The sequence below is a fragment of the Rissa tridactyla genome, chromosome 16, assembly GCF_028500815.1.
Source record: "Rissa tridactyla isolate bRisTri1 chromosome 16, bRisTri1.patW.cur.20221130, whole genome shotgun sequence".
NCBI lineage: Eukaryota > Metazoa > Chordata > Aves > Charadriiformes > Laridae > Rissa > Rissa tridactyla.
The window spans coordinates 3883384-3994807 of record NC_071481.1 but is presented as its reverse complement, the minus strand read 5'-3'; the positions used below and the strand labels follow the sequence as shown (position 1 = coordinate 3994807).

The window sequence follows — 111424 nt, the reverse complement described above, 5'->3', positions numbered from 1 at the left end:
GCCTATGTCCTTTTTGATCTGGGGTACATGTATCTGTGTGCCTACACTTTTTGGAGGAGCAGGCTGGCTCCTGCTGAGGAGTCAGCATTAGGTTAGAGTACAAACTCTGGTGCCATATTGTGAAATGCTGCAGCTTGTTTTTACTTCTTCAAGTATAGGGCATCACCTTTCTCCTCTGTAGTGGAGCTGGGATTGATTCCTTCTGCCAGTGGCAGTTCCCTAACAATAAAATGTGATTGCCATCAAAGCCATCCAGTCATCATACCTGGAAGTGATTAATATCTATCACAAAGCTCCATAGCTGGGAAATGGGAAAGCAATTTCTGTTTGCTGCTGGGACGGCTGACACCAGAAAGCCCTGCTCAGCTGTATGAGGCACTGTAATTTGTGTCTTTAAAGCAGGACCACCTGAATCACTACAAACACAAAAAATATTTTTCATGTCTGTCATCTTGTTTTACTTCTGTGGCTCTGAAATTCTGAGAAATCCTGGGTGGATTTTCCACTCTTGGCTCATGCTCTCTGTCTCCATCTTTTTCCTTTGTTTCTCTTCTGCCTCTGCAAAGATGTCACCATGATGAAGCTCTTGATGGATTCCTGTGTGACTCCCACCCGGTGGTGATGGATTGCTGCTCTCTTTGCTGCACGCTCCAGCTGTCTCTGCAGTTCAGTCTGCTGGATTGACAGGGCCCATAAATCACTCTTGGAAGGCAAGGTGCTCTGAGAGCTATGGCCCCATTTGTGATGTGCTGATGTGACATAGCCTCACATATACCACTTGCATGTGGACAGTGGCCGATTGGGGGGGATGTGGATCGCAGATCTGACTGCCGGGCTCTCATATGCACCTCTCTGGGTTTGAGGAGGCTGGGTTAGAAGGGCTGGGAACATGCTGTCTCTCCTGCTGCTCCTTCCTTTCTTTGCATACAGTGCTTCACAGAATTGAAAAAAGAAGGAGCTGTGATCTGAGGAAATTGTAGAGGAGAACTGGGACACTGGATGATAAGGAGAAAGGAGTGATGCACCATGCAGGCAGCTGCAGAGCCTCCTCCCAGAAGATGTGGATAGAAAGTAAGGGAAGGGAAGAGTTTGTATAGTGCTGCAGCTTTTGCTTAGTCCTCCCTTTCCTTTTTTTTGTGTGGAATAGAAGGAGCTGAAGGACGCAGTGAAGAAAAAGCCTGCACATTAGACTATCCCAGGATGCAAGAGACACTTGATCATTGCGTGTGTCCAAGAATTTGCCAAAGTTGTCCTTGGGAACCTCTGCAGCAGTAGTACTTCATCCTCTTGATGCACATGCCCTCTGTGCACCATGGGTATAGCACAGACACCATCAATCGTTCCTGCAGAGTGTCCGAACATCATCTTTGCAAGTCCTGCAATTATTTAATGGAAATTCTCCTGTTTCTTTACTCTTGGGTCTCGTCGGGTTAATCACAGCCTCGCAAATCTCTTTGACCACCATACCAGCTGTAGCTTTGTGAACCTCTAGAGTGGTCCCCAATAATTGGGGGCCACCATTTTCCACAGGGTGGCAGCAACATGCTTCCATTTTCCATGCTGAGTGATCCCGTTGGGTGCTTCTCTGTCAAGGTTCTGGCTAGGATTAAACCTGAAAAGAGAAATGTTTCTAGGAGGGATAGAGGGGGAATTTGCATGTACTCAGTGCAGACAGCATACATTCCCAGATGAAGCATCCTGACAATGTTAAGAGACAGCAGGCAGAGCTATATGCAGGATGTTCCTCCTTCTTTCTAATGCAGCATAAACCTGCCTTCCAGATTAACCCTCCTGTTTTGTTCCCCCCTCGCACAGAAAGCCCTCAGGGTGGGAGAGAGAGATATTTTGTTTCACAGAGGTTGAAACTGTGAAATGACAGATGAAATTTTTATTATGATGATTTTTATTTTTGTGTCTGGGTTTGAAATGATGGTGAAAATTCTCAACAAAAATACCTTATGAATATTCAATTACAGTGCCAGCAACACTTTGCAGTCATGGATTATTTATATATGAAATAACCAAAGCTTCATAAATAATAAAATAGCAGCAATCTCCGCTGTGTTTTATGTTCCCCATAGCCGGCACGGGGGCAGGGAGGATGTGTCTTTGTAGCACATTTACATGCTGAATCAGCCCCTTGTGGGCTGGGAGCGGTGGGGAGGACAGAGATAGCAGAACAAAGTGTGCAGGTGAAGGCACTGGTGGTGTGGATGTGCACAGCACAATATGTGCACGAGGAAATGTTTCATTTGCTCCAGTGCTTGTGGGTGCATCTGGCTGCAGAGGACTTCTGGGGTACCATGAGGCATTTGTAGTTTTGACAGCAGAGGTCGGAGTACCTGGAGAGGGACTGCAGCAAGGGGAGAAAATTTATAGCCAGAATGTGTTGCTTGTGGGCAAGAAGATCAAGCACTTGGCTGCATTTGGCTTGGTGTAGCTTGACAGCAGCTGTCTCTATGTCCATAATCATATGGGATATCCTCAGAATGGACTGCAGTAATAGCAGGGCATTGAATTGTTTGAGGAAAGGAAGCCCTCACTTCTCAGACTTGGCCCTAATTGATCCATGCTTGGTGGTTTCAGATCATCCAAAAAGCCCCATGTTGGCAGGGCTAATGATCCCCTCTTGGGAAAGGCTGAGCTTTGCCTAACTGGGCATAGATAAATGACGTGGCAACGGGCTTTCCCTCTAGCCAGAGCAGCACCCACTTGCAGTCCCCTCTCCTTTAAGTAAATCTGTGCTTTAATTCCCAGGACAAATCTCTCTCACTCCCATCTCCCAGCTGAACAACTGGCATATGCTACGCAGCTTGTTGTACAAGAAAGAAGCATGATTCTGGGGAATGTCTAACAGAGTTCCTCTCCTCCAGCCTAACCCCACTATTCAGTCAATAATAAAGCAGAATAAGACTTAATAGCTGCTTTCTTTAGCACCAGACAGCAGTGTGAGCACTTGATCTTTGCAGACTCCACTGCTTGCAGGAGGAATGCTCTTCTGCCCAGTTGCCTTTGCTGGATATTCAACAATGAGTAATCCCGTGGGGATGAACAGAGAAAACTGAGCCCTCCATTGCCCATGGTCTTCCCTCCTTTCCTGAAGGCTTATGCTGATGTCCCTCTCCCTTCTGCTCCCACTGGGAAGGACTACATGCCAAATCAGTAAAAGTGTCATTGGTTGCTCTGAGGGATGATTCATCACTCCAGTTTGGTGGCAGCATATTTACCCCCCCACCAGCCCACCCGGCAAGAGAAAAGAGATAAATTGCTGTCATCCCTTTTTATGGAACATATAATCAGGTGGTAACATGGAGAGTCGCCTCGGCTCAAAGTCATTCAGGATGAATTATTCATTCGCTTAAAATGTCTTAAAAAGAAAGGGAGACAGTCTCCCTGATACAGTATCTCTTCCTGGCATTGCTGCAGTTGAGCATTGCTTGAAGAGTCCTGGTCTGATGCATAGCATGAAGTACGGATAGTTCCCCACCACGGTCCCAGGACCTTCTGCAGCTCTCCGATGGCTGACATAGCATTTCTGCAGTGCTGCCAGGGAATAAGACAAATCTCCCTGCTCAAGGTTCATGAACAGGATCAAATGTTTCTCAGCATCCTCCTGAGGGCTTGTCAAGGGGGCTTTGAGTGCACCTTGGCCTTTCTGGTCTGAATCTTTGCACGTGGGAGAAATTTAACTCCTCTCTAGGGTCTTCACTCAGGCTTCTTGGTTTTATCCCCCTAGGAAGATCTGGCCCATGAAAGTTGTTCCCTCCACGAAGAAAACCTCCTCAGAGTGAGATCAAGAAGGCCATGGTTCTCGGAGGAAAAAGGCTCAGATCACCTCTTCTGAAAGAGCTTCAGAGCAATCATCTAACCACGACTGTACCCCTATCCTGCAGGAGCAGGTATTCCAGCTTTTAGAGATTGGCTTCTTGCTGCTTCCTAGTCTGTATATGAGGAAAAGTTATAGTTTCTAATACCTTAAATTCTAATGACCTTGCTTTGGATTCCTCAGTTGGAACGGACTGAAGCTCTGACTAGGTTTTTTTTTACCTAAACCATCTGATATAGTAAAAGGTTTCTTGAAGAAGGAAAAGTTTATATTATAGTCCTGGAAGAACATAGCAGCTTGGAAGCATTTCTGAGGCTGCTGAGTCACTGGAACGGAATTAAACATCTTCCATGGAACAGGCTTTCTACCATGGTTTACTTGTCTTGCCAAGAATTTCACCAGAGACTCTCTCAGTATTTTTAGCTTTTTGCTGAAAAGTGTGGGGGTTTTAACACTGGAAAATGTCCTTTAATTAAAACTTTCCTGAAAAATATTGGTAATTGACAAATAAGGACTCTTCATGATTCTGTAGTATTCTCCATCTGGTTATTTGGAATAATAATCAGCTTTTTATATTTACCAAAACAGACCTTTTCATGTTAAAACATGTTTTTGTTTGTCTGTGTATTGAAAAATATTGATTATGATTCTGCAGAAAGTTTTGAAAGAACTGAAAATCAGCTCTTCCATTTCCCATCTCAGCTAACAAGGAAGAAGGAAAACGCTCTGATACAGAGAAAACTCCTCTGTATCTGCTTTCTCCACACAACCAATTTCATTCTTACCTTTTTGCAGAGGAATAATATTGGGAAGCAGAAGTTGCTGAGAAGGAGAAAGATTCTGTACCCATATCACTGGAGAAGGATGTGGAAAAGAACCTCCAGATATTCCAGTGGTTTTCAGGTAGGAGATATGACACATGTGTTTCTGGGATTGCATGGTGGTTTGGTTTGTGCTGTGCCATGGGGAAAATGTCAGCTGATTCCTTACTGCATACTAATCTGACTGTGCAAAAACATTAGAAAGCCCTTATAACCCCCAGAGCTACCCTTGCCTGCCTGCCCTTCAAATCTGTCTCCTCGAGGCTCCTCTTCGCATGTTCGTTAACGCACACACACAAAAACCACGACAAAGAGACTGTCAGAATTCAGAACTCTGAGTGTGTGTCCATGCAATAACAATACTGGCAGGATGTCTGAAAGGTCCTTGGCATAGTCAGCTGAAATGTTTAGATCTGAGCAGTAAACTATTTAAACTATTTAAACTTGAATCCATCAGGTAAACTTGGACAGGTCTCGCATCTTTCTTGCTGGACTCTTTGGTCATTGTCAGAAAGCCCTAATTGCTTGGTGTATTTTATGTCACCTGTCAGAACAGTTGCAAGTGGTGTTTCTTAGCACAGAGAGAGTATGTCTTTTAATAATGAGTACTTCCTGTTGCACGATCATCGCAATGTGCATGAGGTAAATAAACCCTCTACTGCGAGGGAATGATATGTTTTATCCCGGGTGCATGAGTGGGGAAATTAAGGCAAGAAAAGCTACACAATAGCTACACAGATAGAGATCCATGTACAGTCCCCTGGCATCATAAATGCTAAAGTCATCCTTCCCTCTACATATTCTGGAGATTAAGGAACCAGTTATTGATGAAAACTCTTTGTTTTAACGGCCATTTCCTCTCTATTGCCCTTTTGGGGAGGGGGTCTTTTTTATTTGCTTTCCACTCATTTATCCTGACTTTAAATCCAATAACAGAGAAAAATTAAATTACTTTCTGCTAAGAACAAGGCCATGTGTCTGAGCTCCACTCTGTCCGGAGAACTAGGGCAGTTCCCCTTTGCCATACAGGTAATTCAATTTACAAGGAGTTTGTAAGATAATGGTGAATGAAGCATGAGCTTGTTACATCCATGGAGAAATTAGTTCTTAAAAGAACACTGCTGAAAGAAGTAGGGAAGGAAAATGAGCAAAACGAAATGAGAAAAGTTATAAACACATTAAGCTGGGCTTCCCTACTTCAGTGTTTGGAGCTGTCTCTGCTATAAATTGTATTGATTAAGAAACTTATTGGAGCTACCTGCTGCTATCAATTACTTTCCACTTATTGCTTTCTTTACCTGCTGGGCAGTTGATAGTCTGCCAGAACTGAAGCCCCAAGCCTTCTTAACATAGAGCTCATGAGAGCTGGAAGACAGAAGAAACTAATTTCCACTACTGCTCTTTCCTACTGGAAAGGGAAACAACCCACATGGCTTATAGGGGTGGGCTTTTTGTGGTGTCTGGAATTAGGATGGCAGAAGTCCATAAGCCTATGGAAAATGGGAAATCCTACAAAATGCTATGAACTTAGGTGACAGGCAGTTCTTAACATGTATTCCCAGGGAGTCCTGTCCTGTGCAGTGTGTCTGAAGCTGGATACTGCCTCCAGAGCCTCACACTGCAGAGCAGAAACAGGTGTTGTCAGGCAATGAAATAATGATGTGAAAGCGATGGGATGGAGGATTGTTAGGACAACATAATCCTCTGTTTTTTCCACCCAATGCTAGAGTGACTCTGGTAAATTAGGGGAACCCTGTTCATTTTATGGGTAAAAAGGAGGGAAAAGCAATAGAGCCACAAGAACATGAATGTCAGCAGCCCTTCTGCTGTTTGGCAGTCTCTTTGTAACTCCCTTTTATCCTCTGCGATGATTCCTCTGTAGCCTGCAATTCTTGACCCTTCAGGATCTCTAATGGTGAAGGAAAGGATTGGCTGGTTTTGATGATTCTTTATGTAGATCTATCTATATATATAAAAGATAAAAACCAAAGCGAAGTCTACCTCCTCTTTTCCAAATTCAGACCTCCAGAATCAGAGCAGCCCACAGGATTTTCTTGGCAACAATCCAATCAAATAAATGGAAATGAACACCCAAGTTCTTGAAAAGGCTTTGAAAGTCTCAGCCTAAGTCCTTAAAAGTCCATTTACTTTCTCACTGCTGTGACTTCAGGTCAGATTGGGCTCTTGACTTCACTAACTGCTTTAAAACTACCTTGAATTTCTCATCTCTTTTATCCTAAGGGATTTTTCCTTCTTTGCCTTTTTTCTCTGACCCTTCATAAATCCTTTTTTTTCCCCTTCTTGCACAAAACCAGCCGGCCAGAGATGCAGGGCAGGGGCAATGGGAGGGCGTGCCTGGTTCAGAAATATGCCCCTGGTATGCCCTGCAGCCAGATCACCTCGGGATGTTGTCAGTTCTTGCATGTTAAGCAAAATTGGGCTGGATGACAGATGCTGAAAGAAACCTGGAGTTTGTAGAAGACAGTCTTGGGAACCTGTTGGCTTTGTCGCACAAGACCTGTAAGTGTGACACCAATTGGTTTGGTCCTAATGTTGCCATGTGGTGTGGGGAATCAGTTGAGGAACCAGTGATTTTGCTCAAATATTGACCATTTCCATGGTATTTACTGTGAACTTAGCATTATTTTGTCTTTCTTTTTTCAACCCTGGAGATCCTAGAGGAACAAGATGCCACAAGATATTTTCTTGTGTTCAGAGGTCAGTTCCTGTCTTTCATAGCTGTAGTGAAAAGCTTGAACATTTGACCCAGGTGCGACCTAAAGACTCAGAAGCCGGAAAGCAAAAGAAAGCTCTTATTTATAGAAGTATCCTGCTTGATAAGCCAGTAGGATGAGTTATAAAGTATCTGACTTAGATTTGAATTCAAGGGACTTAAAAAAGTTGTAAAAAAAGCTGGCTGCCAGCAGCCCTCTTGCCCGTATGCGATCTTGGGTGCCCAGACACTGATACCATAAAGAGGAGGGAGATCTGAGTACTTTCTAGAAACTAATCCCTTGAAGCCATTTGTCGGTAAGATCCTGAATTGCTAGTCATGTTCGAAAAATCAGGCTGTATGCTGACTGTACGAGTGCTAGTGCCAGTGGGATTTTGGAGGATGCCATGTAGTACAAACTGAGCTGGAAAATAACATTATCCTTTGTGCCTAGACTGAAGCAGTGCCCTAGCAGGCTCTTGGAGGCAGCTGGTGCATCTGGAGCACCCTGTTAGCCAGTGCATTCTTGACCTGGAAGACCAGAGATCTCAGGGCATTTGTACTTTTAGGATACTATTTTTAATTTCTTGTGTTGTGACCATGGTTCAATATGGTGCGGAGGCACTGGCAGCCCATCTGAAGACTTCCATTATACTTTTAGCCAGATACGTGGGTCTCTACTTTTTCCCCGATCTTTCATACCAAGGGCTCTTGTGCCGTTTTTTACTCAAGAGATGGCTGCATTATATTTATGTGGACAAAAAGAGACCTTTTAATGTAAATGTAACTATATATTGCAAGGAGATTTTATTTAGCATGCAAAAAAAAAAGGCAGCCGTATTCTGGGGTGGCAGGAATTTGTTTTCACTTGTTACAGTGCAGTATGAACTTATTAATTTGATAGTGTATATATAAGTGCTATCTTTCTATTTAAAATTGTGAAAAATTCACACCCAGACATCTCGCAGTTACTGCTCAGCTTAACATCTTTACATCTTGAAAAGTCATTGTGATAAAGGCGATTGAACCCAGATCTGCCTGGTCCAAAATTAATCCCTCTTCATACATGGGCTAAAGGAATTTGCTGAGGTCCATTATGAGCAAGACACAGGTAAGGACTGTGACACGGATTAGCATCTCTGAATCTGCACGTCAGAGGGCAATGAAATGCTTATGTGGAAGAATACACTGGCACATGCACATGTCTTTTGCCAGTTCATTTGCCTAGGGTGTATATCTCTCAACTGACACATTAAAATTGCAATGCCTGTAGCAGGTCCTGAAATTACAGTCACGAGCCGTATTCCTTTGACCTTCTCTGTATTCTGTTTGGATTCACTCCTCCTGCCAATTTAGCCAGGCAGCCAGAAAGTAAATAAATGCTCCCCACCTGGCAGGTGCAGAAAGGTTAGATTTGCATAAAGTGGCCAGTGTAAATTTCTCCTGTTTGTTGTCACCTCTTCTGTCCAACTGGGAATTCCAAGGCAGAGATAAATGTCAGCTGGAAATAGCACTTCAGCGTCAGCAGTTAATCTCTTCCTGCTATTTCCCTGTACCCACTTTGTGCCGCTCTTTCCCATATGGATCAGCCAATCACCTCTTGTGGGAGCCTCTCATTACTGGGCTCTTCTGTTATTGCTTTACTTAGTCTTGACTTTCCTTTTATGTTTTCTGTTTGCAAATTAAATTCTTCCCAACTGGTAAGTCACTGTGCTGAAACGGTTGAGCCAAACAGCCTGCTACCAGTTTCATTCCCCAAATGGTTCAGTGTGTCTCTACCCTCTCTTCCTCAGCCTGGATGGATTAAGAATAGATTCTCTTCTATGTGTTCATCGTATAGCAAGCAGATCATACGAGGCACTGTAAGTTCCCAGGCTGAGAATTCAGTTCTGCAAGGCTCTAACCTGTTCCTGAGGTCGCTGACTGCTGCTTGCTTGCCGATATCACTAAGAGTCCAAGAGAGTCAATTGGAGTTCTGCATCTTGAGCACTGAAATCTCAGCAGTGCTCCTCTGTAAGTGCTTGTCTCTTGTTCAGGAAGTGTTGGCTAATGGGGATGCCACTGCTGAAAAGAAGGAGAATGAGAGCCTCATGAGTGGGTCCAGTTTAACGGGTTTTTGATTTGGACATTCATTCAAGGGCCACCCTGTTACATGTTATGCTATAATGGTTGAAAAGACTTCACTCTGTGAGAGCAGGGACTCCCCACTCCTGCTTCCCCACTTACTCTGCTTTTAACTCTCTCTGGCTATTACTGCCACTTGGGAGGCAGAGGACTCTTTAATCACCTTTCCTCTGGTACCAGCTCTCTCTGATTTTTTTCAGGTTTCCCTTGCTTATTCTGACTGTTCTTAGTGATCTGCTCCAGCTCTGGTTATTTTTTCTTCTTCATCTTCTTCTCCTTTCTCTTTTTCTTTCACACACACACACACACAAATACCCCTTGCACCGTTCAGCTACAGTAAAGCTCACAGCTCTGTGTCATAGCTCATGCTCAGACACAGCTCATGCTCAACCCTTGTCCTTTTGTTTTGAATGGTAAACTCCATTGCTCCATTTGTACCAAACAGAGAGACATGTAAGTGTCCTTGGATTTAGCCTGAATCAGAGACAGCTGCTCTTCTCACGGGTTCCAATGAGATTTAACCTAGCTCATAACAACGAGGTCCATATTGCCATCTCCCTTCTGCTTTACCCATGTGCCAGAGTGGTCCTGTCTTCCAAGCAGCCACCTGCCCCCTGTTTTTTCCAGCTACCTCCGTCTGTTCTCAGCAGTCCCCAGTTCCTTGAGAGCTGTTTCCTGGCTAGTTTAAATCAGACTCATCCGTACTCTTGGAATAAATTGTACGATTGTTTTGGCATTTCTCCAAGAACAGTTTGGCCCCTTCATGTTGGACTGTGGTGGAGGATGGCTTTCTGCTCTGTCTCCCCTTCAGTAATGTGTTCAAAATGTGCTGTTTCAGACGGCCTCTTCAGTGCTGCCTCCAGTACGAGGGAGGAGGTGAAAGAAATAGATCAGTAATTTGGTTCTAAATCACTTCCCCAACAAAGCCAGTGCTGAAGGTCACTTGTAATGAAGCTGTCATATGGGTAAGGCCTCACAATCAGGGAGAGAAAAGGGAAAAGGAAAATGAGGCTGGAGATGAATTCATGGTAATCTTGAAGCAATTTCATGGAGATGCAGGTGTTTGGATTGGAGTCCAGGGTGCTAACAGGAAGGTCATGAGAGAGAAACTGCTTGTGTCGAGTTTCTCTGTTATGGTAGGAAAGATTGTGTAGTCCCTTAGGGGTGCTTAGCCCTAACTGTATGAAAACCTATGAGCAGAGTCCCATGCTCCAAGCTCTTTGGGGGAAGGAAATTATGAGATTAAACCATTGTGACCCTGCCTGCATGCCTACAAAGTGACTAGGCATAGATTCACATCCGCTGAGAATTGCAGGAGGGTTTGCATGGAGGTTTGAAGCCCTAGCTTTGGAGACCCCAAATCCCTTCCCATAGCAGAGTGATATTGTGGAGAAAAGAAGCTCTGATTTGCAGAAAAAGGAGCAAATAGGATGTCTTAATAAAAAACATTTTTAAATCGATGAAAATCCTTTTTTTTACATTTAAAATTTATGCTTTCAAATAAGAAATGAAGTTACCAAAAAAAGTAAATACATCTTTTAAAGGTTGACATAAAATGAGTTGGTTTAAAATTATTGCAAAGAAACCTATTGATTGACCGAACTTGAATTTTTTTAGGAAGGGAGTTTAGGTTCAGGAGGATTTTTGTGGTATTTGATTTTCCATCTGGTTTCAGGGTGGAAATTATTGTTTGTCAAGATTGATATTCTTTGGCTTCCGTCTCAGGCTAGCACTGTGTCTGGGTGTGGGCTGCTTAGGGCTTTGGCGTTCGGTAGGAATCTACTTCCTCTGCTGCAGTTCAGCTCAGACCAGAAGTCTTTCTTGGCACAAAAGCTGTACCCATGTAGCCAAAGTTTGGGGGCTCAATTCACCCACCCAACAGCAGGCCCAGGACACTTAGAAAAATGCTGTGTACACGGGGCTGAGACTTGCATGTGAAACCTGAGCACTCCCCTTCGTGCTGCTTGTCCCTTAGCTCCGTGCCTGCATTCTCATCTGTCCAAGTTTCATTCTGGCTCCCAGTGAACCAAATTGTTTATTGATGCAGCTTTTGATTAAGTTTTTTGCCTCTTTTCCAGAATTATTTCCCCTGGGATTTCTCAGAAAAGCACTGCAGCAGAGACGGGGGGGAGTGAGGGAAGGAAGAACAAGCAAGGTTCCCATCTGATATACAGACTTGAGAGCTACAGAGATGTTGAAGAGTGTGTGATGGGCAGATCTGTATTTATGGTGACCCTGTAGGGTGCATCATAATAACTGTTCAGGGAAATCCATGGGAGGGGTTGTAAAATGTAGTGTGAAAATATTTCCTCCTGGTGTCCCTGCATCTAACTCCCTCCCTCTCTCTTTCTCACCCACCACCACAAATTTCTTGTGATCTCTGGAGAACCCAGATCCCCAGGCCAAAGACTTGGCACGTAGCCCCCAGGACTCAGGGTGGTATTTATACTGGGAATGGTGGAAAAAGGAAAAGAAATAGTGCATTTGCTGGGTTTTACAGTGCCTGTCATGTTTATCGTCATTGAATTTCACTGGAAAAAGACTTCAGGAAAGACTGTCAGGAAGTAAATCTGTTTCTTCTCTGGGGAGGCTCTTTGGATTGTGAGAGATTTCCATAGCTAAGTTCAGAAGGAACTTTTTGAACTGCTAGGCAGGGGAATTTTATAGCATAAACCGTGGATTTCAGGAGTCTTCTCAACAAATAGTGGTGTATCTTGGGTGCAGTGCCCTTTGGGGAGGGCTTTGGGCCACTGATAATGAAAAGGCATCAGTCGTCTTTTACAGCAGTGTTTGACAGTTGCTTAATTGTGGTGTCAGAAATTGCATGAGAAACCAGGCATGTTGAACTAGGCTTTCAGGTGTCTTTTAGGGATTCTGGAATGAAGCCTGAAAGGAAAAGTCTTGAGGGTGTTTTGTCATGGGCTTTTGTTGGGGGAGAATCTCAAATGTCTGTGCTTTGGACATCACAAAACCAGCATCCTTGGAGAGCTTATTATCACAACTCCTTGAACAACTGGCCACTCCCAGAGGGCCGCATGTACAATAATGTAATGAAGAACTGTTGCCTCCAGTCTCAGGCTAGAGCTCTTCTACATCACACCCCCTGCCTCTTTGTACAGCTCTGGAAGTGTGGCCTTTGTTTGGCTAATGAAGCTGTCTGGAGCTTTGAAAGCCCAAGCACGCTCCTAGTGCTCATTACCTGGCTCCTACAGCAGGAGCCTCCACCAGCAGCAGACTCACTTAAATACCTGTATTTCGTAAGAACCAAAAGGATCAATGCAATTGGGGAAGGTAAGCTTGGAGATGCAAAGTCATTTCATGAGGAAAACAGCACAGGTAATTAGGCTTGACAAAACTTTTGGAGAAGTGACTACGCCTTTAAAGGGAATGTAATCTCTTTTCACAAGCATCATGTCTCTGTCCTGATGAGTACCACGGGTGCATATATAGACACAATGGCAGGCATACATGCACATTTGTCTTTGAGCACATGCCAATGCAGATGCAGCATACACAGCTGATATGGGATATCATGAACTTGGGCACGTAAAGAAATATTCTTGGTCATAATACTGCATAACACTGCCCATATGTGTGTAAGTGGTGATGCACACACATGACTGAAGCTTGGAAATGACAGAGAAATAGTTAATAATTCCCATGCTCTGCTTTCATTTTCTGCAGTTACAAACTATGCTGCAGCCAAATGTGTTGGTTTGTTTGCTGGAATTTTCCATCAGCACCCCTCTGTCCTAGTGTTTGTTTTTATTTTACTTATTTATTTGCGTGTCACGCCTGCATGACACAATGAGTGTCACATTGCGTGACAATGCCTTTGTCAACATCCAAAAAAAGCCTATCAATGTAGTGGACATATGAATAAGCCTGCAAGATCCAACTGATGCACGTTCAGATAAGCAGATCTCCCAAAAGCCGACTTTTGAGTGGCATCACCTGGTGTTACCCTGTGGCATAGTAGTGAAAATGGATCTCTTCCAATATTTAAAAAAAAATCTGAAATTTTCCTGCAGTTTTTGTACTAGAAAATCGTGCCCTTGGTTGCAGGCTCATCTGTTAGACAATGCACCTTGACGTCATACATCCTGAGCCAAGCTGTGGTCCATCGTTTCCTGCTAGAACACATAATTGGGCTGGGGAGCAAAGAGCAATTGTGGGATACAAAACCAACTCTCCACGGGACTCTTTACAAAGATTTTTCACAGTGGGAGCTGGACACGTTCCCCTGAGCTGCACAGATGCTTGAAAAGGGGGCTTGAATTTCCATGGCAACAGGCTGCATTCTGCTGACTCTGGTAGTCTGTCACTCTCCGGATATGTCTGTCACCCCTGGTGCTCGGAGTTTCAAGGCCAACAATGTGCGATGGACAAAGATTGAAGTGGCGTTGTTCTGGGGTCAGACATCCTGGTCAAGGGAATGTACTGCAAACACACTGCGGGGGAGGCACTGTGAAGTTAAGATGATACAGGCAAATCCTCCGGTCTGACTCAGACAGTAGTTACAATAGGATCTTGCTAGTTGAGCCGTTGTCTGGTTACTAGGAAGCTCAAAGGCATCATGTCACAATATGACAGTGTCCTTGTCTAGCTCCTCTTATCTGAAGAGCTCAGGTTTTTGTATATGTCAGATGACTATGTCTCACAGTGTCTCTGTCAGGCAGTCACAGCGGGGAAACTGAGGCAGCCCTAGGAAGTAGCTAGATATACAGAAAATGCTAATGCCAGAGCTAGGAGCAGGATCAAGAAGTTCTCATTCCTCTGTTCTCCCACCTCACTGTGAGGAACTATCACCTCTCATGGAACTTGTAAAGTAGGAGGATATTCCTGGTTATTTCTTGAATCACTTTTAAGAAGAAAAACATTTAACATGCACATACTCAAAATAGTACATAAAAATGTTATAGGGGAATAGACGACTAGCTATGGACAAATCTAAGGAAAGGGAATTGTTTGCTAAGAGATAAAGGTGGGGTGGGTTGAGGAGTTTTCTGTTTCTGCGTGGGATTGAAGCAGAGGAGGAGGGTAAGGTGCATTGATAGCAGGGTGAAGCTGAGTGCACACTCAGAGGGATAGGAAAGGCTCTGTCTGTCTTGAGTTTATCCTGAGTTCAGCACAAGCTCAAGGGCTGTCAAAATTTTTTTTTCCCATGACCCATGTATTTCCCATGAGCTACAGGAAAAATATGGTTACAGCTTACAAGAGTGTTTACTGAAAGGGCTGTGCATTACCAGAGCCAAAACACTGGACCTGGGGGAGAGGGCAGAGAGACTCATAAAGGAGGTTTCTGTGATGATCTTTGAGATCTATGCCAAGCTGCCTGGAAATGTCTTCTTTTGACATGTATATTTATGAGGATCCTGGTTTTCTGTTGTCACACGAAGCCACCTCAGCACAGAGGCACTACATGTGGCAAGCTGGGCTGAGAGGAGGAGCTGAGGGAGAAGAGTGGTGTGATGTCCTGTTCCATCATGTGGGAACACACTGGTGTGGCTGTGCTGCAAAATGGAGGGGGCTGGCAGGCAGAGCACTTGCCTCAACTAGCTACACGAAGGGAAAAAAAATGTATCTTGGCCCCCTCGGGACACCACTCATACTGTGAAAGAGATATCCAATGAAGACATCACTTCTGTGTGCAAATGGGAGAGGAGTGGGATGCAGAGAGCTGCATCCCCTTTGAGAATTGGGTTATCCTTAGGGAACTGGCATGCAGGGGAGGCTGAGCATCTGTAGGCTGGCAGGCAGCATTTGTCTCTGCTGAGCAAGTGTGTTTATCTCTAGAGCCCTCAGCAATGTCTATGGCTGAGGAAGGGTGTAAATCTCATTGGATTCAAGTCCTTGGTGTATAATTATTCCCTCCTCCTTACACCTCCACACCCCATGCCTTCCTGCCCTGGATATGACACACTGTTCACAGACTATAAATGAATGCAATGCTATGCTTAATGTGGAGAGACACCTTACAATCAGGTGAGGCACAGGGTGGGAGGCTAGGCACAGAATGGGAGGCAGCTTGCCAATTCCTGCTCCTTCTCACACGTAGTCAGTCCCTGAGCCTTCTATCACACTCATCTGTGGGAAGCTCATTTCTTCCATTTCCCCTTAAAATGACTTGTAGCCTATAAAGCCTGGAGCAGGGCAGCTGCGTGCTCAGAATCCTAAGGTGCTGTTAACAGGAGAAGGTGGCAGGGTGCAGGGAGAGAGGCCGTGCCACTCTAACGCCACATCAGGACTCTGGTTTGGCTCTTGCGGCTTATGAGGCTATCAAAGCCTCTCACTTAATTACAGCCATAGCAATCAATCCTTCTTCCTGTTCATTATGCTTCCAGCCAGGGTTAGCAGTATTTTTGTTCTTGAGGCCTCAGGAGCATTTTCAGCTCGTAAGGAATGACAGACAACCATAGTGACTGATATGGGTTGTGTCTGTAGGACTGCATTCCTGCCCCATTGCTGGAGGAAAAGTGTGGGGCAGTAAAGCTTGGAACATCTGGAACTGCAAGATTTGGTTCTGTTTTGCATGATGAAGGTCCATTGAATAGGCCCTGTGCCTAGAGAGGCATACAGGGCTTTGCATTAACAGGACATGACCAGCTGAGTTGCTAGAGCCCTTGCACAGTGGCAGTTAGTTGTTCCAAGGCATTATGACTGGGCTGAGTGTAACATATCAAGTCATTATGGCATTATTTCTTCATTACACGTGAAGTGCTGTTGGAGCTCAGGGAGGAGCACAGGGACAAAGACGGAGAGGAGGGAAGCGGCTCATTAGCTGCCCAGAGGAATCAAGCTGAACATCTCTTTTTCTCAGGCAGAGGCTCTGTCATCACCCCCAAAGGGCAAGTCTATTAGAAATTAGGACTTGGCTGAGGGACAGTTGTGTGTGTCTGTATGTACATGTGCTAATACACAAGTAGACCGTGTCACATACATACACCCCTACCCCTGGACCAACTAACACACATGCAATACACATTTTGGATACTCCCATAACGCAAGAACAAGCATCACTGTCCACTTAAATTTAGAAACAGATGTACCAAAACATGCTCTTGCATCTACAAACATGTTCATCTGCTTTATAGGAACTGCTTACAACCATGTCCAACACAGTTACATCTAACAATCTCACACGTGCTTACCCTCCTCCCAGAGAGCACGTACACCAACTGCACTGAGATTGCTCCCCGTGGACAGGGAGTTGTGTGTCTCTTGTATTCATTCCTCTGTGCTCACACTGTGCACTGTAGTGCATTCTGTCCCTTCAGCTGTGAAATCTGCTCCTATGCAGATGCATTCACCAGCACAAGTATGTTCTTGCTTTTCCCTGCCTTCCAATTTTCCTTTATCCTGGTTTCCATGAGTTCTGCTGGCATGCACTGGGGCTCCCGCAGGTTTCCCCACAATCATGCCCTGTCAGAACCAGCCGGAGCTCTTGCAGCAAACACGAGGACTGGCAGAGTGAGCTGGCACCACGGCTAGGTAAGCTTTCTGGTGTAAGGTCCCCTTTCACAAGGGCCAGGAAGGATTGCAACTTGCATGTTATTCTGGATGAAGCCTGGGAAACAAACTCCCAGTGGTCTCTTAGCTCACCCACCAGCTGCTGGACTTTGTCTGCAGTGACTTTGCAGCACTCCTCATCCCTGATGCTCTCCCTCTTCGGACATGGATCAGGAGGCCATTAACTTGTTTACTCCATGCTGGCCCCAGCCTCACAGACTTCTTGGTGGACAATATATCAACAAAAAGCATTTGGCAAGATTTATGGGGCTGTTGCTGCCAACTGTGGACTGTGGAAAGTAAAAAATGTTCTTTCTGAGGCAATAAAATATAAAATGGGACCCAATTTCTCTCCAGGGTAGGAATCATTATGTTTGACAATGCTGTAAAACACATGGTGCTACAGCACAGGGGTGAGAGCCAGAGTAAACGCTGCCTTCAGAAACCTCATTCATTGCAAAGCTGAGATGGGTGATTCATTGCAAAACAAGACAGGAAGGGTCTTGGGTGGAGACAGTCTCCCTTCAGTCTTTCTCTTCTCTGAAAGGACTGGAAATCCCTCTACAAGCTTTGCACAGATTTTCTGAAACTGATTTTAAATTCACTCAGTTAAATTGGAGCAAGTACTCTGGATATATACAGCAGGACTGGTTTGCTCCTTTATTAAATCAGTTTAGCTTAATTGGCTTACAGAATGATTAAACTGATGGAGTTATATGAAGGAGATTTCACTAGCTGAACTGTACCAATTAGAAATCAGGTCTGATAGACCCGAATCCTTGTCTTTGTGCCAGAGACTCTGGGCTTTGTACAAAGACCTCGTACAAAGACTTTTTCTAGGTGAGAAAATAAGTAACAGCTCTCAGCTGATTAATTTCCACTTGGGTGTCTGCCTGTTTATCCTTCATTTTGTCTATATCTATTATTGTGCTGGTCTGTATATACTGTGCGTCTCTGGCAATGTTACTGTAGTGAAATGTTAGCTACAACAGCTTGATTTAAGCTATGCTATGATAGGGAAGACCTATATTTCTAAAATCTATCTGAGGTGAGGGAAAGAGGACCTGTTATGTCAGGTAGGAATAGAAAATGAAGAAGAGATGAGAGAAATGTAGCTGTAGGGCTCAGTTGTTCCCCTGGGTGTGGATGGCAAAGAGATGTTCACGCTAGAAGTATAGTGCGAACTGCATTGTCTCATCCCCTATGCACGGTGCTCTGCAGAGCCTGTGTGCTCAGCAAAGTTATTTCAGCCTGGTGGGAGACGCATCTTCTGTGGGTCCTTTTAACTTCATATCAACATTTCCAATTGTTAATAAAATCAGATTGCCTCAGGACTGAAAACTCTTCAGGTTCAGTTCTAGGAGGGCAATAATGAAAAGAGAGCCCTTTGAGAGGAAGAAAAACTATACTGGGCAAGTCCGAGATTTCTGTCCTTTTCTATAGGCTGACTCCTCCTGGAAATACAGCCCATTCTTGCTTTGTAAGCACTAACCACTGGCTCTGCAGTAGTAGGGGTGTCCCAACAGTCTTATATTTGGCTGAGCTTGATGCTGGATGACCCTTGGTAGATCAGACAATTTATATTATAAAGGGGGCTGGAGAAAACATAAGGTGGACCTGTCCTTCATTCTATGTGGAAATTCAGAGTAAATGCAGAAGGCAGGGAGATCACCTTAAGCCAAGACAGCAGGGGGTTTTGGCTTACCAACAGCATACCTTGTACGAGCAAAAGACAGAGTACTCCAACAAGGGGTTACTTTGACTGTGTTTGTAGATGCAGATGTTTACCTGAGTTGGGGCATTGTAATCACTGACAGCTCCCAAGAGCACAGTAATAAAGTTTTGAACAAATACTATTCTGGATTAATGGCTTTAGTTACCACTATCAGCAGGCCAAGATTCCTTTGATCCTCAGCAGTGCACATTATTGTTAGCTTTTTCTTTCTCCAGTGGGTTTCTTCATTGATGAATAAGTTTCTTTTCTGAAATATTCTTAGATTCTGCTTATCTGTTTCAAATGCTTTGTATCCAACTAGGGCATAATTTACACCAGTATTGAACATACTGTATAGCCTGTAGTATGTGTTCCATTATACCCTAATAAATGTCTAGAATATAGACTATATGGGCTAAATTTTCACATGGTCACAAGCAAAGGCTGAACTATTTGAAAGAGGTAAGCACTCCCTTGATCTCTCAAAGGCTGAACTATTTGGGAATTCCGATCCATGTGGTGATGAACTGCATCTCCTTCTGCCCAGCTCCTTCCACAGTCTGTGTTTTGTACATCAGAGCCACTTTGGTAAACATGCAAAAAGATCAGTCCCCACTGGCTCTAAATCACTAGAACATTTTCACACAGCACCTGCTGCAGAATAGGTAAGTGTATTATATAAAGCATTCTTAATGTCAGGCAAAGGCGATGGTGTGGTTATGATGTGTGAAAGAAAAGGAAAGTACCCTTAAAAACAAAGGAAAAAGAGGCGGAAAAAACACATTGAGGGCAGCAATTTCTTGTTTGGACAAAACCTGTTTCTAGTGAAGAACCCCTCTTTTATTTCCCCTGGTTCTCCTTATCATCTCCCAACACTGTATCTCCCTCTTCTATCAGGAACCTGCTCTGGGGTTTATTCTTTACTATGCAAGCTTGTCATGTCTGTGTTTAATGAAGTTTAATTATCTTCTGAGATTCAATGAATAATTATAAATCTCTTCAAGATGCAATCACAAGCACTTCATGGTCCATTAATGGTGGAAAATCAATTGTAATTCACGTAATCCCTCTCTCCTGACCAGCCATACGCTTGTCCCCCCGTGCACCTTGTTGTTCCTCCCTCATTTCAACACTGGAGAATACATTAATCTATTTTCCTATGAAACAAGTTGGACTGTAGCTAGGGTGGGGGCAAAGAATTGAAGAATGTGAGAAGTGGGAGACTAGACAGTGAGGTTAGATATGCCTACATGTGAACTTGGTCTCATGGTGTGGGTGCTTTGGAGGTGTCATGAGCTCCAGATTGCCACTCCCCTTGGTTTGGAGACACACATCTCCAAGTGTGCAATGGCCTCCCTTTGGGAATTATCTTTGGCTGTATACATCTTTTCTTCCTCTTGATCTGGTCTTCAATTTGAACTCAAGTTACAATTTTCCTCTTTGAAAATCTCCTGAGATCTGTGAGCCTTTGCACAATTTGAAAAGTAAGGACTGAAAGTTTATTTAGTGGGACTGAAAAAGCTGGAGGTGTCAGCCCTGGCACGGGAAACTGTTCAGAGCTATCTTTAACTTTCAAAACAGCAGACAGCATGTGAATCCAGCTGCACAGTGATCCTGGAGTGACCTTTCTAATCGAAACTCTTTAACCTTTCTGCACAATTATAGCTACAAAATTTTACTCAATGCAGAAAAGATGGTTGTTTTTAAATTTTTTTATAAAGGTTAAAAGATTGAAAAATAAAAGAGAAAGTGAGATAGAGAAAGAGGGATGGAAATTAATGCAGTTGAGTTGCAGTTTCCAGCGGCCCCAGGAGAGCTCTGCAATGAAGATGACATTTCCATACAATTGACATTTCCCGGCTGGAGCAGTCGTCTGATTTGCAGCTGCTTATGCGCAAAGACCATCATGAAGAGGATCATTTAGTTTCTCATATTCATGAAATGGGTTTTAATTTTTCCCCATCCCCACATACCCCACATCTCCTTTCCAGAACTGGCACAAGCTGCGAACTCTGCCTTTCCTTCACCTTTTGTAGGGGTGACCTTTGCCAGACCTCCCGCTTTTTCAGGTCTCTGTGGAGTCTTGCAGAACTGAGAACTTGCTTTTTACTGGAAAAATGGATGGGATGGGAACAATGGCTCTTGTGATTTCAGCTTCCAGTTTGGGAAGAGAGTTTCTGTGTATTTTTTCCATTTACTTGTATGTGTGCATGTTCGTGTTTGTGTGTACATCTCTTCTTGGCAAAAGTTGCTGTACGGCACTACCAGGACTCCTCGCGGAGTATAGCTTTGTGGCTTTCAGGGTCTACAGGCTGCTGCATAGGCTTCCAGCATCCTACACACAAGTCCTTCATGGGTGATACTTCCTCCTGGGCCCAGGTTGCTGTGGAACAGAGCAGCTTTTCTTCCAGATTGTAGAATTTTTTCCAAAGTGCATGTATCAAACTGGAGACGTATGCTCCATGACACTACATCACTTTGAATCAGCTTAATTCAATTTAGATGAGTAGGATATGCATCTTCAGCTGAATTATTCCTCTTCAATAAATATGTTGCTGCAGTAATCAATTGGCACGTAATTAACAAACAATAACTATCTTATTAAATCTAAATGAAATGCAAATGCAATTCGGATTCATTTAGATCCCCAGTGATGAGTTCCTTTGCTTCCCCTTCAGCCATTGCTCCTCTTGAACAAGAGCTGGTGCCGCAGCTGTCACAGGTACAGTAATTGGCACGCTGCCTTCCAGGGCAGCGTTGAACCAATGTTTCATGCATGCCTTGTGCTTGCACAGCAAGTCACTATGGGCAAAGCTGGATCAATTCAGTCAGCAGCTGTAGGCCACAAGGCACAGTGCTTTTATTAACCCTCTAATCCTGATGTTTTCCTATAGGGGCACTTCAGACAGCACAGAGATCAAGGCCAGCCCTTTCTTTTCACTCCTTGCCACCAGCGATGTAGCTTCTGGTTTTGCCCCAAACCATGGCTATTCTCAGCCTCTGCCACAGTCCCTCGAATCAGTGCTCTGCGACCTCTCGTTGCCGAGCTGGTGTGCAGCTGCAGCTCTTCCCTAGGCTGAAGCCGCAGCTGCTGTGTGTGTGCTAGCTGCTTGCCCGGTCAGTCCACTCTCCCTTATCGCAGCTGCTCCCCTGCCCGCTATCCAAACCGGGCTTTCTCAACATTGCTGCTCACTGAGCACAATTCATGCAGTTCCTGGCTGGGAGCTGTGGTGTTGCTGAGAGCCCTGATGGATGGATGAGAGTAAACTAGAAACCCCAGTAACTTGGTGAAACAGGCTTTGCTAGCAATCAAATAATGTTATTATCCTGAACAAATCTGAATTCAGGTGTTTACCAGCTGCGTACCGTGGGATAGGATTTTGAATTGGATGACATGAATTAGAGACAACAGCTAAGTCACAGTTGTCCTAAATTGCCATGTAACATTGGTATGCAGTGCTCGTAACACACAGTTTCAGATAAGAAATGGTTGTGCTACATGGTGAATGAGCTGATCTTTACCTGGTGTCTTCCAGGGCGTTGGAGCAACACTCAAGGCACTTGAGTTTGTTTCTGGCTTGGCCAGTAATCTGCTCTAATACCTTAAGCAAGTCATTTAATCTCTGTGCTTTCATTTTCCTGTTTATAAAATGGCTATAATGATACACACTTTCTGCATAAAAAGCTTCAATATCTTTTGCTGAAAAGACCTGTGCAAGACTAGGTGTTTTCTTTAATATCCTCTAGTTTGATGTTTTGCTAAAATAAAAGACACTACAGATGAGATGATTAGATAGAATTTTGATAAGTGTTGACAGATTGTTATTAGCAAGAAAGCCACTGGAAAGCATTCCTTGCAGATTTTGACCATCACGGGCAAATTCTTTCCTATAAATGTACCCCCCAAATCTTACTTGAGCACAAGTTACCTTTTGACCCTGCTTACTCTAAGAGAATTGATGACTGACAAAGAACTTAATTATTTAGGAGAGAAGCTGAAGATAGGAATGGTATGCTGGCAGATAATTGTGCTTCAGTTACACAGAGCAACAGAGAGACTTTGATGAGTGATATTCCTGTTGTCTTAAATGTGTCTACAAAGAAGGCTACTTCTGTAAAACTAAATTCTCTGAACTTCTTTAAGAACAGAGATATACATTCATATAATATATTCACAGAATACATTCACAGAAATACTTTAGCATCTTTTAGAGAAGTAAACTGGGATACAAGAACAAGGTGAAGAACAGACAAGGCCAGTACCTGGTAGGAGTTTGCCCTACATCCTGGAAGTTCCCTGTGCTGCAGGCTCTTGCCCTGCTTTTCTTTGGGAAGAGAGAGTGGGGGATGACTTGTGTTAAGTGAGGGAGCTGCTGTTTGGGAATCATCTCTATTACAGAGCCATTAGATAGATGTTCCTGAAATCGCAGCAGATCAATTGATTCATAAGTAATTAATGCATTCCCCTCCCCTTGGGCAATTCAGAATCTATAACTCAGGAATTAGATAACACAGCTTAGCTCCGTGCGTCTGAGAAAACATTGGTGCTTGTGCTCCTCACAGCCCTGCACATACTACTGTGAGCACCATCTCTTCTACTGCAGAAACCTTCTCTTCTTGTGTGGGGAGCCCTGGCAATTATCTGCTGTGTGAAAACAAGCATCTCCTGTACTTGCTGGAGAATTCTGGTTTTAGCTGTTTAAATGGATGAATCACCTGCATGTCCCCCCAAGTGCTGCAGCTGTCTCACCTTTTCCCCATTTTTCTGGTAATGTCATCCTCAGTATTGTTGCCTGCAGCAGCGTGCAGAGTGAAAGAGCAAGAGATACTTCTGATCAACACCAGTGTCACTGAGATCAGAATCAGATCCTTTGCAATGTTATATTGCAGAACTTTAAAAAGGGAAGAAAGCCTGTCACATCCATCTATGGAGACTCCGGTGCACAGTGTCAGAGATGGGCTTGAGTTCTGCATAGGTTTCGGTATCTCTCTTAGTGGAGCCAGGACTCTGCAGCTGTGTACCCAGGAACAACTTTTCCTAGGCTATGTAACTTCTGACTTCAGACTAAGGAAAAAATAAGGCTTCCTTTTGATTCCTGATCATAAACAACCTGTTCATGGCAGTCGTCCTTTTATGAGAATAGATAAGCAGCAAAACCCAGCAAACCTGCAATGTGGCCAGCTGGGTGGCAAGGTTCTTGGGAATTCCAGTGGTGTTCTCTCTGCTGTCAGGGACAGTTTGATTAAACGGAAACAAAGACCTTCAAGAACTTGGCTGAGTTACTACAGCTTTCTAATCTTCTAATATCCTGCAGGTGCTCTGATTCAAACTATCTGAGCATACAGTAGGGATTGAGCAGTGGGCATGCATTGGACAGAAAGGAACCAAGCTCCTAATATTTCTAAGGCTTAGAGGAATATTATTATTATTTTTTATTTATTATTTGCAGTCACTACAAACAGTAATTAGCAGCCTCCCAGGGGAATCTGCTAGCTGTGCATCCTGCTGGGCTTGAAAGCTACTGCATTCATTTTGTGTTTAAGTTGATGTTTTAATTAAACTGCCCCCTAATTATCTTAACTAGCTTTTAAATAATAACTTTCCGCTGAACCATTCACATCAGCTGCTAATTGGCTCCCTTCTGTTTACATAGATCTTGGCTGGCTCCGACAAATGTGGCAATGGAATGGCAGGTAGGTTTGGGAAGGGGCTACGCTCCTGTTCGTACACTGTGCTTCTGCTGTGTTTGCCTTCACGATAATGAATCAGATTCCAGGGTGAAACGGAGATGGCTATGCTGGCAAGTGCTTCCCCATTTATTCATGTGCTGTGTGTGATGAGGGTATTATATGCGCATGTTTCCACAAGTTACTCCATCTTCAGGGCATCTGATCGCTGTTCCAATGGCAAATTATTCTGTTTCTGTGTTCACCCAGTTTGGACTAATTCACAGTGCATAAGTAATGGACCTTGACCCTGGCTGGGAGCAGGGTCAGTTCTTGGTACAGACAGTGGCATTAATAATGTATTCAGTGGCTGCTGCAAATTGCAGAGGTCACCACACAAGCTCAATAGTTCATGGGCTTGCTGTGTCTTGTACCCAGTAGGACTGGAAGGAAGACCAGTCTATCCAGAATTCCAGGCATCCCTCAGCATGCTGATGTTCTGCCTTCCACGGGCAGTATTTGCCATGCTGGGAGAAGGTTAGTGTTTCTTCCATTGCGGCCTTTCCCCTGCAGCCTGCAACAACCTTTTGAGTGGTGTTCTGTCGTGCCAGTCACACTCCTCCCCACCACTGATCCATACAGCTGGGCTGAGAAGGGGCTGAAGCCTGGACATAACATCTGATGCAGTGTTACAGCAAATGTGTCTTTGGTTGATGGTGTGTGCTAGGGTTTGGGGGTGTCTGTGTGTTGCTGGATTACTGCATGCAGGCCTAGGTGCGTATCTATGTGCCTTTGTGTGCACTGGAGGCTGGACCTGTGTGCACATCTGCACATGGCTGCGTGTTTCTGCAAACTGGACATGCAGCCATACTGGTGAGCAAGTACATGACTGCACACACGCTGCTCATGGGGATCAGATTTGATTCAGAGCACTGTAGTCGTGTTATTTAAATGTACTCTGCTGGATTTCATTCCCAAGGTTCTGATCTATATATTATATCTCATGCAGTTTGTCAGCCTGCTTTTTCCTTCTTGTTTTCCTGTGTTTGTTTAAAACCTTTACCAAAAAAACAACAAAACATGGCGTGAAGAAAAGTGTCCCAGAAGTAGGAGGTGAATGTAGGTAATTCTTCATTACTTGTATTACCAATGCAAAACCATCGTGCCATCAGCTCCCATTTGGAGATGCATGCTAATTAGACTTTTATTACAATGTGTATTTGAAAACAATTAGAATTACAGTGCCAGCATGTGGCTAATTCAGCCTCACAATGTTGATTCGGTTAAGTCAGCAACTGGTGACTTAGTTTGATTGCCAGAGTGCATGTGTGTGTGAATAGCCATTGGTCGGGTGCCACTGCAGCCACTTGCTATCAGACAGGGACACACATAATCTTCCTTAGCATCCTACAGGCTCCTGTCTAGATTTTGGGAATGTAAATGGCCCTTGAACATTTATCTTGGGCCAGGAGAAAAAAGTATGTGTGGTGGATAATATGCCAGAATTGGGTGGGCTGGATACAGTCTGTCCTTTGCCTTACCATCAATCCACATTTTTTTCTGAGAGCTGCAGTGTCAGTATTTGCACCCATGTGCTCCAGCACCAGGCCGCTGTAATGCAGAGGTTATTCAGCTAGGGGTGGAGCAGCACAGATCTGTCAGGTTTCTTTTGAGTCAAAACTCCAAAGGTGCTTTTAGAAGGGACAGGCTTGGAATTATTGACATGTGCTCGTTTCTGTGGTTTTCTGTAACTTTGTGGAATGGGACATGACTGAGACCACTAATTTGTCTGACCTGACACCGTCAGCAAACCTTGGGGCAGTGATCACTGCTGGCTAACTGGAACCATTACCTTAAAGAGAAAGGCTTTCCCTTCATTGCTATTCCCCTGATTCATCTGGAATTGCTCCAAAGATCTCCGTTGCCAGAGTTTGCTGAGCAGAATGTATTCTTGGAGATAAGTGATTCTTCCCCCTTGAGGAATTTGCATTCAGCAATCCTCATCTACTCTTATTAATTTCCACGTCACAAGACAAAATAAAGGCCTTCATCTTCTACACTTCCAAACAGCAGAGTTCTGCCTACCTTATGGGAGAGGCCTCCTTTTGCCATCATCACCATCTGTTTTCAAACAGACTGTAAGGAAATCGGGTTTGGTTTTAGTTTAACAGAGCAGACTTGCTGTTTGTCTGTAAATCCTTTTCTCTTTGTAAAGGCAGCACTGTTTCACGTCATAATCGTGACTGGTTTAACCTCTGCAGTTGTACTTTCATGCTTTACATCCTGTATGCAGTTGTTCTAACTGGTGGCTGTTAAATCTGGAGCTCTGGAAAGGGGGGAACAGGAAGAAAAAGGCCACGTGTTTTGCAGGGAATGGCTAGTACTTATGTGAGTGGTCTCCTCAGCCTCTTCCTTTGAATGCATTGACAGCCTTTGTCTAGCTTCCAGTCTCCGCCTGGATTAATGCAGTGGTAACGCAGGTTTTAAGCACCTTGCATGCACGTCAATGGCTGTAATTGTCAGCTAAAATTTGCTACTGGAATAAAATAAAGACCCTTGAAAGTATAAAAAAAAAAAAAAAAAGCTGGAGATAAGGAGCTGTTTTATATTGACTTTCATTCCAGAGACTGGAAGAAGAACATAGGTTTTTGTCATCTCAGCAAAGCCTTTATGCACCAAAAAGGACAGAAAAGCAGAGAGAGATACAGAGATTGATGGATGAACAGGAGGAGAGTGGGGAGGATGCATAGAAAACTGAGTGGTGAAAGGGATGGTTCCCTGTGATTTCAATTCTATATTAACAGACATTAAGTTGCTTCTTCTAAGGGCACCTTCACAATTCCAGAGCAGTGCAGATGTGAGCACAATGGCCCTTCAGCATTTTGCTGGCACCTAACGGGAGCTTGTGGGGCTTGTTTAACAACACACACAGATGTCTGACGAGAGAACTACCAATTTTTGCATGCAGGCAGGAAAATGAATGGGATGAGCTTTGTTCCCCCTTTGTGCATCTTCAACAGAGCACAGTGAGGCGTGCGCTTTTTGACGGGGTCTTTTTGTGAAGGATACGAGGAAACCTGAAGCTTTGATCTGCCCAGTGCTCACCCTGGTGAGCTGTCCTTACTGATCTCAATATGCAGAATATAGCCCAGAGTTAGCAGAGTTCAGAACTAGGCAAAATTCTTTTACTTTGAGTCAGTAAATCAAGACCCAAGTGGAAGTTTTCCACTGAAATTACTGATCATTTTGTCACCAGATTCAGTAGAATCAGGGTTTCATCTTAGCAGTCTTTCTGAAAGGCACACTTTAAGCGAACCACAGGCTCTTGGACTCTGCAGTAATGTCTGGCTGAAATGCTCCACACTGTCCTATGCAGACTAGATTACTGCAGGACTTTTAGACCTGATAGCATCTCAAGATAGTCCAGAAGACCATACGTTCTTCCTTTTTATCAAAATGCACCCTCATTATTTTCAAGTATTTGTGCCAGTGGATTTGAAAGCGCAATGTGAGTTACATGGCACCATCAGTTGGGCCCCATGCTTTATTTCCTTTCCTAACTCCCTGTACCTGTCTGTTTTAACTTTTGCTGTGGCTGGAAGCCAGAACATGCTGAGAGCCTCATTCTCCTTGACCAAAACCTCACATTTTCCTTCCTTTTTCAGGGAGGCCAAGAGAATTGTATTATATTGTTCAACTTCCTTACCTTTATTTAAGACAAGCTGTGCTCATTTTCTCTGTTAATCAGTTTGAGTTATTAACACCACAATACAGAAACAAAGGGACTTTGTGCCTGGACAGCAGTCAGATTAATGAGTGCATCGGAGCTTTAACACAAATGAACTTTGCTGTGAACACAAATTTTCTGAGAGCTCACGTGAGTGTCAGGTGTTACCTAGTGCTCTGCTGTCCTGGAATGAGGCAGCTACAGAAGGCTCGATGGATTTTGCTGTAATGGAGAAGCGGGTCTTTGGAGATAGTTTGGTCCCTTTACAGCTTTAATGTTAGCAGAACTTACTCATTTTGGCCTGTCTGTTACATTCATTATAAAATGCAGCTTCATTGTTAAAATGCTGTAACCGAAAAAAACTGCAGAAAAGAAAAGATTGGATTTTCTCGGTTACATAATTCTCTTTTAAAACAAACAAACCATTTTCCAGCTGACAGGATTTATGTGAGTACTCAATCTGGAGCCAATCATAATCTCTAAAAATGCAGCTTCCTAGTAGCTGGCTTGCTGTAATACCTAAAGTTTATAGAATTGGTGCAGCCAATCTGGGAACCTCAGAGAATCATATCAACCCAGTTCCTCCTGCTGAGAGAAGCAGCTTGCTTCTTTTTATGATGTTCTCCTACCCTTTCAGCTTCCCTTGATTACTGTTTTCTTGAAATTAGCTCCTTAAAATTCTTATAGCCAATCTCCTAGACCTCCCAGCTGACACATCTATCTTATGCTGTGCTTATCCTCCTTCATAAGAATTCACACAGAGCATGTGAAGTACTTCACATTTTGTTTGCTAATAAAGACCATGGAGGGATGTTAAACCAATAGAAACCACCTTACAAGAAGATGGGTGGAAAAAGATTATACCACTGTATCCTTTCTTTGATTCATAAGCTCAACTCCCAGTCTGGCGATGGTTTTAAGCTTGATGTTCCTAAAGAAAACAAGAAATAGAGGTGGAAATAGAAGGCACTGTGGTTTAATGGTGAATGCACCAGCTGCCAACACTGACACCAGCTTGGTTCTGTGGCTTCAAACCATGCAATCTCTTTATGTGGTTTTATTTCCCTGTGTGTGAAAAAACAATGTCATATTGCCATTTCCTTCCCTCTCTTATGGTAATTCTCCCTCCAAGGTATTTCTGGTATTTTATTCAGTGCACTTCAGTAAATCTGTACCATGCAGACCTGCTTTAAAACTTGAACTACTGTGGAGATGATTGGGTAATGTTTTGCAGTTTGTTTATCTTTTATTTAGGACTCCAGGGTGAAGCATCTGGAAGCCATTCCTCTGCCGTGCTCTTGTGTCTTCATTCAGTTTGTTAATTAAATATTTATTTCTTTACTTCATTATTTCAGATTTTTAGTTCCCTCCCACATCTAGAGGAACTAAGAGAAATATTTAATCCACTGTCTCCTGCATATACTGTTTCTTGGGGAATTCCTCCTGAAAGTGCTGGGCTTCTTTGGTGCTTTGTCGAGTTGCCATTTCTGAGGAGTTTTATATTTACTCAATTAGCGAAAGGTGATTATTCATTCAACCGGAAGAAAAAAAAATCATAAGCAGCTGTGAAGCTTTATCTGTACTTGTGTTTTTCTTCTCAAATCTGCAGTTTGTTAAAACCCGCTGTATGAGTATTTAACAATCATTTTTTCCCCTCATGCATGCCTATTTAGGAGAGGAAAAATAGACACTGATTGCATGGTGTAGCTGATTAGTTAAACAAATGCTCTGCAAGCCTCAGCTATACTGGAGCTTTCTGTATTGACCCCATATACTATTTCTCTGCACATAACAAATACCAGAGTGGTCTATATTCACACTTGGCATAAATTGGCATAGCAAGTGCTGCTGATTTACGCCACCTAAAGACGTATTTACCCTGCTAGTAATGATGGATTTCATCAAAACTCCTGATGCCACGAGCAGAGATTGTAATGAGACCAGGATGGGCTGGGATCAATAGCATTTTGATTTCCTTAGGTCTGCAGTCCTGTAGCAAGCACATTTTTTTCATTATTATTCTTTCAGAACCGTGGCCGTCAGCCAGAGTGGTTCCGTGTACTGCACTGAGCTCTCTGAGGTATTAAGTTGTGTCTCTTGGTTGCTGACAATGGCATGCCAGTCCCTGGTGGGACTGTATAAATTCACTGCAGGCCTGAAAAATGGAGAAATGACTCCCCAAATACATTTCCCTAATCCAGAAATGCAGCGGAGTCAGAAGCAACAAAAGAAAACAGATTCTGCCTTGTTCTAACAAAGTTTCGCTTTCCCTGTATCTCTGGGGATATAGTATTCTCGTTATCACTAAAGTGATGGTAGCAGTCACAGGCACAAAGTGACGGAATGCATAGGAGATACTCATTTATTTTTACAGATGAGGCAAATATGGAGAGAGCAGGCAGGGGGGAGCTGGCAGGGAAGATGCAATACTGCCATCCCCAACTGCTGCAGCTTGAAGACACATCTTTAGAAGATGTTCCCCAGACACAATTAGCGAGGCAATTAGATAATCCTGTGAAAAACATCCTGGTAGCCAAGTATATTGAAGGCAAGAAGCTGAAGAAGTAGTACCCTTCTGTCCCTGGCAGGGGGTAGGCATTAAAACTATCTGTTCTCCTTTCTATCATTGCAACAATTTGTAAAGTCTAGTCTCCAATTCCATGAAAGTCCAAGCAGGACTAAACTAATGAGAAGCATGTTGATGCTGTTCATCCAAAGGACTTTGGGCAGGATAAAGAGTTTTTCTAACTTGAAGTCTTGGATTGACATTATGTCACAGAGAACCTAGCATTCGCATCTTTCATTTAGCTTTTCTAGATGACAATAGCAGATGGGATGCAATGGGAACGCAGTCACTGAAAGCAGCAATGGGATGGGTGTAAGCATAGGTGAGCCCTACACACCCAGGGCACCTGGAAAGCGGGTGCAGCCTATACTGAAGTTTATGCTTCTGTTGCTGGTATGTGCTTGTTTGGAGCTGGCTCAGGGACTCACACTGCAGGCAGACCCCAGGTGCATTGCACATGAAGGTAACAGGATAAATCAGTTGCTAGTACTCATTTTTACGGGAGAAGGGAATGCAGAATTCCGCAACAATCACATCCAATTGGAATAATGTCAAGGCATAAGCAGGACCGTTTAAATTTTCTGGGTTGCCTTTTCGTCAGGGGACCTGAACACTCTGAATTGTGTAGCAATTATGGATGTAATAACTTGACAATGTTAAATATCATTAATGACTGATCTAAGGGAACTTGCAAATGACCATGTAGTTACACAGTGTTTGCAGCATAAATACCAATTAACGTTGTAGCTGTATCTGTTTGTACTCAGTAGATTGTATCAGGGAATCCCACAGAGTGGGAAGGAGTGTCAAATGATCTAACACAGGAGAAAAGGGGGATAATATGAAACTGATAATTAAGGAAAATCTTGGTCTTCCCTCCGATACATCTGCTAAAGCAATAGGGATGCTCAGGAGTCATATGCAGAAACCCGAAAAACAATATGTATGTGTCTATATCTACGTCCATCCATCTGTCCCTAGCAAATTAGGCAAGGTTTTGCTTTAGCTTGGAGTAAAAGGCTTAGGACTCTGGATTTTGCTCTCAGTGATTTATACAGTAATTGTCTGCAGTACGCAGCACACGCATTTGTTTCAACAGGAAGCTGAAACGTGCACCAGTGCGAAGATACTTCTGGACTCCCTCCAGAGCCCGCGCTGAAGACCAGTCAGTGTCTGTCACAGTCACAAGTCACAGTGCTCCGGGAGCACCAAAATGCTACACCAGCTCATCAATTTCAGCAAAGAGTTTATATCTCTGTCTGATGTGCTAGTCAGGAAGATGTTTGTCACTCTCATGAAAAGGGGAGAAAGCAGTTAGTTGCCCAGGATTTGCTTCACGAGGAAGCTTGGGAAGAAGAGTTTGTTATTTCATTGTAGTCAGAAATTGCTGATGCTGTTTCTTTCCCCTTCCCTTGGCTATAAATGAGACCTATAGAGAGGGACAGAGAGAACAAGGAAAAAGAATTGATAAAATGCCGTACTGATCTTTGGTCAATAAACCTACTTCTAATTAGGAAGTACAGCAGCAGCAGGTGCGCAGTGTATGTTCTGCTGCAGGGTGCTCATCCTAACAGTACGAAACCAAATTTTAATAATATTTGCATCAGCATGAATGTGAAGTAATCCCAGTGAAATCATGGTGTTTATCCTGGATTTGTACCAGTATCAAAGAAAGCAAAAGCTGTCTGATTTATGTCAAGGGCCTTCTTTACTCTGATGACTAAAACAGCCTTGCATTTCAGTTTCTCTTTCTGCAGGCTTAAGGATGCCCTTCTTTTCTTTAGTACAGGGTTTGGGGATTTCATTTCTTGGCTCAATGGTAAACACTCTGTCCCTCCTTCCTGATTGGAATTCTTGATTTTATGTTCAGCTCTGGTTTATGTAGGAGTAACTCCATCACAGGTGTTGGAGGCAACATCTTTTATGCCTGGCCTGGTATCCCCAGGGGACAGTAGTAATCAGGCATTTGTATTCAAAAGAAAGAAGTTGTAAAAGGAATAAATAAGTAGAAGTGTGGAGAGAGGGTTGCAACTTCTATGGAAGAGGCGGGAAGAAGAACAGAGGAGAGATACAGTGGAAAACTGAAGTGACAGGGCTGGGGCATTAGCTGATGCAGATGGGCATCTGGAGTTCTTCCAAATCACATCAGAAGAGGACCTGTCCCGTAACTCCCACTCCAATGATGGTTGCATTAAAAATCTGTCTAGCAAATCAATCTCAAGTGAATACTGGCAGCAAAAGGCATGTTGTAGGGTGGAATCAAAAGACCTAGATGGATAGATGTGAATATCAAATGCACATAAGAGCTGGCAAAAGGCTTTAAAGGTGTTGACTAGGACATGAGCATGGGAGAGCAGTACAAGGGAGAGCAGCACAGGAAACACTGTACTCTCTAAATGTCTCAGTCTCAGAGAGGTGACAGCTGTCAAGGCAGATGACATCCTGATGGATTGTCACCTGCACTAACAGACAAAAGAACTCTGCTTATCATGGAAGATTTTGTTTTAATAATGTGCTGCTTTTTTCCTGTTTTTCAGAATCAGAGACAGTTGGTCTAAATTTTGATCTCTGTTAGATGCTGTGAGTGGTTTCCACTGAAATCAAAAAGCCTTTTACATCTCATCAGAAATACGATTTGGGTCTAGTTCCACTGGTTTCACTGGAGCTGGTTTTCTCTGAGTGGAGTTGGAAGGATTCCATAGGCACGAATGCATGCAAGATCAGGGGGTGGCACTCTTAGGTGGCCCCAGGTTAGTGTAACTTAGCACTTTGGAGAGTCCATTCATTTTTCTTCTGTTTTCTTCTTTCTCCCCAGTGGAGTTGAGGAGAGGTTGAACTGCAATGCTAACCACTAATTCAGAAGGCATTATCTACACCTCTGCTTTATTAAATCATTCAGTTCTGCACAAGGATTAAAAAAATCTCCCTGCCAAAATATGCCTGTTCCACTCTGTTGGCAGACAGGTAAGAGCAAGCAGCCTTGGAAATGCATTGTTCATCATCAGACAAGCCAGGCAGTGAGACACCTCCTTTCCCCAGCAATTTCTGGAGCAGGTTATCGGGACATCAGTGTTTCGTTGATGTTCTTGTGTTTTCCCTGCAGAGAAGTGATAGCAAGGGGGCCCTGGTGATTATTTAGTTCTGTCATAGCTAGGAAGGGAGCAGGGCCATACCTCGTTCTTGTTTTATTGTTATAAGCTCACTCAGTTAATTCTTCCTGTATGTTTCTATGTTTTGTGTGTGAATTTAGCCCTCTAGAAGTAACAGCAAACTTTTCTGCACACCTTCACAAGAAGCTTCTTAACTAGGTCTTGGCTCTGTCCTGGAAAGGTGTTCTGTATCAGGAAGGATTCAAGGTTTATACCTGACCTGCCATTCCGTATTCAGCCTCTGCCTTCTCTGCAAGCATCTCCAGATGCTATCTGCAGCTGTGATTCCACAGTCATTGTACAAGATCAATACAATCCTAGTTCTTCTGGCAGGACAGATTTGATTCTTGCACTCTGTTACACATGGCTGCATTCCTGTTGGATTAGGCCACGCGCATAGCTCAGAGTTTACACTTTTATGTCAGTTTACACACTGCCTGTGGGAGGACAAGGAATACCTGATCCAGCATAAAGTTAGAGCAGGACAGACAGATAATATATGTGGTACTTGGCAATGGATGCTTTGTTCAGGACTGTCCTCCCAGCTGGGGAGAGTACACGGTTTGAACAGAAGGGACATTGTGGAAGATACCTGCAAAGGAAGAGGGAGACTGGCTAAACTGAAAAAAGAACGGCAGAAAGAACTAGAGACAAAAAAGCAAACAAGAGCTAATCCTGTATTGTGCTGAGCTCCCTTTAAGAAGCATAAACTGCCCTCAGCTGCCAGTGACTGCGGCAAAGGTGGCTTTTACTGAGTATTTTTATCACTTCTTTATTTTTCTCACTCCACAATTACAGATGGGATCAGGGTGGAGGCAGGAAATGCTTAGTGCCGTGCTGGATCTGACTCCTGGTGAAAGAAAACAGAGATTGCGAAAGAGACAGGGACTGGGGACAGGCAGGAGATGTCTGTCATTTATTGCTCCTGCTCCATGGCCCCATACCAAACATCAGCAAAGATCCCTTGCGCGCTCCAAAGAGCAGGAAGCCATTTTACAGGGGGGGAGAGAGGAAGGCTCCCTTTTCCAAATGAGGCTATCCATTTTGGATGACTCCATTTCCTCCTAAAACATGCACCAGGTTCATGTGAGATCCTGCAGGTCACCAGAAGAGAGCCAGAAACAGAACCCAGGAGACCAGATTGCCTGAACTGGGGATGCAGTGTCTGAAAGGGCAAAGCAGCTGAAAGGGCAATCCCTCCATCAAGGCAGGGAGGAATCTGCAGCTGGGGTGCCAGCTGAAATAGTTAATGGAAGAAAATATTCACCTAATCCTTAATTATTTAGAACCAGAGTTAATTTTGCAGCTCCTCTGGCAGGTTTCTCTGGTCGTTAGGGCACTGGCAATGAGTCTTTCCCAGCAATCCAGCTATCGATCAATCTCTCTGAAGGCTAATGTGTCACTGAGAGGTTGGAGATAGCTGTGTCTCAGGGCAGAAGGTGAGCAAGACAGAATTTATCCGTGCTCTTAAACTTTACTTTTCCTTCTTTCCGCCCCCTCCTCTCAGAGAGATGATAAAAATAAAGACACATAAACTCAAAAAGAAAGAATAATGGCTTCACCCTGCTCAGGGACTGTATTTTGAGATTTTGGCTAGCTTTCATTGTAAATCCTGCTGACTTGAAGAAATTCTTTTGATCATCTAAACCTTGTCTGGATTAAATTGCCAAATCCCATTAGATTCCTTGGGATTTACAACAGCTGCTGAATGAAAGGTTTATCTGTGGCCCACCAGGCCTGCGTGGCCATTCAGACCTCTGCCGTCCTCAGAGGCATAGGGCAGCATTGGAGGAATCATCTTTAACTCCTCATCTATTGTGTCTGAGAAGGTGTAGGGATCACCCGATCCTACCCAGGGCACACGGATAATTTCTAATGGAAGGAAGCTTTCCTTGGAGAGGGGAGATCTTTTTGTGTGAACCCCAGCCCTGGAGGGACAGGGTAGCAGTGTGTAGGAGAAAGGAGTTAATTCTGGGCAACACTCTGCAAGATTTTTTTGCATTAGCTCTCTACTTTTTTGCTTTCTCCTTCTGTCCCACTTTTAACATCACACAAAGGTTTGGGAGTAGTGGGAATGGCTTGTATGTTATTAATGCTTGTAACCAGTGGCCAGGCTAACCGAGCCATTACAAAATCGGCTCCATTTCATGCCCTCTTTCCACTTTCTCTGGCTTGACTTTTCTGCTCTATTTGTCTGAAACGAACAGAGATGAAGTGAAATGACTTACAGCCTCTCCCTGTTTCATGCTCAAGACCTAGAGGGAGAGTAGAGTGTCACTGTGTCTGGCTCACAATTTGTGGCTTTCTTTCCCTAGCAAGTGCTAGCATGCACCGAATCCTTCTCTCCCATTCAAAACCTAGCTTGCATGCACCCCCCCCTTCCTTTCTGCTCTTACTGTCCCTATGCTTTGTACGCTTTTCTTCCACAGCTCAAATCTGCCAGATGTTGAATGTTCCCTAAAAATTCCAGCAGTGCACAAGACTGCACAGGTAGTCCAGGTGTCATAAGGGAACTTATAGTTCTGTGCTTCCTCAAGCACATACCCAGAGGGATCTTGAGTACTTGTTATCGTTTGAGGAACCCACAACAATTTATTGTTGTTTAGACAATTATCCTATCACCCGATGACCACTCCCCACCTGGGAAGGGAATTGGGAAAAAACAAGGAAACCCGAGGGCTGAAATATAAACAGATTTAATAGATTAAAATTAAATAATTAACATTAATAATACAAAAGAACCAATATTGATCCTGATACCAATATAAAATATACAAGGATTATACTCAGCCAATTATATCAGTAGGAAGCTGTGCACTCCCAGCAGTGGACAGCAAATGTCAGACGCTGCAAGCGCTACAGCTTCAGGAGCAAAGGAAGGGCTCGAGGGTCCAGCACCAGGGCAAGAAGTTCTCAGGATCGCAGTCATCAAGGAGGAGAGAGAACTTCTTAGCAAACTTCCAAATTTATATGGAATGTGATGTTCATGGTATGAAATAATGCTGTTGGCCAGCTTGGGTCAAGTGCCTGGGTCTCGGTCCTCCTCATCCCTGCACCTGACTAGGCTCAAAAACACTGAGACCTTGAAACCTGCATCCCATAGCTGGCTATAAAGTAAATATTTTCCCCAATTCAGACACTAGAATTTTCTAAAAGTGCATTTTTCCCAAGCATTAGAAGAGAAATTAGTCCAGTGTTGCTCAAACCAGGACAGTACTCAATGAGATCCTTGCCCAGACGCCAGGGAATAAGCAAAGAGGCTACAAGGAAAAAAAGAGATTTCTTCCTCTGGGACCCAGCTGTAGCTTGCATTGATTGCAGTTATAAGGTAGACATACAATATCCGTGACCCCCACTGCGATGAGATATTATAGCATTGCTGCCGTTGAGGCTTCTGCCTCTCTATGCTGTGAGAAGAAGTTGGGCGTTCTGCCTGGAGTCAGCCAGCAGTGGGAAGCCACCACACACTGGGGCTGCATGAAGAACACCCACCAAGCATGTCTCCTTGTGCTCTTTGCTGGTTGAGAAATTGTCCCAGCTCTAAGTTTTAATCCTTTCCGTACAGCAGCTTCCAACTCGTACAGTTCATTCTTCCTGCTTAGCTAAATGTGTTTTCAAACACTAGCCTGAAACTTAGCGGATGGTAATTACACTTTGACATTAATATTTAAACCACAAACACAGTTAGCGCTCTAATACCGTCCCCAAAGGCTACTGCTCATTTAAGTTTCATCCTTATGAGACTTAATTATTGTCAGGGATGAATCCTAAAAGGCAAGAAATATTACAGCTGGAAGACCAAACATTCCCTTGATTATTAGAGCTACAGGATTTGGGCACAGAGTATGGAGAGGACCTTGGCTATGATGGTAACACTTATACTGCTACTGAAATCCGGTGAGTTTTTAAATCCTAAAGCCTGATTTTAAATGGCTGCTGAGATTTCTTTGTACTTAAAATTATACAGAGATCTCAGCGTTCAGTTAGTTTAGGCAAAGAATAACTTTGCAAAACTTAGATGTTGTAGAGATGAAGAAACAGCAGTGTTTTGAGGGCCTGACCCAAGGCAGCATCAGGACGCTCTAGTCTCACCCTTCCTCTCTCTGGAATAAGTAGCTGAGGTGGTGAGAGTAGCGTCTGATGTTTCAAGCCTGCCGCTTAGCTATTCTTCAAGCTCTTTCTCCACCGTAACCTCTTTATAGACCTTGTATAAGAAAGAACCCTGGGATCACACATTTTCAAATCAGTTTGTGCAGCCGCAGTTAAGTTCCCAGGACACGAAGAGCTAGACGGCCATTTTAGATGCTTTTTAGCATTCTGAAACACACTTCATTGTTTGCAATACAATAGGGCAATATGTTACAGAAACACCAGTAAAAAAGTTAGGTTTTCTGCTGGTGTAACTCCAGAAGCATCAAGAGACTGGGCTGTGAAAGGAGTTTGGCTAAACACCACTTTCTTGATCCTCAGTCAAAACCAAGCCTGTTCAATTACTCCCTGGATGCCTCATGTCTCTGAGATAACAGCTGCACGCTGGGTGAGAGGAGGGAGGAAGAATTCCTCGTGTGTCCCTATGTCAGCAGGCATCCCCAGTAGATACCTCCCAGCAATAGGATGCCAGCTGTTGTTGAGGAGAGAAACTACTGTTGATAAAACCTCGTGCTCCCAGGGTCGTCACAGGGAATGTACGAACTCAACCAAGTTCTTCCCTGAAAACCAGATAGTGTCAGAGGATTTTCTCGATCAAGAGTCAAGATCTGTTGTTCTTAGCAGCCTTCAGATGACGGCTTGAATCAGAGCCAAATCAGGTGCAGGTTAGAAGCTGTTTAATGTGCTGCATAAAGGAGGAGTCAGCGTGGCTAGACTAGTTCATGGCTGGCGTGTATCGGGATCAGGGCATGTGTACAGAGGTGAGTCCCCTTCAGTTCTCCAGCTGCACTTTGATGAGGATCTCCTGATTTTTGTTTTGAGTGCAAACAAAAATAGCCACACAGATAATTACCTGAAATTGCCAATTCCACCTGGCTTAGCAATAGCAGTTGTAAAATGGCTTGTTTCCAGTCTTCTGAAGGAAAATCATGAATTCCCAGAGGTCTGATGAGAACTGAAGCTAGGTTTAAATTCGCCACCTTCTGTTTGGAATCGGGCCTTGAACGATGTTGCGCTGGACCCAAGTTTACTCCAAAATTTTGCAAATCTTGCCAAGCCTCTGGCTCAGCCTGGGATGAATTTCAAACCTGAGGCTGTACCCCAAAGTATGTGAGCTTTCCTATTTCAGGATGTCATTATTTACATTTTGCATGGTTCTAATAAAAATCATAGCCAGGAAGCTGAATTTTGTTTTTCTCCTTCCTCACTTCCTCTTTCTCTCACCTTCTGTGCTCTGCTGGCTACTTAGTAGTGATGTGTGTGGTGGGAAACCCAGACCCCATGGAAGGAGAGAAATCCTTTGACATGGATCTTTAGAATAATTACTAGTTTCTTTAACAATCTCAAAGGCTTTAATGACGGGCAGTCCAGACTCTACCTCCTGTGTCCAAGGAAAGGCAAGTCTACTGCCACCCGCTCCCTCAGCCTAAAACTAATGAGTGCATTAACTTCCAGACAGAGATTCATAAACTTCCACTGCCTGAGGATGCTGATGTTTAAAGAGTAGCCTCCAATGATTGCTTAGCCAACTGTGCTCCATTTTATTTAGGGAAACCCATCAGAAGGCTGCCATTATTCACAAAAAGGTGTGTGATTTTTCTAGGGGTGATAGCGGTATTATAGTAGATTAAATCCATCATTTACATTGCTGCGGAAGCAGGGTTAGTCAGCTCACTCCTACCGCTCTGGCAGACGGTTTAAAATGCAAAAAATACAGGCAGGGCAGGTATTAAGTCTGTGTCCCCCTGCACAAACACACCGCGCGTGCAGGATGCTGAGCACCGCAGTGACTATTTGCATGTTGGTGTAAATGATGACCCAAGGAGCAGTGAAACCAGGAGGATGTAAAGGACTCCTACAAAGAAACGAGGAGCAGGAGCAGAAGTCACAGGTCCTATTCTGCTTCCGCTTTAACCAGTGTGAAAGGCTTTTTTCCATACTGCTACAGCACTGCATTAATTTTTTCCATACCCTTCTAGTCAAATTAGATTTGTCCTCCCTTTGAGTGTCTAATTAGTCTCTATTTAACATGCAAGTGCAATGTTTTAAATGAGAAGCCTTGATTTGTGGAAAGAGGCATTGACGTTCAATCTATATTTAAATTCATGGGCAAACAGCCTGTGGACTGAGATACAAGCTGACAGTCGTTGAAGTCCCCGCGGAGGCTGACACTGAGAGCCTGAATCACTGGTGTGTTTACCCCCATAAATTGATGGTATAAATGCATATTAATACAGGGGTGACTCAGATACTTTTACTTTAACCCATGTTGTTTGGCTGGTGTAGAGATGGGGTGCACACTAATGTGCCTGCTTTGAATGTCCTAGGTTGTTTTGCCTGGTATCTCAGTTGAATGCTGATCTGAACCATTTCGTGTACATTTTTTCTCATTTTTAAACACCAAGCCTCAAAATTTTCCAAGTAGCTCTTTGGGGTTTTAGCCATGTGACTCCCATTAAAGACAACAGCAGTCACGTACTACCTTCTCACGTGCAGATTTATCCCAAAGCATCCTGGGATGCAGCTATTGGGACCCATTCTGCTTTTTGGCAGTTGTCAATCGGGGAAAGGTGGTGATTTTCCCTGTTGTGCTGTCTGGTGAAATGTTATGCTGTGTGAAGTTGTTGAGCACCTGCTTCTTCACAAAGAGAGAAGGTTGAAACTGCTCCCTGATGCCCCGTAGATGCTGCTAAAAAGATAAGGAGGGAGTTGGGGTCAGATGGGTAATTGCTAAAATGAGCTATGTGCTAAGTGCTCACACTTTTAGCATTGGAGCTTTGTGCACAGTGAGTTTAATGAAATTAAAAAAATGAGAAAAAGCAAGTTTTTGTTGTTGCCGTTGTTGGAGCTTGGGTGTGATGTTAAGCACTAATGCAAAGAACTGCACAGCAGAGGCCGTTTGCTCTACACAATCTTTATTATATGTAATACACAACTTTCAGAGCATGGTCTACTGGCCCCTTATTTGTTAGCCAGCTGCATGTAAACAGATGCCTGGGTAGCAGTTTGGTAATATTCGAGATGCTAGTGACCCAGTGGTGGCTGCCAGAGGAGCTTGGACAATGACACAGCCTATAAAAATGAAAATGATACAGTGCAGTTTTAGATCTCATTTTGTAAGAGACACGGCACCATTTCTGAGGTGCAGAGGTTAGTTTTTTCCCTTGGATGAATGTCCCTAACGCTTTACAGAAAACAGTGAGCATTTTCCAAGACCCACTTCTTCTATGCGCGGGTGAGAGGGGCCCCGGGAATACTGATGATCCGACCAGCTCAATGAAGGGCCCAATTCTGTCATAGCACCTGACTCTATTTAAGCAGTTGGATTTGTTGTGACATAAAATCCTATTGATGACTCTGAGAGAGACTTGCCAAGAGATAACAAAGAATAAAAGTGGAAGAGTGTTCATCTGCAATTACCTTAGCTGCTTTTAGTAACAAAAGAATGAATAATTTTGCATGCAAGTGAAGCTACGCAGAGATTAATTTGGCCTACAGCTTTATTTTTTGTGAGTTCTCTGTACATTTTTCTTTTCAAAGTCTATTTTTCTGCTCACTATTTGCAAAGAGAGATTGACCATGACACAGAATGAGCACATGGTAGTTTTAGGAGTAGCATGACATGACACGTTTATCCTTTGACTGCAAAAGCACACCAGATAGAACTATCTCTCTAGTTCTCCTTCTGTAATTCCCTCCTTTTCTTGCTTTTTTTCCTCTTGAAGATTCTAATAGTAAAATTGCAGGGGAGCTGAGAGCTTCTTGGCCAAATTGTAGCACAGGAATAAGCTTTCTGCACCAAAACATGAAAAAGAAAACCTCAGAGGAAAGAATATAGGGAGTTAAGATGGAAGTGCTGATACGACCTTAACTCTAGTGTCATCCACAGCAATGCTTTAATTTATTCAATCAATTTCAGGGCCCTTAGGCTGGGAAAGGATAACGCTAGGATATTAAATTTGTCCCTCTCTCCAATCTGTCACCAGTGTGTCAGAACACATTGATTCTTCTAGTCCTGCTTTTATTAACTGTCTCCTCAATGTGGCCTCTCAGTTTATCACACACTAACCTGCAATTGCTTGCTGAGTGCAAGACCCTTGGAAAACCTCTGGATTCTCTGCTGACCCCATTTTTTAGCACTGTCAGTGCAGATGTGACGACCTGCTATTACTGTATGTCATTCATCCCCACATAGATGGGAATTGCCACGGAAGACTAGACTGGAAGTCTATTTTGTCTTCTGCTTTCTCACAGACTAGTGATAGCTGCATCAAAAAAGATGGACTGTACCTACAAGCTGTGTTGTAAATCCCATGGCACGAGGAAGGGTGGTCTGAGGGATGTTCCTCCCAGATCCCAGGTGATGATGGTGTGTGGCCTGCAGGGTGGGAGCTAATCACCCTTGTATTTTGTCTACAGCTTAGTTAGTTTAATTGCACATGCCATTTGTGCAGATGGCATTTCCAGCTTGCAGCTCTATCGGGCCCTGGGGCCATCTCTGTCAGGCAAGTGGCTGCCTAGGGCAGTAAAAGGATTAATAGTTGCTCACTGTGCAAATAGCTCAGAGCTGAAGGGCAGGCATTTCCCAGTTTGACTTAAGTGTCAAAGCACCTAAGGCTGGCCTGACTGTCCCTAAATTAATTCTGTGCTTAAGAGTATTTTAAAAAGGGCTGAACTCATCCCTCCTATAGCTTGCTTAGTACAGTTTCAAGTCCTTTTTAAAGGCTAAGTCTATTTGTAAGCATCCTGTAGGTGAGTTTCCAAATGTGCTAGTGGTTGGTGTCACTAGTTTTTTGGGTGTCCACCTTAGTGGCCAAAGCTGGAGTACATTTATGCCTCTGCACAGCTTGTCCTCAGTGATTACTGACCCCCAACAGTACAATGAAGCATGCAGTTATGAACATTAAAGCTGGAAGCACATTTTGATCACCCGCTCTGGCCTTCTGCATAACACAAGCTAACCCAGGCTGCTTGTCTTTGGATTGACTCTTATTAATTTTTGTTTTAGAAACTGCCAGAGCTGGAAAATCTATGAGGTGTCTTTCATACAAGTTGAAATGAATCAGATTAATCAGAGAAGTAAGTTACCCAGGGAACTCAGCAGAGTAAGGGAGCTACATGTGCGGCACATCCCATGTCACATCACAACTGAGAGACTGAGAAAGTCCTACCTAACAACTGTTGTCACGATGGCTTCATCTAACCCTGTTACTCCTGCAAAATTTGGAGGGAGGTTGTTTAATGTTCCATGATGCTGCAGCATCCAAATCCACTTGCAGCTTTGAAAATGTCAGTCTTTTGGCTATTTCCTGATTACATTATCCACTGCCCCAGAGTGCTTCAGAGATGGTCCCAGTATTTTAAACACTGCAAAGCTGGGCACTGTCAGTGGGCTTCTTTGAAAAGCTATGAATTTTTACCATTACTGAAAAGTCTCTATTGTAAAGAGAGGTACTTTTCCCTCTGTAGTCTGAGTAATTGAGACACCTCTCTTTCTTGATTTATTTGCCCATAAAATTTCAGGTGTTTTTGGCACTGTTTCTTTCCCCTGTAGTGTGAGCAAATATTTAGCAGCAAATCCTCACCTTAATTTCATTAATTATCTGCTAGGGCTGGAAGCCTCTGAAATAATGTCTGATTTTAATAGAGATCTCACAAGCAAAATAAGCTTCCAGTGCCTCCACTTCTTTCAAAGGTCTTTTTCTCATTTTACTTTGAATCTGGTTTTAATTCCCTCTCCTTCGACTTCCAGAGACTTTCAGATTTCTTTGTTCTCATCTGAGATGGAGAAGAATAGGTAATTGTGTTTCATTACCATGTACAATGCAGTCTGATCCAGGGGAAGTTTCTCACTCCCACAAATAAACAATGAAAGAAAGTCCCTAATTCATCCAAGTGATTTTTCTTTTTAGTGCCTGCATGCATAATTATTCGCTGTGTCTGTTTGTGAAGATCAAGTTGGAAAGAAAGAAGCCATCTTGCTTTACTGTACACATCCTAGCATGAATAACATACAGAGTGAGGAAGGGGAGGAAAAACAGATGACTAAAGTCTTCCTGAAATGATCTGAATGGGATGCAGACTCTTATTAGCTGACATTCTGGCCGGGGACCCCAAAGCAGCTGAGAAATCAAGATTCTTTTTTCTAGAGAAGTCGCTGCTGCCTGGGATTCTTAGGAAGTTGAATCTCACTCATAATCTGTGATAGTTCTGATGCGTTCTGCTGCCCCTTACCTCCCTCCTGCTGCTGCAGCAGCACTGGGACTGAGAAGAAATTAGCAAAATAAAAAGACTCCCAATTGTTTAATTAAATATTAAATATTTATGGTGATGGAGGATGGTGCTGAGTGTTCAGATCCCCATTAGCTTACTGGTAGGAACACCCATGTAATCACTTTGAAAGCAGAGTTGCCAAGGAAAAAATACCAGACCAGCCAAATAGGAGAAGGCCAGCTCAGGGCAGTCTCCACTGGTTGACAGTGCCTTGAGGGAAACCATCACAGGCTATGGATTTGTCTCACCATTTTGTAATTGGTAGGGGAGAACTCCAGGTGGCTGAAAAGGCCATTTCTCTTCTTACAGAATTTGACCATCACCTTTCCCTTCTTCTCAGCCCTCCCCTCTGCAATCATTCAGCCAGGGCGTACGTGATGGGCTTTGGGAATAGTCTTGGTCTGTGAAAACAATAATGTCCATGTCCTGGGGTCTGCCCAGGCCTAAAGTTGTGCAACTTGCTTTCCAAGGATTGTACTGTGTGCTTTGGAGGACCCAAAGACCTATGGATTTCTCACAGAATAAGGAGTACCATCTGATCCATAGTTTTACATTGGCATCACTGGCCTCTTAATTTAGAGATTGCATTCTCTGGGTACCCTGGTTGAAGCTTCTTCCAGCCAAGAAGCAAAATTTTAGTCTGATTGTCCTTTTGGCTGCAGGCAGGCTATCCTGAACAGTCATCACATCAGCCTCAAAAAGCTAAGCAGCGTAACTTGTCAGATGGAAGCTCTCCATGGCGTCTCAGGAAAATGATGTATTTATGTCGATAGATCAAAGGCTGATCCATAGCTGCAGGCATGGAAGCGACTCAGTAGCACTCCTCCATCCAAGCCCGCTTGAAATTAAAGCCCAGCATGACATTTGGTCATGGAAAACGTACATGTGCAGGATAGACACACTCTCTATCATGACCAGCTGTTGAAAAGTTGTAGTACTGTTTTTCATCAGTTGCAGAGATTTGTCCAACTGCAGTGTATGTAATTACATCCCGCCTGTCTGTGCTTCACCGTCCCTTCCATTGCATTCCTGGTTCTTACAGTGGCGGGCCTGGCACAGCTCCGCTCTTCTCAGTGGCAAAACCTTGTCTCACTTCAGCGGAGCAGGGACAGACTCACACAGTCCAGACATCGTTGCATGTCACCTCATTGCGCTCAGTTTAAGTAGCAGTTGCATTCCTCCCCAGACGTGACTGTACTGCAGGGAGCGGAGCATTTCTGTTAGCAGGTACAGAGCAATGCTCGCTGAAGTCAGGGGAAACCTCCACTCACTGCAGTGGTGCCTTTCGGGCAGCCCGGCACTGCCTTGCTCCACCAGCATCGCTGACCCCATCACTCTGGGTAGACTCAAGACTCGGAGCATCTTAAAGTAGCATAAATGTTTATATTTCAAAACTTGACTTGCAGTTTTTTAGAAGGCAGGAATGGGTTACTGTTATTCAGTTTGTGCGCCTCTGCTTTTCCATCCTTACCCCTTTTGAGAAACATCCAGTCCCTCAGCCTTTAGCCCAGAGGAAAACCCTGTGCTGCTGTACCCAACTGGCAGGCACAGGGCTGAGCTGGGTTTTCTGCTGTTCTATTCCCCAGGGTGAGGAATAGTGCTCTGTATTTACAGACATCTTTTTGGTAGGAGTAGGAGGCTGTTCAGGGCACTGCTGGGTTTCCAGATAGGGAAGTTAGTGGCTATCACAGCAAATCAATCTCTTGCACATAAAATATCACTATAAACAGGGAACACATTTCTCATCTAGTCACTGTTTCTTCTGGGACAAACAGGCAGATCAGAAGTTCCAGGAAAATGAAATACATCTTGCAGAGGATGGATCGATGTGCTTGTTTATGGGGAAGAGCAGCGTGCAGACTGTGTGCAGGTGTAAAGGGGTGACAGCTGCTATCGAATGCTTTCCAAATCCTATTAAAAATGTTGCACGGAAGAGTTTGTGGGGAAGGCTCTGTGAGAAGGGGGAAGAGGGAGCCAGAGAGAGGGATGGATGTAGGTTTCATTGAGCAAGTTTTCTTATTATCGCTCCTGAGAGCAGTGTGTGATATGTGTGAAGATGTGGTACATTGACGTGTTAGTGAATTTTAAGTGGGAAAAATCACTTTTGTAGGAAATGCTTTAAGACAGGGTTTCAATCACTGTGAGCGTGGAGAGCACAGTCATTTGCAGAGTACTTGTAACTAGTTAAATACACAGAGAAAGGAAAATTGATCAGTCAGGACAGTAATCCAAGGACTGGGAGAACTCACTTTAAGAGTCCCATGGGCAAAGCATTTAGAAGATCTCCTAGAATAATTAGGCGCATATCTCATCTTCACTCCTAAATATATTTGTTGGTTTGCCTTTTTTTTTTAATCTGAATCTCATTTTCCCGTACATATAATAGGGGATATTAGCAGAGAGCCTTTGGAGACTAAATGTATCAGCCATTAACACAGTACACAAACATCCTGGTTGGAAGGACTGACAGCACTGGGTGGACAGATAGGTAGGTAGGTAGTGGTAGATAGACAGAGACAAGCAGACAGGCAAACAGATGACTGTGTGCTGTAAGGTTTGCTTCTATAGCTTATCTAAGACTCACTGTTGCAAGTCACTTTCTGAATTTCTGCTCTCATCAGGAAATGAGCGTGTGGTTTGAGACACAGTCGTGGGCACACTGACATTTAAAGGCACGAGTGAAACCAGGTATTTACCTGTTTGTGCTTGGTTGGAAATTCCTTCCAAACCTGGTGACTCTATCAAGTTAAATGGAGAATTGCAGCAATTGTTGCAATCAATTGAGAGCAACATAGATTTCTGAAGAAGTACGTTGCATGGGGGAATAGCACACCTCAGATGGAAAAATAAGGGCTAACGTCTGTTTCCAGGCCTTGAAGCGAGATCAAAGTATATGGGATGGAAGAGAAGGGTATAGTTCCCATAAATAACTTTGCAGGCACTGACTAGCATGCTTCCACAGTCTAGAACATGTTCCTAATTGTCCCTCTTCTGAACGGTTGCAGCACCAAATTGAATTGCCTAGTTAGGTCATCTCTGTGTCTCCTAATCATGTGTGACGTTAAACACTTATTCAATGAAATTCTTTTCTCCAACACTAATTATTAGGCATGAAAAGTTGATATTGAGCGAGGCCATTGAGCCAAGACGATTCAATAACTAGCAGGGAGGAGAGATTATTTCAATAAAATAAGTTCACCTGAGCCAGATGGAGTTCCCAAGATGCACTGGGACAATATGACACATGAAATTGTCCTCTGGCTTGTGTTGACAACTCTAACTGTGCTATTAAATAGCCATCAACGAACTGGATTGAGGAGTTGCAAGAAAGGACGCAATAAGGGGGAAATTGAGGGCATTTTAGACAAAATGTAGGTAAGTGGTGAATGTAAAATGCAGCAAAGCATGGCTGGGAGACTCTGAATTCCTCAGTGATCCGCAGTAACAGAGATCAAAGAAAACTGCTGTCTTTCTACAGGATTAACAGGCAGCCGTTATGTGACCTGCCCCTGCACAAGGGGACGGGCCTGTCCGCCCAGGGAATTTCTAGCTGAAAGACCTCTGTATCTCACTCCCCAATTTGAGAAAGAAATGCTTTGTGTTTGTGCTGGGAAAAACCTCCAAGTTAGTCAGTCCTCCCTTTGGGTGTGGAGGCTGCTCCCCAAACCTGTAGCTGGAAGAGCAGTGCCAAGACCTACCATGTGAGACCTACACGCCAGTCCTGCTAGGTCTCTAGAGAGGCACCTGCAGATGCTAGTGCACTAAAAGACATGTTCATAAAAAGAGAAAGCCCTTTTTGAAACCAAGCTCCTTCTGCTACCTTCTCCTCCTCCTTTTCTCTCCTCTTTTAAATTTGCTCCTTTTCCTTTCATTTTCTTCATCTCTTTCTTGTTCCATATTCTTGGTCTTGTCCTGTTTTTCCCCCTCTCCATTACTAACCCAACCCTGAGAGGTCCAGCTTGTAACCGGGTCTGCTCAGAGCCAACCCCTCTGTGTCCTTACTTTTTTTCTCCATACTTCATGGGACCTATGCCGTGTGTTCTCTGTCCTGGGATGCTGCTAACAGCCTCTTTAGGGAAGGAAATGCCATCCTATAACAAGTCGGGTGGTATATGACATCCAATTATCCAAACAGAATATAATGTAATTTCACCCATGGGCAGCGCTGAAAGGAATGAATTTCCTCTGAGTGTGATGTATGAAGCCGCCTCTGCTATCTCTGTTTGCTGAGCCTCTTGCTTCATTCCTAGCTCCCCGGCAAATCTCTAAAGCTCAGAAGACACTGGAGCACAGCACGTTTCACAGCTGAGGAACCAAGATAAACCAGAGACATAGCAGCTTGTTGTTTAAATCCCAGAGCAAACAGAGGCAAATTAGAGGTCTATCTATATCCCTCCCTTTCACTCTTCTGTTTGTCTTTTCCTTTCTTGTTTTCTCTCCTCTTTCCCTTTTCCTTTGTTCTCTTCCTTCTTTGTTTCTTGTTACGATAAACATGATTCATGCCACAGTGGCATTCAGCCTTAGAGGCTTTGCTTTACATCGGGGGGATGGCTAGGACAAGATGGGACAGTTCGGTGGATTTGGCAACTTGTATTTAACCTGCTTTGACGAGGGATGCAGTGCTGGTCGGGAAGGTGCTGGTTGGGAGCTGTGCTGAGGTGAGTTACTTAAATCCTAAAGGGAAGGGCCAGCAAAGGCGCTGGGCTTTTTGCAATCTTACATCTCACAAATTTTACTATTAAATAACTTAATACTTACCCTCCAGTGGGGTAAGTCTGCGCCATTCCTGACTGACTCTGGTTTGGGACAAAAGTTCAAAGGTATGGAGGCATCTATAGAAAAAAACCCACATCTAGCAAAATGGTGAGAGCACCTAAGCTGCTTGGGTGTCTGACTGTGAATATCTAGGGGTCACTCAGCTCTTTGGGTGCTTAGTGGGGTCTTGCTGCATGAGGGTCTGCATCATGAGGTGCCAAAAGCAACCCTGGCCTTGTGTGTTAGCTCGGCATGTGGATGCAAGAGCTGTTGTGCTGCTGCTTAGTACTTGCACCATGTGTCTGCCTGCACTAAGGACCACCTTGCTGCTCCTGAGTTAGAAACAGAGCAAACCACATTCCTGAATGTACAGTGCCTCAGGCAGCCTTGGGAGGGGTAAACAGAGACCTGGATGTTGTTAACGTGCTACCCTGAGCACTGAAAACTTCCCTCTTAGCAGAGAATTGTCCAGATGTGAGCAGCAGATTATGCCATGACTAATGAATCACAGGTGTGAGAAAAGAGAAGGAGGAGAGGAGAGAGGAGTTGCTGTTAAGGAACATGTTGAGTGTTTGTCTGATCCCTGGGCCCAGCTCTGCCCCCGACCAGCTGGGTGCTGCCCCAGGGGATGCTCTGTGATTCCTGGGGCCAAAACTGGGGCCATCTATGACACATCTTCTGCGCTTCCTGATGAAGTGCCTTGTTGCGGAATGGAATTAATGAGACTAAGGGTTGATTTTAGTCTTTTTGATGCTCTGGGATAAGCTTTAGGACTTCTTTGTGGGCTGTCACTACTTTTGTGAGCTGAAAGCGGTGTCATTCATGCCACTACGAAGTTAGAGCCACTCAGATCCAAGCAGAGGAGTTGCTTCGAATGTGTACTAGTCTAGCTGAGATTAGCTGTGAGATTACCAGAATGTAACAGTGATGGTCTGTCTAATCCAGGACTGTGCTACTGGAAAAGGACAATTACACATACTTCAGAGGGAAACATAAAATGTGTACACTGCACGGCATTCATCATATAAAGGCAGGCAAGTGGAACACTGAGGGCTGTTTGCAGGACACTCTCAGTGTGAAATTGCTTTGGCTAATGCATCATGCCTGTGTCTCCTCTCAGGCATTCCCTTGACTGGCACTGGCTCTGTGCATGTCACTAACCGGCTGATAAATGGGCCAGGATACCTCTCTGCCCTGCAGCTGGTTCTCGGTAAATTCTTCCCTTCTGAAGGTGCGGAAGGGAGTGAGAGGAGAGTCTCTTCTTTGCAGCACTGCTGGGAGATGTAGGAAAGGCTGTGCAGGAGTGAAAGGAGCACCCAGCACTGCCCTGCACAGTCAGGAAACATGAAAGCAAAAGTTGTGTTAATCCCTCTGAGCTGGACTCTGATGCAGCCTTTAATTGTAGGATCACACACATCATGCAACACATCAAACGGCATGCTCTGCAAACTCCAGCTGTATTCTCCTAAGCCACTGCCTTCATGTTTATTTAAAAGAGCTGACTGTGAAGCTTGTTTAAAAGTACATCCAATGGAAAATGACAGCAAATGGTGCTGAGAGCAATTGTGCAGATCCCAAAGGGCTAGACGTAAGGGAAAGCCCTTTCCTAAGGGAACAGCACAGGGAGGATTCAGGAGAGTTCTGCCAGCCCTTTTAATGTTTCTCTTCTAGCCTTCTCTGCCTTTCTCCTTGCTGTTTAAGGTAAATACCAACTGGTTGCTCGAGGCATCTTTGGCCCTCTGAAGTGGTGGTGCCTATTTGATCTGCCATTTGAAAGGACATTGGAGCGGTTTGGCATGTGTACGTCTTTTCTGCTTCCTTGCTGTGTCTTTGTCAGGGGTATAATTTAGTACTAATTAGTTCTCAGCTCTCAGGCCTCACAAAGGAGCATCAGCACCTGATGGACTCTATTTGCTAAAGCCTTTATGAAATGGAAACACGTCGCTCTTTCATCTTATGTACAAATAATTAGAATAACTTAGCCAAAGTCCCCTGGGATGCAGTTCGTGCTTAAAACACTTTCCTTCAGTGACTGGCTACTTTGGCAGCCAGAGTACAGAAGAGCTGGAGGGGCCAAGACCTCTTGCCTGTAGACACTGCCAGCCTTTCGTCTGTATCCCCATGGGCTCCAGTCCTTTCTAAGAAGCTGTTATTTCAGAATTGTCCCTTTCCTAGAGAGCAGCTGAAAGGAGGGGTGATATATAGGCTTGGAAGAGGTGAGATGGATGACAGATTGTGTGTGTGAATGCAGTAGATCCTCTAATGACTCTTCTAGCTTTGTGGTCTGGTACACAGTGCATGCCCTGTTCTGGGGGGCATGGGGGCCTGTTGCCTTTCTGTCGAACCCTTCGATTCTATGTGGTTCTGGGTCACCCCGTCAGCTGTGTACAACGGAGAAGTGCACACATGTATGCTCAGCAGCACTGTCTTTGGCTCTGGAGTGCCTTAGCATCTTTGAGGCCAGTGGAGTTCAACAATAAAGATAACGCCACCGCAGTCAAGTGGTTCTGCATGTTGCAAGTTTGAATCCCATTTATGTCTATAAAGATCAAGATCTCGGAGATCTCTTCTCTTTTTTTTGGTGTGACATCTTGTCACAGACAGACCTGAAATGTTTCACATCTCTGGGATTTCAACTTTTCGTGGTCCTTCCACTCTCAGTAACGTAATCCCCTCACGCATATTCAATCGCTGCCTTGGGTGATAATTTCCCTGCTTTTAATGTATGTGCACATTGAGGTTGAGTTACAGTTGCTGTGGGAACCATAACTTTGAGTTTTATGATTCAAAAAGAAGAAAAAGAGTATTTATATACTTTCTTTATTTTGCTTATGAATCAACATGTTAATATTGATGCAATGGTAGAAGAAAGAGAAACAAACTTCTAAACAGAAAGCATAACATCAAATACTGATCTGTTTATTTTCCCTTCTGCAAAGTTCCCCTAACAGGCAGAATCCCCGCAATAAAAAGGGGAAAATTATGAGCTAGGAAACAGACAAAGGACAAGAAAGAAAGCAGCAGATAGCTGAGAGGTTAAATTGAGTTGTTGAGAGATAAAATGTTTGCATTTACCAGTTATAAATCACAACACGTTAGGAACCTTTGTATAAAACCACCCAATAACTTGAGACACAGATCGGCAGAGTCCAGGAATTATTGTGGGCAATTCCAGTCACGCTGCTGTTGTCGGTCAGGGGATTATGCAGGGAAACAAAACAGAGACTAAAAAGTACATGGGGGAGACCCAAAATCTGTTTATGGTGTCTCTCCCACTGCCCTGGGGGAGCTCACAGGTTTGTGAATTTAAAGCAGAAAGGTTTGTTCCTCAGTTCGGAGGAACTGGAAAATGTTTGCAGGAGGCTTGAGCAGAAGACTGCATTACACTCTCTTCTTCCATTTCTCAGGATGAGGAATCTGGTTTTGATCTCGTACTGGTGTTATGTCAGAAGGAACTTTCTTTGAGTTAATAGTGTTAGATGGCGTAAATCAGGAATAATGAGGGAGAACCAGGCTGTGTAGTGTACTACACAGGTGTTTCACTTCCCAGCAGTGGCCAATACTGTGTCCTAGTCACAAGTTAATATGATGTAGGATGCTAAAGTACATTCTGTGTATACCAGTACCTTTCTAACATGGCTACTTCTGATGAAGCCGCAAAGTTATCTTTTTTCAATTTCTCTCTAATTGAAAAAAATACAAACCCTTTCCCTCTCGCAGCTCACAGCCACTATTTCACTGGTCACACTGCCTACCGTGATTTAATTTGTTATTGATTTTTACTGAGGTGGTGTCCGTAACGGAAGTGAAGCAGCCCAAATCACAAGTCTCTCTTGAAAATTGTGACCAGCCTCTTACCAGCCTGTGAAAAGGATGATTAAAAATGACTGGGAAGGCAAAATTAATTGGGCCCCTTCAGAAAGATTTTGGGTGCACAAAATAAAAAGCAGACATTAGCAATATTAAAATCAGATTCTTTCAAAAGCTTCAGCTAATCTCCTATGTGACAGAAACAACTTTGTTTCCTAAACACAGAGCAGGGATTTATTTCCACAGCAGACAGTGATGGCTGAGGAGGAGTCACTCTAGTGTGTCAGATAAATAACGTGTGTTTCTAACATTATTTTGCACTCCAAAGCTCACAAAAGCCCTAACGGCCATTGGGACAATAAATCTAGAGAGCAGGTTATGGATTTAACATTTTAGCTCCTGGATAGCTGCTGTGAGAGAGAGATTAAATTGGGCACTCTGGTGGATCAATGGATTCCCAAGACAGATGTTTCCCTGCTCAGTTAGGCTCTGACCCCGCTGTGGTGAAGGCACTCAGAAGACTCCTGTGGAGCTCACTTGCAGCCCCATGTGCTCATCCCAGGACCAGCTCCAACTCCTCTTGGGGTCAAGCATAGTTTCAGTGATGTACTCACAGGGTCGCTATTTTCCTAGGAGCACAGCACATGGATATTTATAGATGTAACCTCAGAGAAGCCTTGGGAAGCAGCGAAGCATTAGCATACCCATGGGAATCAGACACATGCCGGCATTAAGTGATTTATCTGGTGCAGCCCAATGTCTCACTCAGCACTTACTGTCAAGGTCCTCAGCGGGTATAAACTGGTGTAAATCCATCAGATTCACTGGCAATACACTGACCACACTGATCTACACCACGAGAGCTGGCAATTGTGGTCTCAGATGGAGTTGAAGTGGTTGCTATGAGAAATATGTCTCATCAAGCTCGTCTGGACGATGGGCTGTGGGTATGTTGATAGAGCAGGTGACTGCAGGGAGGGGGACCTAGCGAGATCTCTCCATCTCCTCTTGTAAGGCAGGAGTGCGTTTTGGCCAGGCCATTTCTGTTCTTGCCTGTTAAATGTGCTAGTTCTGCATTTCCATTACATCAGCTATGGGCACAGCAAATATTTGATTTCAGTGAAATGTGAAAGGAAAGGAAAGGAAACTATTCCTCCTTCCTGGCTCAGGGTGGGCTGGATGCGAGTTGGAGTAAAGGAGATGGGGAGAGAGCTGGGGAAACAGCTCTCCCAGTTTGTGGATGAAGTGGCATGAATATGTATGAGACTGTAATTGGCTCCCACACGTAACCAAGGTGCCTGAAGGCCCAGGCGTCCTGGCTAATTGTTGTAGACAATTAATAACTTAGATTCTACTAATTCCATATCGTGCTGTGCAACTCATTACAGGAGCAGAGAGTGAGATTCTCTGCAAAAGCTGCTTGGAGATAGGGAGTGTTTGGGGATCCGGGCTCAGGGGCAGAGAAGGTCACAACTGTGCTGCCACCATTCTTGGCTCAAACAGCAATGAAGAGTCATCATAAACCACAGCCACAGCAGGAGACAGTGGCACTCAGTTTGTCCATCAGCCTTTGGCTGAGTTCTGGAGTTACAGGGAGGCAGAGCTCTCACCCTCTTGCTCCTCCTGGGAAACAGGAGCTGGATAATGAGTCTGTGGGTTTATTAAAAAAAAAAAAAAAAAAGACAAAACACATCCTTGTCCTCTGACCCAACTTACACATAGGCCTTTCTTGTGATGATTGGAATCCTGTAAGTCAAAAACATAATTAGAGTCCATTTTGTCCCACCTACAGGGATCTCTGCAAACTGGATGACTAGTGGTGGTATGCGACTTCCTGAAGCCCACTTGAGGCTTTCGTGATAACCCGCCACTCAAACCAAGTCTCCCTGAGAGGAAACAGTCGTAATTGTAAGAAGGGGATGTGGCAGCTACCCAGTCCAGTCTCTGTTGCAGGGCCTGGAATAGATGTGGACAGTGTATGTGGGCGGACTCATGCTGGCATAAGCAATGCCTCCTGCATGCCCTGGGGAAAGCTGGTATCACTCTCAGGCCAGGCTGTTTTATAAGTAGTCTGAGCAGTGATGGACCCTGGTTTTCAGAGTCCAATAAAGCTCACTTTTGCAGGGTTTAATGCATTTGTCACAGCAGCATTCATCAAAAGGAAACAGCACATGAGAGAGCGCAGCTCCCTGGTGCTTGAGCGCCCAGGAAATGGATGGTGCTCCAAGTCAAGATTTTGCAGGCACCATGGAGCACACTACATCTGGAAACAACTGATTTTTTATGGTGTTCGAACAATTTCCTCCATTAGCTACCTCTCCCTTCCCCTTTCTCCAGTGTTCATGTACTTGGGCTTGCTGGCGTTTTAACTGCACAACTTCAGTGACTTTCTGTCTCCTATTCCTATTTTAACTTTCTCCTTTTTCTTTCTATTAATTTTTTTCCTGGAGTTTCATGCTAGACATAAGAAAGTTCATCCTCTGCAACTTTTCTACCCATCTGTCCTGGAAAAGAGTTAATTTTCTTTCTAGTAGTTGCTGTGAAAGGAATGTCAATAATGCATATTGGTTTTGTTGTTGCTAAGCAATATTTATGCTTTTCAAGGACTGTTTTCAGCTTCCATAGAAGCTGAGAAGGAGTATAGACAGAAGAAGGGAATGGCCAATGGAATATTCTGTACCATAGACATCATGCTCAGTATAGAAATGGGGGTTGGCCAGGGGGAGAATCCACAATCACTTCTCAGGACAGTGCCAATTCACTGGCTGGTGAGAGTGGCTTGTGTCATTATTATTGTTATTATTATTGTTATTTTCCTTTTCTGTTACTGTTTCTATTAAACTGTCTTTATCTCAACCCACGAGTTTTTCCCTTTCCTCCCTCTTCTCCCTGCCCTTCTAGGGAAGGGGGAGAGCTGCGCGAGTGGCTGTGTGCTCCTAGCTGCCATTGGGGTTAAACCATGACACCGTCTTGCAGAAATTCTGTAGCAGCGATTGTAGGTACCGGTCCCATGCTGTAGTTTTCCTCTTCTGCTGTACCATTTTTAACTCCCTCACCTGTCTCCTTCATTCTTTTTCTCTTTTGTCTGTTTTCCATCCTGTACCCACCTATTCCCCTGCTTTTTCACTTTCCTTCCTGCTCTGACCAGAGCAGCAGAGGTTCTGCAAGACCACAGTCCTGTCTTTGTGGGCTGGAAGGGGCTTGGTGTCCCACAGGTTGATGGATTACACGGGGCATCCTGGGAGGGATCCTGCATGCCCTGTTTTGGGGCAGGGTCATGTGAGCTACATTGGATGGTTATAGGGATACAAATAACTACAATTCTAAAATGTAACTGCAGGGAAAAATGGGAAGTAATTATAAATGAATGAATGTAACAGACTGCTGATGGGCACTGGTGGAACTTTTAATCTCTGGGCCTTATTAAAGTAAACACATCCACGCCACCCACCAGCCCTGGCCATTCTCACTGCTTTGCCATCTGTTGCAGGATGGCTGGATGGACAAAATTTCCATAATTTGCAGAATGTCCTCATGTGAAGCACAGTAGGAAGGCTGCGGATAGTTTCTGGTCTTCTGGCTCTGAGGATACAAAGCTGGGCTTTCACTTTAGGGAGGAGATCTGGACTACTTCACATGTAACTCTTTCTCCTTTGAGTTTCAGAACTTGCAGAACTTTTCCAGAATTTTATGAAACTCTCCTTATTTTTCCACAGGGACAATGAATTTCCAAAACATCCCATGGACTGCAGCTTCAACAAAACAATTCTCTGCCAGCACCCGAGGCAGTCTGGAAAGCAAAATAAACAAGTAAAACCCAAGCCACACACACTGCTTGAGCTTAATGCAAATAAATCACCAAAGTATTAAGTTCAGTTCTAAATCTCTCTCTCCATCTTCCTGTCTTTCATGCTGTCTGTTTCTTGCCTAAGAATATTTTATCAGTCCTTCAACCTGGGTTTAGGTACAGCTTAGCTTTTTCCTATGGCTATGTTTTGTCTGTCTGCTTCCCTTTTTATACTTTTCACATCACCTTTATACTAATAAGAGGGTGTTGGTAAATAGGGGCATGCCACCAAAAGCAACTGCCACAGATAGTTCTCCAGCCCCACCTCAGTGGGGCTGAGGTGCTTCACTGAGAATAGGTGGAGGGTTTCAATCGCGCTCCCTGTTTGCTCAGGGTGTGAAAACAGCACGAGCTTTTATTCTGTGTCATCATCTAAGGCAGGATGCTTTTCTTGGCTAGATGGAGAGACCCAGAGATGAAAGGAACACTTAGCTGCTTAGCTTCCCAATGTATAAATAGCTGTTGCTGAGATAACTCTGTGTGTGCTATTTTAGAGGGGGGACAAAAGATGTATTTGCCAAGCGGGTACCATATAGAACTCTGTACTACTGGGTGTTTGAATAGACAGGTAATGAGTCATATGCTCCATTGCTGGGAACTGGCCTACCTTTCTGAGATCAAAATGGAATGGGATTGATTTATAGCAGCTATGAATTTGGTCCATGTTTTCCCCCACAGTTAATTTTTTTCCACGTTGGTAACATTAACATTAACAGGAAAAATACCTGATATAAATGTGGAATTTGAATGACATCTTCTCTTGCATTAATCATTAGATTAGAACGTGCCCTGCGTTTGTTATGTGCACACTGGAATATTTCCCATATATTGTTCACGGCAATTTACACCAGGAGAGGAATGTTTGATTTTGAGAAATCCTTCTGCTTTCTAGGAATTTCTGACCTTCCTAGGAATTTTGTGTTTTATAGGATTTTTTTGCTTTCTGGTAATTTTCTGACGCATAATCACTTCTGCAGGCTCTCCTGGTTCTCCAGTAGTTGAAGAGATGGGTAACATTTCCTGGTGTTTCCAAAATGGTAGTGGGTATGCATCCTTGTTTCAGCCTGTGAATGGGTTAGTTTGATTTCTTGTCCTCCTTCTTTTTTTTCTGATTCTTATTCTGTTCTGGCTTCCTGGAGCAGGCATTTCTCCCACCTGATTCTCAGAAGCACTTTTCTACTGCCACTGCCAATATGCAAAACCTTCTGATTGTCCCCACTGCATACCTGGTGGGGAATGAGTAAGAAAGGATACTTTGCTTAAGAGCATATTTTATTTTTATTACTTCAAAAAGGAATATCTAAAACACCAAATATTTCAGCTTAAACTAATATATTTTCATTCCAGACAGTGCCTCTTAAAGATTTGTGTTTCCAGTGATGAGCTGAAATTTTCTGCTGGTACGGTAGAGCATTTTTTGAGAAGCTCTTTATTACTATTGACGTATTTGGAAACAAATGGCCAGGTTTGAAAAGCTTTGAGGTGTCACAAATTCTGTTACAGGTAATGGGAGCTTCAGGTCTCATGCTTAGGGGTTTGAATAGATTTGAAAACCTACCTCTTGGTATCTGGATTTGAACATCTTGGCTTTTTATTATTGGAATGCCTGGACTTTTCCCTAGTGTGACTGCTTGTCCTTGTGGTGTATTCCTCCTTTGGGATCTTGCCTTCTTCAGAGAGGTAATTTCTGAAAGGCATCAGGACACAGAAGGCTCTGAGTGATTTCTGTCTGTGACACCTGAGAGGACCTGAGACTTCTGCTACATGAAGGTCAGGCAGCTGCTAGGGCATTTCTGTCAGTGAAAATGCAGTTGAAGAGCTCAGTTAACAGCTCTCCCTCCGTGGTGTCGGGGGGGCTCCGGGGACTGGTAATGGAGTATGGCACTTTTTGCCTCTGCTTTACCAGTTAATATTCTCTCTGGTGAGTAATAAGTGAAAGCTAGTGCCAGCTGACTATCATTTTTGGCCTCTTTGATGTGACCTTGTGGAGTGAACTTAGTTTCTAATGCCGGATTCAGCAACCTTCCTTCAGTGCTGTACATGGGAGAGAGCGTTGCTGGATGCAGTGGGAGGAGGTGTGTGCAGGCTGTGAGTGGCAGAGTGCAGCTTTGAAGGGGCACATTTACCAATCACCAATTTACCCTTCCGAGTTCACCTACACTGGGGTCTGTGTGTCGTGAAGGCAGCTGGTAAGAAGAGGCAACAGCGGACAAATAAATGGCACCCAAACCCCCTCCCACCACCGGCTGTACAGACGGGAGCAGAAGGCTAGAGGAAAGCCAAGGCAGAGATAACGAGAATGACTTATTCAAGATCACAGAGTGGATTCTGGGGGTCCAGGAATAGAGGGGTCCTCTGGACTGTGATGTGCCTCAGACCATCTTCCCTCTTTACGGATTGTTATTATTTATGTTTATACCATTAATAATTTGAAGAAAATCTACCTATAGTGAAAGTTCACTTACGACATCTCCCGTTCTATGTGTGACTCCTACTATGATCTGTGTGGTAGAGTCTGTTTAGGGACCACATTTTAACTAGAGAGCAGGTAAAATGGTATTAGATGCTCTACGGGTGGACATGAAAAACAACAGTTGAACAATTGCAGAGGGGTTTCTACAGACTCTGAGGCTCAAGGAGGGGACCAGCTCTAGAGAAACAGACAAGGGAGATACAAGGCCAAAGATGAACTATGGAATAGGAATAGAAATAGGAAAAGGAAGAGGAATAGCAATAGAAATAGCAATAGCAATAGGAAAAGGAGTAGGAAAGGTTGAGCAGCATCTGCCAGAGGAAGACCATTAAGAACAGGGCAACACTATCCCAGTTCGTCGGTCCCTGCAGGGAGACAGCTGATATGCTTGTTCTGCTGACTTCCACCTCAGAGTGGCCTATAATGTACAACCTCACGAGGAGGCACAGAAATGGCCTCATCTCACTCTGCTCCACTGTGTCCTCTGATGAGAACACTGAAATAGAGGAAAGGATGTCTTGTTCAAGGTCGCATAGTGAGTCAGTGGCAGAACTAGCTGGGGACAAGCCTCAGGGCTTCTGGAGTCCCTGGCCTGCATCCACTGTGCATTCACTGGCGCGAAGCAGCTCTGCAAATCCCGCATTCATTACAATACAATAAAGCTTTGCTGCATGGGTCTTTTTTTTTTTTCCTCCAATGTCTCTCAAAAACCCAAGACTGATTTGCATTTTAAAACCACCAGTTACCACTCAGGAAAATGCTATTCAGTAGTTCCTGGCGCTCAGGAGTAAAGATTCTTGCTCAGTTGTCTCCCAGTTCTTTTGCCTAAAATATATTTCTTCCCAAATTGCACAATACTTATTGCTAATATTTATGTCATGAATATTCATGATATCCTGGGGCTTCGAGACTCCATTGGAAAGGCAAGCACAGGAGGCATGGCAGCCCTGATACTCCCACACTCCATACGTACAGGGTAGAGACGACAGGGTGAGAAGGCTTGTTTGGTTATGATGTGAGCTGTGGGGTACTAATGCAGCCTGGAAGCCTTTGGGGAATGCTGGTGAAACTCCATTAAACAGTGCAGTGAAGGCCTTTTGAACAAACAGCTTCCATAAAACCATTAGCCTCACTTAATTGCAAGGAAAAGGCCCCACACGCAGCGGGGGTTTAGAATACACTCTGTCTCTCTCTACATCTGTTTCTTTTTCTCAAGCAATCTGCAGATGGCCCTCCCTTTCCCAAAGAGCTCCAGGACTGGGGAAACTCTTCCTGTCCTCAAAAGAGCAGGATTTTACCTGTCAGCGGTGGTGATTTAGTTTTCCACGTGCAAATTTACACTGTTGCTTGAATGCCAAAAATCTTCCCCCTACCGTGTTGTCCTGTGCCCAAGCAGAGGCAGCTGCCCGCCGGCAGCCTGAGCCGCGCTGCTGCGCCCTGGGCTGGGTCACGCTTCCCTTTCGCTGGTGTGGCCGAAGGCTTCCAGGCTCACTGCTGTTCAGATGGTGCCATCTGGCTCTCATGAAATATATGAGAAATGTTATCCAATAAAAGAGGGGACTGGCTGGCTGTGTGCCTTCACCTCTGTGCTCTTTGGGGAAGGGATTGTTTCTGCGTCTGGGAAATGTTTAACATAATTTTTGAGTACTAGTGTTGCCGGAGTAAGAAATAATCAGCTGGCAGTTTGAATTCAGGCCTGAGTCAGTGGTAACTAGAAGCTATTTTGCTTGATCAGGTCAGGGCTGAGGTTTATAAATACATGGTGCATAGAAATAGCTTGTGATGTGGCTTTGTTAGTTTTGCGGATAGATAGGAACTATCCCTTTCCTTGATGTTCCGTCAAGCAGGATGTTTGGGGTAGGAAAGACGAGGAGAAAAGGTCTGAGCTCTCTCACAGGAAGACACTAGGAAACAAAGAGCACAACTTCAAAAAGGCTGAGGGATGTTTCTAAACAGAGCAAGTTGTCCCCACTCCCTGTTCTTTTCCTCTGAAAATATGCTTCATCTGCAGCTCAGCATCCTTTAGGGATTGCCCTCAGGATCTGAGGGGTGTTGGATGTACCTACAGATTCTCCTGGGACACTTAGCCGGCAGCTGATGACACAGAACTTCTCTGGCTTTGGGGGCTATTGCCCGTTCTTCCTGGGTTTCTCTGTTATTTTCTCTCCACTTCATTAAGCTTACTGGTATATTCAAAGAGCCTTGCTCTGAGCCCTGGCTAACAGCAAGCACTTGGAGAAAGCTGCTCAAATAGGAAAGGTCCAAACTCCCAGGGCCTGATTCTGTCCTCAGCTGTGTCACCATAAACCCCACTGACTCCTAAGCTCAGACTCTACAGTGACATTCGTGTAGCTGAGATCAGGCCCACAGACATAAGCCTGCTCCTTTTTCATGCACCCGCAGTCTTCCACTCACTGGTGCACAGTGTCACCCTTCGATCCGGACACTTCTCTCTAACAGCCAAACACACGCATTCATTTACGCAAACACCAGTAGCCTCGTGTTTGCCAGGGACTCCAGGGACGTGCTGGCAGACTCTGCAGGCAGTCATGCGTACGCACTCACACGCATGCATTTCACCTTCCCCAGCTGGCTCCCAAGCCAGCAACGGTGTTTAATAGAAGTTCGGTGCTCAGTTGTTACCCAGCCCTCTCTGCTCTATGGCTTGCTGTCTGGTACAAACTTGAAAGCCTTTCAGGCAATCAGGCAGTAATAGACCTTGTGGAACCTGAAAGTCCCCCAAATAAAATTTACAAGGCCTAAGAGAGCCTGTCTAGCATTATTTAACGCTTTAGTAATGAGCACCTGAACAGGAAAGATTGCTTGGGTAGTTTTATTCTGCATAGATGAGCAGTCAGAATTTCAAAGAGGGGCCATAAATATGAGCAAGCAGAATGGCCGATGGTGCCTGATTTTGGTGTGGAAGGCAGTCGTGCTGAGGCTGTCAGAAGGTTAGAGAGCATGAATAAAGGGGAAGATGTTTTCCTTCGGCTTCCCAACTCCAAAAGGCACCCTTTAGCCAGGAATGGCTTTAGGTGCAGTGGCAATCCTTTTCCTGCTTGTGTCTGTGCCTCTGTGCGTGTGGCCAGGCATTTGTGAATATGCCGCTTGCTAATGAAGACTGCAGTACAGTGCTAATGTCTCTTGGTGTCACGCGTGTCCCTGTGTACCTGTGTGGTTAATGAGGACAGCAGCAGTGTGCAGCACCTCAGTCTGTGTGCTGTTTCCCTGTGCACATGTGCGGTTAATAAAAGCCACAAATAATGCTAATTCTTTGTAGATGCATTTGCATTGTTAGTGGAGTCTGCAATAAAGCACTGAAACCTTCGTGTACGGTTATGTGCCAGTAATGTAGGTACAGTTTGATACAGTTTGTGTTTATGTGTACAGATAGTGCTGCTTATGTAGACAGTTCTAGCTTGTGTCTGAGTAAAACACGTTCAGTGTTGCTGATTTAAACTAGTAATGAGCTATTTATCATTTTGGCAACACATGCTGGTTTGTTGAACACTTTTGTGGGGCCTGAGGGAGGGAAATGTTGGCAGTCAGAGACTGATGCTCTCTGAGCAGCAGGGCATGGAAGGACAGGTTAAGCCAGGTATGAAGATCTCCACTATGCACCATCCTGCCCGCCCCATCGCCAAATATTTGAAATGTTTTATTTCCTTCCAATGCAGAATGAAAAAAGACTGAAATCACAGAAGTTGCCAGAGAGCAGGACTGTCAGCGCGCAGGCACCTCTTCCCGTCCAGGTGAGTGTTCCACTACAGGGCTTTTTGAGTGCTGTGCAGACCCCTGTGTGTTCATGGAATGACATTTAACAGATGAATGTGGCAGTGTGAGTGTCTCTGTATTGACAGGGAAAGGCATATTCTTCATGTCTATATTTTAGGTGCTAACATAGCAAGAAAAAATTCTAGTTCAGCTAAGGGCTAGCATAGCTCTCTGGCATGTATGTGGCAAAGGAAGGTGTTTTGTCTGTTTACGCTGTTGGAAAACCAAGTTTTAAAAGCTAAAGCTGTCAAACTGATGTACTTCTGCCTGCAGAGTAGAGATGGGTACGGTTTGTCCGTGAGCAGGTGTTTCAGCATCGCTTTGTGTCTGTTTGCCTGCGTGTGCATCGCAGGACTTGCTGCACTGCGTTCTTGTGCGAAGAGGGGCACGGGGGGTGAGGATGGGCTCACACGTGTGTGCCTGTCTGTGCCTGGAGGGCTGTCGGAAATGCTGCCGAGGAGAATCGTGTTATTGTCTGAGTGCTGGTACGCAGCACTGACTGATAACTCCCTGCAGTTTGCTGGGCTCTGCTGTGTGATTGATTGAGCACCGTCCCTCACAGCAGCGTGGGCTCTGCTCACACCACCGGCAAAGTTAGAAAAAGAGATTTTTCCCTTAACCATACACTTGCAGTTTTCAACAGAATTGCTAACCCCACACCATCACTTTCTCTGCAGAAACCTCCATCACTGGCAGAGATGTGCAAAGCTGGTGGAATGTAATTTTACTTCAGCAGCCTCATTAAATTTGCATTCCTTGGAGCCCCACAAGGAAGATGATGGTCTGGCTTTGTCTGCCTGGCTTCCTGTTCACTTTGGGTGATGCATCAGAAAGAGCTTTGCCTCTGACACAGCCGCCAGCCTGGAGACAGGCTCAGGTGACGGGCCTCTTTTACTGTGCTGATCTCTATTTGTTATTGACTTGACAAATCTATCTAAAAACTGGGGTAAGGGATATTTTTCCTAGGCACCATCAACACTCAAATAAGCAAGAATATGCTTAGGTCACCTCCGTAATGTAGCCTGATTAAAAGCCATTCTCATCAGGTAGCTGTTCAGCAATTTACTGACATAATCCTGCTCTTGCAGGATTGTAGTAACAGGTCACCCCAGTAAAAGGCCAAGGATGGGGGGAATGTTATTCTCTCCCTGCCTCCAAAACCAGAGTGAGTCACAGAAGAGAGCACAATAAGTAAATGCAAGACCACTGTATCCAGCACAGTCATTAGAGACCTTCTGTCAACACTGAGCAAAGCCCCTGTACTGGGGGATGTCTTTATCATAAATAGGACTATTTCGGCTCCTGAAAGCCAAGGCAAGGGTCCCTGGTCAAGTCAGATGGCAAGCTGTGCAGAATGCCTAGCTGCAGAAGGGGCAAGCATGAATATAAAAAAGAGATTTCCTCTACCACCCTAGTTAATAGCCTTGCTACCTCCCAGTTAATGATTTAATTTGGGGATTGTTGCTGCATACCTCTGCCACTGAATGTGTATACATGTCTCCTACATGAAACATTTATTTAGCGGCAAGAGTACCAGCAAGGAAACCAGAGGAGTCCTTTCCAGAGTCCTGGCTCTTAACACGGAGTGTCCCTGCCGCACCGGCCCGTCCCTGCAAAAGTTTCTGGCATTTCTGTTCCAAGATGTGGCCGGTACCGGGGTGGTGGGTAGCACCTGCCCTTGGCAGAGCCGGATTCCCGCAGCCCCATTTCCTTCCCTCTTCAGACGGCAAACCAAGGGCTCCCCCTGAGGGCGGGCAGGGCAGTCCCGGGGTGCGCCCGCATCCCCGGGAGGCTCCAAGCGCTCCCCGGGGGGCTCCCCCGTTTCCTGCCCCCTCCGAGGAGGAACGCACGGGCGAGCGGGCACCGGGGACCGTCCCCAGGCGCCCTGTGCCGCTCCCCCCGCGACCGGCGGAAGCGGCCGCCCGTCCTGCCGCTCGGGGACGGGCCCCGCCGCGGGGCTGCCTCCCCGCCGCCGCCGCCGCCGCACCGGGGGCCGGCGCAGGCGGGGGCCGCGCACGGGGCAGGGTTTATAGCGCGGCCGCAGCGCCGCCCGCAGCCCGGCAGGGCGGCGGCGGCGGCAGCGGGCAGCGGCCGCGCCCGGGCGCGGAGCTCCGCAGCGGCGGGGGCTGGCGGCCGCCCTCCCCTCCGCCCCCGGGGGCCGGCGGGCTGGGCTAGTAGTCGGCCGCGGCGAACGGCGGAGCGGCATTAAAAAGCGGCGACTGCTGCTCGCTGCGCTGGCACCCGCCGGCGAGGCCGGGTGAGGACTGCGGGGACCGGGACCCGCCGCTGCTGGGCGGGGGGACGCGGCGCTGCTGGGCGGGCATCCGATACCGCGGTACCCGGCTCTGCCCCGGCATCGCTGCGAGCCCACGGCTGCTGCCGCCCGGGCGGGCGGAGGTGAGTGATGCGCTCCGCGAAGCGGCCCCGGGAGAAGGGGGGCGGGTACTGGGGGGGCTGTGGGGCACAGCCATCACCCGCTGTACCGTCTCCGCGCTGCCTGCTGCCAGCCCCCGGGCGCTCGGCTCTGCTGGTGAAGGTCGCCGTGGGGGGCAGGTCGGGGTCCCGCTGTGGCAGGCGGTGGTTAGAGGAGAGCACAGCTTGCAGTCGCATCCCTTCTTCACGCTCCCCAGTTTACTTTTTTTTTTAAACCCTCTACCTCCCCCCCCCCCCTTTTTTTTTTTTTGCTGCGAATACAACAGATAAATCCCTCAGTTGTGTGTTTAGCCAACTCTCCCTGGAAGCTCTGGAGAGTTCATGAATATGCAGAAAGGAGAGCGTTTCCCGGGGAGGCTGCCTCTATAATAAGCTGATTGAGCTGTGCCTGCAGCAGGGCTGTTCTCCTGAGGGAAAAGTTGGGCGCCAGAACTGAGCAGCTTTGTGTCCCCGACTTCACGGAGGGCTGGCCAGCATCCCTGAGGAGGAGGAGAGCCAGCAGAGGCATTCTCCATGCTCAGGGATGTTAGCAGGTCCAGCCAGGCAAGATCGTCGTCTCTGCCAACAGTTGGTGTCAAATGTTTGTCTAGAAGATGTAGAAAATCATGTACCTGGCACATGGAAGGTAGCCTTCCTGTTTTATACTGGCCTGCGTAGAAATTGTTCCTTCCTAAAAACCCCAGGTCAGTTACTTAGTAAAGACATTACATTGCTTAGCAACAGTCCCAACTGCAGCCCAGTCCCAGGCCCTTGCTATTCTGTGGTCTCCAGAGACACGCCAGAAAAACAGCCTGTGTCCTGGAGAAGTCCTGGAGAAAATTAACTGTTCCATGTTCTTTCCTATTTGGTGATGTGATGATCCAACCAAAAGAGTGGGGCTGGTTGCCACTGCCCAGGTATTTGAAGACACTTGAGGGGGGTGGGAGCTGCTGGGAGCTGAGAATATCTGAAAACCTGTGGGACAGAGGGAGCAAGATGAAAGTGGTGGGTCCCTTGGGCATGTGCAGGACCTTGCATCTGCCTTGTCGCTGCATCCTGTGTCACTTGCACTTTTGTTTTGTGCACAGGCACAGCAGCGTGCTGGTTAGCAACCTTAGCTTATGCAATTATTAGGATAGTATTTTGACAGCTGTGCTGAGTCTGTTAGGGTTTAATGTAATATGCAAGCAAGTAAGTTCCTTTAAAACAAGGCTGATGCGTGCCTTCTGCTGCAGCTGCAAGACATGACTCAAGTTAAGTGGGATGAGGACTTGTGTATTGGAAGAGAAATACTTTTATAATTCAAATGACAGAATAAACACACAGACTTTTTGCTCACAAAACCACATGTGCATATACACAAAATCTGCTACCTTAAAAGCTGATTTCTTTAAAACAATTTTCCCGTGAAAATTTGTGTGAGCCTTTGAAACTAGCTTTCTATTCTCACCAGTAAAACTTCGCTTGGGGACAATTATTTTTTCCTCTTCCTCCCCAACAACCTTGTGAAGTGTTGATAAAGATATTACCCACCGCATCAGCTTCTTTTGATTGCTCTTTTAGGCTGCGTGTCTAGATGGAAACCTAGCAACACAACAACTGTGTTGAAGGGTGATGTTTCAATAGCTACACTTCTTCTGTCACACTGGATGCATCTTCAGAGGTTAGGCTCATCAAGGCAGTCTCTTTACCCCTTTGGACCCTTATAGTTTGATTCCCTAAGCCTGAAATAAAACAGACCTGGGCTAGCAAAAAAGACAATGAAGATGGAATGGAAATGCTTAATATGATAAAAGATCCATTCCTCCTTTCTTCCTGCTGCCCTGTGAATATCTGCTGTATTCCCATGGGGAGAATACTCCACTAGGGAGGGAGAATGCCCATCTAATAGAAAAATGATTCAAGGGGAAACTAGCCATCAGCATTTGTGACTGTTTCACCTAGACTCACATGGGGAAAAGCTAAGGGACAAATGCCCTGTAGCAATATGTAACAGTATAGTATGAAGAACCAGACTGGCATTTGGGAAGTGGCATCAGCATCATTTCAATCGCACGATGTGGTGAAGATTGTGATTCCGTTTCTGGAATGTACAGGGCCAAATTCATCCTCAGAGGTAAAAAAACCTCAAAAAACCCAAACCAACAAACTGAAGTCAATGACACTTTTTTAGATTTACCTCACTGGCTATACTCTCCTGTTCTTAGCTGTGTTGCCGAATGCCCTTGTTATGCATCCTGTCTCTTTACAACAGCAGAGTAAGGCGCTGTTGCAGGGAGTCAAGGTGACAATATCTGACTGGCTTTGTGTAATTTGGGGGCACAGAAATGATGGATTTCACACTGGTGAAAATGTCTGTTAGTTTTCAGGTGTTTGGGGAGAATGCCTTTGCTAGGTGCTAAAAATTCCCTCAATACCTAGTATGTCCTTGGCCACACCTCCCAAGATCTTGTACTTTTTCAGTGTTAATGAATTAAACATCACAAATGCCTTTGTCAGGCCAATAGAAAAAGTGGCTAAGTTATAGGAGAACTTTGACCACTTCCGTACCTGTCATTTCCAAACTGTCAATGAGAAGCATTTTTAACGAGCTGTATTGTGCAGGAGTTTACGGGGGCAGCTGTGACATGTATGTATGTATATGTGACTGTATAGCATGAGAGGGATGGGATGTGTGCATTTTGGTATGGCGCTGGGGGGGTGTGTGAATATGGTGTTAACATTTTGCATCCAAAAAACCACAGCACATCTGAAATCCTCTTGTGATGCCGGTGCTCTGACATAAGTGCTGCTTATACAAAGACTTGCCTGTTGGGTACAAGTACTTAATAAGTAAGCTTGACTGAAACTGGAGAGGGATAGGAGTTCATAACCTGACGGCATATGGAAAATCTGGATAAGCTGTGATTTTTATTTCTGAAGTTTGAAGAGGTCCTACTGTGAGTCCCAGGGTCTCCGGGTGATGCTGCCATAGTCTCTGTGCATGTCAACGTGCCGTAAATCCTGGCAAGGCTCTCTTTAGCACGAAGCATTTAGCATACAGTTGGTTTAATCCTCTAATCTTATCAAGCACTGACATAAGCGAGAACTGAACAGATTAATTCATTCTAAAAAATCAAACCCTGTTATATTTCTCAATGTAGTGCCCAAAATTTCTCCTTTCACTTACCTGATTGACTTATTTTTTTTACCCATTGTTTGTTTAAAAGTATCTGACTATGGATTTGGGCTCAGCGGTGAAAGGTAATTGGCTCTCCTGTGATGTGAGTTTATCTGCTGTTAAAGAGGCCTCAGGGGATTTCAGGATCAGAGCCAGTAAAGTGGTCTGGGAGCCTTGGTTACTGGAAGTTGCAAGGTTGGCAGAGGAAGGAGCTGCTGGAAAGTGTGGGTACTTGTTACCCCCTTGGTGACAAGCAGTCCCATTTACTTTTTGTTCCTTTTGTGCCAGTCAAGAGGAGTGGAACATGTCCTTTGCGTTCCTCCTTTCCACACACCTGCCTGTTTCTCTCTCTATGGAGAGATAAAACAGTCCTCACGAGGTGTGTGTGCAAGCTGCCATTCGGCTCTGTGAATGTGTGGCCAGGGGCAGGGGAATGTGTTTCCAGGCCTTGTGATGAAGTTGAACAATGAAATATTAGTTTCTAGCACTCCGTTATGTCTCCCCTGCGATACCACAGAAGAGGCTATCTCTTTAAATGATTGATTTCACACAGATTTACTTGAGTTCATTCATCTTGATGCAGCTTTACCAAGGTGAATTTTCTCTGAGATCTTGCCTTACTGATGTCTTTTCTAAGGGCTGGATCCTGCCTCCTTTCCTCTTCCCGAGCAGTACCTTATTTCATGAATAGCTCTGCTGCGTTCAGTGAGACTGCTTAAAGAGTAAGGTGCTGTAGTGCCTGTGACTCAGACTAATGCAAGTCAATTTAAAGGACAGATTAAACGCAGTGTGAGTATGGATTGCAGTGCCTGGCCTTTAATGAATAATTCAGGAACATGGAGGAGACAGTGTAAGAGTTAAGTGCTTAATCCAGCTCTAGGTGAAGTCAGCAAGAGACTTTCCATAGACCCCAGTCCAGAATATGTTTCAGCATGGGGTTTACCTGTGAGTTTGTAAGTTGTCCCATTGATGGCAGTGTGCTTCAGGCATGAGCTACAGCAACTGTCTGAATTAGCACCCAGTAGAGTATTATTTACGACCCTCTTGCCTGTCATACTGTCATTAACTGTCCTCTGCTGCACCATGAGAGAAATTTTCTGAGGTCTCAGCACTGCTATTGAGTCATGCTTTTCTATTATTCTAAACCAGAAGAGATTAGTAACTGGAGTGCCACACCATTAACAGGAGAAAATACAGACACAAGAAGTCTGGCAAAACAAGCTGCAAGGTTTAATTTTAGTTGCTTCACGCTGGGGATGATGCCCTCCTTTTGCAAGAACAAGGCACTTGCGTGTCATGGATTTCATCAGAACTGGACACTCAGCACTTCACAGCTCAGGAGTCCACTTGTGTCTATTCCTGCCAGTGGCTGAGAGCGATTTGACTTTGTGAGGGTGAGTTGAACCCCCAGGCACTGGAACCGCTCCTAGGAGACCCGTTGTGGTGGGGATGGCAGAAGAGCTCCCTTCTGCTGATGGGAAGCAGAGGATGGTCTGCACTTGCAGCTCTTGTTTTGTGCTGTGGGTCTGTAGTAACTGGGAATCCTGTCCTTCCAGCTGCCCAGAGGGATTTGCTTTCCCGTATAGGTACAGTTCAGCTAGTCATAAGCAGTGCCGATTTTTTGATGACAGGACCAAAGCATCTCCTCTTTCTGATTGTAACTCTGGAAGTATAAATCTTCCAGTGAAACCTCTGCCCTTGCTCTCAGCCTGCAGATCCTGGCAGTGCAGCAGGCTTTGCTGGTCTGCTGGGGGGTACGCATGCCCATTGCAGAGCAGGGCACCCCAGACATAGGCTGTCTCCTGCACTGAAATTAGGGCTTCACAGGTACCTGACCTTTTTTCCTGTTTTGAGTTATCTCTGCTTGCTGGGAGAAAAGGTTTGGGGACCAAGGCTGGGATACTTTCCCTGCCATCTGCCTTAAGGCAGCAGACTTGAAAGCTGGCACAATTAATTCCTGATCTTTGCCAAGCTCTGTTAATAGGGAATGGCTCCTCCTGAATAGAAGGCAGTTCATGTTACATAAATAGTGGAGAAGGGGGAGAGGCCGATGTGTTTGCAGGGGATGAAAGACATACTGGCGGTCATCTGGTTCTTAAACTGCTGCTGGTCTTGACTCTCTGCTTCTTTACAGGGGGGGAGTCAGAGGTGAGAATCGTGTATTTTCTGCCTGGACTTCAGGGTGCGGATGCTATTGCTTCTGGGGCCTGGTTCTGCAGCTGCGATCTCCCTCGCTCTGGTAAATGCAGTCATGTCAGTGAAGTCACTTTGGGTTTGTTACTGGGAATGTGAGCTCAGGACCTACCTGCTAAGATGACTGCATGGGCAAGCTTGTATGGGCTTCAGGGCATCCTCTCTGGTGCTGCCACAGATTTTCTTGCCACCTTACTTTCGCATAGCAGACATTGCTTTGACCTGAACACGGAGTAGGGTTCTAGGAGATCTGTAGTTTTACTCTGAGCTCACTCAGCTGTCTGATGTTGGGCTAGGAAGTCTCAGGGTCTCTGTTTCTTCATCTATACGTGGTGATATATATATTTAATAAATAATAATAAAGCCGTGTGTTAAATTGACACTTTCATTTCCAGGATCATTTGGCTCAATACATTGTTTCTTTCATGGTCTATTTGCAAAAATGCATCATAGGAACCTCGTTTCCCCCTGTCTTCCCATGTTCTTAAAGGATCTGTGTATTTGCAGACCAACAGGAAACTCATGTGTTAGCATCACAAGCCTCTGCTGGGTATCAGTTTTTTCCCACTTTATGATATTGAGCATGGGAGGAGCTGGAGCACCTGGTAATCAAAGCAGAGGATTGGGAAGAGTTGGGTCCTACTGTTGCTCTGCCACAAATCTTGTGATTTCTGAGCTGATCTGGAAGGTCGCTGTAGCAAAGACAACTCTGGGTTTTGGATACCTCAGTTTCTGGGTGCCCAGTTTGTGTCACTGTTAACTGGAGTTGTAGGTACCACTGCTGCTCCCCAAATGGCAACTCAAACCAGGGTCCACGTAACCATATTAGTTGTAACTTGCCTGGTCTGTATTTAGTTTCTGTTAAAGTCAGCAAAAGTTGTGGCTGAATTCCAGCAGAGCTGGAGCTAGACTGTGGAGCCTCGCTTAATTCATTTGTAAACTTGCATATAATCCGACCTATTTCCCTAGAGGAATAAGGGAATTGGATCTGATAGGTGTTTGCAAAGGGTTTATGCAGTCTCTGATAGAAGCTGATATGATGCACAAATGCAAAGCGCTCTTTGTTCCTAGGGGGATGTGCTATATGATGACTTGTTTCTTGGCTCTGTTTTACACCCAGGAGCTGAGAATGAATTGCTTTTGAGTGCTGTATTAAGGTCTGTGGAGACAATTTGGGGAAAAAAAAGCAAACCAACACCTAATCCTTTCTACTGCGTGGGGTACAGCTGAGCATGCAACACACTTGATTCCCTGAATCAAGTAATTTGTCTTTTCGTTCCTCCTTTTAACAAGGCAAATGAATCCCTGAAGATGGGGCGGCAAACTCAGATTTGAACTAGAGCCCAATGGAGCATTTTAAATGTGACTGAGAAAAGCCCAAAGCAACCCTGGCTCCTGCTTGTAAATCAAACCTGGCCAATTCCTCTGTCTTCATATTTCCTCTGCCACCTCTTTCCCTCCACCTCCCCCCTCGCACGCCCTCCCACTTGCTCTCCAGCTAACAACTCATGCGCCAAGTTTAATCTCCAAGCCAATTTTTATGGCTGAGTTGAAATGGAAAGGTGGACAGGCCCACAAGAGCATGAAAGTGACTCAATAAAACAGTGGGCTCCATTTAAACTGAGGTCCGTGAGTCTAGACAATATAGACAGCATCTTGTTTTGAAAGCTAAATCTATTTTGCTGGAAAGCTTGAGCTAGTTCCTGAACCATGCAGGAAGCTGCTCCTTCTGGTGCTTCCTGCCAACCATTACAATTTCCAAACTCCAGGATCAGGCATCACACGCTGTGGTTCTTCAGCACCCACTGAGCACTTCTCAGTGCCTTGGACTCACCTGAGTGTCAAATCTATGCACCTGCTTTTAAATGGAGTGTCTCAGAGTTTGATGTATATGCTTTGAGACATTTTTTTTTTCCCCACATACAAACCAAATTTTACTTCCAAGGCCACCTCTTCTTTCTCCCAATCCTAACCCTTACACCTCAGCTCTGTCACTTCACCTGGGGCTCTTTGAGACAGGCAGCAAGGGGGCAACGGAGCTGTGACCTTTGGTGTTCTTTGGTCCGTTTCACTTTTGTCACTGATGTCAATATACCAGTGCACAGAGCATGGTAGAAACGCTGCAGAGTCATAAGGAGCTATAAAACATGAGCCTATGACAACTGGAAACAAGATATATCAGCAGGTGAATGTTTCATCCCCTGTGGCACTGCTTAAGCTGAAGAAAAGAAGCTTCATTCCTGTAAATCCGTTACATGGAACCAATTCCTTGGTGAAAGTTACCTCACACTAAGTGCTGAGCCCATAGCATAGGTTTCTGTGTAAGTGGTACAGTAAAGCATTTGACCTTATTTAGATTCTGATAACAGAGAGCTATACTGCAAGTAGCAGAGACAGACGAAGTTAAGACTATGATGACATTTCTTTTACAGACTTCTTGCTGTTTCTTGTATTTCTGATGTGTTGTGGGGGAGATCGTTCCTTCTGGATCTGAATCTTGGCAAACATGTGGCTAAATTCATTCCTGCGTGCACAACACCTGCGTGTATTCCCATCTATTTGGCTACGTTGCAGATCCTGGTACTGTTTGCATTTTCATTCCTCTGGCTGATTTGGGGAGTTTGTTCCCTTACTCGGACAACTGGGCGAGTGTGGTTCCACTTCAGCATAGAGCAGTGGAGTGAGTCCCTTTGAAAATCAATTTACAAATGTCTGTGCAGGAATAGCCTGTGTTTGCTTGTGGAGGGGGATCCCAGAAGGCCCTGCGACAAGGCATGTTGTGAAGGGATGGGCGATGGGATCTCAGGCTCCAGAATATGAGAACAATTCAGAATCAGATGATGTGGTTTGCCCCAGGAAAGCTAGAAAAACTAACAGCAGAGCCATGAATGTTTCCTTCATTTTTTTGCATTTTAACTGCAGGACTCGGTCCTGCAGTGAGCACAAGTAGCATCCCAGCCTGTGAATGCCTGGCTGAGGAGTGTGGCATGCGGTAAGGAAGGGGGAACAATTGCCTGAAATGCTTTGATCCTTTGCCAGATGGCAGTTCCTTGGTATCCTTTGGGTTGGACGGTTGCCTGTCGCGAGCTCCTGAGCTCGTGCAGCTTGCATGGCTGTGAGTCTCTGCATCTTTGGTGGTAGAAGGGGAATAGGGACAAGGGTGGTGTCTGTCTCTTCCTGAACTGCTCCTGTGCCAGGCTTAGATCACGCTCCAGGTCTGTGCTGGGAGGGAGGAGAAGAGGCAGCTCAGTCCTGATGGCCTAAATCTGTATCCTACGGATATGGCTTCACTGGCAGCTTCTGGGAGCTGCTGCCAGCAACATTTCCCTCCCTTGTACAGGGACTAACAGGAACCAGCTCTTAGTGTCTCTTGTCTGTATTGGGAAGCATCATGGACTCTCCCTGAGATTAATGTGTCATTAAAGCCTGTTTGCTTATTCTGAGACCCTGCCCCCTCGTCTGCTAACGGACTGCAGGACTGTGCTCATTGAGCTGTGGTAACATTTAATGTGAGTTTCTGCATGGTTGGTGCAGCTGGCAGTGAGCTTTAAGTCCTTGTACTGGCAGGGGATCTGCCGACGTGCTGCTCAGGCACTGAGGCATCTTGTCTTGTCTCCATATCCTCCCCTTCCCCTCAGGAAGTTTTCCTTCTGTTCTGAAAAACCTTGTGTTCACCCAGGTCCTGCTCTGGAGCAGTCAGCTATGGCACTAGAGGCTCTCCAGCCACTGGGTTTGACACCTCTGCTTCCAGATCTCTCACTGATACTGGGAAGATGAAAAAGCAGTGCTTTTTCATCTAATTCCAGAAGCACCAGGTTTTCATGGGAGGAGAGCAGCTAGCTGCATATGTTTCAGGGAGGGAGAAGTGTGGGAGGTAAGAAAGTCGTACCTGCTCAGATCCCACTTCATGGCTGCTGAGAGCCAGCTGGCTGCAAGCTACTTTGTGAGTCCCTCCTGATCCAGCAGTAAGTTGTCTATGGTTGACAATGGAATATGCTTGCTTCAGTTATTCCCACTCAGCTGTAGTGACTGTCAGGATGAATTCTGCCCAAAATTCAGGCCCTCACATTCTCAGAAATATGAGGCCTGCCTATATCATAGATGAGCTCAGCTCAGTGTATGGAGCTGGAATGGGGCATGAACAACCTTGGCTATGCCTTCTGCCCCCTCGTTTCTGAGAGGATTACAGCATCCCCCATTCCTCTTTCATGCTGGTATGTGGAAAGTCCTGCTGAAGAACTGAGTATGACTGAAATGCCATGGGAGCTGTGTCCCCAGCACAGATTGGAGTCCTTACAGCCTTCGTGTTGTGAATCTGGCATTTTCTTATGCCAGTAAATTATAGCAGCAAAAAGGCAAGACCTTTAGATCCATCAGAGTGAGACTTTGCAGCATCTGGAGTGAGACACTCTGGCCCATACAACTCAGACATGTGCAGATGGGACTTTTTGCCTGCACCTCCTTTTCCTGGAAGGACAGACCATGATGAGCAGAGCTGGGTGGATACAGACACTTCAGGTGAAGGGGAGTACTTGCAACATTTTCTTTTAACCTTAATTGTACTCCTTATGTTGGAGTGCAAGAAGTAGAGATGAAATAGCTGCCTGTCCCCTGCGTGGCAAGAAGGTCTGGCAGCACAGGTTGGCATTGCCGTGTTACCCCTCGTATTGCGGCTCACAGAGCCACAACCAGCACAAAGCGCCACTTAGGCTGCTGGCGAGAAAGCAGCTCACATGCGCGGGGAGGAAGAAATTGCCCTCCGCTTTCTCAGTAATGATGTAGCAGCTTATGGGGAGCCTCTGGAGAGGAGCCTTTAGGAGAGGGTGTTTTGATTAGTCCCAGAAGCACAGTGCACACACAAGCCAGCTATTGCTGGGGAGCGGCAGATGGAGGGGAGCACAGAGCCAGCCCTTGTCCTCGTACTTCCTCCTGCTGCAAGGAGCAGGTGTGGGGAGCAGGGGCAGAGCTGGGAATCCTGCAGCTGAGCATGGAGTGGTACTGGTGCCCACGGTGGCATAAACTGGGGAGCCTGAGCACAGAGTGGAATAATAAATGACTGGCAGGGGCTGACAGCAGGACTTAGCTTTCCTTTTCAGGGTGACAGTGATAGAATCATAGAATCACAGAATGGTTTGGGTTGGATGGGACATTAAAGAACACCTCCCACCAGCCCAGGTTGTTCCAAGCCCCATCCAACCTGGCCTTGAACACCTCCAGGGATGGGGCAGCCACAGCTTCTCTGGGCAACCTGGGCCAGGGGCTCATCACCCTCACAGCAAAGAATTTCTTCCCCAGATCTCATCTAAATTTCCCCTCTTTCAGTGGTATGGGAAGCCTGAGTTTATCTACACTAGCTTTGGGGATAGCTGTTTGTTCCAGGGACTTGCGAACTGGTGAATCCTCTCTGTGGTCTGAGATTCCTTCCTGGACTGAGTGACACTTCTTGGGATAATAATACAAGTCCCTGGTTTGTGGCAGCCATCTGTATTTAATGATCTGTAAAGGCTTTGCTATGAACACAAGCACTCAGGGACAGACACTGGAGCGTGGAAATCCACACACTTTTAACAAGCTTGTTATCTTGGGCCCCTGGTAGGAGGGATCCAGGGTGCTTTTGAAGTCTGTGTCAAGGCACCCAAAGGCACACAGCTGATCCAGAAGCCAGCCCTTTACTTAGCAACAGCAAGTGGCTCAGACAAAATCTAAGTAATTTTTGTAGTGGTTAGGTAAGTCATTTCTGAAGCATATCAGAGTCTCAGCTTGCTTGGCGCCCATGTGCAGAAACCTGTAAGTGCCACATGCCTGAGTGACAGCGGGGCCTTATCATTAACACGAGCAAGTAACTCAAGTGGTAAACGTGGCACAAGGCTGCAAGGCGTGTTTCCTGAGATTATAACCAAGAAGCTGTCTTCTAACACCTACAATCACTAGTTACAATAACCAGGAGCAAATTATTTTATCAGGAAATGAATTTTCTTTGGCAATGACATGCATGTTAGCAGAGTTCTTGTGTAGGTTTACCTCTGCAGCGATCCTGGGATGGCAGGGCACCGAACATGCATGGTTCGATGCCAACAAATGCTGGTGACCTTTTGCTTTGAGAAGTGCCAGTATCAGCACATTGAAGCAAGTATTTTGGTCCTTTTGGATTATTTTTTTTTTTTAAATCTGTCGGGATACAGATGCTTCCTGGAGTCACTTAGGAAGTAGCACCCTAGGACAGACCTCAAAGCTGGTACCTGCTGGACCCATGGTGGGACTGCCTCAATTTCCAAAACTAGTGCCATATGAAGGTCTCCCCCTGATCAAAGGCTGTGGGATCAGCCTTTTTCCTAATTAAGGAAACATTCAGGAAGAGTGTGGTGTTAGATAGGAAACTCAGATGGCTGAGCTAGTTCTTATTTGCAGGCATCTTACTCCTCGCAAAGTACAGTGGAGCTGCTGATTTCTGAAAGCAACAACCAAAAGCAAAAGCTTTTGCTGTACATCTTTTGTGGATCACAGCTGCAAGGTTACCTAGTTCTTCTGTCCACTTTCTTCTTGGTCTGTTCTGTGTGCAGGTAGTAGCTTCTCACACAGCAAAGCAAACACCTTTAAAACCAGTCTCTCTCCCTTTTCCCCGTATGCTGGTCTTGCAGTCCTGCTTTTTCAGCCTGTTTCTTGCCCACTTGGCTGGGTTAGAGGTAAAGAGCGATGAGGGAACTGATGGTCCTTGTGCTCTCTGGCACTGTTAAGCCTTCTGAGGTGTCCCAGTGCTGGCTTGCACGTCGCTGGCTTGCACGTCACTGGTTTGCATAGATGGTGTGAAATTGGTTCTCGTTGTAGAGGTTGGATGTCCCTTGCCAGCGTAGAGGTTTTGTTGCACAGCAATGGTTACGCTTGATGTTACAGCTCAAATTATGCTTGCAGAACAAAGCCGAGTTTGCAGTTTGTTGCACACAGCTCCCGCCTGTGCCGTTCTGTGTACTCTAAGAAATTAGGTGTCTTGGGTGTCTTAAACTAGGTGCCCAAAATAAGTGTCTATTTTTTTTAGCTTCCGATCTCCTGAGCTCCCGCATCTGTCAGATGTGGACGACACCACCCCCTCCTTCTCAGAGATGCAAGGAGAGGATTCAGTTCAGTCCTGTTTGTTCAGCTCTCAGACTCTGTCGTGACAGGCAGTGTTGAAAAGCTCATGAGGAAATTAATAATTCTGCCTCTGAGCCAGGCTTGAGCGGCATGCAGGAAATGAGGCATGAGACCACACGCTGAACAATGAGGAGAGAACAAGGTAGCGAATAGCTGCTGGGTTCGGGGAGCATCATCCATCGCATGCACTGGTAGGGGCCAGAGTCCTTGCCTTTGGACACCGGGCTTGGAGGAAAAACTGCACTGCAAAGCATTTACAGAAGGGGGACAAATTAAGGATGCTGTGTCAGCCCTGAATTTGGCATTTCCTGACTGGTGAGTGCTTGACTTTGCAGCTAATCTTTCCACACTGTTTTTGGCATGCAATTATGAGTAGATCTAATCAGTGCTTGTCAGACACCTGGAATAGCAGGCGGGTGCAGGCAGGAGACCCTTGATGTTGTAGGCTGACAGTGCTCCAGCCAGCCTTTGTCCATTCTGAAAGCAGGTCGATAGATCGTAGAATCACTAAGGTTGGAAAAGACCTTTAAGATCATTGGGTCTGACTGGTTCCTTCCATTTCCAGCTGCTCTTAATCCTAGCCAGGGTGTAAAAGTGCCTGTAAGGGGAGAGAAGGGTAAGAGAGTCAGCAGTGAAAGGACACCTCAGTTAGGAGTGAGTGTGCATGCATGTACTTAATTTCATAAACTTTGGGAGGTAAGACAATCCTCCATCCTTTATGCAGCCCTATCTATTGTCTTGCCTCCTGTGGGCAAGTGGAATTGCAGACGATAGAGCTTTAAATACATATTTAAAAAAAAACCTGTTGAACTTTTTTCCCAGCAAACACATTCAGATCATTGCGCTGCAATTCCAATAGCACTGTGCTGCTGGAGCATTTTGACGTCATTCTGATCTGCAAAGTGCCTGGGGTCTGACAATGTTTTGGTGCATTTTACCAAAGGATTTAAAGCAAGTGGGAAGGGAAATGCAAAGGGCCCAGAAAGACAACAGATTAAAGCCTTGTTGCTGCATTCTGCTGTAGAGCTGGAAAAGTAGACCTGCTTGATTAATAATGGTGGAGCCAGCCCAGCCAACGGTTTAAACCAGTGCCTTTAAGCAGTATGTGCATCTCTGGGCTTGTGTCCCACTGAAACAGGTTCTGGGTAGTGTCCTCAGACACAGGTTCTGGTCAATGGCTGAATTAAGCCAGTGTTTTCAGAAGTATTTCAGGAGATTCAGGGTCAGCTGTGCAGGGCCTGCTTTATTTTTCCAGGCGTGCAACACCTCTGAAAGTCAGACCCCCAATTAGGGGCCCAGAAATTGTATCTGATTCCTCCTTACTGTTTCTTTTTCCCCCACTGGTGAAAGGTAGCCTGCACTGGCAAAGGGCAACACAAAGGGCTTCCTCCATGCACTCAGTCATGGCTGCATTGAGAAAAAGCCCTTCTTGGTTGGTTTTCAAAATGATGCTTCTAGGCTAGTCTCAGTGATTCAAGTGCAGAGCAAAGCTCTGGTCCTGAGTCTCTGTCACTGTAGAGCCCTGCTTTAGAGTGGGTATACATTAGTGATACCCTCCAGTTATTTTTTCCTGGCCAGAGCTGTGTACAACGTTCTCCAGCATAACAGGGCCTGGGAGGCACTGTGTCCATCCCTGCTATCGACTGTGCATTGTTACAGAGAGGTAGCTTTTTGCAGGAGCTGGGTGCTCTTAGGATGATTTTGCAAGCACAAAGCCCATTTCTCTCCCTCTTAGAGGAACTTTATATAGCTAACAAAGGGGCCTACAGCTGCCTTTGGTAGAAACTCCAAGAGTTTTCAGGAATGCAAATAGGATCACAAAACTGCTAGCTCTGCTCTGAAAGCTTTGCCCATGGGAGAAATGAATGTGAAGTTTAATTATTTTGTCGATAGGAATCTCCCATATTACAGAAATTGTCTTTCCCTCCTTCTTGCCTTGTGCTTTCTTTCCTTTTTTCTTTCTAGCTTGCTGATGCACAAGGCTTCCTTTTTCCTGTAAGAAGGAACAACTGAGTAATTGAAATGGAACACTAGTGAGGACTTCTTAATCTGAAAGTCAGCATTAATTAGTCAGGTCGGGTGTAATTAGGTTCCTCATCTGTCACTGCCTCTCCCCAACTTGTCAATGACTTTCTTCTATACTAGATTTCACTGAAAAAGAACTCCGTCACGTGGGAGCTGCATGGGGTTTTTTCTTGGTTGGGGTGCAAGTGAGCGACAATCCCTGCAGGGCTGTTGGGGTCTGAGCTGGATCCCACCTGCTGCAGTTAAGGGCAAAACTCTTGCTGATCTTAAGGTCTCCCAGGTTTGGCTTTGTCCCTTCTTTTCTGCTGTGTGTAAGGTTCACAGGAGCCATAATTATTCCTACCCTGTGCTCCACGGCCCTGCAGTGCTTTAAATGCTTAATTCAATCAGACTGGTACGTTGCAGCAAGAGGTGGAGGATGCCCAGGTTAAACTGCTGAACAGGGGTGCAAATATCAAGGGGCTCGGAGGCCCAGTCTGCCAGTCACTGGTTCATCTGTGACGGTCATCCAGGGAGGAGGGGGGTGAGCCTCTTCCATTGGCCTCTGGCAGAATTCATGGCTGTGGTGCTGAGGTTCAGTTGCAGGTTGTCTGGTGTGCAGCGCCGGGGGGTGGCTCAGATCTGATGTGAGAGAGCCTCTATGCTCCTCTGGACAAAAGTGTGCCCATTGTCACTGAAAAAAATAGCCTTGGCAAGGAGACCTTCCTTGTCTTCCTCCTCTCCACACTGCTGCTGTGGCCTTGAAGAGGCAAACCAGATCATCAGCTGGATCCTGGCGTAGGATAGTACCTTCCGTAAAGCTGTGTGTCTTTACACCAACGCAGGGTTGGAAGATGTGAGTCTCTCCATGGCCATGTCTCTTTGCTGTGATGGATTTTCTGAACTCACATCTTCAGATCAGGAAGTTTCTTCATCCCGGGAGGGTGCTGAAATGGTCCAGCAGTCTGAAGGCTGAATGCTAAGGGAGGACTGTACTACAGACTGCTCCTTCCCTTCCCCTCTTGAATCCCCCTCCTACCCTCCCTTTCCAGCTCAGTTATTTTTCTACAGGGTCCCTCCAAGCTCAACTGTGCTTGCTTACTTCTCCCCACTTCCCTGTTCCCTATCCCCAGGTGGTTCTTGGCTGTCTGAACGAGCGAGGCAGCACAGATGAACGTGTGCCGATGCCAGGCCAGGAGGTGGGTGAGCTGAACGCAAACTGTGCAGGCCCAGCTTTGCCAGAAGAGAGCAGGGTCTGTGACTTCTCTACAGCTGTTAGGCAAAAGCCCCTTCGCAGCTTACTCTCCGTAGGCGGCTCTGCAGAGCAGAACTACGCAGCTCTCCAGCCCTGCTGTTGAACTTCATCCATATCGTGGTAGTATGGGGAAGGGAAGGGGCCTCACATTTTCCCCGTGTCAGGTACACTGGGGAGACCTGCCCCTTGCTTTGCCCCTGTCTTGCTCTGAGCTGGCTGTGCAGCGTGCAGCCTGCCCACGCGGTCTGCCTTTGCAGGGCCGTGCAGAAAGCAGGAGCCGCTGCAGGCTGTGTGGGTAGGCTTTTGGAGCTCTTTGTGCTCGAGCAGCTGGTTCAGGGGCTGTCCTTCACTGGGTGTGTGGTGGCAGCCTAGCCCCCTTCTCAGCACGCATCTATTGAATGCTTATATGTTGCTGATGGAAAACCCTGAAAGCATCAGGAGAGTGGGAATGGGGTCCCTGACATGGGCACGCCATGGTGACATGGGCACCCCATGGTGACTTCAGCTGTGGCTCTTAGTATTTATTTGCTAAGTGCTCTGCCCAGTTTCCTTTACTTTTCTCTGACTTGATTGAAGCTCTGCCTGTAGCAACACCTTAAATCTGAGCCAGGAAGCTTCTTTACAGGAGGTTCTGCCACCCTACTGGTGGCAAAACCAGTCCTGACTGGTTTTGAACGAGGAGAAAGCCTGTTTGCTTTGGAAGGGGCAGAGGGAAGCCCAAGAAAGCTGAATGCTTATCTCAACAGGCTGAATCGGTGCCTCTTCTCCAAAGAAACAGATCCAGGGCTCCTAGGAGTGCTCTTATCCTCTGCTCCTTCCAACCTGGAGCAGGCTAAGCTTGCACAGAGGCGAGGCAGAGCTTTGATTAGGGCTGCAGGATTAGGTCCACTGTGCATATTCTGGAACTGAAAAACTAACTGGGCCATGCTTCAATGCTGGGAGTCCCTGGGTAGCACAGGAAGCGGTGGAAGGAAAGCAGGCCAGCCCCCAAGTAGAATTCAAGCAGAAAAAATGCATTAACTCCCCTTCTGGCTGATTTCAGGGTTTATCTCCCCCGCCGATTCAGTTTGCCATGTTTCGGGTTGGATAAGCTTTCATCCTGACCCAGGCAGGATCTGACGAAGGCGGTAAAGCCAGATGAGTGCCAAGGGCAACGCTAAGAGAGCTGTGTCTGGCTTTGCAGCCGAATCATGTGGTAAACTCTCTTTTGAAGGGAGTTCAGAGCTGTGGTGGAACTAGGGCAGGATGCTCACGCGTGCTTACACCGCATGCAGAGGGAGGCTGTCACCGTCAGGGGCAGCACAGCCCAGGTGCCTCCCTCCCCTTGCCCTTCCACCTGGACCAAATCTTGATCCTTCCCTGACTCAGTTCCCACATGACGGCATATAATCTTGGGTCTTTTCCACCATTTGCTGTGCTGGAGTTCACACCAGCATCAGAATTTGTACCAGTCTTTAGCTAGAGGTTAGCACGTCTTGGTCTTCATACATTGTGGATGCCCGTCTGTCATAAGGTGGGATTTGTAGTGACCATGAGAGTGGATGGAAGAGCCAGAGGGAGATGCCTGAGGTCTGATCCCTTCCTTGGGTTGAGGATTTAGCTCTTGGTTAAAAAAGATGGTATGATTCTTTTTCTGCTGGCTTATTACTATCTCATTCTCTCTCGTTTCCCTTTCTTGTCACGTCCAGGCTCTTCTGTTTCAGGATTAGAATCTTTTCCCTCCTTCTCCTCAGTAGCTCAATAAATGGGAAATTATTATGGCTCTTTACCTCTCTTTCTAAAGAGAGAATACATATGCTTGATCAGGTCTTGCAGTAACTCCATGCTGGAGTGGAGGTAACTGCATGTACACACCAGCTTGCCCAGATGGGATGAGGTTTGCAGCACCAATCTGCACTGCTAACGTGAGCTGAACTTGTGGCTTGGCTCTCTCTTAGAGGCAGAAGGGTGACGGTACTTCTCAGCCCAGCAGTGGATGGGACTTACACACTGGCTTGCACGTGCTGAGGATGTCTGTCTGCAAAGGTGGGCAGCCGGGGGGGACCTGAGCTGGGGCTGGTACTGGGCTGTGTTCAGGGGGGCTGGCGGGCCAGCAGGCTTTGGACACACAGGAGGGTGTCACTGCCCTCCACTGCTTTGTCAGCATTGATGGGATTCTGGCTTCTCTGTGGTGGGAGTTTGGGAGTATAGAATGTGAGAAAGAAGGCAAAACTGCAGCAAGGAGCAGCTGGGAGAGGATTTATATGCAGATTCAGGGACTTGAGGAAGCTTCTCCCTGCCATGGTGCAAGTAAGGCTGTCCGTAAGCACCAACAAAAGAGCACATGGGTATGCATGGCCAGGAAGTTGAGCCGAAGGATCGCTGGTGCACCAGTCGCTGGTTTAGGCAGCCTTGTTCATCTGCTCTTGGCCTTGCCCCAGGGCCCAAGGCTCACACAGTGATGCGTGGCTGTTCAGGGAAACTTTCAGATGCTCCCTGACTGTTTAGGATTATGCATCCTGAATATTAAAGAAATCTTAATGGAGACTAAAATCAGCTAGATTTCTCCTAACCTTTCCAGAGACTTGAAAAAGCCCTCTTTGCTTTGTTCTTGCTAACAGCCCTGTATGCGAAGGGGGAAACAAGACAGCAGAGCTTTGTGAGCTGCTCTCTCCTCACCCTATTTGTTAGCCTCCTGAGGATGTGGAGGTCTGGCAGAAGAGGGACTGTGGCCATCTGCCATCAGTGGTGCCCATCTAGTTTTGCACTATGAAGTTGCAGAGCAGGAGGAGGATTCAGCACTGTCTTACACATGCCCTCTCTGCAGCCTGGCCGAGGTGGTGACCCAGCTGCGTGATCCTAACCACAGCGAGGGGTTGGGAGAGTCCCTGCTCTCACACTGACAGGAAGGGTGGGATGTTTTCTGACAGTATCAGTTGCAGATTAAAGCCGCTGATCAACATTTGTTCTTTCATAGGTGTGGGCAGGAGCAGGGAGGCTGGAGCTCAGAGGTTCCCAGTTCTCCACAGGCTCTGCAGTGCTGGGAGCACCCTGCCCAGCCTGACAGCACGGATGCTATCCAGACCAGAGTGAATCCCATGGGAGACATCCGCAGACATCACTCAGGCTGACCAGAGCCAGGGAGATTGCTGTGGCTCTTGCCCCTTTGCACATCCCTATTTTGCCAGGGAGCATTTCTGCCCCGTTGCTTTTCCTCTCAGCCCAAGTTCAGGCAGCTCCCAGAGTTAAGGGGTGCTGGCAATTCATCTTCTGCTGATAGAAGTCCTGTTAAAATAGAAACACTGGTTGGGAGCAAAGCTCGTAAATTGCTTCTGGCCTGTGTGTAAATTGCTGGCAACTATCAGGGTCAAGCAAGGGACTGAATCTGTTCATTCGTTCAGTGAGGGGGGGCTGCAGGCTTTGCTGGGAGCAGGGGAAGGGAGTGACACTTACAGGGTCTGGGCTTTGCTCTTGGGGACCACCACCTGTGGCTTCCTGGCTCGGGAGGCCACCATGCAACACCTAGGAGGGGCACATGGGAAAGTCTGAGACCCTGTGTGTGCTGGCAGCCCCCTGCAGAGGAGAGCGCCTCCCAGGGACTCTCCCTTACTTCCTGCCCAAGTATGGGCTGATCAGGGAGAGTTTCCTCCTTATTCCATGGGGGCAGGAACTGCTTTTGCTTCCTGGTTTTCTGGGAAAACCCACTCCATAAAAAATATCCCACAGGGGTGGAAGGAAAGCGGGGTTGTTTGGCCCTTTCCTTTCCCACACTGACAGTGGATAGCCCTTCAGGGACTAGAGCAGGGTCACCGTGAGCTCTCTGGGGGACATTGGTACGTGCAAGTGTATGCGTACGTGTGTGTCTGCAAGTACGGGTGCATGTGCTTCTAGTTCTGTGTGTGCGCACACATGCACGGTTTGGGGGAAAGATGAATACGGCTATAAATAGATGGGGGGAAATCTATTGTCAGTTTGAAGGAGAGGAAGACAGGTTCCCTTGCATTTTTCATCTGGTAGCATGAACTGTTCCCAAGTATGAGAACCAGCTTAGCTAATTAAATGTTCCTGGTGCTGCAGTCTGAGCAGCATACTGTGAATCCTCTGCCATCTCTGTGCCTGCTGTTCCTGGAGCCATGCAGAGCCCTCTTCTGCCAGAGCGCTGAGCTCTGGGACTGTAGTTTGAACTTCCCCCCTCTATGGTTCCTCTGCCGGGTAGGGTGTAAGATACCCCATGGCAAACCTGTTCTTTCAGTGGCTGTATCAAGTCTTTGGGGTTTGAAAGGGTCATGCTTTGCTGCTGAGGGTGCAGGGCTGAGAGCTGGAGTGTGCCTCTCTTCCTGGCTCTGCTGCTGAGATCCTTTGGCAACTGCTAGGGATTCATGGCTGGGCCTTGCTAACTGCTTTTCCCTACCTCTTTGTGCAGGCGCTGGACATGGACACAGAGGATGACCCCTTGTTACAGGATGCCTGGCTAGATGAGGAAGATGAAGAGGTAGCCTTCAGCTCCCGAAAGAGGCGGGAGGGTGCTCTGTTGTGTGGAAAAAGTCCATGCAGAGTGAGGCCCCTGCGTGTCATGCTGCCAGTGTCTGGCTTCTGGAATATTGTTGGCTGGGTATTTACCAACCCATGTTGTGCTGGCTTCATCCTTTTCCTGGGCTGTGCCATCCCTGCTGTGCTTGCTGTTGTCATGTTCCTCCACTACCCAGCCCTGGATATTGACATCTCCTATAATGCTTTCGAGATCCGCAACCATGAGTCCTCTCAGCGCTTCGATGCACTTGCCTTGGCCCTCAAGTCCCAGTTTGGGTCATGGGGGAGGAACCGCCGGGACCTGGCTGACTTCACCTCTGAAACCCTGCAGAGGCTCATCTTTGAGCAGCTCCAGCAACTTCACCTCAATGCTTCCCACCTGGGGGTCAGTGCGCGGGTCAAGCGCAGCACCCCAGAGGGCAGGACGAGCTCCCCCAAGCCCCATGCCCACCTGAACCCAGGAAACCGGACTTCCCGAACTGGGAGAGGTACCCCACGCTGGGACTACTCCAGCACTTACATCAGTGCCAACACACAGACACATGCCCACTGGCGCATTGAGCTAATTTTTCTGGCTCGGGGGGACTCTGAGAACAACATCTTCACCACCGAGCGCCTGGTTACCATCCATGAGGTTGAGCGCAAGATCATGGACCACCCTCGCTTTCGGGAGTTCTGCTGGAAGCCCCACGAGGTCTTGAAGGACCTGCCCCTGGGCTCCTATTCCTACTGCTCCCCTCCCAGCTCCCTCATGACTTACTTCTTCCCCACTGAGAGAGGAGGGAAGATTTACTATGATGGCATGGGACAAGACCTTGCTGACATCCAAGGTGAGCTGAGGGCTGTGGGCAAAGGCTGACCCATTTAAGGCACGCATCTCCTGCAGGTTCAAGCAGTCACTTACTGGTGTACAGCTACGAGGGGTGGCTGCCTTGTGCAAAGAGGAAGATGCTGCCATGTTGTGCCTTGAGGAATCCTTTTTTCTGCTCTAGGGCCACCTTTCTACCCTTTCAGCAAAGCCCCTGCAATCCCAGTCATAGGTCACACAGGCTCCAACAGGCGAGTGAGAGGGACAAATGAGGGGGAGTCCTTCATTGTACAGATGCCTCCTACTGACCTTTTTCCCCTGTGAAGGACTGTGGTTAACTAAAAGAATGTCAGGTCTTGGACAGACAGTAGGAATGAGCTTCCCTTCTCTGTGGAGCAGATGAAAGAAGTCTGGGGGCTGCTCTTGAGCTTGAAAGGCAGCTTGTGAGTCACCAGCTGGAAAGGCTTCTATAAGGAGAGGAGGAGGAAGACCCTGCCTCCTCTTCCCAGCTTCGTACCCTGTACTGTGCCCCTCTCTGGTAGAGCAAAGGCTTTGGATGGTGAAAAAGAGGTGAATCATGAGGAGTCTGTAGGTGTGATGTGGCTGTGGGATGAAGCCTCCATCTGTCTCCCAAGCGAAGGCTGGAGATGATAGCAGTCCAGGAGCCATACAGGGAGCAGGCAAAGAATTAACTCCATCTGCTCCGCTATGAGTAACAGCTTTGCTACCAAAACAGGAAAGAGCCTATTTTTGGGGGTTTTCTTGATATGAACTCAAGAGAGCTTGGATTTTGGGGGTAGACAGGCAGTGTTTCTTACTCTTACTAGCTGAGTGCCACCATTTCTGCATCCTTGACACCATCAGATGGCAGAGGTACCAGGTCACAGCAGAGACAGGACCCCTCATCTTCCATAGGTGTTGTTTAGCTCTTGTGCTTCCCAGTGTGATAGAGTAGATATTGGCCCAGTGTAGGAGAACTAAGTGCATCCAACAGTGGGAGTATTGATGGGGAGGCTGTGTGCTTTCCTGCTTGGGGGAGCTGTGGTTGAGATGACAGTTGGGTGGAAAATGTGTTCCTAACAGTGAACTCCATGTAGGCAACATTACAAGCAGAGTTACAAAGCAGAAGCGGAAGGTGAGTCTTTGTAATCCAGCGTTCCCCAGCCCTCCTTGCTCTCTATAAGGCAGCAGCAGTCAGCATCACTCTGAAAGGCAGGATCACTCCAAGTTTCCCTTTGTCAGACTAGACCCTGTGCCTTGCCAAGTCTGACCTAACAAAAGTGGCGCTGCTTTCTCCCACAGGGTCCCTGGAGCTGGCCATGACCCACCCTGAATTCTACTGGTATGTGGATGAGGGCTTGTCTGCTGAGAACATGAAGAGCTCCCTGCTGCGAAGCGAAATCCTCTTTGGGGCACCACTGCCGAACTACTACTCAGTGGAGGACCGCTGGGAGGAGCAGCGCCGCAAGTTCCAGAACTTTGTCATCACCTATGTGGCCATGCTGGCCAAGCAGTCCACAAGGTGAGGGTGTGTGCAGACAGGGCAGGTGCCTTGCTGGGAGCAGGTGAGAGACGGGAAAGGCAGAGGTTGCAGAGCATGGTGCTTGCTGTCGCACTAAAGGAGCGGGTGGAATAGGCCCTTCAGGGTGTAAAAGCTCTGTCTTAAGGTTTACTCAGGGCAGACGTACCTCCAATAACCCAGCAGCATTCAGCCTCACCTGGGAGGCACTGGGCACAGAAGGCTTGGCATGCCAGCTCAGACTGCTGGTCAGTCTCCAACAGTGCCTGCAGTATAGTGCTCCAGGGGAAGGAGAAAAAGCATCTCCTTTGAAGCTAGGCTGGGGCACAGTGTTGTGAATGAGGGTGGGAAGCATATGGCAGAAAACCACTCATATGCTTCCCTTTAATGCCACTTCCTACAGCAGCAACATGCTAGAGACATCAATAGAGACAATGGAAGGGAGCCAAAGCTTGAATCCAGTGCTGCCGTTCCACTCAGACTATGCCTGGCATTGGAGCTCCTTGCTTCCATCTCGCAAGTCCAATTTCACTGGCTCCAACAGAGCTGCTTCTCTGCCTTCCTGGTCTGAATTTGGCTCCAGTAGGTCTGATGCAAGGAGTGACGTGGTCCTTATTCTAGGCATCAACCTGTGGATCCAATTCTACTTTTGTTCATGACAGTGTAATTCCTTCCAGAACCATTTGCTCCTTGTACAGAGAGATGAATAAGTTTCAGGAAATTCAGGCTTGTTTCACCCTCAGGTCTGTATGACTCGGTGCTTGTAAGAGGGAGATGGTAAAACAGCAAAAAGGGCTAGAAAAGTAGTCCAGTATCCAGACAGCTGAGGGAAGGCAGTGAGTCCCAATGGCAGTGTAACTTCTCAGTCTTCAGCTCTCTACTGCTCTGAATCTCAGTAGCTCCCAGAATGAAGGGATACCGCTCTTCAAAGGTAGTGTGAAATGCAGCCAGCCCTTGTCAGCGCTGAAAGCAGGCAGCCACAGAGCATTCTCAGCAATGGGCTGGCAGCGTGGGTTGCGGTTATGGGAAGCTGAAAGGGAACTGGGGCCAAGGCTTGGTTCTGTAGTTTGGATTCCTGATAGTCTCCTATGGTGCAGTGTTATTGTACTCCTGGTTAAATTATCTTGGATTATTTCCACTCAGAGCCTGCTTCCAGAAGCTGGTAAATCATATGGTTCATGATAAGCTCTCACTCTGCCTGCATCCGCTGGTTATTACCTTTGTGCTTAATATAATAAGCAATGATTAGGATTCCAGATGGAATTGGCTTTGGAGGCTTCAGGAGCTGTTTGCTGACAGCAGGAAGTCTATTAGTGCCAAAGACCTACCATCTACTGGAGGAATTTTTAAAATATTAGACCTGCTTTTTTATTTTTCCCTCCTTCTTGTGTGAACTTCGCCTCCAGCAGCAACCTTGTTCAACCTGTTCTCACCTCTCTGAGCTGTTTCCTCAGAGAACTGCCAAGTTTATTAGAGCAGTGACCTCCTTTGGCTCTGGGGGAGACACTGTGCTTTTTTACATGCCCTGGCTCTGCTCCCTTTACACTCAGCTCTGCCTACTCCTCTTCCTCCATATCTTCCCACCCTAGCAAAGTCCAGGTGCTGTACGGAGGGACGGATTTGTTTGACTATGAAGTGAGGAGGACCTTCAACAATGACATGTGGCTGGCCTTCATCAGCAGTAGCTGCATAGCTGTCTTGGTCTACATCCTTACCTCCTGCTCAGGTAGGCTGCAGTCACAGTCACGGCTGCCCTGCTCTCACACAAAGCCGAATATGCAGTGACTCCTGGGTCTGTGCAAGCCCCAGGAGAGGCTCTGATGCCCTGACACCAGCCTGACTCTGTGGCATAGCAGCATGCAGAAGGTCATGCAAGTCTGATTCTCCAGAGCAGAGATTTGTGGGCAGGATGCGGGGAAGGCTCACGGGAGAACAGGAATAAGATGCAAATTCCCATTTTAATAAGGCTGGTGTAAAGCTGATGTAATTTCATGGACGGGCCACATGGGAAGGAGCCTGCAAGTGGTGCTCTTGCAGCCCTGAGCTATTCTGGGAAGGAGCCTGCAAGTGGTGCTCTTGCAGCCCTGAGCTATTCTTTGTCACCAACACACTCCTGGGAACCAGTATCCTCACAGGGCAGGTCTGAGGTGTATGTTCTCACAAGGGATGACCAGAAGTACTATTTTTTCCATGTTCCTTTCCTCCTATAGTGTTCCTGTCATTCTTCGGCATTGCCAGTATCGGGCTAAGCTGCCTGGTGGCTCTGTTCCTGTACCACGTCGTATTTGGAATCCAGTACCTGGGTATACTCAACGGTGTGGCTGCCTTTGTCATTGTGGGGATTGGTAAGCACGTCCTTACTCAAAACCTACCTGTGCTGCCTTGCCATATCTCCTGCCTGCAGGAGAGAGAAAGGTCATGGTGGCAAATGCAGATCAAATTTTCAAGCCCTTTCCCTCCGTTACCTGTAAGTGAAATATTTGCAGATGTTGAGCGGGAAATTAGATTTTTAGCATGTGTCCCTACTGTGAGCAAAGTATCAAAATCTCTCCTCTTTTTTCCCAGGGGTTGATGATGTCTTTGTTTTCGTCAACACCTACCGCCAAGCCACCCACCTCAAGGACCTGCGCCTGCGCATGATCCACACTATCCAGACAGCAGGGAAGGCCACCTTCTTCACTTCCCTGACCACGGCTGCAGCATATGCTGCCAACATCTTCTCTCAGGTACACAGTAGCTTTGGGATTTGGGGCTTTCTGTTTCTGCTGGAGGCCCTAGAGTGGGAAGCTGCTAGCACCATCTTTCTGCCCTCTCCTCCAGCACAGCAGCATGCTGGACTTGCTTGCCCTAGAGGGCTGTCCCTTGCCTGCTCTAAAGCAGTGGACACTCTCCCTGTATCAGCATCTAAGGCAATATTTCCAGTGCCACTGATCAGCTCAGCTCTGTACCTATCAGGTTTGCTACCATGACTGAGGTCAGCATGTGCTGTTCTCAGGTTCCTCCACGTATCTTCTCTGGCCTGCTGTCTCTCCAGGTCTCCTGCCCCAGTTGATCCCAACTCCGTGTTCTCTCTCTTCATGTAGATCCCAGCCGTGCATGACTTTGGACTCTTTATGTCGCTGATTGTGTCCTGCTGCTGGGTAGCTGTGCTTTTCACTATGCCAGCTGCTCTTGGAATATGGACCCTTTATGTGTCCCCACTAGAGAGCTCCTGCCAAACCAGGTGAGCCCTGGAGTCTCCTTGTGCGGGTGGGGAGTTGTTGTGGAACTCGTGGCTAAGGCAGCATGCATATCCCTACCCTATCCTCTCAGTTATCCTCATCCCACTCAGGCAGCTTGGCTTCACTATTCCCTGTTAATGTCTAACAGAAGGGAAATTTAACTTCTGCCATTTCAGGCTGGAGCAAAATGAAAGGGCCAGGTCCCAGTCTTATTCCCCCTGGTGTTCATGCAGTAGCCAGACTCTGCAATGCTAATCATACCTCTTCATTGAATCACATGGAATATTGAAGCCGCTTGTGTCCTCAGAGCACTCACTGCACAGCTAAATCCTCAAGCTGTGGAGACACAGGCCCTGCAAGGCAGACAAATCAACATTGCTCCTGCCTGTGGGCACAAACGGTGCATGCAGATTTGTATTTGAAAGTCAGCACATTTCCTCTTCCCCTGCTCTTTAGCAGTGCAGATGACCTGGCCTGATTTAATTCATTAGCAGGGAGATGAACTGCTGAAACTCCCGTCACTCAGCGCCCAGTGTTCATGGCTCAGCCCTGCTCTGTGTATCCAGCCCAGCCTGCTACTGCTTTGCCGTAGCAGCTCAGCCCCTGACCTCTCAGCACTTAGCAATGGAAATTGCTCATGGCACTGCCTGTTGTCTTTCCAAGTAATTGGAGCAGGCTGTTGCTGCTCTCCTTGTCACTGAAGGAGCCCACTGGTAACACTTTGCAGAGTATGTGGCTTAAAACTCATGCCTTTGTCTCCTTCGCTGCTCCAATCCAGCTGTAGTCAGAAGTGTACCAAAAAGAGTGCCTTGCACCTGGCTGAAGATCTCTTCATTGCCTCGGAGGCCACCTCCAGAGCAGGCAGAGAGACGCTTCCCTATCTGGATGATGACATCCCACTACTCAGTGTGGAGGAGGAGCCTGGTATGTGCCTGCTGTGTAGTGCCTTCAGGGGGACCTGTTCATCCTGCAGTTCTTCCTGTCCATGGCTCAGCTTCCCTACTTTTAAGCTGGAGAATAGTGCTGTCACAGGAGGCTGTAGGAGTCTTAACTCACTAATGGTTGTAAATTGCTTTGAGATCTTCAGTGGGTGTCAATAAAAGCTTTATTTGCTAATCCTCTTGGGTCTAATATGGGTTGTACTTTCTGTCTGGATTCAGTAATTGTGACATGGATGTAGCCACAAAACTTTTAGCCCATAGCACCAGTGAGTAAAGAAAGAGTTTTGCTCTCTTCCCTGCCATTCAGAACCCTACATTTGGGAAGCAGGTGAGAGGACACTTTGTTATTCTTCAGCATCACGTCCTCAGAGCATCTCCTCTGTCATGGCAAGAAGAGGGCAATGACTTGCCTGAGACCACACAAGCAATCTAGAAAGAGAGCCCAGAAATTCCCTATCTCTTGTTAGCAGGAGATAATCCTAGCCCTGATTGAAGATAAGGGTGCTTACGTGGTCATGCTCTGTTGTACTTGGCTTTTAAAACTTGCTGGGATCTCTTCCTTTGAAAACCCACAATGGCAGTGGTCTGGGCAGTGAGCAGCCTTCAGGCCCAGCAGCAAACTGGAACTGGAGGCAAATGGATCAATGGCTGAAAGCCATCAACTCCACAGCAGTGGGCAGATCCCCCCCCGGCAGAGTAGGCTCTGAGCTGCCTTTGATGGGCAGACAACTAGGCTTTGGCACTGTGCTGCGAGAGCTGTCTCCTTAGTATGCCAGAGCCACATGCAATGGTAATGTATGGAAATAACTCCTTCCCTTGGGCAAAGTAAACAGCAGGATGCTTTTCTCCAGGGGCACCTGGGCATCCGGTAACTTGTGAAGAAGCAAAGCAGCTTGTTCCAGTTGGTGACCAAGCATGGTTTGTGGGTCACTTGTACAGCATGCCAGGCACACGTTGACCCCACTACAGCAAGTGCCCACGGGAGCCAGGCTGCAGTCAGGAAGACGTCAGCTGTGTGTAATTAGCTGCAAGACATAGTGGAGGAGAGGGACAAATTTTGCTTGGCCCAAGAAGCATGCAGTGTCCCTGTGACCATGTGGACACTGTTAGTGGGATCTGGCAGAGGAAGAATAGCCTGAAGCGTAGGCTTTGGAGTGAGATATGGATTTAGAAGTGTAGCTGTCACATGGCAGTGGCTTGACAAAGATGCTTCCTATGACATCCTGGGAAGTCACTGTCTCTGCCTGGGTCTTACTCCATCTCTTTAGCTTGAGTTATACAGGTTTGCAGAAGACTTTGTAAGGGAGAGCAGAAAGCTACGAGAGACACTCATGACACTGAGCACTGAGACTGCCTTTGATCTCTCTCTCTTTCTAGTCTCCCTGGAAATGGGGGATGTCCCCTTGGTATCTGTGATGCCAGAAAATCTACAGCTCCCTGCAGAGAAGTGCAACCGGGGTCACTTGATAACTCATCTGCAGGAGCTGCTGGAACACTGGGTGCTGTGGTCTGCAGTGAAGAGCAGATGGGTGATTGTGGGTAAGGAAGGAGGGGGGTATTCCATCTGCATGGGTATTAGAGAGCTTGACAGCATCTCAGTCAGTCTCCAAGCCTTGATTATTAGTGACAAGAGATTGAGAAAAGGGGCACAAAAGATGACTTCTTAGTCGGTGAAAGAGTGTCCCCAGAGCAGTCAATCCCTAAGGGAACTGCATGAGGAACTCTGAGACTTTTCCATCCCTCTCCTTTCACTTGGATTTGAAATGGCAGGTCCTGATGTGGGTATCCAGGCATGGGGCTCATTACAAAAAAGCCCAGCTGCCAGTGTGCTTTAGAGGCTGTTCCCTTTTTCCTTTTGAAAATACCATCTTTCTGCCACACCCCTGCTGTCTGAGTATGTCCTAAGTGCAAGATACACATAGCCTCCCACACACTTACCTTGGGCTTTTTCTTGCAGGGCTCTTTCTCCTTGTTTTGCTTCTGTCCATATTCTTTGCTAGCCGCCTCCATCCAGCTAGCCGTGCTCCAGTCTTGTTCCGGCCAGACACTAACATCCAGGTGCTGCTAGACCTGAAATACAACCTGAGTGCTGAAGGCATCTCCTGCATTACCTGCTCAGGTGAGAGTGCTGGTCCCCAGACCACAGTGGGTGCAGCCTGGCCTAAGCCCTGGGCTGGAGGAGCTGAAATGTGAGGTAGAGGCCTACATTATTCAGGTATCTCATTGGACATTGGATGGAACCCATTGAAGGGAGGTGCACATTGGGAGTGGGATGGTTGACTTGCCTCTAGGAGTGGAGTATTTTGAAAAGTATTTCCTGCTTTAGCCAGGAACTGCCTGAGTGTTTCTGCTGGAGCAATTTCTTTATAGTCCATTAAAACTGACTACTCATAAGTGCTGGTCACATGCCGGTGACCAGCTGGCGGTCTGTGGCTCTGTGTTCCCTGCTTAAGGTTTAGTGTTCAATAGCAGAGTCCGTGGTGTGTGCAGGGCTGGTAGGTCTCTTGTCATGCCACTCACTCTTTCCTCCCTGACTAACCTTATGGGACAGGTTTGTTTCAGGAAAAGCCCCACAGTTTGCAGAACAACATGCGAACCTCCTTGGAAAAAAAGAAGAGGGGCTCAGGGTCAACTTGGGGAAGCAAAGGGAGCATAAGTGATACAGGGCAGCAAGGTAAGTGAGGCACGATGACTCTGACCACATTTGGGTCCAGGGCCTAAGGGTCCACTAGAGTAAAAAATCATATGGTCTGAGTAGCTGATGGGAATAATTCTCTTCAGACTCTGCCCTGCTGAGCCTAGCTTGGTGCTGGATGTAATGGGCATCGTTACAATCCCACTTCCCCTGAATGCCTACTGTTCGCTAGGACATGGTACTATAATCCAGGTGGCAGTACAGTCTCGTGACAAATCCCTCTGGTCTGAGTACAGGGCTAGGAGCTCAGAACTTTTGTATTCCACTCCTGTGTCACAACCTTGTTGGCAGGCCATGAAGAGAGTAAATTCAGTCTGCTTTGCAGGGGATTTTGAGGATAAAAGAGTTATTGGGCCAGGTCCTGAGATGACATGAATCAATAAGCCATCAGGAATTACTGCAGCTCAGGATATATTTGTGAAAATCTTTGAAAGGTGTGCTATGCTGCTAGAAGACAGAGGCTGTGCCTGCTGCCCCAGAGGAGACAGCAGACCAGAAGAACCCTCCTTCGCTGCTGTCCATGTCTGTAGGATTTGCTGATTGAGAAGTACCACTAGCCTTCATGCCCTCTGTTGTTTTCTTCAGATCTCCAGGGGACTGTGTATATCTCGAAGTCCAGAAGCAAGGGAAGGCCAGCCATCTACAGATTCTCGCTCAATGCCAGTGTCCCTGCCCCCTGGCAGATGGTGTCACCGGGAGACGGGGAGGTGCCTTCCTTCCAGGTGAGTCAGTCCAGGGATGTTGGATCCCTCTATCAAGAGTGCAGCACTCAACAGGTGAGCACAAGAGCCTCCTCCTGTTTCTCCACGGGGTCCTAGGTATCTCAGGGTGAAATCTGCAGGGCATTGCAGTAAGGTAGCTAATGCAGAGGGCATTGTGCCTGGCATTGTTAGAGATCATGCCTCGCAGTGCCACAATACTTATCTGTTGCTCTTGCAATGTGACTGTCAGCAGTGGGAGCAGAAGAGTGGGTGTCTGTGGAGATCAGATGAGGCCTGGCATCATCAGCTGAGCTCATTCTGATAGAATCTGGTACTGAGGCAGCTGGATTCCTACTGCCTCTTTCTGTCTAGCCACAGACACAGGCAACACTGCTTGTGCACAGGCTATATTGGACACAAACACCCTCAGGAGGACTCATTTTCCAGATGGCCCTCACCCTGGACAGAGCAGCCTGTGCCACAGAGAAAGGGGGTGGTGAAGGCCCCCGTCCCACACTGGCCAACCCTGGGAAGGGGGCAGGCTGGGGGCTGGCTGGGTTTGTGCCTGCAGTGCTCATTCTGTGTGGCTGTGCCAGTGCTCAGGGAGGAGGGGAGTGTGTGATGCTAATGTGCAACAGGCTGCAACCCTGTGGAGTTAAGTGTCTGTTTTCATTAATCCATTGCTTAGGTGTATAGAGTGCCTTTCGGTAACTTCACCAGGAAGCTGACAGCTTGTGTGTCCACAGTAGGGCTGCTTAAGCAGACGAGCCCCAGGAAGTGGATGATGACCACCTTGTCCTGTGACACCAAGAGAGGCTGGAAGTTCGACTTCAGTTTCTACGTGGCCGCCAAGGAGCAGCAGCGAACACGGTAATCTTCCAAAACCCACTCGGGACCAGACAGCAAAACCAGCACAGCCGAGGGGCTGATAGGGGATGCCTAATGTCCAGTGCCAGTCCTGCCCTTAGTTGGTGACATCCGTGGCCCATCTTTGCAAAGTTATTTTGCAGGCCCATAACATCATTAATGTGCTAAAGGCTTGACAGGTACAGGACTGTGACTGGGGACTTCTTTGGGTGGCAAAAAGACATTGCTGATCATGGTCTTGCCCTTACCCACCTGAACTCTTGGGCTGAACAGGCAGCACAGAATATGCAATGTCTAGGGATCCAGGTCTGGAGTTGCTTGCCTTTTCCTTTCCTTCTGTCCCTGAGAGAGTCTGTTTCCACTTAATGCTTTGGACAAATCATCTTTACTACCTCTGGTCCCCCATAACAAGCTTTCTCTGCTGCACAGGAAACTGTATTTTGCCCAGTCGCACAAGCCCCCTTACCATGGCCGAGTGTGTGTGGCACCTCCTGGCTGTCTTCTCAGCTCTAGCCCAGATGGACCCACCAAAGGCATCCTTTATGTTCCCAGTGAGAAAGGTAAGCTGATGAGGACCTGTTCAGCCATGTCTGGCTGTCTGGGACAGAGAGTTAGACCTTTTTTTGCTGCCTTCTGATGAAATCAAACTTTCTTCTGTATTTGACAGCAGCACCCAAAGCAAAGCTTTCAGCCACTTCTGGATTTAATCCTTGCATGAACACGGGCTGCGGGAAGCCAGCAGTGCGGCCACTGGTAGACACGGGAGCCATGGTCTTTGTAGTGTTTGGTATCAGAGGTGTTAATCGCACAAGACGCCCAGACAACCACGTCATCGGAGACATGGTACACACATTCTGGCACACTGGATAGGTGTGCTCGGCGCTGCTGAGGGAAGGATGGTCTCCCTGAGTGGTGTTTAGTTAATCCCCACAGCCCAGGCAGCATGGTCCAGTGGTCTGGACAGGTGGAACAGCAGAGATGGTAGCATTGGGATGAGCCAAAAGTACATTTCTGTTTTAGCAAACTCACAAATAATGGAGATCAAGAAGCCCTTACTGAAATCACTTCAGACTTTTCAGAAAATCCCTTTCTGAGTGCAATATCTAACCTTCTAATTTTGAGTGTAAATCTGGCTTTCCTGAGGATTTTAGAAGCAAACCCATCTTGAGCTAAGTATGAAAATCTCAATACAAATTCAAGATCCAGGGAACTCATATTTTTCTGTAATTGTTTATCTTGTTATGAGATATAAACATGAAAAAACACAAATCAATTACTCCAGGGAAAGGTTACTAAATGTGAATTTTCCAGGAACAGCTTATCTCCCAGATCTGATCCTGTGACGCATTCACAGCTTTTCCCCAGCAAAATTATGCTTAGCTCTGGTCACTTGGCAGATGCACTTCAGCTTTCTGCTGTTCTTCTTGCCTTCTGATGTGGGGGCACTGTGCAAAATCAGCTTTTACCTCTTTCCTTCGGAGGGGGCAGTGTGAAATGCAGGCAGCGGAGTGGGTAGAAAGCTGGGTTTGCATGCTGGGCACTGCTGGGGATTCAGAGCTGCTCCTCAGGCAGACCCGAATGGTTTTGGGCATGGTATGGGGACTATTCATTTATCAGTGCTTCTGTTGTACTGCCTGACTCTCTTTTGGGTGGTTTTTTTTTTTGGGACGGGGGTGGTGTAGCTTCTTCCTGAGTTGTCTGGTGAAACAAAGATGTCCAGTGGGTTTTTCCACTGTATAACCTGCAGTCTGTATAAGCTAGTCCCAGGCTGAGTAGCCAGGAGAGGACTCAGCTTCTGCCTTCTCGTGCCAGTTGCTGTGTGTGCCTCACGTGTGGTGTTCTTATTGTTGTGTCTCCTTGTGAAAGGGCAGCGTTATCTATGATGACAGCTTCGACCTCTTCAAAGAGATCGGCAACCTGTGCCGCCTCTGCAAAGCCATCGCCAGCAACACGGAACTGGTGAAGCCAGGAGGGGCTCAGTGCCTGCCCTCTGGTAGGTAGGATTAACGCCAGCCACAGAGTCCTTGGGGAGATCCCGGGTCCCTGGGTGGGGACTGGTTCTCACCCTTCAGTCTGAGGAGCGTGGCTGCTCAGGGCGTTTAAACTTTCAGATCCCAGCTTGATGAAGCAGGGAAAGGAAAGCAAGGCACCAGCCAATGCTAAATGCAGGCAGTGCAGGGAGGAGCAGTGTTTCCCAGCAGTCAGCTCTCCTGACCTGGCTACAGCACAGCTCTGCCTGTTCCCACCTGGCTTAAGTCACAGCTCCTACCTCCATGGGCCATTCACCCCATGCTTCCATGTGTTGTGGCAACTGTTTTTGGGATGAGAAATACAGACTGAGTGGGACAAGAACATCAGACTCCTGTTCTGCAGCTTTGCTTGCAGCAGTGTTTGCTTGAGCTGGGGTTCTCAACAGCAAACCAGAAAGGGTGGCTCCTTCTTGCTGCCTCCTTCTCTTCCCAAGGCAGCTTTGCCCTTCTAGAACATGCCCCTGGTCACGCTTTCTGGGAGATGAGAAAGAAATGGTCTCTCTAACTCCAAAGACACTGGGCATATTCTTCAGGATTTAATCCAGTTAAGAACACAATTGCATCTGTTCTTTCCAGTCATGGGTATTGCTTGTAATACACTTACAATCTTTTGGATAAGTAAATATCTTCTTAGTAGCTCCTGAATAACCATCAAATCACACCTGGTCTTGTGATGAGGCTACTCACTGGCTCTGTGGCTTCACATACCAAGCCAGTGACTGTCTCTTCCAACTTCGGAGGTCAGAAGGTTGTGGAGCTGAGTCTATGAAGTGTATATTGACTTGAGGCCAAAAGCCAATCTCATGCCTGGAGAAAATCCCTGCCAGGCCAGGCAGAATTCCTCAGCGCTTGCGGTTTGTACTGCTTTGTGACAGCTGGGGACAAACAGCGGTGGTAGTGTCCTGTTCAGTGCTGGTGACACGGTGTCCTCTCAAGCTAGGAACAGCTGAGGGCTCTGGTGCTGAGACATCAAGGGCTTTGGCAAGTCAGAGTTGCATGGGGAAGCAGCTGCTGGCTGACAAACGGGGCCTGCAACTTTCTCTTGCGGTTGGTTGTTTTTTTTTTTTTCCCCCTTGCTCCAATGTGCTTCCTTTCCCTGTCCTGTCCTCCATCCCGTGCTCTTTCTTTCTCACCAGGTTACAGCATCTCCGCCTTTCTGCAGATGTTGCACCCTGAGTGCAAGAACATCCCAGAGCCAAACCTGCTGCCCGGACAGCTCTCTCATGGGGCAGTGGGGGTGAAGGATGGGAAGGTGCAGTGGATCTCCATGGCGTTTGAATCGGTGAGCACGTGGTATCACCATCTATCCTTATGACAGTTTCTTCTTGTGAATTCTGGGGGTTTAGCTCTCATCTTTGTGCACTGGCCACTTTCTAGTGCTTGGTAGTGTTTGTGCCTTGTTGCAGAGAGATGCCTGCACTCACAATTTGCTAGAAGTGGCTGCCCATGCCACAATTAGCTCTTACTGTGAGAGCTCAGGTGAAGAGCTGGTAGCAGATTTGCCCGTCTGCCACTGCCAGTCCTGCCTGGTGCTGGAACTCCAGCTGCCTTGTTCTCCCTCTTCCCTTGCCATGCATACCCTGCCCTGAAGAGCAGGACATAAGAATAACATCTTCATCTTCTTACAGACAACCTACAAAGGGACATCTTCCTTCCAGACGTATGCTGACTACCTGAAATGGGAGACGTTCCTGCAGCAGCAACTCCAGCTCTTCCCAGAGGGCTCTGCTCTCCGGAACGGTTTCCAGACCTGTGAGCACTGGAAGCAGATCTTCATGGAGATTATAGGCACGTGACTGTCATGTTTGTCTCCCTGAGGAGCCCATGCTCTCCAATACGTCTTCACAGCACACTCAGTCCCATCTGATGGCAACATGTTGTATCTTCAATCCCTTACCATTGCTATGCAAACCCCTAAAGCCCGTTTCTGCCCCCAAATCCTAGGCAGAGCCCAGGGAAATAGAGAAGGGAGGGGCCTCTGCCCTGCTGATGTGAGAAGCAAGAAGGTGATCACCCACTTTCCACTCTGATCCTCCCCCTCCCATCTTCCCCAGTGTGAGTCCCTCCCTGCCTCCTTGCCAGTGGGGACACAGTGCCTTTCTCATGCCAGCTGTCACCTTCCAGGAGTCAAAATTAGCTGTCTTTTTTCTTCCAGGAGTGCAGAGTGCCCTGTACGGCCTCGTCCTCTCACTGGTTATTTGTGTGGCTGCAGTGGCGGTGTTTACCACTCACATCCTCCTCCTGCTGCCAGTGCTGCTCAGCATTTTAGGTAAAAACCACCAGTTCCAATGTGTCAGGCTTTCCTTTTGTCTGAAATTGGTGGGTTGTGGCTCTGCTGAGTCTCTGGTGATTTGAACTGAATTGCCCTTACTCTGTGTAAACCCTTTTGGCTTTCCAGGAGCCAGTCCTGATATACCTAGGTGAACGGGAGAAACTCTCATCAAATGCGCAGGAACCTCACTGGAAAAATAGATTTGTGTGTCTAATTCCCAGTGTGTTTTATCTACACAATCCCTTCTATTTGTTTAAATAAGGGTTTTAGCTACACAAATGCCATCCCTGCCTGTTATGTATAATAATGTGATTAAGTCCCACATGCTCTGAATAACAATTGCACTACTTCCCAAGGATCTGCACCATGGCTGCTGTTTCCAAGCAGTAGGAGATTTTAAAAGCTGAATATTTTAGCGGTTTTGTTAGTATTTGAAGCAAATTTGTAAATAGTTCCCTCTCCCTGGCTGGTGATTTGACGATATTGTGGACTAAGTGTGTTGCTAAACTTCTCAGTTTAAAAATCAAATCTATCATTTTAAAACCATTTAGTCTCCCACTCATGACTCACAAACATATCATTCTTGCCGTTAAGAAAAACCTGTGTATGTGCTCAGCCTCTGTGTAACTCCAACAAGCAGAACAAAGGGTCCTCTTTCCTGTAGCACCTGTGTGCACACAGGCATACTTGCCTGGGCTTGGATTCATTTAGCAAGCATTAGCCTAGATGGGCATCAGTCTGTCAGTTTGACTAATATTTAATTGGGTGCTTCACTGTCCCCAGCAGGTCTGGTTGCCTTATTGAGTGGTCCATGTGGCCAGAGGAAGGTGAGGGAAGCGTTTGCCTCTGTGGGGAGGAGGCAGTGTGTACAAGACTCAGACTGGCTAGCGTGCAGACCTGCAGGGCTATGATCCCAGACTCCTCAGTGACTGATTTGTATCAGTAGGCCTGGGCAGTAGTCCCAGAGCTCTTTATATTTGTCTAACATTACCTTCTTCACACAGGGGTGGTCTGCTTGGTGGTGACAATCATGTACTGGTCTGGCTGGGAAATGGGAGCTGTGGAAGCCATTTCCCTCTCCATCCTCGTTGGTTCCTCTGTCGATTACTGTGTGCACTTGGTGGAGGGCTACCTGCTGGCAGGGGAAAACCTGCCGCTGCACCAGGCAGAGGTGAGCTCTTGTCTTCCTATGGCCTTGCATCCATTCCCCTCATGCCCTCCCGTGCCACTTGGCTGGGATGCAGGACCTAAGGTGTGATGGGAAGGGGGGATGCGTCATGCCTGGGGTGCTTGCTGCTTGTCCAGCTGACTGCTCAGAGACTCATGTGAGCTTGTGTACGCGAGTCCAGTAAGCCCAGCTGAGGGTTCAACCCACATGGTTATCCCTTTCTTACTGGCCACAGCTGTGTCCAAAGCAATCCCTTTTCATGTCCCAGTGAAGACAGTCTTGTGCTGGAATGGCCCCACACTCATACTGTAACCTCTGCAAATTGCTTAGCTGTGCTGTGCTGGACCTCAAGGTCTTTTCTAGCCTTGTTAACATCTTTTGTCTCTTTGGGAAGACGGACACCACAAAAGCTTGAGGATCTCTCCCAGGTATAGTGTCTGCATGCGGAGCCTCTGTTGTGCAGGCCCAGCAGTCAGTCTGATGTGGCTGAAAGGGTGCACAAAATCCAGCAGACTTTGCCTCTACTGGCTTATAACCTCATGGCTGTTTGCCCGGTGTGCGGAGAGCCTGCGCGAACTGTCCAATCTGCACTCACGCAGCATCTTTGTCCTGGACCGGGACCCTATGAGCTAAGCCACTCTCCCAAAGGCTAAAATGTTAGTGCAACCCCGTGTGCTTGTCCCCACTCCCCCTTAACACTGCTGTCCCTTCTGCCAGGACCCCACAGCGTGCCGCCAGTGGAGGACGATTGAAGCAGTCCGTCATGTAGGTGTAGCAATTGTCTCGAGTGCCGTCACCACAGTGATTGCCACCGTCCCGCTGTTCTTCTGCATCATTGCCCCTTTTGCAAAGTTTGGGAAGATTGTGGCCCTCAACACAGGAGTCTCCATCCTGTACACACTAACTGTGAGCACAGCCCTGCTGAGCATCATGGGGCCTGGCACCTTCATCCGCAGCAGGACTTCGTGCCTCAAGGCTGTGGTGGGGGTGCTTCTTGCTGGCCTGCTGGGGCTGTGCATCTGTGTCGCCCTGCTGAAGAGCGGATTTAAGATCCCTCTCCCTAATGGGACAGCCCTGTAGACCCTATGCCAAGAGCCAAATGCTCTGTCCTCTTGCTCCCTTTCTTTTTTCTTTTTTTTTAAAGGATATTTTTTGTAAGAAAAAAAAAGAGGAAAAAAATCCCCTTTTTCCAGAGGTTTTTCAACTCCAGATGCACTTTATTTTCTAATGGGTTTTGCTCTAAACTTGTATTTATTTTGGATAGTGATGGATGGATGATGGACAGTGAGGGCTGCCCAGGGAATAGCTCAGCCCATGAGTAGGAGGGGAGGAGGTCTCCTTCTCTCAATTTTCTTTCTGCTTTTCTTTTATTCTTCTCTTTGGTTTTGGTGGGTTTTTCTTGTGATTTTGTTTTTTTGTTTTTTTTGGTTTTTTTTAATGAACAGAGTTTTCTGGAACCGCAAAGCTTAAAGGGGAGAAGTTGGGAAGGCCATCTGATCCCTTCTGAAACCCTTCCCTCTGTCCTTCCCCTCCCCTTGGCCAGGGTTAGCATTGCAACGAAGGCTCAAGGTGATGTCCTACCCCCGCACCAAGACTGTGTCTCATTACCCGAGCCTTCAAAAACAGGAGTGAGCTGTTGGACAGGCCCGGGAAATAGCGTTGTCTGGACCCCTTCGCTGTGCCCTGTACCCAAGCTAGACCAGCAGCGAACTCACTGCATGGGAGCTCGTGTGAGTGTCATTGTGGGATCCAAACTAGAGATGTTGGGTGGCACCACCTGCAGTGTCCCGCTTTTGTCATTAGTGGAGGGCATCAGGACGCATGGCTTTCCCCTTCTTTCTGAAGGGACAGAGCACCTTTTGCTGGGATCTCTTGGGTCTGTGAACAGCCATCAGGAATGCAATCGTTGCCCTCAGCAGTCTCAGTAGTGAGGCCAAGGCAGTATGGATGCCCAGTCCCGCCTCCTGCTCAGTGTGTGACCTCACCAGTCGTTGCTTCTGCTCTTCATGGCAGAGAGAAATCAGACAGTCTTGAGGTCCCTGCAGAGCCTTTTGCTCATGGCAATCAGTTCTTAGCTAACCGCTGGGGCCAGGTACAGCCCATACGTGGCGGCATGCATGAAGAAACAGTGGTGCATCCTCTGTGGCAGCTTGGAGACACCCTCCATTGTGGAGACATGAGAACAGCGGAGCTTCAGCCCCCGGCTGCTGCCTGCTCAGAGCAGATGGTTTATATTAAAGTAAAATTAAATCACAAACTGGTGCCATTAACAAGTACATTTTAAGCGTCACTGATTCTATCATATTTTTAAAATTGAAATAGCTAAGTGTGTGCATTGATATGTGACACATCTGGTCCTTGGCAGAAGGGGAGGGGTCTGGCCCAGTGGGAGATGCATTAAATGTTATTTACAGGGATGCCAATAGAGAGGGGCGGCCAGAAAGAAGGTTGACTCCATTTGTTTGCAGATACCATGTCCCTGGTGGCTTTGTGTTTTCTGTCTGGATTGACCCCCTTTTTAAGATGGAAATTGCAGGAAGCCCATCCCTGTTGCCAGCCAGTTTCAGGGGACTGTGCTGCTGAGACAGACCAGCAGCTGCTTCTGCTTAGCTCAGTGTATCCCTGCTCTGGTCCCTGCCAGTCTTAAACCTTCACATCGTGTTATCCCTGTGAAACTGGATCAAATGTTTGTTCCTAAAGTAGGTTCCCCAAGGTGTCAGCTGGAGAGAGGAGTGACAGGACAGGACTCTTGTTGATGCCAGGGGAAAGCCAGAGCAATCCCACTGCAGGCAGCGAGAGTGGTGAGAGTATGAGCAGAATAGACTTGGTTTCTTCCTCGCCATCCCATAGTGCAGCTGAGTTAACCTGCTTCTGCAAAATGTTAAACGTTCCTTGGCACCTACCTCTGATCTGCACCAGTTCCTTCGTAATGAACCACATGCCCATGAATAAATGGTTCTGGAAAGGGTTTTTGACTATCCTTAAGCTGTGCTGTTTTGATGGCTGCTGTGCACAGTTCAGCCCCAACATTGGACTGTAAGCCATATCTGTTCTCCAAATTTAATGACTAGTGGTGCCCTGAGCACTCCTAAGTGGCAGTGAGCGGAGAGGACAGTGTGCTGATGATATACAGCCCCTTGAGACCCATGGGGCTGTGTGGGTGCTGCAGGGGAGAGCAAGGTAGCCCTAGTGCTCTGGCTGGTGGCTTGACCTGAATTTAGCTAATGCTTCAAAGTCCTTGGGGTGATTAAAGCTGATGGATATTTTCAGGTCACCAGACAAGAGAATAAGGTACTGAGTGCACCCTTAGAGGAAGTTTCTCCTTCTATGAGCATAAAGAAACCTTGAAAGGTCGTTAAGACAAGGCATAGATGTGCTTTGATTCCTGCAAAATTTAAAGCTCATTTAAGCCCCCGGAGTCCTATGTTTGCACTCACTATAAAGAAGCTATATAAGCCCCACCACCTCCAGAGTGACTCTGGACACACCATGCTGGCACCATTCATTCAGCCACTCTTGGAAGGCAAAGATTAATTTCAAAGTAGTGGAAAACCTTTTATGTCTCTTGGGTCTGAGCTGGCGGTGTCTGATCTGCAGACAAAAATAACAAGAGTTCTTGGCACCTGGCAGGATCTGTCCTGTTTTCTGGAGCAGGCAGGGGAAAGGACAAGCTGTCATTTTCCCTCCTCCTCTCTGGCCAGCCCAGGAGCACTCCGTGCAGAAGGGCTGGCTGGTACTAGCAGGAGCAGGGCATCACCTTGCCCTTGTTTGCCCAAGGTGATACTGAGAGAGGAATGGCTGAAGTGAATCAGAAAGGAAAATGAGAGACTGAGATACACGCAGAGCTGTAGCAGGTGATTCACAAAGGCATATTGAGGAGATTGTGCCCCTCCAGCAAGGAAACTGAGGCATGCAGAGGAGGAGGAACTTATTCCAGACTGTAGTAGGATGGCAGAAGAGCCAGGAGACGATCCCAGATGGTGCTTTTCACTGCAAGGACCCACTGGATGTTGGTAAGCTGACAACTTAATTAAACATAGTCATGATACTTGTCTTAAGATCTAACTAGACATTTGCCCCATCACCATTTCACTCTGCACAGCACTGTGGTCAGGGTGGCTGGTGCTTCCTCCATGTGCTGCAGATTGAAAGAGGCTTAGAGGTGGGGCACAGCCTTCCACAAAATGCTTACAACACTCATCTCCCCAGGCAGCTGTGGAGACAATAAATCAGTAGCAGATGTGTACATCCATCTCTATGTAGGGAGCATCCTCCTTGGCATTAGAAAATATTCGTAAAATTATAGAGGTAAGAAAACGGATGGGTTTATCTGAGCAAATGCGAAGGTGGGGCTGACAGCCCTGATGGGCATCAGTGTTCCGAGGCAGATGCTCGTAGCAATAAAATGCAAGACCTCACCTGTCTGGCACTGTTCTGGGAGCAGATGCTCACCCTAAATTAATTCCTCCCACATCTCTGCCTATCTTCTTTCTCTGATGACTCCTCTGTTTCCCAGACCATCTCTTGGGCCCTATCGTCTTGCCGAGCAAGGTTCAGCCTTCTCCTTGATAGCTGCTCATGCCTAAGGTGCTCACAGAGTCTGGACTAAAAGTGGCTGGAGATTGTCTCAGGGAGAATTTCTCAAACAGAGGAATCCAGGGAGTTAAAATGCTTCACACGAAGCTGTCAGTTTTGATGTTTTTAAACAGTAGAACACAGCACACCAGCCTTACTTGGAATAGAATGCTCCCATTTCCCATTTCAAAACAGTCTAGCTGTAGTTAAAAAGAAATGTACAAGAGTTTTCAATTACAGCAGTTTCTGTTAACTGCCCACTCCTTTATTTCTAGTAAATCCTGTTTTGAGGGTTACATTCTGAAAAGTTGATGTTAATGTTTCGGGATGGGGGTCATTCTGAAACTTTTCTGTCTCCTGCAAAACGGAGCGGGTCCTGTCCTGCCCTGCCCAGAAGTCTCTCCCTGGCAGCCCAGGGCAGTCGCAGAAGGGCACCGCTTTCCAGTGTTGAAGCACTGTCATATATGCACCGAGGTGGTGTTGCTGCTCCTCGCCTTCAGTGGAGCTGCTGAGTGGGTTTAAGGCTCCCCATGGCTGTGGACACTCAGAGAGAGTCTCTGCTCACAACAGCCCTGTTGAAATTGGCTTTGGAGCAAGGAGGAACAGAGCTGACATGATTTGCAAAGATCAGTGTCAGAGGAAGGGATAGACCCAGGTCTTCTCACTCTGTTTTCTTATGTTGTGGTGCATTTTGAGGTGTTGGGTTCACAAGGGATCTCTACAGGCGACTGGGGAGCATCAGGTTTGGCCACTGACCTCAGCAATTCCAGAGGCTGCAGATACTGAAAGGGGATCAGTGACTGAGCTGGACTGTGCTTCTCGATCCCTGATGGATCTGAAACTATGCCAGAGCAAAGCCAGCCTGAGAAGTGTCCCCCAGGAGAAGGACATGTATCATGCTTAGCGGGTTACTGGACCACTGATAATGGTAGTCTGGATGCAGTGGTCACCAGAGACCCCGGCTTTGTCTCCACTGGAGCAAACTGGGATGTTGCTTTATGTCACAGCATCTAAATTTTTTAGCTTGTCCTGCACTGAGTTTTCTTACCAGAGCAGCCTGCCCTCCTGGAAGGTTATAAAAGGCTTTTATTTAACCCTGTGACATGTATAAATCCTCCCACACTGTCCACCAAGGAAGCTGTGCTGACTGATTTGCAGCCAGGCAGGACAAACTCACAGTCTCTTAGTTATTTCTTCCGCAATCACTCCTCACCCCAGATAGCATGCAAGCCATAGTTCACAGGTTACGCTTTTTCCAAGGCCTCCACTAACTGCTCTGCCCTGGCTCAGTGCCCAGGGTCCTGCAGCTAAAAGTCGTTCAAGGCCCGTCTCCATCCCGAGGATGTAGTTGTCGGGCTGTTCGGCTTTCTCCCCGCCGCTCCTCCTTTGGGCAGTTGCTGCAGGGGTTGGGAGGGCGACGGCCAGGACCAGAGGCAGAGCAACAAGCAGCTGAGCAGAAAGGTTTGCAGGGGGAAGCAGAAGAGAATAAATGGGAGGGAGGATGGTTCAAAACCCAAGGGGAGAAGAGGTGTGAGCACCCCAAGGAGGGAGGGCACTGCTGTTTCTCCACGTCCTGTGCAGACCTTAGAGTGTCGGTTCTCAGAGTGATGTAGCACAATTCCTGATGTAATATACGCGTGTTACTTTTGTAAATCACCTCCTACCCTCACTATTTTCAGTGTTCCTTGATTTTTGGAGACTGTTGTAAATAAAAAATTTTGACATTCGCACGTTTGGATCCTTCACTCATCCCTGTGTCACTGTTGCATGTAAGCATGGTGCTGGCCAGTGTGGCACTGGCGTTATGTGTTGTGTGTGTTAGTAAAGCACAGCACTGGTTCCCAATGGGCACAGGATTGCTCCTGCTGCTGAAATCAGGCCCCTTGAAGCCAACCTGCCACATCCAGGAAAGATGACAGTCCAGAAAAGCCAGCTCAGGATCCCACGCAGGTGCGCAAGAGGGCCAGCTGGAGCGGGAGCTTTAGCCAAGTTTTGTGGAGGCCTTTTACTCCTCCACGCCATACTGTGCTACTTGCCGTGTGTGAAGATTGCACCTCTGTGCTGACCCCACAAGAAGGGGATTCATCTGCCTGCTCCTGTGGCGCCGCAGTTTCTCACAACACACAACGCCTGGCACAAACTTCTGGTCAAGGTTTTGTCTCTCTGTCCTGTGCTGCAGCAGAACAGTGCTATTCTGCACCTCCCAGGACCACGCTCAACCGACGCACGGAGGCCAGCAGCAGGACAGGAGGAGAACCCAGGCATTTACCTGTCTCTGCAATGGTGCTGAGCGAGGTTTGCTTCCCACACCCTCATTTGCGGGTGCTCACACTGCACCTAGAAATGATGCTTCTGGGAAGGACAGCACCAGCTGCACATTGTGGCAAAAAAACCTCCCATGTTTTCAAGCCCTCACTTCTACAGATGAGGCTGAAGTCACTGGTGAAAACCCTGTTGTAATAAATACCAGGAAAGCTCAGGGTCACAGTTTGACAAATAAGAAAAAGAAATGCAGTATCCACAGGAAGGAGGAAGGTGGTCCCTTTAGTGAGAAGTTTGGGATTGCAGATAGGGGAGGGTTCATGCCCAAACCTGCTGCTGGGAAATTGCCAAGCAAGGCTGGAAGGGGGTTGGTTGTGGCTACAAATTCAGCCCCCTGCCCCAAGGGCAGGCACAACAGGCGCTGTCTCGCATGCTGGCGGGCAGCTGTGGGCCATGGAGGAGGCACGTGTTTCTCTGAGTTCGCAGGACTGTGGGACCCCTGGCAGCGGTGAGCGCCCAGGGCTGCCAAATGTGGAAAGGGGGTGTCCTGGGGTACGGCAGCTGCAGACGCAGGCAGAGATGGGCAGGGTTTCCACAGCTCTTCGGAAAACAGCTGCTGGGCCAGGGAAGGGTTTGGGGCAAGGGCTCAGACGATGGATTATGCGGGGCGACAGCTGCTCAATATTCATTTCGAGCTGGCAGAGGCGGGAAGGAATTGCCTTTCCGTCTGCGGGAACCTGTCCATGCCAGGCTGCTGGCTCAGCACTGATGGTGCACGCTCGGAAACCTGCTGCCTGCCATTTGGCAGACCCTCATCTCTTCTGCCAGGTGAGTGAGCCTGGTGTGAAGTCTTCATTACATGCAGTGAATTCCACCCCGGATCTTCTGCCAAGCTGTGGCATGGCAAGGTCTCGGTGGCCTCCCCGGCACCCCACCAGTGCTCAGGGGCTTTGCCTATGCACCCTGGGGTGCTGCGGCGGGTGCACCCTCTGCCCCTTCTCCCACAGGCTCCCTCCCACCCTGAAACCAAACCTGGAGCCCTGATTGTGTGGCTTTGAAAGGGAAAAGCCACCTTCTTGCCAAAAAACTGTGTGTCAGAGCCTGCCCTTTCCACTTAGCTGTCCCTTCGTCCACGGGGTCACCTGCCCATCCCCGGGAGGGGTTTTGGGGAGATGGAGAGATGGGGCTGGGGTCGTTAGTGCCCCTTATTTTGGGCGGAAAAGCTGCTAAAACGGCTGATGCTCCCGGGGGGGCGGGGCGTGACCCTCTCCCACCCCCCTCCTTTTGCACGAGGCCTTTGCACGAGGCCTTTGCACGCGCCGGCGGCGCGGGCGGGCCCAGGTGCAGCCGTTCCCTCATCGGGCGCCGTTAAGGCGCAGCTGCGGGGGGCGCTGAGGGGAGCGGGCTGCCGACGCCGCGACACGACACGACACCGCGACACGGCGTCGCCAGGGGTGAGTGGTCCCGCGGGGCGGTGGGGGGGCCGCTGCAGCGGGGAGGGAGGCAGGCGGGGGTCTGTCCCCGCCGTGCCCTGTGCCGCCCCGAGGCGCTTCATGAGGGGCGTTCGGCCGCTCCCCGTCCCCTCCCCTCCGTCGTTAACGCCGTCCCCCGTCCCTCCTCCCCGCTGCAGCAGGCGGTTTAGCGCAGAAATAGGGAGCTTTACAGCCCTACGCTCGTCTGACTCAGCCGCACTGATGTAAACTGGATTTTTAATTTATTTTTTTTTCCACACAATCTTGAGCGTGGTTTTTGCTCCTTCGTGTTTTTCTCCCCCATGCTGTGCTCGCCCTCTCTAAGCGCCTTACCCTGGGCTGAACGGGGCCGTGGCTGGTCCCTGTGCAGCCCCGCGGGGCTCGTTATCCATTTCTAAGTAGCTCGGGAAGAGTCTTCTCCCTCTGATGATTGACACAAAGGTCAGTCAAAGAGGATGACTCACTCTCTTCCCTTCCCTGGTAATTTGTCACCCCGCAGATGACACATCTTAGTGGCTCCACATGTGGCAAACAGAGCTCTGGCAGACCTGTGGGGAGCCCTGCCTCCGGGATGCTCTTTTATGCTGTTTATTCAGCTATTATGTGCTCCTCAGGGCCTGAGGGTGGTGATGAGCAAAAGCTGGAGGGGATGGGTGCCAGGCTTTCCTTCGCTGTAAGCCAGCGCAGGAGCTCAAGTGAGCCCAAAACAGTAGGAACTTGGAAGGTTTGTGGATCATATTTCTGTGAGCGTTGGCCCATGATGCCTGTTTCTTGTTGCCTTTTTTTTTTTTTCCCCTCTCAAGTTAGAGCAAGTTTGTTGCCCCAGGAGCTCAGCATGAAAACATGTTTCAGACTGCTGCGTACAGCAAGCGGTAGGAAGGGCCAGGGAGCTTGGTAGCACCTTGATGGGTATTTTGGCAGGGAGAAAAGCAGTGAAGGAGCCTGGACAGGAATAAGGCCTGAAGTTCATTGGGCTGTGGTGAGAAAGATTGCCAAAGATTTGGTTTCAAACCCACATTTGAAGCAGAGAAGCCGTTTTGCCAGGCTTCATGGGGTTGTGCGTGTGTCAGTCTTGGGGGATGGATTAACCTGCCAGTGAGGTGCAGCCGTGGCTGGGCTGAAAGGCAGCAGCTGGTGAACAGCACTGGAAACAGCCACTTGTGATGGGAAGTGGAGGAGGTTGAATTAAATTACAAATAGGTTGTAATTTAGGCAGGCAGTAGAAATGTCCTCCATCTTAAACATAAAAGGTTCTGTTTATGGAAAAGGAGGTTGTGAAGCAACTGCTAAGGGGTGAATAAGGGCAGGGAGGAGGTATGGATAACTCCTGCACGG

At 46.8% G+C, this 111424-nt stretch overlaps 1 protein-coding gene across 4 annotated transcripts; it reads left to right on the top strand.

Annotated features, from left to right (window-relative positions):
- The first annotated feature begins 3761 nt into the window (after nucleotides 1–3761).
- Nucleotides 3762–108079, top strand: DISP3 (dispatched RND transporter family member 3). 4 transcript variants are annotated; one of them, XM_054222351.1, is made up of 25 exons: nucleotides 3762–3899; nucleotides 4622–4729; nucleotides 24362–24401; nucleotides 62801–62875; nucleotides 63575–63774; nucleotides 85452–86388; nucleotides 87669–87888; nucleotides 89475–89611; nucleotides 90096–90230; nucleotides 90451–90611; nucleotides 90969–91108; nucleotides 91885–92030; nucleotides 93425–93586; nucleotides 94005–94166; nucleotides 94599–94721; nucleotides 95328–95464; nucleotides 96132–96313; nucleotides 96740–96870; nucleotides 96978–97153; nucleotides 98177–98303; nucleotides 99477–99622; nucleotides 99969–100128; nucleotides 100496–100609; nucleotides 101617–101783; nucleotides 102498–108079. In XM_054222351.1, exons 5-25 carry the CDS (start codon nucleotides 63673–63675, stop codon nucleotides 102858–102860), a joined length of 4128 nt encoding a protein of 1375 aa, XP_054078326.1. In that variant the 5' UTR covers nucleotides 3762–3899; nucleotides 4622–4729; nucleotides 24362–24401; nucleotides 62801–62875; nucleotides 63575–63672; the 3' UTR covers nucleotides 102861–108079. The 4 variants fall into 4 exon arrangements, with proteins under 4 accessions (XP_054078326.1, XP_054078328.1, XP_054078327.1 ...); XM_054222354.1 differs by lacking the exons at nucleotides 3762–3899; nucleotides 4622–4729; nucleotides 24362–24401; nucleotides 62801–62875; nucleotides 63575–63774 and adding exons at nucleotides 80776–80993; nucleotides 82987–83074; XM_054222353.1 differs by lacking the exons at nucleotides 3762–3899; nucleotides 4622–4729; nucleotides 24362–24401; nucleotides 62801–62875; nucleotides 63575–63774 and adding an exon at nucleotides 64986–65294.
- The last annotated feature ends 3345 nt before the right edge of the window (nucleotides 108080–111424 follow it).

Excerpts from the sequence above, each read along its gene's own strand:
- DISP3 (XM_054222351.1), top strand. The coding sequence starts at position 63,673 with ATGATGGTCTGGCTTTGTCTGCCTGGCTTCCTGTTCACTTTGGGTGAT. Across the intron at positions 95,465-96,131 it reads GGGAGGTGCCTTCCTTCCAG|GTGTATAGAGTGCCTTTCGG; the intron begins GTGAGTCAGTCC and ends TCCATTGCTTAG. Across the intron at positions 99,623-99,968 it reads TCTCCATGGCGTTTGAATCG|ACAACCTACAAAGGGACATC; the intron begins GTGAGCACGTGG and ends ATCTTCTTACAG.